At 39.5% G+C, this 144179-nt stretch overlaps 2 protein-coding genes across 2 annotated transcripts; one reads left to right on the forward strand and one right to left on the reverse strand.

The window, feature by feature from the left end:
• Positions 1 to 798: 798 nt before the first annotated feature.
• On the forward strand, positions 799 to 110254 carry BLNK (B cell linker). The gene is made up of 25 exons (XM_086616423.1): positions 799 to 873; positions 5004 to 5066; positions 29477 to 29523; positions 76651 to 76716; positions 81413 to 81469; positions 83537 to 83586; positions 84582 to 84622; positions 85502 to 85658; positions 86873 to 87042; positions 87483 to 87564; positions 88337 to 88417; positions 89879 to 89904; positions 90453 to 90481; positions 90803 to 90898; positions 91654 to 91696; positions 93932 to 93959; positions 94268 to 94340; positions 94938 to 94968; positions 96014 to 96056; positions 96839 to 96914; positions 97360 to 97391; positions 100182 to 100261; positions 107380 to 107463; positions 108475 to 108630; positions 109943 to 110254. The coding sequence occupies exons 1-25, from the start codon at positions 799 to 801 to the stop codon at positions 110060 to 110062; spliced, it is 1806 nt and encodes a 601-aa protein (XP_086472549.1). The 3' UTR covers positions 110063 to 110254.
• Positions 110255 to 115625: 5371 nt separating this feature from the next.
• On the reverse strand, positions 115626 to 120648 carry ZNF518A (zinc finger protein 518A). The gene has a single exon (XM_009983133.2). The coding sequence runs from the start codon at positions 120546 to 120548 to the stop codon at positions 115899 to 115901; it is 4650 nt and encodes a 1549-aa protein (XP_009981435.2). The 5' UTR covers positions 120549 to 120648; the 3' UTR covers positions 115626 to 115898.
• Between the last annotated feature and the right edge of the window lie 23531 nt (positions 120649 to 144179).

Raw genomic sequence — 144179 nt, forward strand, 5'->3', positions numbered from 1 at the left:
ATGCTGGGCTGGATGAGCTTACAGTCTGATTCAGTACAAGCATTTTATGTTAGCTCTACCTTTTGAAAAGATAATGTAGCACTGGAACGAATTTGTTGACCATTTGTTCTTTAGCAGTAATAATAATGACAGAAGGAAGAAATGGGAAAAAAAAACCACACCACCCACAACCCTCCAAAACTTTAGATCATACATCACCTTAGAGTAATTGAGTGATTTACTTAAGCGCAAAAGTATGATGCCCAGATTTGGCACAAAGAATGAGATTACGTGATGTGACAATATGGAAGTAAAAGTTCTGCAACTGAGCTCTACTTTTTCTGTCTAAACACCACAGCGCAGTATGCCAAAACCCACAAGCAAGTCAAATGCAATCTGGAGGCAGATCTAAGCAACTGGATCAAGGAGTTCAAGGTAGGCAAGAAACAGCTATCACTAATTGTTTTTGTAACAGATATGAAAAATAGCTTCCATATTTAAACATCTAAGATGCTGATGACTCAGAAATACTTTATACACTGATTTCCAGCAGAATTTGTTTAACTGATCTCAGTAATGACAGATATATGCATATGTCGATACAGTAACTTAGTTTCCTTATACTGGAAAGAGTCACTCATAGAAGAATATCGGTACTTCCTAAATCAGTCTTTATAGGCGTTCACTTTAAGTGAGCAAACAGGAAAAAAGTTGTAAAAAGTACTTCCTCCTAGGATTTCTACAGCAGCTCAGTAAAAACAGTGAAGCAACGGTTCAGTTTTACTCCTACAGATCAAATCTTTCTCCCTGGATAGCAATATGGCCACAAAACTACCAGCTCAAGAGGAATTTGAGAACTGGACAGCTTTTCAAGTTGCAGATCTCCTAAGACAGGTACTGAAAGTATATGTAATACTTTAGAAAGTCCAGTCTATATTCAGCTAGCAGGTCTTACTGGATTTATCTTTGAAAAACAGATCTTATCCTAAATCTAGCACAGACATTCAAAAGTACTGAAAATGGATTAGTCAGCAATTGTCACTCCCAAGAATTTATACTTAATAGTATTACGTGAGTTTCTTGGTGCTCTCCTGGGTTTTCTAGAAATTTAATTCATGGTAGAAGCTGCTAGCTAAGATCTCCTACGTGGCAAATCATATAAAAACGTTTGCTCACGGGGATATTTCTTATAATAGAAAAGGTATTTCATGCCTGAATTCATTTCCCGCTGGGAAGAAATAACCATTTCACTGAAAGTGGGTCTAGATTTTATATTTGAATATCACTTTAAAATTTACAGCTTGTCAATAAGGATATACTGTTCATCTTTTATTCTCAATGCATACATGCCCACAGTAATTGCTAGATGTTTCTTAAGTTTAAGGTACTTGAGTTTTGAGGGTTTTTTTTAAAATCAGTTCTTTGTCTGCTTGAACCTTTCCTAGTTACGCAATGTCCTTTCTAGTACATATAAAATAATCTGAATTTCACAAAATATTCAAAGCTTGCCTTCAGTCATTGGTTCACTACTTGAATAATCTCCTCCAAGACATTTAAAATATATCCTCCATGCTGTATACTTTTTTTGATAGCAGGTTATTCCTTGTAACTTACTGACTACTATGACTCGGGTTTTAGACTGCTACCTGTAACTTACACAATAAAGTCCATTCACTGCACTGTGATACAAAACCTCATTTTACATTTCCTTATGGTTTTCTTAATGCAAGTTTCTCTATATAATTTTATATATAGAACTCATCCTACTTGTAACTGTAGAAGCACCTGCTTTACACCAACAGTGAGAATTTCTTCTGATGAAGGTTTCTCATCCTTTTCAACTGAAGGAGCATACCATCTTTTTCAAGGAATTCTGCATATCAGAGACTAGCACTGGGGAGTAGCAGCCATTTGCCTGCAGCCACCTTGTACAGAGCTGTTCAACTTCCACTACCAGCACTCCTGAGCGCCAGATACTACCATCCTTTCCACAGTCAGCCAGCGTGCCAGGGGCTAGGCTGGATCCCTGCCAGAGACTGGGCATACAAGTACATGAACCCTAAAATAATGAAACTAATGCTCTTAAGGTTGCAGAAACAAGCAATAATGAAACTAATGCTCTTAAGGTTGCAGAAACAAGCACTTAATGTTAAAAATGCCAGAAGTGGGATTACCTCTGTAACCTGAATTTGCCCCTTTTTACATACACATTATGGCAGTCTGTATTTGCCTCTTCGTGTGCTACCTTTTCCATTCACAAAAACCTGCCTCTTTCAATGCAGAGAAACATGTATGTTTTGTGCACTACTCTGGGCCATTACAGAAACTGTAAGGTGCACAAGTCCAGGACTTGCTGAAAAAGAGAGAATGAATTCATGGTAATGTTGATTCAACTCTGCCTTGAAACAGAAGATTCTGCCACTGCCCCAGCTCAGCATTTTTACTTGAAGTCATGCAAGTCACCCAGAAAAAATACGACATTTCCTGAGTGCTTGACTTGAAATTCCAGGCTATGATTTGCAGAAGTGGTGAGAGTTGCAACCACAGTGGCAGCTCTGCTCAGAAGGTAAAAATGCCAAAATACTTAATATGCAAATATTTATGTATATCTCGCAGATCCTAAATAGCAGTAGTCAGGCATCCAAAACCACTGGATACTTTATGAGTTCTATTTCTCATGCACCTCAACTCCCCTTACTAATAGAGTACTCATCTCATAGGGTTGTCTTAGAAAAAGCAGTGAATTAATGTTTCTGAAGCACTTAGACAATTTTAAAAAGAGTGCTGAAGAACAACTCAGAACATAAAAAAAGAAATATCATTCTGGGAACAGAACCTTCAGAGGTTTGAATACTGTGCAGTACAGGTGTACAAGACAGCAGACAATCAGCGAGTACTGAACACAACACAATATATCGAACATCAGTTCAGTAAAGTCACATAAGCCTTTATGCACTGTGAGTGAGGCTGGGTCTTCTAGAAGAGGTATACTGAGGTTGGTACTATAACATATATATGTACAGTGCAATTTTAGCATTTCCCTAACTTTAACAGTCTTAATGATGTTTCCAAAACAGATTTTTGTGTGTCATAAGTACAGAAGTTATTCACTAGCCATTCTGCAAAGTGTTTCCAGCCTCATAAAAGGCATTTTGTATAAAATCAATAACATCACTACTAAAAAAATTATTAACGCTATTGATTTTGCTTTTTTCTTCATAAATAAGTGAAGATAATAATGGAAATCTGTTAGTCATCTGCATGTACTTCCCTATTACCTTGCATCTATGCAATTATTGCAACAACACTGAGATATTCCATGTTGCATTCAGAGTTTATCTACTTAGTCTCCACTTGCCATGTAGCCTAGTCCCTCCCCTCAGTACTGATCTTAATGCTATGGAGTTAATGTATTTGTAAGAAAATGAAAGGTTCAGTGGTCACCCCTAAACACCAGTAGTGAGACGTCTGCTTGTCTGACAAGCTAACTACATAAAAAGATCAAATTTTCCCTTACACAAAAGTTATACACTTTAATAAGAACAGCGTAAGGCAAAGCACAAAAACAGCTCATCAAAAGCCAATGACTGGAATAGAGCCAATAACTAGGAATAGATAGGCAAACACCAAGAACAGAAACTATGCATTACCTTGGTTCTTTCCTCTCCACCATCATCTGTGCAACTGATGGCAAATTAACACAACCCACAACCATTCATTGGTCCAACACCCACAGCAACTCTCTCCTTTGAATTGTGATCTATTCCATACTGCAAACAAGCTGCACTCTCCCAATCATAGCATAAAAGAACAATTTATAAACTCAAGCATATTGACTTATAGGCCAAACTGTCTGATTATATGTCTCAACATGAAATTTTCATATAAAAAAACAGATAAAATACACTTTGAATGTTAAGTGATCAGTTTTAAATATTCTAGAAATAAAAAATTACATTAGAAAAGCCACATAAATATTTCTACGAGAGCAATTTCTTTTCCATTAATATTTCTCTGTTAGCGTCTGAGTTGGTGATTACTGCTACAGAAATTTACACCTAAGCATTACAAACACTCAAACTCATTTCAAGAGTGGTACATTGTTAAATAAAAGACTTCTAAATTTTTTTCCACTTTCCATGCTTAACTGTAATTTCTTTGAAAAGCCAGGCTAAACCATCTAACACAGTGAGATTTTTTAGGACATCTGCAGCCCTGCTCCATTCCTTACTACTTTTTAACAAAGGAAATCCAATGTGTTCATTTTTTTTCCAAATTACTATTTTGTTTCTGTCATAAAGAAAACGACTTCTGGATATTCCTGTTTCATTTTATTTTATAATCAACACCAACTTGCTTAAAAAACACCACCACTACAATGATGCTACAGAACAGAAATCCTGATTTTGAACCTGAATTCTTTCCAGCAATGCCCCTCTGTCACGGGAACTACAAGACGCATTTAGCCCCAACATTTGCTGCTGAAGCCATGTGCGTACAGAGGGCTGGTAAACAGGCAGGTGACAACAGAGCTTTCTCTTATATAGCCTTCATTTTCCAGCAGTCAATGATATAACCATTTCCTGAGGTGATTGCACAGCTACTGATGGACTTTTGTCACAAGCTACCTTTTAACCTGTTTCTAATGCTGGCCTTCTCTTATCCCAGAGCAATTAAAGTTCCACAGCGTATTTCTGTTGAGCTCCTTGCTCCATTTATGTTACACTTGCTGCTTCTTAATTTCATCTTGTCTACTCCACTCACAATTTTATCAGCCCTTATCCCCTGTGATCTTTCTTCCTAAGAAAGAGGTAGTACTGTGTCTTGTCTCTTATGTGGAAGTCACTACCTATTTCTAAGCATTACCGTGATTCTGTCCAATATTCTTTTTCTAATTATCCATGTCAAATAATATAAAGATTTCCACAAACTCAAGTATTTGAGCATGGAAACATTAATTAGTTTTGTTTACAAATGTCAAGTTTCATACTATTGTAATAATTCTATTTTTTCCCTCCCCTCAGTTTGGAATGCCTGAATCTGCTGTGGTTGTAGAAAAACTGGGCATGAATGGATCTCATTTCTTGGTAAGCAAATATTTCATAAGAGTTATCATTCAAGCATATTTCAGCGTGAGGCTTGTATTCCTTACAGCGCCAGAAAATAATCTGACATTGTCCTTCTCGGAACTCCACTACACGACAGAAATCCCAGCCAGCCCTTCTCCCACTCCACAGAAAGTGCAGATATGTAGAATCAGCCATTAGAGCACAACTGTGGCAGGGAATGTCTCATGAAATACGACTTAGAGGAGTTTAGGCTTTTTTAAAGAAAATATATACTTTGAAACCATTGTTTATGCAAAAGCTTTTTCATAAAAATTGCATAATTAAGGACATTTACTAGTACAGAATTCTACATGAATTTTATGATAAAAGTTTACCGATATCATGAACAATGTCTGAAAACAAGCTGGTAACTTCCTCTGTTGACTTCTGTATAATTTTTTGCATAGAAGTGTTGTTAATTGATTGCAACTAATTAGAAGAGAGGAACAGAATAACTCCTTGAACCGGACTGATTCCTCTGCCACTAATTACATTTATGTAGTTATTGAAGTTTACTTTGAGACCTTTACTTTTAGACCTTTAAGATCTATTTTAAAGGTAAAATAATTGTTATAATGTATTTATGCACTGCAGAGGAATTATGTTGGGTTGACACTTGACTGCTCAACAAAACTGTTTCCCAGATGCATCAGGATTGTATCTGCTGTTTATGTTAACAAGGGCTTCAATCCTGCAAAGTGATTTATTAGACCGCAGCTACTCAGGTGCATGCAGGTTCACTTTGTTTAAAACTGCATGGCCATGGAGTAAAATTGCGTTTTACTAATAGTTCATCCTAGCATAGTAGGGCTAACAAAGCTGTCAAATACAGACTGATTGACTGATTCCTGTCCCATTTGTGCATTATAAATTGAATCACTATAAGTGCTGTAATCTATCCCCACCACTGGATGTGAGGGGGTGAAGTCAAAGCCAAGGGGGAACACGTTGGCTTCTTGTGCCTGCTCAAAGTAAAACTGTACAGCAGCAGTGTAAAAGGATATGAGATATTTTCAGACATTAGTGGTAAGCTAGTCAAAACACAAGTGAAAAAAGCAAGGGGAACAATGGATGATCTTTGGTGATGGTCTGCGATACAAAAATTTAAAAAAGCAATGTGATTAAAAATGAAAGCATTTGCTAGTATATTCTACCAAACTATGTATTCTCTTTAGCACATCTTTAAGATTATTTCGCACTGCAGGAAACATGGCAGCATGTGTGATACAATGAGCAACATCCATTTTTGATGGCATTGTAGAGAAAATGAGACACATCTTGCACACCAGTAGTAAGCTTCCTACAGCTTTCATGTCTTCTTTAATTGAGTTGTTCAGTAGCACTGTCAACATGATAAATCTGTAACAAGGTACACTTAAAACAGAATTCTAAAAAAGTAATGATTCAAGAACCTATATTTTGCTATCATTAATAGCAATATTTGAGTAACTGCAAGATGCTGTTCTCCTATGTACAAGCTATTATGTATATTAACTTGTAAGTAATTAAATCAATAGCCCACTTTTTTATTCCAAGATCCTATCCTAGTATAAGAAATCTTTACTATTCTAGGAGTGCAAAGTTCCTTCTTTGTTACAAGGTGTCTCATTTGGACAGCATGCCCTTAATCGATCCACCTTGACAATATATGACAGAGTAACCACATGGCTAAGGTATACATTTCCACTCAGAAAATCCGAGTCTGTCAGCTTCACTTAAAGCATGATGCCCTAACTGAATCTACTGGTTTGTGTAGAGGTGTCTTGTTATACAAAATTCTAAAATCCTGATTATCTTACTGTGTCTGTTTATTATCTTTGACAAGAACCTTAGATTTTGCATCTCAGTTTATCACTCAGTTGTAAGAGGCATATGATTTACATCACTACACTCAAAGTCTTAACAGAAGTTCAGTATCACCTTTGGACATTGAGCTAAAAGTCACTAGAGAAAAGCTGGCCATCACTAGACAACAGTGAACAGAAAAAACCCAAACCAAATCATAAAACAGAAAACACTTGAACAAGCCTGATGCCATCTACTAAATAGGAGTGGCAGGTTTACCTTCATGTATTAATATTTTTTAAAAAGAAAATACAAGTTTACCACTATACATGTGTCCATAGGGACATTATGCACATGTGTAGATCTCATGATGTACGTGCAGCGTTTCTACGTGTCTACCCAATGTTAGATGGATATTTAGATCCAGATCTGGTTTTGCTATGAGACCTGTTAGGTATCACTGGACAAAAAGTTCCTTCTAGCCTGCCATGTGAATTTAGTGAACATTCCCACCACTGCACATGCAGAGAGGCACAAATCCCTCTTTTACCTTTGCATGATCTGAAAAACTGTCTTCCATCCATGGATGTTGCTGCAGAAAGCACATAAGAGTGCCTGTGAGGGCTGAGAGCACAGCCCGAGCAGAGCCAACTCGACGCCTGCCAGCAGCTCTTACCATTTCTCAGACAAGCCCTCCTTCATCTCATCTTACAACTCCTCCAGTCTGCCCCAAAACTCTACTTCCTTGCCATGCCACTGACACCTTACAGGCTTTTTGTATTAGTGAGATATGCCAAAATCCGGAGAGGCAATATCCCTCTGGTGCTGGCAGGTACATTTCCTGGAAAGCAACGCATGCAGCCAGCGTGCTGCACGTTTGCACAGGATATAAGCACCAACGCACCAGCTGTGCCTCTGCTTCCCATGTGGTTTCAGCAAGGACACTCATCATCTTAATTTTTCCAAAGAAAAAATGTTGTCAAAAGTTAGGGAAAATAATTACCCTGCAGAAAATAATCATCCTAAAGCTCACCATTTAACTAACACAAAACTTCTTAGGGGGGCTTCCTGTGTGATGTATCCTTCACATCAAATGCAAATTACATTTTATTTGAAAGTGAATCAGACGAATTTATCAATACTAATGTCTTTTTGAAGTTTAAAATGTTCAAAGTCAAGTCATGCAGGCGCTGTAGCCACATGCTGTGTGATAAGTTGGCCACAACACCGTAAATCAATTTTGACTGGTTTTGGAATAGAAATACAGTAATCAACATTTATATTGTCATTTCTTTGAATATTTCTTGTCTTCAAGTGGCTAAAAGATAATCACTTTTATAGCAATATTATATTCTGTTTTATAAACATGCTGAATATCAAATTGATCTTTTATAGGAAAAAAATACATGCATTTTATAAAAATTTAGAAGTAATAGCTCTTCCTTTACACTTCTGTGGAATCTAGGAATGCAACAGGGTGGTATATTAGATCTGAAGTGTACCGTGCAGTTTCATTTTTTACCAATAGTACTATACTTGTGATAGTTACTCAATATGCAGGTCACATCTGAACGACACTAATCTAGTCCTAATGTGCAAATCAGCATTTAGCCACAGCTGCATTGCACAGAGCATATTATATCCTCTTTTGCTTTTTAATGTCTGAACTTGCTACACTGTACTCTGCTTTTCAGTTCCCTCTAAGAGTAGGTTGCTTGTCTGATTTTTTCTTTTAAATTCTGTTTTGAATTCCCATTGACAGACTGAAAAAGATCTAAAAACAGTGAATTTTGACCTGAACTTCAGAAATGAAAAAAGGTAGACTCTCTTACTGGATTTGTGTATAGAAATTTACTAAAAGAAATCTCAAACATAGCAAAATGGTCAGACATTGATTCTAAACAACTTTCGTGTATTTCTCCTCTTTCTTGCTATTTCGAAATGTGTTTTGAATCACAGGGCTGAAATATGAGTGCCTTGGAGAAAACCAGTCCCATTTTCTTCACTAGTGGGTTTTTTTATTTAGAGAGTGGAAACTACGTCTTCCTGTGGGAGATTTGTGCCTCGCTACCAGTGTAAAGCACCGCCAGAGCTTGCCAGGTTCAATTCACTGGGGCTGTACTTTGACATTCATTTATGTCTGCCCTGCTACTGAGAAAAAGCAACTATCCTCCCACTTGCATGCTGCTTCCCATCCCTGCAATGCAGAAGCAGCAGACAGGAAAGGACAGGAACCACATCTGCTTTCTCTAGTGACCACAACAACCAAGCACACCACACCTAGAGCTTCTCTGTCACTTTCTGAATGCTGCAGAGTTCCACAAGCCTTAAATCACCTCCCCAGTTTCAGCTAAGAGAGCGTTTTCCAATACCGTCAGTGTGTTTTAGCAGCATGGGGTAGGGGAATAGGTGGAAGGTCAGATTAAAATTGATTTTGGCTGCTTGGATATCTGTTAGGAAAGAGCTAAGCAGCATCAGGTTCTGTTCAATTAGATCTAACATCTATCTCTGTATACTTAGTTTTACAAATAAAATTTGAACCATGAATACCTTGAGTTTCCAGAGAGAGGAAAAAAGTTTTCTAGGTCCTACATAAACAACAAAAATAAGAAAATTAAACAACAGAAATAAGAAGCTTGCTAAGTACTTCTTTATAACCTGATTCTTCTGGGAAAGGGCCAAAAAAACTCTTTCAGTGTTTTCCCCAGGTATCAGGCAAGCCTAGAAACCTTCGTGTACGAGTGAGGTCCAGAGAAACATGATGCAAGTTGCAAGTACTGTTGAGTCACACTCTCAGGCTGGCTGTTGACAGCTGAATGCCACAATTCCACAGATAGGGTTGAAAAGTATACCACTTATCTCAGAAAATCATAAAAAAGCTTTTTTTACAATCACATAAAACACCTCAATACTAGCATTTTGTGCATAAAAGTGACATGGGCATTGTTTGTCCTGCCTTTGGCAAGATTAGGCCACGTAACTGCATTAATTTAGTTGTCTTTTTGCACAATTTCTATTTCTCTGACATTCCTTTCTCCTATTCACATTTACCTATCATCTGGCACATACACCCCCTTCTTTCCCCAACACACTTTGTGGGGCATGAGACACTCTTTGCTCTCCCCCCTTTACACATCCTTGCTTTAGATGTCTTCCAACACCTACTGCTTTGCTTCTGCTTGGCTTTTAGCCAGGCTCCTCCTACCCTTTGCTCCTCAATTAGGTCCTACAGATCATGAAAGGAGATTTCTCCTGCTGACATTTCTCATTGATTCACAGTCTTAGGGCCTTTCCTCATTTTCATCCTTCTCAGCTGTAGAGGTTCCCCATCAGAGGCAGCTGAGCTGGCTCAGATACAAAAGTTATTTTTTCAGAAACACCTCCATTTCTAGATATTTCTACAGGCTCTGTGCTCACTTTCCCGATGAAGCGCCTAGATAGTGGTAGGAGCCAGGCACCTTAAGAGCTCAAACTCTTTTGTGCAGATAAGTGATTTCTGCACCTATCCCTATAGCAAGTGCTTTACAGACTTTGAAAATACTGTTTAAAATAAAGCTGCTTAAAATGAAAGTTTCTCAAGGCAGGTAAAAACTGAAAATAGTTTCTCCTCAGGGGAGATGGATGCCAAGCAATGAAACAGAGGGCAAGAAATGTTACAAAGAGCAGAGAAGTGCAATCTTTGCCCCCAGCAGCCAGCGGTTCTTGTAGAGTGATGCAGGGGGGCTGCCAGCAAAGGGACAGTTAGCAACAGCTTCCTAGGTCACCCTGAACATCATTGGCCATCAAGTAGGGAGCGGTTTGGTTCTGTTTCTTGCTGTTTCTAACCAAGTAGGCAACTCTTTCTAAAAGCAGATTCACAGGTACTTACAGTCATTTCAAAAAGAAGAAAATAGTAAGAACATACCATAAAAGGAGGCAAATGTTGTTAAACATGTAAAGTAACTAGAATCAAAGAGTGACCTTAAAGAGATGAAGGCTAAAAGGGAGATATTTCACAGCTTATCACATCTGCTGCTTATCAATCATCTTCAATTAAGGTGCAAGGGCATTACATATTCATGTATCTTCAACAAAGCATAAGGCATCTGTAAAGTAAAAGCAAAAATTGCATACTTATTCTTCAAAATACGAAGATAGGTTACAGAATGTAGATATACTTTCTGAAATCTAGGGCACCACGAAGCTGTGCATCATTATCTGACACATAAGAACACCAGTGATTTTAGCCATCAACTTATGAATTTCAAAATATATCAATATTAGTAAAGAAAATGCTCAAAAGAAAATATTAGACTAATACAAAGTCAAACATCATTATCACCAGATTCCCATGAATATTAGCTTAGAAACTGAATTTATATTCATGCTTTTCAAATTATTTTCTTGCTAAGTGCTTTCAAATATCTCAAAAGCAACTTAATAAAACTGTCTAATGCCATGACCTAACAATGTAATCCTGTAGTAAGAAATCCTCATGTATTCATTGCAGGAGTGGCCCCTTAATTTTTTTTCTGTGACAGAACATTTCTATTCAGATTCCAAATGCTGCTGCCAGAAATGATTTGAACATAAATTTGTTCTACGCAGTAGCTGCGAATGATGGGAAGTGCTTGTCTGCTTTCCAGTCTTTAAGCTCCAGCACACAACGATCCAATCAAATTCTGTCAAATTATTCATAATTACATTAAACATGGATTAAATGAATATAATTTGATGCAGAATTCTTTGTTCTTAAAGTTTACTGATAGTTTTAAATGTTATTAAAAACATCCTTCAAATTTTGTAGACCTTTCAAATCGAAGGAACCTTAAAAAAAATGTGAGAAGTTGTGGAAATTTTTAAGCCATTGTGTCATAGTTTCCAACATTGACTTTGTAAGCCCTGAGCTGAAAAATAGAAAAACTCCACACAGTCTCAGGCTTTCCAATTTTGAACTTCCTCCTGTTTCTGCTTTATTCAAACATCCGGGTTATACAAATGCACAAGATCATTTTAGGAAATTGTCTTTAGAGACATTTGTGATTTAAAGAATCATTTTGGGTGCTTTTGTATTCCTTCCTTCCTAAAAATCAGGAGCTTTTAGAGTGTGTGCAAGTTGGAACTTCACAACACTAAGGCCTAAAATCATTAGTCATTTTTAAAAATCTAGCCAGAAACTATAATCACTCTCCCATTGTTAGACACCAGCTGCTAACCAGTTCAGAAATCTTCCAGAGTCCCTAAAACGTCACAATTTAGTCCTTCTGCTTTCATATTAGCTGTTTCCAATACAGGGCTATAAATTCCTAATTCTCTTATTTTATCCTTGAAAAGGCAGGTGAATGTGGGAAACTGATATTGAAATGCCAAGTTCTTTTTTTTCATTGTTTATCTTCTGTACAAGACTGACCTTAGGGGAAAAACAACACACACAAAACAAAACCCACAGAAAAATTGTTAGTAGACAAAGGCATATTGTAAGTTACATAAAGATTATTTAATGAAGTAATTGTAAGTTTCAGTAAGCAAGTCCCACAGGAAGTCAGCAAAATATCTAAAGCAGAAAAGACAGCAAGATTTCTCTTCTCCCAATACATACTTTTCCTACTAAAAGTACTTACACATATATATGCACATGTAAGAGTGGACCAAATTTGCCATTACACACTGATAGCTGCATCTCCAGCAATGCATAGCTACCAAACTAGACAACTGTAGACGGTTTTGTCTCAGTTTGTCTGAATGCCACTAAAGACAGAGCAGTTGGAAAGCATTAGCTGACTGTGGCTTGTAGAAGTATTTGAGGAAGTTATACTTTATGCTTTTCTATTAACAAAGAACTAAATTGTAACAATCAGTGATAATTCCCCAGAGATACAGATTTAGACTAAGCCACATTTATAAGATTCATACTCTAGCCTTCTGTCAGAGTGGAAGAACATAAAGTTCGTGAACACAAGTATTTCAGGAGCACTTGGCTTTTAAAAATTAAAATACTTTTTTTCCACAGAAGAATGAGAAAGACCTGAACTAACCAGTGGGAACACAAATCAATTTGCAAGTACAATTTCCTTCTGTAAATATTGTTTCTTATGAACCCAAAATGACTGAAAGATTATAGATTTTAAAAAGAAAAATCTCTTTTGCTCCTACAGTACATCCACAGCAGTTATGCGTAAAGTCATTTTATCAACAATATGCTGGTTCTGTGAACGGGTATGTTACATTAAAAATTGCAGATACAAGAGACATGAAAGCAAAGCTGAAAATTAATCAGGAGGTTAACAGTGTGTCCACAGAAGGAAAAGCCTAAACCCATCTGATTTTGCTGGTCTTGCATCTATATGACATTTCACATCTCTAACACAATGAGGGAAACAGTAAAGAATTTATGTTCATTTTGGGTCCACTTTCTTTCTCAGGAATCTTTTTTTATAACTATAAATTTTAATTTATAAGAAAATTGATTCTTACAACATCAATTTATAATGGCTGTAGAGTTACCCTAGGTAGTATCTTTTTTTAAGTGTAAAAAGAAATACTGGAAAACTAGTGATCATGTAACAGAAATACAGCAGTGAGGACAATAGGTTATATATGTCTGGACCTCACTGGCCAGACTAACTCGTAACTATCATTCCTGAACATCATAAAAATGAAAAGTTGACAGGAAGTTTGAAGCAGATGCAATCTCAATCTAATTAAACCAGGAGTTCCTAAGGATAATGCACTTGCACTGATTTGACTGCCTTGTTGATGAGGGGAACCACAGTGCTCTTAGCCTGGAAGATATTTCTGAGAGTTTCTGGGAAAATACTTCTTTCTGCAGCAAAGACTAAAACCAACTGAATATTATTGATTCTCATAAGAAAGCATGAACAAGGGTAAAAATCAATGTTGTAAAAGAGTCTTTTTAAGAGAGGGACAACTCTTAGGGCTCTGTTGGTTTAGAAAGGTGAATATGTCAAATTCCGCTAAAAACAAGGAAATCCTGCGAGAACCAGACGATGTAGCAGGGAGAAAGGGCATCTTAGGAACAGACCAGGCAAAGTCTGAAGATACAAGTTGTTTATTTCCAGTGGGTTCAGAAAGGGGGGACTTCATCAATTTTCGATGTAAATACAGGATTGCATCACATAATATAGGTAGCTTTAGCCTAAGTTTCTATTCCAAACAGAAAGAACCTGGAAAGGCTCCAAATATTAAAATGCAATTTGGAATACTGGGTGATGCTAGCGCCAAAATGGGATAAATTTCCAAGCAGATACATTTCAAGCCACTATTCCTGTTGGATCAAAGTAGAATTAATTGGAGTCCTGATTGCAGAAATGAAAGAAAAAAAAATTAAAGCAACTTGAATTTCCCAAAAGAGCAAAGAAAGAAGTAGGTTTTTATTGCAACAGCTTCTAACTCTGTCTGGATACTATCTGCTACTATAAAGCTACTAAATATAAAGTGACATAAACTAAAGCAAAAAAGTACACTGTTATTCCCAACAAGACATCCACAGGGGTGTTACATGAGGATGATTATGCCAGGATGGTTCTGCCGGCAAATTTCTCACATAAACACACTTGTAACCTAAGAGCTAGATGTAACCCACAGTAACCTGAGCACATTTTGCTAATGCTGACTGAGCCGTTATGGCTGTATTAAAAAGCTTAACACAGCTAAAATGAAAATCTACAGTGTCTGCAACGCAAATTTACAGAAACAAGAAACAGGGGTGGATGAAGACCAAGTTACTAAGTGTCAGGGGGTTTCCCTCAGTCAAGTGAAGCCATCCTGATTTCCTTTACATGACGCCATCTGCTCAGAATAAGCATGATGTTGGGGGCAGGGAGGGGAAGGGGGAAGCAAACAAAACAGTATCAGCAAACCTATAGGTTGCTACAAATGTAGTGAATGTTAAATCTCAATGTAATACTGTCTTTAATTTAAAATGATCAGCAGATGGCTTGCACAACCTGTCAGTTATCAACATACTGTTAAGAGCAAGGAAAACTTGCAGTCATTCCTAGAATGGCTCAGAGAACATTATTAAAATATTTATCAATCTTTCCATATCTAAAACCCCACCGAATTTGCCTACATTAAAAAAAAACACACAACAAAAAAACAACCCGCAACCCAAAAAACATACAAATACAATTGCAGAGATCTTTCATTAGGGAGTTTTCCCAGTGCCAAATCTGTGCATAAGCACAGACTTCAGCATTAGGGAATCTGGCTTGAAGTTTGCGTTGCTGAAAAACCACACCACACGCTGGCGCTTAGAAAGGCATGCTGGAAAGAAATTAGAATTCCCAGAGGTCTCACAAAAACAGTGCTTAGAATTTCAACCATTTCATATATTTTAGGCCTCTGAAGGGCAAAATCTATGCAAAAGTCATATTAATGTATCAATTTCAGAAGCACAGCTTCTACTTGCAGGGTACTTGGTTTTCTGTAAGTATTAATACCTGTAGTATTTGAGCTTGCATTAGTAAACAGATAGGCACAAAATTCTCAGGGAATATATTTTAAATTGCTAATTAATATTTTTGAGACCTGCTGTAGAATGCTTTTATTTTGTTTCTGTACTTTTTTTTAATTTTCTCCACTGTTCCTGTGTCACTGGGCCTTTTGGCTTAAGCATTTAACTATTTTGCCCCTTGCTAATTCAATGCAATCTACATTTTTAAAAGGTGTTAACTGTCTGTAGCTGTTGCAACATAGTCATTAAAAAACGTTAAGATTGACAACTATTAAAATACCCAGGGCCTTACAAATGCCCTGAGTTGATCTGTCATGGTATGATACCCTGATAGAGGAAAAACTTGATTTTTCCAATAAACTTACTCAAAAGTCCCAGTCTGCAAGATCTGATCAGCATAATACAAGTAGGCAGGGTGCTTAACCATCTGAATGTAGATTAAGACAGAAATAACTATTCAGGTTGTAGAATGTTTTTGTAAAAAAAAAAACCACAAAACACAAACATAGAGACATTAGATCACAACTGTGTATTTGATATTTATAGCTCACAACCTATTTTACTTGCTCAGAACTACCCAAGGAAAACGTTGACATTTGCCCTGAATCCCTAGTTTCCTGTGAAGGGGAAAATGCAACACTTCATCTGCGCATTAGATTGCTTTTTTATATGCTACAGTACCCAGACAGATTAGAAAAATGTCTATATGTGCCAACATCATGTTGTAAGCAAAGGAGACTCTTCACTGGAATAAACTCAAAACCCTCAAAACCTCAGCCTCTTACCTGAATGCTTTTAATTCAGGTGGTTCAGAGTATCTGAAATGTATCTGTACAAACACAGCTTTGAATTTTAAAGAGGTAATAGGAAGAAAAGCAAATGAAATCTGTAAGAATGAGGGTATCATACCCAAAGCCCTTAGGTTATATTTGGTCATAGCAAATACACTTTCCCAACAGAAAGTCTTCCGCCAAAAAATTGAGTCTTTTTTAGAATTTTTCCATCCATTATTTATGGTACTATATTTTCTTCCTTTTCCCTATCCAATTAAGTACTCTTGAACTTTACAGTGTAGTGCTACATTTTCTGTTGGGTCTTGAAGGATTTTTGTGATTGTGTGCATGAATAAATTCAGGAAGATAAACTGAGTAACTCAACAGTTAGGTTATAGGAGATTTTTTTTTCATATTTTCCTATGGTTTTCTTCATAACCCAAAGCACCACATTAGTTCCAAATGGGAGAAACATCCACATGGGCAGCACAGATAAAAATGAGTATAATCTGACATTTGCAGTCAATTGTTGGATTTCCAAAATATAACATGAAATATAGTTCCAAGGCCAAGAATTTCTTGAATACGATTTTGCCTTTATTGAGCTTCAGTTTGAAGTAACCACTATTCATGAATAATATTTTATTCATGAAATACTGGAAATTTTAATCAGGTAAAGCCAAATAGAGCCACTTTGTTCGTACTAAATGGTATCCAGATCTACAGACACTCCACATAAGCACAGCCATCAGTCAGAAGGTCAACAACTATCCCAATATCCATCACAATCACCTGAATGAGTTGCAAATTCACTCTCACATACAGATAACAGTGGGAAGCAGTCTTCATTTTAGAATGGAAAATGCCAGGTTCTTTTACTTGGCAGGTCATGCAATACAGGAAAATGAGAAAAAAACAAATACTTTCAAGTACTTCAGATGGCACCTGGTCATACTATGCAGGTTTGTTACATGGCTGGGTAAATACAGTCGCATGTAAAAAGTAGAGTCAGTGTGTACTACAGGAAATGAAGAAAGACTTTTTTCAATTAATGCTTTACTTTTCTGGAGTAGAAATACAACACTTTTGTTTAGGTTTACGCAGGAGGTGCACATCATTATTATTTCATTAATTTATAAGGAGAAATTTCTAAATTAGTTTTGTTTATATAAGTCTGCACATCTGAAGTGTAAAACCTGCTCTTCCCTCCCCTCTAATACTGAGAAAAATAAGTGAAGATGAAACAGATTTAGCAACACCACCCATTCTGTGGCTCCCAATTTATTAAGGAAATGGCTTTTACATTTTAATTGCACCAGAAATAGCTATAAGTAGTTGTATCCTATAATTGAAGTAGCTTTAGTCACTAAAGTGAATTCGGAAAGCCATGCTGACAAATAGTACTTACAATATTTATTGATATCTGAAGGAAACATGTAATCAAAATTGACTGCTTTAATCCAATGAAGTTACTTCATTTTGCCTGTGATCACTTAAAAAGGACTGAATTCACATTGATACGGGACTCATTACAAACCTTTCAACACAGTGGTGGATTACCTTCTAATATACATGTAAAATTTGTCCACATTTGATATTTAATTAGTCAACTCATATCAAAACTCAGATATTTTTCTCTGTGTTGTTTTCCCGTTTTACAAGTGTACGTACCCAGTTGTAAGGATGGTTGTTATATCTTATTGTCCACTACTACGTCTTGCCTTTCACAAATCCATCAAATCATTTAGAGAGCAGAATATGATTTTTATATTAATGCTCAATGTTCATTCGATTTCTGGTTTGTTTCTGCATGAAGACAACAGTACCTGACAGTCACTCTGCACTGTAAATTGGCTTAAAACCTCGATTAAACCATTTTAAATGGCATGCAAGCAAAAATGGAAATATTCACTCTAAGTTAAATTTCAGTATTAGACAATAGTTGAGGGGTGAAAAAGGGAGAGAAAGTCAACCAGCAGTGACTTTTCCCTACAAAGAAACTACTCCCACATACCGGGCAACTGGGGTTGGGAGATTAATTTAAAATTAACATATTAGTCTCTTTTGTGCCAGCATAAATATCACTGGCTTTCAGATACCATCATAATGACAGGCTAATATGAGAACTGGTAGCAAATATGTGTATTGTATCAATGGAATGAGCTTATTTTTGAAACCATGTGAATCTTCAGATATTACTAGGATGTGAAAGGACATTTGCATGTACAGTTTTGACCTCTTCTCTTGTTCTTCAACCATTAATGTATCTCAGCTGGTTTGTCTTAACATTCCAAAACTTTCAGTAGCTTTCAAAGCACAACTTTTCTCAAAGAAAATAGGCTTGTTTTCCTTTCTCCTCCTACTCTGAACTCTGCACAAGCTTGCTAACAGATTTAAAGAGATACTATTCCAAAATGGTCACATGGTACCAGACTGAAATTCAAAAGTTAATGTTTCAGGCACTGCCAGGAAAGGAAACAGTGCCTGTACCTCAGTGGAAACATGGTATTTCTTATATGCATTTAATCGTGGTTCTCAACAACATGTTAGGTTATTGACTTGTAAAACCTTGAAAAAAAATATTTATTTTTAGACATTTTAAATACATACCCTGCTATTCCTTGCACTGCAAGAACCACAGTTGCTATTCTCTGTAATAAATTTTTAAAATTGGTAGAAATACTTTTCTAAGAGAGATTCATGTGTGCTTATACATAGTGGCACAGTAATTTCAATGACATTTGGCCTTATTTTTATAACCCACTTTTTAATGCTTTGTTCACAAATAACTAGGGTCACTTCAAGAAAGAGTGAAAAGAAAATGTTTCATATCCATTCCCAAACAGTGTCTAATGGTATAAAATCAATGTACAACATACTAAAAGAAGGATTATATAGCCTGAATACTTAAAAGTTTGATAACTTCAGATGTAGATATGGGCTTATTTGGCTAACATCAAATGTTAGAGAAAACACTGGTATTTACATTTTTGAAGATTCATAGTGCTGAGAGGGCAGGGAACAAACACACACACTGAGTGCCCCAGACTTTACATAAGTACTCAGATCAAGCATAAAATCCAAATAAACAAAAGTTTGTGTAAAGACCAAGCAGCAATATGGAAGTAGAAAAGACACACAAATTAGATCATTTGTGTGCTGATATTCTGCAGGGAAACACACACACGAACACCAGGAACTTTATTTCACCTAATATATGGAGTCCTGTATGCAAAACAACCTCCTTTATCTGAAATGCAACTAGTAGCTTAACGTGTAATAGATACACATACATCACTGACAAATGGGTAGTTATACTGTTAAAGTTCCATGTAAGAAGAGAGGAGATGAGAAACATTCAAAGCACCTTTTCCTTTGCTTCTTTCTAACTGGCATCATAACTGCTCAGCTCATGATCGCTAAAGTAAAAGGAAATCAAGCCTCTCAAATTAAGTTAATCTTTACCTTTTTTAGCTGTCCCCACACAATCTATCATCCGGAAGCAGCAGTAGCATCAGACATGATGCACTGACCAAAGATACTGCTTATTGCATTGGACCAGAAGAGACTCCAGTCAAACCATTTAAGCGCACTAACACATCTTATGGCATCCCAGAAAGGTAGTAGGGGTGTGAGGGAGGGAGTGTTATATTTACAGGCTGTCTTTCAAATTTCCAGAGTGGGAAAACTGAAGGGGATGTTTAAATCAAATATCCTTAACTTCTTTGTAGAAATTTTCTCAGGAAGTACTTGGCTAAAGCTTGTTTCCTCGCTGGTAAGCACTGGTTAATACTATACTAGTCATCTTCGGCCTCGCCCCTTCCAGCTACCAGGAATGTACAAAGTCACATCTGCTTTCAGATTCAGCAAGGGCACTTACTCTTATCATTAAGATTAGCTACTTCTAAATTCCCTCGATGAAATGTTATGTGTTCACAATTATGCATATGATCTTTCAAGCATACTTTAATGTATAGGTTTTGCTTTTAAGACTGCTCTCTTAAGATTACTGACCACTACTGCCATAGCATTTGCTCTGAGAGGTGAGACTATTCTTACACCCCTTCTGTACAGCCTTTTCAGGCTTAGCTATTTCCCAGCACTTCTTGTTAGAATTACTGGGTTTTGTCCAGATGCAGGAGAGCGGAAGGCAGCTGCTTCTGCAGGCAGTGTCAGCAGGGAGCACTTCTGCACTTTTCCCAGGCCCTTGACCAGCAGGGGAGAGCTGGAGGCCCAAAGTCCCCCACTTTCTGGGATTCTCCAAGATTGATCCCATTGCTCCCAGCAGCCTGAGAGACCTGTGGAGCCTCTGTATACAATTATTTGTCCCACAGAGCAGCATTTAAGTAGGATTATGACTTCACTTTCCCCAAGTAACAAGGGTCCTTGCCAGTCTCACCTATCAGTGACCTGAGAATTGATTCCTGCTGTGCTATTTCCTGTTGTCATTTTCAGTCTCCCTCATGACAGCAGGATGGAAACTCCTAATACAAAGAAAATAGAGAGAACTTTTGTTTTTCAGTGTAGCACACAGTGTCTGCCACCGAGACAGCCTCTGCCGCCGTTCCAAGGCAGTACTCTTCCTACTAAGTCAATACTCAAATACTGAAAACGCCACCACTAAAACCATGTTAGCACTTGCCTCCCTCAATTTCTTCAGCAAGCAAACTAGATTAACTGAAGGGACAGTTAAAGGGGCAATGCTCCCCATTCCACCTTTTCCATGCGTTCCCATTCCCAACACACACACGCTTTTGCTAGCACTAGCTCTCACTTGGCCACAAAGGCAGTGCATCAAGGTTTTTGCCAGCTGGCAACTTGGTTTTTCGCATCGTCATTTTTCAGCCAGATCATTTCCCTAATCCAGCTCACCACACAAGTGCTGGTGACGGCATGCAGGAGACAAAGGAGGCAGAGTGCCCAGAGAATACACCTCTCCAGGAGGTGTAACACAGCTGTGAAAAACACAGCTCCAGTGAAAAATTTCACGCAAACCCAGACTAGTCTGGCCTCAGACGTGGTTCAGCCCTGTCGAAGGGCAAGATTATTAAGAGAAGCTGACAGTGCAAATCCTGTTCGATGTCACTATTAAACTGGGTCCCAAACTGGTCAACAGCATAGTGCATTCTCACCTTGGGTTGAGTCCTGGTAAAAGGCCAATTCCTAATGCTCCAGTTCTGCTTCCAGCAGAGCCCCATGCAGGACATCCCATTTCTTGGAGATCGCAGGTCACTGCTATCTTGACTACAGACTAGAAATATTTTCCAGGCCATTAATTCCTAGATGTGGTCAAAAATAGAACTTCTGACACTTCAGTATTTCCCTTTGTTCTGAATCAGAATCAATAGTTGTAAATTTCCCATAAAAGTAAAAATAAAATGCTTTTGAACCACTAAAGCAGTAGCACTGACATGCCTCCTTTAGACCTTGTACCTTATATTAAAAACATCAAAATAAATTGATTCAACTTTACTAAAATTTTTTATACATTGTTAATCATTGATGAAGTGAAAGGAGTCCTCAAAACAAACTGACGTATTCAAGGAAGCATTTTAAGAGGTAAATGGTTCTGCTAGAAGACTTTCAGCCGACTCTTCTGAATTCTTATCTCAAAAAGAAGAAATCAGACTTCCTAATCTTGCAGTCCACATCAGCAGCAACCTCTGCTGGTTTTTGCTGAGGCTAGATATCTAGTGGTCATAGTTGTTATTTCTGTATGTGGTGACTTGCTTCCTTTTTCAGACACTAAAGCCTATTTTAATTTGCTTAAGCATTTAGCAGTACATTACTATAAAGATATGGGAAGTGGTTTTATTTTCTGTGTTCCAGTAAGTGTCCTTTCAATAAGGATATGCAAATATAGAGCTCAGCCCACAGATCATTACACTGTCAGTGAGGAAGACAGTATAATTTTTAAAAGAATCTTGGAAACCTCTCATCTTTCCATCAGGTCAGCCTAAGACTAATGGGGATACCCACATTCTAGGAAAAATAACATGAACTTTCACATTGCATGCACTAAAGACAGATTTATGTTGCAGATCAAGCTTTACTGTCTTAGACCAAAGCTATTTCTGCAGCCAGCTTTCAGGGAGGGGACCATTCATTCAGTATGTGAGACTGAATACGACAGTTTCAAAAAAGTCTTGGATAAGCAAGTGTGAGCAAGTAGCTCCTGGAGTATAGAATGGGCTGGAAACCCTAGGTCATAGACAGATAAATCGTAGGCAAACCCACTCATAGCATATGCAAAAACAAAAGATCAACCAGTTTAATCTTTCATTGGTGCTCTTTCAAAGCAAAAAAGGTTAAGCTTAAACGTGTGCACTTTAGGTACTATTGCAAAAGACAGTTTCCTTGAAATAATGTAAACCACAGGCATTCACTGAGCTACTATCACAGGAAAATATCTTTATCTCAAAGAAAAAAAATCAAGTTTCTAGCATCTCAACAGTTAAATAAATGCAGCAGGGTATGGTACAGACTCCTCAGCCTTGGAGTTCTGGCAAAACCATACAGTAATTAAATGCATATTAAACCTAATCAAATCATTCATTAAGAAACATGGTTTTCACTTGAGATGATAGAGCAGCGATACTACAAACAGATATCCATCAACAGTTCTAAAGTAGTCCTGATTGTCCTAAGGAATGTAACATACTCTGCTGTTCCTTTCTGCATAATAAACACCTGGACCTCGAACTCGCAGAGCATGTTGAACACAGCTTTTAGTAACACAACGTTAGATGAGCAGTTTTGTTTAACTAAAACCATGCCTGAGGACCATCAGCACTTCCTGATGGCTGACAAATCTACAGTAGACCAAGAAACCCGTCCCCAACAGTCCTTTTTACACCAAGCATTTCCAGAATATATTCCCTTGCTACTACCACTGCTACCACAGCTTCATTTTTACTATGTGAGGTCTCATATAGCCCAAATGCACTGATAGCTGCTGTGAAATCTTAGAGATATCATGTATATCAACAATTCTAGCACTATTAGCATGACTAATCCTTATGCTTTCCCCACTTTGGAAAGTCACCAGTGTCCAAGCAGTACAGAGTGCAGACAAAGCCAGAGTGACTGCACATAGCAATGGACCCCGTGTCATTGCAGCCCCTCCCACACTCAGACTTGAAAGGTCAGAAGTATATTAGAACTGTTAAGCACCTGTGCTGGATTACCAGCTCAGGATAGATAAGGCTGCATCACCCAGCTCTGGCTGGCACAATTTAACAACTAATCTTGTCCCTACGGAGCAGCTCTGCAACGAGCAGGATTGCTGGTCATCTCTGCTTTCACATCAGAGCAGTAGGCTCACTGATCTGAAATGACAGCAGCTGTTCCTTATACCATTTCTATAACTGTGGCTTTAGTTTCACTGCAGAATATCAACATTTGTGTTCAACAAATACGATCCACCATGTTTTGAAAGTCACAGAGATGGAACGATAGAGGCACCATAGCATGATTCACCTCAGCCTTGAAACTACACAGAGCTACGTTTCACTAGAATTAATGCTACCAACATTTTTTACCTCTAAGTATTTACAACAGTTATGAACTGAGAAGATTGTAAAAGAAACATTTACAGTCAAAAATTGGCCAATATATTTTGACAATTTTTGCCGCAAAGTGCCAAACCTGAAAAAATAAGAGAATTTAAAAAACAAATAAATCATCGTTTATTTTTGCCCACTTCTAATTACATTTTCACTGAAACACATTTCATTTTCTTCTTTCTTCAGATTTGTCTCTGCCTGCACTCAGCCTTCTGATCTCTCACTTTATCTGGAAGATTGATTTGAATCGTGCTTTTAAATTTTTCTATGTTCATTTTAAATTGCATACTTTGACAATAGATATGGCATCCATAATCCATATTTTTAAATAATTTTAAAAATAATATTACATTTTCACTTAGCTTTGCTCCTTTTTTCCCTCTTTAGTAGTAATTTATCCATTATGTATATAATAGCACTGGAGGCAAAGCTAAATTAAAGCCTCATTGGAGTAGGTATCACAGTTTTAGCAAGGGTTTTTTCTTCAAAGACACTAAAATCAGAATAAGCTAGACAAAACACGGAAGAAAATAGAAAAGAAAAATATTTTTTAAAATGCTATTTGAATAGAATTCTGAATGAGAAATTAGGATATCAATCATGACTCAGCAAAACAGCTCAGCACAGATCTCAGCAAATGAACATATCCTCTTGTCTTCAGTGAGAATGATTTAAGCACATGCCTATACACTTTATTGATTCAGACCCTGCACACCTTGCTTGAATTCATGTGAGATCTCAGTTTTGGCCATAAAGTCTTGCTTCCTCTCCCAGAGAACTTACACTTGTGAGTATGCCACGCTTGAGACATGCATCACAGCTCTGAAGTTTGACTTTTCTTGTTTATTCATAACAGGTCTAGAATTGATAGCTTCTGAAAAATTCCCTTAGTGACCCTGTTGAGATTCTTTAACCCTTATCCTCAGCATTTTGGATGGGATATTATAATCCTAACACCCCTTCCAACCTTTTCCTCTCAAATGAAGCTGTTCATCAGGATGACACTTTGCTAGTAAGAGTCCATCATAGAGACGAACAGACACCACCATTTTGTATTATATGTGAGCCATTACTAAAAAGACCAAGATCTAATTTGAAAGGCTCTGTAACACAACAAAATAAGATTTCAGTCTGGCTAAAGTACAGGAAATTGCAATTTTAGTATGCAGTATAGTTACAACTTGTTAATCTGCTTTGCAAACTGGTCTCATGATAAAGCCCCTTCACACACACAAGTGCTCTTGCTACCACTAGATGTCAGTTTTATACACTTTAAAATGGATAAATACCTTGAAAATAGTAATTCTCTGTTCACAATAGAAACATATTTCTTTATTATGCCATTCTTTCTGGACTGGCCTTTAATTTTAAAGATTCCAAATTTTATATACCTTCTTCTCTTCTGCTTTTCCCCCCCTGTGGGGCATAGTTCTCCTTTATCTAAGAAAAAAAATCTAAACATTTTCCACTATGTATTTATTCCATTATTTACTTAGTCTGAGGCACTCTGACAGTTTTTGCCAGATATCACTGGCAAAAGTCTATAGCTCAGGCTGTGTTTCTAAAGGCCAGCACTGAGATCTTATTCTTACTCCATAAAGATATTTTTATATCTGATAAGGACATTATTACTAAGAAATACTTTATCTTCTCTGACTAATTACAGATAGTCTACTTTGCCAGTTAATAGGGGATATCACTAACATGGCTTATTACAATTATATGATTTTTCAAATTTTTACTCATATTGCCTGCCTAAATGTAGATAATTTTTATTTACACTTGAAATTTTTGTCTCTCAGAAGTTAAAAACATAGCTATAGATTCCTCCTAATTCTGGCTTCTTGCAGGTCTTTTTGTCAATCCCAGATTCCATAAACATAAACAGGTCTTAACATAAGGTTGGTCATATTGAATATAGAGCTTTTTTAATATATTATGCATTTCCTTTGCCATAAGAACATGAAATTGCTTTACATTAAGTAAATCTAAGTCTTTACTCCACCCGAAAAAAAAATGAAGAAAATTAGGAGGATGTCAAGCTCATTATACAATATTATCTTCAAATATATGTATATACACATCCCCACAAAAAGCAACAACTCATTCCACAGCAAACCTCTCCAAACCAGTCCACACTCAGAACTGGCAATGTTACAGAATGTAACTCAGCATTATTGTGATGTAATGACAAGACTTTCGCCTTACATGCGTCTTTACTGCCCAGATATTGACAGCTTAATCTGGCAACACAGAATGTTTGTTTATCATAAAGTCAAAGGAATCTTCTCACTCTCATTCACATCAAAATTCAACCTTTCCAAACTCATACTAATCCTTCAGGGCTCTCCTAGATTGTTCAAGGTATTATTTGCACCTGTATCCATAACCATCTTACACAGATGCTTACCTACAAGAAGGATCTGAAAAGTAAGGAACAGGAAAGAGATGTGCTTCTATGAACTTCAAAATATAATGTTGAAAAGACTGTATAATAAAAATATAATAATGTTGGAAAGACTGTATCATACAATCAAACACATCAACAATCTTCTTTAAAGATATCTTAAAAATATCCCTTAGCACAACCTCAGCTAGAAACTGTGAAAGCATGGCAAAAAATTCCAAAGCAAATTTGCAAGCTGAAACACATCAGGTCCCACAACTTCTGACAGCTGTGTTTACAACTTAGAAGCCTTCCTCAAGGAATGCTAAACTTGAAGTGCCATGTATGCTACACACTGTGTTACGATGTTTTATCCCATTTATGAGCCTCATTCCCTTTACCTTACTAGCACACTCAGTTTCCTCAAATCGGGACTCCATTTGCATGCTAACTACCCCTTATCCACCTACCACTCATCCTCTCTGTGTCCCCAGGTCTGCAAAATGCCATAAGTCCCACCCAGCCAAGGCATGTAAGCCATGTGCACATGTGCTGGCCACTTGGGCAGCACGTGCACAGAACCAGAGCACCTCAGACACACCAGCTCACTCTGCATGCACCGCACAGTCCACCTGCATGAGTTAGTCTAAACTTTTCCAGACAAAAATGCATAAAAGCTACTTACGGGTCTGCAGCTTCAGACTTCTCTTTGCTTTTGACGTAAGGCTTCTGCTTCCTCAGCGCCCATGCTGGCAAGCAGCTACAGCAGGATAGGCTCACATCCAAGACATGCCTCTGCAAGTGAAGGAGTGAGACACATCTCAAACATTTGCACCACTGCAGCGTGATGATACTTTCAACCCTTCTGAGATGCTATCTGCAGAACAAGCTGGCTGTTTTGCAAGCTAAGAGTTTTGGTTACTCCTAGCTACAAAGCTAAATAAGTAAGTTTGCTGCTGAGAAAGTTGATGTCAGGTGAATGAAGCAGCCAGTAGAAAAAGAGGAAATCAATTGCGGCTTTGAAAAGAACATAATTTTTATATGCTTTCTAAATTGCCCTCTAACATGAAACTGTAAATATAAAAAACCTAAACACTCCAATCTGTCCCTTTAGTTCCTCATTGTATATTTGACAACTCACATCCCTCCAGGAAAGAAACTACTTTAACTTTCTTTAACATGTATATTCATTCCCAATATATTCCATTTATGCCAATATAAATCACTAACAACGTATATCATAAGCAACAACAGGAGCAATGGATGATCAAAATATGGAAGAATTAGTCATCTTCTTACATAAGCCACCATGTAATTTCAAAAACGTTGAGTTTGCAAGATATTTTTGTACTCTTTCCTAAGACAAGAATTTTGTTGCTGAACCGCAGCAGCAGCTCTTAGTTGCAATCAAGAAAGCAATTTACTGAAAACAAAACAAAAAACCCCAAATATACAAAATAAGAAAAGATGCTGTCAGCTGGATGCATAGATACCAATCTCCTCAAACTTCAGGGAGGCTCATAGCTTAATCCCCTTATTAACAACTGTCTCAGGGGAAAAAAAAAAAATCAAGTTAAAACCCTCTATATAAAACATTCATCAGTATAAGTGCTTAGATCTATAGCTTCCTCCTCTATCAAGCTCAATCGCTAGTTAAGAAACTGCTTGATCTGACCAAACACACAGCACTCACCTGTGTGGAAAGAGCTGCTTGTGGCAGGGTGCTGCTTGGGCAGCACATTCCAGCAAGTATCAGCTTGGAAGGGCAATGAGAATTACACAAGATATTTGGCTGCAAGCACCAAGCATTACAGCTCAGCAATCTTAATACACTCAAGAAAATATTTAAATGGTCTCTTTTGCAAAAACGGAGCAAACAAAAATGAAACCCACATGACAAAAAGGACAACTGCTTCCTTATGTAGGAGATGCAATAATGGGAGGAAATGGCCCTTATATTGCTGGTCATTGATCTGCAGAGGCAGATCAATGCTGAGTCATCGTTACAGCTGACAAAGTCTGAACAAGCCCAGATAGGCCCGTGTGTCAATCAAAAGTTCAATATAGTTTTACATTTCCTCAGGAATTTGGTGATTTCTAAATCTGCTAGATCATCTCCTAATTACCACACACACTACATGTAGATATGCAGCTGCTTTTTGTTACAGTATAATTACAGGCTAAGTATGAAATGTAAGGGGTTCTTTAGTGTCTGAAATGTTGTATTTTCACAACAAATATATCAAAGAACTTAAAGAAATGCAGTTTCACTCGAATTTTAATACAGACTGAGGAAATATGTTCTCTGAGATCTTCACTTGATGTCCTTGTCTCATACATTTGTTATTAGTGTCTCGTTATATGCCTGATACAAATTCATCTATCATGCTGATGAGATGCTGAGAGAAAAGGCAAAACAGTTTAAAATGGGACTGATGGCTGGGGGGCTATTCAGAAAAGCAAACAGAGCTGGGCAAACATCAATCATATGGCAGTGAGCTCAGTACCACTGATGTCACTGGAAAGTATCCATTTTGGAGATTTCACATCCATTATAGAATAGACCCAACGTCTATTGAAATCTATGCTGAAAAAGAGGGTATTTTAACATCAGCAGGTTTCCGGACTGAAACCATGCAATCCCACACTTGGTCTGGGTACAATTTCCAATTTTACTGGAAATTTTGCACTAAAGGGAAATACTTAGATAAAAAAGGTTTAATTTAGACTAGCTGAATACTCTGACTTAAGAAGTTCGGCTGCAAGCTGAACACCAGAAGTACTTTTGCTGCTTTAGTGCAGTGCATGGACTCTTTAGCCCGTTGGGGTGAAAGGTATATGGAGCTACACAAACTCTTGAAATTACTTGTCTAAACTCTAACCAAATTAGGTTGTGCAGCTGGAATGGGCACCGTATGTGCCCAGGTAGCACACTAAAAATTCTATTTCTTTTTCATCCCCAGTTTTTCATAAGTTGAGGAGTCATGCAGAAGTCTAGCCCAAGAACAGACCAAATTGGGACTTAATAGTCTCCTAACTATTGTTAAAGTAATCTTCCACTCAACCATTGTTATACTAATCTGCTGATTTCAGTGAAAAACCCACAGAAATTCTGTGGTGGATCTGGAAAGAGACCATATAAAGTGGTTTGCTTATCACTTTTTGAATGATTCATTAACCAGCATAACTTAAGCTGCCACATGCTCAGTTAAATTCCGGTTAAACAATACAGCGCGTGCTACCAGCTTTCCAGAAGTGTTACAACAGGCCAGTAATAAAATGTTAAACATTAACCAAGATGAGACAACCATTTAGCCACAAAACTAAAAGCTATTTTTCAGGTCTTTGCCTACTTCACTTAATGAATTAGTCTCGATAAAATTGATCTTCATGTAAAATACAAAACCTGTTTTCTCTCTTTTCAGAATATATCAGAATATGAGCTGAGCCGATTCAAAATAATGCACCAGCCGTAAGTTTCTCATTATTTTCTGCTTCCCTGTTAAATGACTAATACTCTGTTATACTCTGACAGTTTCTCTGTTAATAAATAGGGAAAAAAGAGAATTGAAACCTCCTGCTCATGTGAAGGACGTTAATTGATGGGGGTGAAACTTCCTCAGGATTAGGACCCTGGAAGGTTTACAAGAACAGTAGTTCAGATCAGCTGACAAGAAAGTCTCTTCTGCACCAGCTGCTGGGTGATATTCTTCCTCAAAACAGATAGGAACAACCTTAATATTAGGAAAAGTATAAGTTTAACTTCTTCCAGAAATCAAAAACTCTTTATAGTGTATAAGGCCAAATTTTTAGGATTGGTTCATCTGCCATTTAGGGATCAATTTAAGTGATCAGATTAACAAAATGCTATGTTGAAAGTAATTTAAATAGAAATTAAATAGAGTACTGAACAAGCAACTACAGGTGTAGCAATTAGGAAATAGCTTCATGTAACTTGTGACAAATCAAGTTCATTTAGAAGGATATCCTTAATGTTCAAGTATACTGTTTCTCTTGTATTACTGCATAGGAATAATATTAGGGAGTTTTCTCTATGAGCCAATGAAACCAAGAAGAGTTCAGTTTAATATGGAGTGAGTTACTCTACTTCACATAATGGCAGTTACTATTCCATGTAGTTGGGTTTTTTTCTCCCCTCTGGCTGGGAAAACATTCTATCTATTTATGAAACCAGAATTGTTTTTTTGAATCCGTCTGTATTGTTAAGAAACTGGAGGAACTTGGAAGCATTGTTACCCATTAAAAATCGTATTCCTATTGATAGCCATTTGATGATAGCATGTTACTATTCTTCTGGATTTGCTTTAATAACTAACTAGATGAGTAAGGAAAATATCAAAGGGCTTTCTTGCAAAATAATTAAGTCTAATGGGACATCCTTTTGAGAGAAAATATAGAAAGCATGAATATAAAGTTAGCCAAGGGTGTGATCTGTTTCTGTGATATATATTAATCTGATCTACTACAATATTGGGGCAAACAGAAATCTATTGAATAGAATCTAGAGTTACACTTCTGACATGGTCATTCAAACTTTGGATTCTCAAGCTGTAAATTGGAATAACAAAGGTGTTTTTTAATATGAATTCTGTTGTCAAGTATAAAATAAAAGACCAGAGTAGATCAAGTCCAAAGTAATAAAATTAATGAAATGCAGTTTGGATGTCAGTTCCTAGCATCAACTTTCTAAAATCTGTTGCTCTTAGATCTTACTACTTGCTATTGCAAAAATTTTTTCTAGCACTTGAACAGTTTGCATGTTTTAACTGGGAAAGGTCTACACTGATCCACCTAAGCCAGATGAACGGACCTGTTCAAGCCTGTTCATAGAGCAGGTAATCCCCAATGGACCAAAACACTAAGGATGGATAAACAGAAAAACAGTAATTGCCAGACAAGGCGAGACCAAAATCATGCATTTCTCCTGGCAGTGGCCAATGGTTCAGGTCTCTGCCTGCTAGGAAAATTTCTTCATGGGGCTTCATTAGACAAAAGCTAGGTCCCCTGACATGCCACCATCAAAAGCTCTTTGCCTTTCACATTCCAGTTCTCACTAGTGCAACGCCTCGTGTTCTTCTTTTCCATAAGAAAGACTTTGAATCTAGAAGACTATGAATGCTCTGTGAGCTAAAACACGCAGTTATTCTATGTTCTGCTAGGAAATCCCATCACAGATGTACCAGGAGCAATCCGCAGTCACGCATAGGTATATTTTCCTGACTTCTGCACCAAATACCTCCACTAACCCAATGGAAGGCTCTTTTCCCTCAAGTCAATTGTACACCTGTTCTCTAAGGGGAAAAGATAACAGGCAAAAAAGACAGTATGTTTCCTCTGAGAAGAGTTTATCATAGTAATTCTGTTTTGATACTATGGAATAAACTTTTTATTATATTCTGTTAATTAAATTAGCATTGGCTTTGACAGCCTAATGACAGCTTGATGTAAACTAGTTGTTATCAACACTTAAAGCCACAGGTCTACCTAGATTGCTTTTGAGCAGCTACTGAATATAGTGGTGAAGTTATCAAGGTGCAATCTCTACTAGTATACTATCCTATCCCTGAAATGCAATAATGAAAGATGTACTTCCCCACTTCCCAAAATAATAACAGAAGTGCTGCTTTCTAACACGGACAGCAGAGTCCTAAAACACTAGTCCAAATGTTCTTTGGCTGCCAGGGTTGTGCAACAAACTGCTCTCACAGGTTCATATGTTTTCAACAGTCCTGACATCATGTTGAAATCTTGAGCTTTGCTTAAAGCCCTTCCTCCTGCAGAAGCACCACTGTATTTTTCACTCCCCACAGCAGACTCGGTTGATGTGTTTCCACCCTGAAAGCCTGGAGTCACCCAATACACTGAACAAGTTGGCTCTCGAGAATGCCAGTACAACCGCACTTTCCAGATACTTTCCACTGGAGAAGTCTCAAACATCCCACTGACTACACTCATAGGCTCATTTATTCAGTGTTAAAATTTATGCCATGTAGAACATCACACTACATTCAGGAGCACTCCCTAATGGAGTGCGGATATCAAAATCAACCTCATACCACAGATATTTCACAACGCTGGAACTTAAGTACTTTCCAAACATGCTGTCTTGCTATCTTTACTCAACATATTAATAAGCAGTGCAAATAAGATCGGTATTTATAAGTGTATTCAGCCAAACTGGCATATAAGCTATAACTCAATTATAAACATCCATAATTCAGAAGAACATCTTGAGAAAGTAATGTGATTACAGCTCAATCACCTCAGTGTAGATATCCCAAGACTTACAGTACCAGATGTTTATGCAGAAGTCGTTTCACAACGCTTTCAGCTTACTCAAGTTTCACTTTCCCAGGGACCATGAAATTAAAAGGCCTTCCTTACAGTGATTAGAAATTCATCCCAAATCAAACTCAGAATAAATTTAGCTCTCAACTCATGAGCTCTAGAGACTGTTTTCCAAAATCAGGACTGGAATATTTAATCACAAAATCAGTGCTCTCTTGTTGCTCACCAGCCCAGGCTGCAGCTCCAAGGATGTCATTGCATCTCCCATAGCCAGGAGGAAACAGCCCACCTTTTGTAGGCAGGGTCTAAATCTTAATTAGGAAATCAATCAATTCAACCCAGCTGGGCAATCATCACAGTTGCAATAGCCATAATTCCCCCTCTTTTTGTTTTTAAAGGAAGGTGAAGGGTTTACAGTGAGCAGAGACCCAGTTCATTCATTCCAACTCCAGCACACTTCCCTCTTTTGGGCTTGCAGCTTTACCTTCTTTACCAAAGGACTCTCACTCCATCCCTGGCTCCAGCTCAGGCTACTCTGGCTCCAGCAAGGGAGTCACAGTCCTCAGGGTCTCTCAGACATATCACATCAGAGTCACCAGTTGTTGCTCACCAGCCCAGGCTGCAACTCCAAGGATGTTATTGCATCTTCCACAGCCAGGAGGAAATGGCCCACCTTTTGTAGGCAGGGTCTAAACCTTAATTAGGAAATCAATCAATTCAACCCAGCTGGGCAATAGCTACAGCTGCAATAGCCATAATTCCCCCTTGTTGTTTTACAGTTTTTTTGGTTTTCAGGAAGGCTTTACAGTGAGCAGAGACTCAGTTCATTCTCTCCAACTCCAGCACACTTCCCTCTTTTGGGCTTGCAGCTTTACCTTCTTTATTGAAGGACTTCTCACTTTGGCTCTTTTGGCTCTGGCGAGGGAATCAGAGTCACAGTCTTCAGGGTCTCTCATGAGGGTATCACATCAGGGTCACCAGTTGTTGCTCACTAGCCCAAGCTACAGCTCCAAAAATATGGTTACATCTCCCACAGCCACGAGGAAATGACCCACTTTTTGTAGGCAGGGTCTAAACCTTAATTAGGAAATCAATCAATTCAACCCAGCTGGGCAATCTGGGCAATAGCCACAGTTGCAATAGCCATACTCTCTATCATATGTGCCTGTTCTGGCTGTGCCAGATCAGTAGGTAAATGAGAAATCTCCACTCGCAAATCAGGTATGAGATGTCAAGTCTTGAATTTACCATTTGTATATAACAACATGCAGTTACGGAAGATCCTGGATAAGAAGTGAGCTGTGATAAGGAACAGATAATTACAAGCTTTGTTTGATTATGGTGTGGGCAGCATTTGATCTCCTTTTCTTGAAATAAACACCTACCAGTTTGCACTGCTGTGAAAATTGTTACTCCTTTATTTCACCAGGAATTTATAGTATATGCAGAAAAAAAATGCTATTCATAAATCAAGTAAGTGTTCTGTAATTAAGACTGATTTCTAGATTAGTTTCTAACATTATTTTCATTTGTTCATAATTTTCAGTAACTCCAGACTGAAATTTTTTTATCCTTGCCTTCCAAGCAAAGCATATGTCTTTTCCTGAGACGTAGGAATCAATTCTCTATTGTAAGAGATGTTACATATCAGGAAAGTACCTTTGCACTGCTGCGATGTTCCACGTGAAATATCTACACCAGCATAACTCAAACTGCAAGAACTAGAACCACTACACATTAACTCCTTTTTGTTCTCCCTCCTCCACTTGCATTTTTTCTTTTATTTGTCCATTAAGGAAGGTAAACAACCTAATGTGGAAACGTTCACTTTTCAGCTTTTTCTCAGCTATCAAGATTTAAATCCACGGAAAAGTCTTCCATACACCATGTGCAAAGGCCTGGATCCCCTCTTAGCCCCTTTGTAGTTGCATCAGGAGAGAGTTCCCAAGGCAAAATCTTTTGGAGTAATGGTGTCAAAGAATCACTAAGCCTGGATTTCATAAATGTGGATTTGAGACCTTGCTTGCCTAAGTAAACTCAGCTAAATTATTTTTGCATTCACTACTTCCTTTCCCACTTGCAGTGTGGAAATAAGAGTATTTCTTTTATCAAGAAGTAATAAAGACAAAGAGCTTCGCTGCCTCTTTAAGCAAGATGCAGCAGTACAGAAATCTTACGACAATCCGCATTTGGACTTTCCCCACTCCAGAGAAAGCCCCATGCTGAAAAAGCAAAGGTAGTAGATGACTTCTATCCCAATACTTAGTAAACAGGAAAGGTTTTTCCCTCTCCTTGGGATATACCATAATGGATTTTTAATTACCCTATATCCTTTAAATACCAGTGCTGACTCAGGTTGAATGCTCTACATCTAGAGATGTAGATTTATCTCCTTGCTTTCCTTAGTTTTTGATGTAGCTTAAATGCCACTTTAAAAATCTCCGCTTATTCTCAAAACTGGAAAAGGTCAGGGCTGCAAATTCAGAAGATAATTCTTCATACGGTGACCTCTCAATAAAAATGGTACCTAAAAGAGACCAAAAGAAGTTTCCAGTACATAACCACTCTAGTGCCACAGAAACTCACTACGGGACACTTCCTTCATAGCTATATCCACTCCAAAGGAAAAAAAAAAAAAAGTATCTGAATTTGACTTTAAAACACATTTTTATCTATTACGTGCTCATTTTTAACATAGAAATGCTATGACAAAAGCCTACTTGGGCATCAAATATTTACAGAGGCAGCCATTGCCTGATGATTAGAATTAAAATTAGATATTCTCCTGTTCACAGGAGGATCTGGGAAATATTTGCTCAGCAAAGTAACGCTATCTTGCCTCCTTTTACAGCACCAGAGAATATTACATTTCTGCAGCAGAAAGGGGGCAACAGACACTTGCATTACAGCAGTTTCTCAGAGGAAAGACCCAATCACAGCTCAGGAACATATTGTGTTCCAAGTTCTTTTAGGAAGGTCACTTCTGCTCTTGTAACTAGACTGTTCACTGTGCTATCTTGGATCTAAAGCCAGGCAAAACTAGCATTCTGAAATGGTTTTTGAAGTGTTTTGCCAAAGCTTAACAATTAAAGAACGAAAAGATCACAGCGTTAAAAGTCTTGTGGCACCACCATAGACAGCATGGATTTGAACGTGAGACCACAGTTTAATCATAGCGCCTTCCCCATCTCAGCTCCATGTCAAAAGAAGTACCTAGTCAGATGAACAGAGACAGACAAATTCCAATACTATGAATCTATAACTGGACATTTTTCTGAGTACTAAGGAAATCCAATCCACTCCTCTAATAAAGCTTTGCCATATTTTTGACATCTGCCAACAATTTATAGAATCATAGAATCATAAAATGGTTAGGGCTGGAAGGGACATTCAAAGGTCATCTAGTCCAAACCCCTTGCAAGGAACAGGGATATCTCCAACTAGATCAGGTTGCTCAGGGCCTCGTCCAACCTGGCCTTGAACGTCTCCAGGGATGGAGCATCCACCACCCCTCTGGGCAACCTGTTCCAGTGTTCTACAACTCTCATGGTAAAAAATTTTTTCCTAATATCCAACCTGAATCTACCTCCCTCTATTTTAAAACCATTACCCCTTGTCCTATCACAACTGGCCCTCCTGAACAGCCTCTCCCCATCTTTCCTGTAGGCCCCCTTGAGGTACTGGAAGACCGCTATAAGGTCACCCCAGAGCCTCCTCTTCTCCAGTCTATCTTGGAAAAATATGCTGTCTACTATTAATAACATTTGATACTTTTCCATAGATAAACAGTGAATTTGTATTTTATACATTGTTTTATATTGAAAATAATGCATAAAGAAAATTGTACAAGGGAGAAACTATTTCTGTACATCACATTCTCCTACGACTGCAATCACATAGAAGACATTTTCAAGCCAACTGTTTCTAAACTGGACATGGAAATGCAAGTTGGAATTATATTAAAGATGTTCTAGGTGGGGCAAAAACTAAAGCCAATATAGAAGCCATTCAAGCTAGCAATATGTTCAGCTGAAGACCAACATATATCACCTCATGTTCAGCCCTGTGCAGTATGGCTTTTAGATTATGAGTGACTTGCCTCCTGTCAGCCCACCATCTGCTTGTAGTTCACAATTACAACAAACTCAGAGATTGTGTAATGATGATGTAATGAGATGCAGTACTTAGGCAACAGCCTTACCTGTCTTGCAGCACCCCTTAACACTTAAAATGAGGGATATTTTAAGCAAACACAATGTCTAAAAAGCCCCTACTTCAGTGGTCTTTCTTACTAAGCAATTTCTTCAACTGCAGTTGTATAAAGATACAAAGTAAAGTTGACAGGAAATAACCATGATTACAAACATCTCTTTGTTACCAAAAATAAAGATGTCGCTAGAAACTACATTTGGCGGAGTTTATACAGAGAAAACAGACACCTGTATACAAAAATCATTGGAAGTCACTAGGCATTGTAAACAAAACAGCATTTGGTCTTTGAAAAAGATACTACAAATTGTAGCAATACAGTTCTCTCAAAAGTTGAAAATACACAAAAATACTCAAAATATACAAATTTATATTTTCTGATCAAGTCCCAATATCCAGATATTTGCTGGGGTCTTACAGCTTTCCAAATAGCAATGGTGGCAGTTCAGATGTTATCACTCTACAGTATTGCAGCTGTGGTTAAAGTGGAAACTAACTTGGCAATATTTTAGTTCTTGTGGTTCTGTGGGCTATATTCCTGCCCCTGGGCTGAGTAGAAAGAATATACAACAAGAGGCTTTCTTTATGCATATACTGATGTTAGACTGAATTACCACTATTGGAACGATGAGGAATGCCTCAGGGTCACAGATATGTTGTCAGAGTTAGAGGGTTTTTTTCAATTTCAATGAAAATTGCATCCAGAAAGTCCAATGAAATAAAAGAATTTTCTCATTTTTCCCATCCTTGCTTACTGAAAATAATCCCATTCTCAAACAGTTGAAATACCAGTTGATATTATCTGGAGGTCACCAATGAACTGATAGGATATGAAGATGTCAGAGGAAATCTCAATTTTTCTTCCCAACACCCTTGATGACTGTGAGGGAAACCAGTTGCAAGTTGTCTGAGTATGGCACATTTTATCCTCCCTATCCCAGTTACGAAAATGCAGAGAGAGTCGCAGAGGTTGCAGTCTTTGTTGGCTTATGTCTGTATAGATAATACATAAATCAGTACAAGCCTAGAGCTGTCTCCAGAGTCTCCTCCTCTTCTTCAGCCCCGTGATTTTCCATTACTCTCTGTTCTGAAGCCTGTTCAGGACGACTTCTAAATTATAAAATTTTAGAATTAGTCAACATTTCCCAGTCTCCTTTCATGGTACCCTACCATGCTCAACCATCCATGGAATGACATTTGGGGGGGTTAACACTATAATTATAAAAGTGTTTCTTTAACATTGGAAACACTGTACTCATTTTTAGGGATGTTAAGCAAGATAAATCACAGACTCCTTTTGATAACAGTGCTAAATAATACTAGATGTCTATTAACCCTGTTTGAAGAGCAAGAGCCTCTGAGAAAAAAGCGTATGCTGGCCCAGCTGTAGGGAGAGCCAGGTCTATAACAGTCAGCTTAATCTCACTAAGTTTTAGCGAAAATAGAAACATTTATCTTTGTTAGTACTCTAGACCAGCCTAAACAGCAACTCAAGTTGGGTAGCAAAAATCAAATAAGTCACCTTTTTAAGACACAGACTCAAATGACCTGCTTTATGTTTGTACACAAAGCCTGAAGCAAAACCAGAAATGGAAGCTGTTGCCCAAATCACAAACTGGTTCTTCACCATCATCATATGCCTGGACAGGATCTTTTTCCTCCACTCTGTCAGTTGATGTGCTTTCCTTTTCTCTACTACATGGCTGTACTCAGACCACAGAGAAGAGGTGGTTGTAGTTTCAATTCACTGGTCTTTCTTCCCTTTTAGAAAATGTATTTGGTAATCAGAAAGTGCTGCACCTGGGACTCAAAACTCAGAAGAAAATAACTTCTGGCTCATTCAAGCAATGAAGTGTGAAGGACTATTAATTTATAATCTCATTTGAGTAGAATTCCACATGTGCCCCAGCTCAAGTACACACTGGGCAGAAAACAGAGCAGATGTCTTGGCTTATTTTGCTACACGTCTCCAAACTAGAGTCTTCTCAGTTTTTGAAAGAAATACAATATTTAATTTACAGTGTGTTATCAACACATATTTATACTCTCTGTAGGAGAGACATTTCATTCTTCTCGATTTAGACTAGCCCCTGTGAAAATAAGTGAAAATATAACCTCTTTTTGTTTTGTATGAGCATTCAGAGCTTCATTCATTAGTTCATACGTTTGTGCTGTGATGGCAGGTGGTCTATCCAGTATTTCTAAGACAATGAAGGAAAGTATTAAACCCTTTCATCGACTTTCTTGAATTCAGAAATGAGAAGAGAACAGGTAAACGGTTGAGATAAGATACTAAGCCATGAAAACTGCAGTGCTTAAAAATGAGGTCAGCTAGACAAGCAGGGTAGAGAAGTTACAAGATGACCTGCAAGGAGAAGTTAAGGGACTGTGGCAGGAGGGCCTGTTGCAGCTGCAAGCCAGACAGTTGATGCTGTAGCAAGCAGCCATTTGAAACAGATTCAGGAGGGGCTGTTCAGTGCAGCTGGGCTGGCAAAAGATGAAGTGTAGTTGGTACAAATGCCACAGCAGCCCGTTGTGCAACAGAACTCAGGACCTGAAACCCAACAGCCTGCATAGCTACAGGTGGCAACACATAGAATTAATACATTTGCCAAAAATATTTATTTCAAAGATTTGCCCCAAACAAACACAGAAATTGCATTCAGCATGCAAATAAATACCTCTTTACTAGCATCTTCCTCATAAACTCCCTTTCTAAGATCAACACCAATATGAGGAATGTAGAACCACCTTAGTAACACCGTGGACACTGGCATGATGGTACTTGCGCACATCTACATGATGGATGGTATTAACATTCGTCAACTCACTATTCAGAGCATCAGAGAACCTCTATGGATAGATCATCTGTAATGACCAAAATACAGACAGTATCATAACGCACATATTTATGAAATTAAGAGTCACATGTAATCTCCATGCTAGCTTTCCCCAATCTTCAGTGCTTCAGAGCATCTGTACACTTGCAGTGGGTGCAGCGTAGGGACTGAGGAGCTAGCACCAAGCACGGGAGCTGCTCAGCTGTCAGAAGCAGGAAGGCTGCACTACTGGATGCTGTACGTGATCTCAAATGCCTTGTCTCAAGGTGTAGCTACTCAACGTCTTGTTCCAGAGGCTGCTCAGTTGTCACCAGCTCCGGCACCATGCTCCATCGCAGCGTAAATACACTTTAACTTTACAATCTTGATGTTTGTTTACAATTCTTAGAAGTAAAATTCAGATATGCTCTGAATTCTTGGAGAGGTGAAGTGTTTTCAGGCCAGACTATGGTCAAACTCTTGCCATGCCAACAGCATTATATGCAGCTTCCTTGCAGCGTGTTACAGTTTAGGACTACTCAGACACCTCTGGCAGGTTATTTTATCAACCTTCTGGAGGACAGAGGCATGAAAGGACATTTTCCAGAGTAGAGAGGCAGTTCAGTCTCCCTGCCCAAAGCTGTCCTGGTCTGGGCTGAGACGGCTGTTAAAAATTAAAATGGAACAGTAGTGCCCACATTGGCTTTATTTATTTTATTTTATTTTATTTTATTTTATTTTATTTTATTTTATTTTATTTTATTTTATTTTATTCTTCAACAAGCCATGCCTGATTTTTCAAAGTCTGACAATTTTCTTCTGTTCCTAATAGTCAAGAGTTCTAAGGGGAGGGGAAAAAAAAAAAAAAAAAAGAGATTTTACAGTTCTTATACTAGTTTTTCTGTTTTCCATTCTCTTTCACCCACTGCCTTTGCACATTTTAGGTACTCTCCAATTATATCCTTGAGAGAGCATTAAGTCTCAGTTTCTTCTTCATAATTCTGGCACTTCAGTTTCCCCAGACACCTGCTACCACAGCTCTGTCATTTCTCCTATTCAGTTCCTCACTGTCCAGTTTCATGGCTTTTTATTATTTCACAAAGAATACAGACAATAACCTAAAAATATCTTACCATTTCTGTTAATTTGCCTTACCATACATTTCATAAAAATAATCAGATCCTTTTCTAAATCCCTGATCTGGCTGATATAATTAATTATCTTTATCAGTATAAATCTTCCTTATCTCATTCCTCTGACTTCAAGCAATAATATTCTGAAGAAATACAGGGAATATAAGGTATATCCATGCTTTTACTTTAATGAATAGATAATACAGTTCAAGATCACAGAAGTAAAATGATTGTTTGTGTTGCTTGAAATGTCAGCATGAACTATCAGCTATATTCCTTTTAGATTACTGGCACAAATAATGCTTACAAAATTATTCATAGCTAGATGGGTTTTGTCCACACATAGCCCACAAATAGATACATTCAAATACACTCTGAAAAAAAAAATCCAAAGTTAAATATTACCTGTCATTATTTTGTCTTTTTAAAGAAACAGAAGTATGATTCGCATGTACAGTCTTACAGCTATTCTCTGCTAGCTAATTCTTTTTCAGGAATTTATTGAAAATTACAGAAAAAAGCAAAATTTCAACAATTTCCGCTTTTAACAAAAAGCAGCACTAAACATGAGTGATATACATGTGGAAACAAATACATTTATGCTGCGAACTATGATTTAGGAAATGTTGGTGTATTAGTTCCACCAGGAATAAAAATAATAATAGAAATCTATAATTGCTTTAGAAGCTTATGATCCTTTGAGGAGTCTTTTTCATTAAAAGGGATATTATGCTGTGAACAGAATGACAAAATTTAACCGATCTCGAGGAAGTCTTAAGCTTGAAGGAAATCACAACCCTTAAGAAAGAGATACCTTAAAAAACAATAATTTCTCCCTGGAAGGCTCTATTATATCCTGTTGCCTTCCTATTTGGTAACTAATATGAACATTTTATAGCAAAAGCTATACAAACAATATATACCATGTCAACAATTTCAAATTACAAATAGTACATAGCAATCTAGTCTTCACTCAATCAGTCTGTTTGTAAACATATTCCTGACTCAACATCAGTGTGGCGATAACAAATAGGACAATTTCAAATGTATAACATAACCCCAGGCAGATCTCTACAACAGAGAGAAGGTTTAAGCACTCAAGTCCACGCTGCAGATGTTAGTAAAATCCACTAGTGTCCAGAAATCAAAAATCTCGTAAGACTGTCATTTATATACATTATTTCTAAACTACCAGTCAGAAACTTTCTTTAACTTCAAAGTATTTTAGATTGCAATTTCCTCATTGCAGTGACCTTATTCTTGGTCTCTATTAGAACAACAGATAATGAAAACGGATGATTGTTTATGAATAAGACTACTACGTGCCACCGCAATACAATGAATATTCAAATTTACATAAATGCATTTCTTTATATGTAGATCCCTATCAAATTTTCTTTCTTCTTTCACTTCTCCCTGAGTTCCCTTTATATTTTAAATTTGAAGGGATGACAAAGAAAAGTAGAAACAGTTATTCTGAAACCTAGTGTTTGATACTAAACTTAGAATTTTTTTCTCCCAGTATAATCTGAGAGTAGAAAGATGTAGGCTTTTATGACCACAAACTTATGAAATAACTTTTTAAAATGCTGTTCTACAGCAATGAACACTTAAAAATAGGACACATAAAAAATAATAGCCCACTCTGATACAAGGTGGCACTCCTATTCATCTGCTACAGTTTGTAGTCTAAATGCAATTAAAGTTACCAACTGTGTAAACATATTCTTTGCAACAATTCACAAAATTTGCAGTCTTAGACAAAAGAAAAATTTCATGGCTATAGTTACAAGTCTGAGCAATTCTTCTGCACAGAAGAGAGTATTCCATGAAACTCTTTTATCTCATTTCACAGCCATATTGCACCTTTGGTCATAAAATGTTGCCTTGTTATTATTTCAAATAGTATTTTGATACTTTTTTATTTAATAAAGTAATAATTTATTTCTTTAGAAAGTCCCACTTCATTGTCTTTTGTTGAAGGCAGTATTTCTAATCCACTGTACTTTGGGGTGAGAAGGACTTTTGGAACTTTTTCTGTTTGGTGACATTTCTGCTCCCAGAACATAGTTTTAGGCAATTCCAGTTATCCAAGAAACAGAAGAGAGCAATCTTAAGAAGATGGAAACACATGAAAACAGAAAAGACTACAGACGAAAGTATTTCTCCTGTTACAATGCAGGAACAGGAAAACGCTCAGACAGCAATTATTATGGCCAGTGAAGCAGTGCAGATTACCAAACTGTGCCAGATAAAAGATACACCAACCATTTTCCTTGGCTGTATGTATTGCAGGTCAGTGAAGGAAAGAAGTGGTTTAAAAACTATTGTTTTTCAGCATTTTCCAAGTACTGAAGGCAGCATGATACGTGTAAACAGTACCAGTGCTATACAAAAATAACCTCATTTTACTGCATCCCTTTCATTTTGAAATTTGAAAACTTTGTGCAACCTTTTGTCTGCGTGAGTATAAACGGCAATTTTGTCAGCAGGGACATAAACACATTTACACCATTGACTATCTATGTCTGAATTCTGACTGATGCTCCGTAGGCACACGCAGAAATGAAGGAAACAAAACACTTCTCTTCCCCCATCCTCTGTCTCGTGCAAGTCTCATTCTCAGTGCCAGGGCCAAATAACCCACTCTGCTAAGCACTCCCACCAAGCCCTCTTGGGTACCCTCCAGAGTAAATCCACACCCCAAACAGGAGGACAGACAGGGAAGTAAACTTGTCCAAGATTTAATCCAGTTGCAGCAAAACATGAGGAGGGAGAGCAGAGTATACAAGCCCCAGAGAAAAGTCAGAAATGAGAGTGGCTTGCCAGTCTGCAAAGAAGCCTGTGCCACTACGCCCTCCCTTCCGTGGTTAGGGTCTGAGCTAGAACTAAGCCGGCCAGTTACGAGTATCTCCGTTGCAGTCACTCTTGACTGCTGGCAGGGGATAAGATTTGCAGACCAAGCAGCAGCACTGTTCTTCAGTCACTGTAGCTGTCAGTTGGCTCCAACACGGCTCACTGCCTCCAAGGCAATCTGACCTCAAATGCTTTCAGTTTAACATTAAATAATTAGTCTGTCTGAAGGAGCAAATTTTGTGTTTCTGTGTGCATGTGGAGCAGACGACAGCAAAACTGAAAAGCAGAAGTGGAGCTTTTTACACAGTGGGTTTGTCCCCAGAGAGATAAAACACATTTTCTCCACAGGTGCTAAAATGACTTTGCTCAGAAGCCCCTTCATGAGAAAATCCTACTAAATTTACAATTTTCGCATCTTTGCCTACCCTGCAGCACATGCCTACACACACAGACTGTCTCCTCCAGTGAGCCTAAAGGCAAACCCAAATCCTGTTCAATTGAATTTAGAGTTGCATTTTCAAACACGTCTCCTACAACTATTACTACATAAGCAACTTTGAATATGCCATTTAGTTAGTATCCAAAGTGATAACAGATTAAAGCTTTAAGATTTCTAGGGCAGTTTCTAGGAGTCTTCCAAAATTAACACTGTGGCGTTGAGCCATTTGACCCACAGTGACGAGACTAAAACTCCTGAAAGTTAGCATTATTCAAAAATACTTGAGACAGAAAAGTACCTTCCTCTCATCTGCTAAGACACAACTAAATGCCCATATGTAACTTTTCCTGTGTAAGTAGTGTTTTCTAGTTTAAAATGGTTTACATGCATCCTGGAAAGGGAAAAAATGCATTCAAATAAACTAGTTAATGACAGTCTGAGAGCAACACTTGAAAAAAACAGAGATGTATTATTTTAAATATGAAGCAGCAATATTTCACCTGTTTGCAGCAATCAGTAAGTAGTAAATACAGAGAATGTCAAGAGAACTCATGTTCCATAAACTCATGGTTTCCAAATACCAGCTATGGGACACTGAACAGTAAGTTATGTAGGCAGTGTATCAACAGAAATAGAAATAGAGGGGAAATAAAACTATGTCTAAATTGGCATAGTTTTGAACAATAGAGGTTAAGTATTTTTCTGGCCTGGTACCAAAACCCACAAATTTGCATTTAGACCCACATGATCAAGCACAAAACCCTCCCAGGCAGCATGTGACAGTCTACTGCTAACCCTCAGTTTCCCCTCCGCTCTTCATCCCTACAGCGTATCACTGGTATGTGTTCCTACGAATATTCTGGAAGCAGAAAAGATCCAATAGATGTAAAATACTTTAAAATAACAGGCCTTTAGGAAAAATTCAAGCCTGCAACATGGTTACAGATTCCAATTCAGGTTCAGGTGGTATGAATTTGAGCTGTTTTCCAATTCAGATGTAGGTGGTATCGATTTAGGCTATTTTCACTGAACTTCCACAGCCTTGAAAAACAGAACTGTAGCAATCATTTACTGACTTTCATGTGAACACAGACTGATCAAGCCAAATTCCTGCTACTGACTGCCTACATTTACATTCACATTACACTGTTTCCATGGTTGGAGCTCTCACCTTTAGTGCTATCCCAGTAGTAGCACGAAGTCAGAGCTGAAGCAGTAGACTCAAATTCTAAAGAGAGCTTTACATTTGAATAAATGCTCTCTTTGAAGCAATTATCAGAGTCTGAGAGAGATTTAAGACAGCATGTAGATATAGGCAGGGAGAAGTACCTCTGAGCTAGGTGAAATACTATGACCTCAAGACAGTAAAATCAGACAGATATTTTGAAATGAATTTTCAATCATTTTACATATAGCTCAGGAGAGCTTACATTGCTGCTCTTTTGTCAGGAATTGCTGAAGGAAAAGCCAAGCAAAAGCTCATGAAGCTGTCTTTTTTTTAAAGAGTAAAATGTGTGACAGCTTATGGTACCCCAGATTCCCCAGTAAGTGGGGACGTCAAAATGAAAAAACACACTAGCTACTTGGCAAGGTAGATCATACATGAAATCTACTCGAAGAATTCTTTCCTATAAAGAACAGTTGCATCCTTGACTCCTTAGTACTTCTAAGAATTAATTTTGGCACAATCTTCTCTATTAATGTTGGAGATAAAATTTTACTAATTGGGAAGTGGTTAAGAAATGGGTTTTCTAGCATGACTGAGAGAACAAGTCAGTCTCATACGGTCATGTCATGAATAAAATTGAAACCTGGTTATCAAACCAATTGTGCGGAGAAGGGATTTGGAGAAGTACTGAGACGACTCAATATGAGTTAGCTGCAGGAAGTCTCGTTTATTGCGCAGTTCTTATTGCTTATATAGGCAGTATTTGCCAATAATCCTAAGACCACACCTTTTCTACACCATTATTGGATGATACATATGCTTGTCATATTTAACAGCTTATTTCAAACAGGTACCCGCCTAGCGAAGCTCTGCTCTAAGCAAACACTACTCCCTTATCATACTGCATAGTTTTCTTATCCTTAACTTCAAGGGCATTCTGCCCTTGAGGCCTAACTTTAGAGCTCCAGTCTCTATTTACACAGGATTTTCTTCGTGCAGTCTCTTCAAGGATCTGCACTCCGACAAATCCCCCTTTCTTTTCTTGCACGAAGAAAACCCTGTGCACGAGACCGTCAACCCCAGTTACTAGCATGTTGTTTTGGTACAGCCTTGCAAAGCAGTTTCTAGCATACTACTTCCCTTTCTGAGGGCTTTACTATTTCCGCTATATCCAAGATTCCGCTGAGCAGGAGGGTGTCACTCAGCAGGGTCATCGCAGAGAAGAGAGGCAGGCACGGCACCTTCAGGGCGTCCCCTGTTTATCCACACAGTGTGCTCTGCAGCCTCTTTCCGCTCCGCTCTGAGCCATCCCTTTTACACCCTCAGCAGAGTCTATGAAATAGGCACTGACACGGCGTTGCTGCACGCGTGGCCAGTGCGTGCAACAAGGCCGCCAGGTATGTGCTCTGCTGGCCAACAGCGGATTTTTTAAGTTGTAACATATTTCTCCTAGCTTCCTTTTTCAAAGTTACGTGCTCACAACTAAGTCTAGTTAGTAATTCTTTGTCATTAATTTGGTACCAGTCAATTCTTTTCTTTCCAGTAGCTACGGGTGGAATCCATACACCTTCCGATCGGAAAAAAGACACAAAGCATATATACAAGCAACTTTCACACACGTAATATACTAAATCATAAGAAACATAAAGACAGTTTACATATCAATATACAATCCTCCACCACAATTCTCCCCAAATGCTCTCCAAGCCATTGCAATTGTTTGTGGATGGACTCACCATGGTCACTTAGATTAAAAAAAACACATGTTTGTGTAACGTGGTTGTTGCTGGCACTACCTACAAATTTTGATCCTAATAAATTTAACTCTTGTGGGGAAATATACGGAAGACTGCCCCTTTTTTTTTTTTTTTTTTTTTTTTTTTTTTTTTTTTTTTTTTTTTTTTTGCTATTTGTTTTAATGTTAAATGAATTCATTCAATAACCACTTGTCCCATAGGTGAATGAGGGATACTGGTAGTGTGCGTCACTCCCCAATCCTGTAAAAAGGCACCATACTGGATCACTGTCTGTCCCGATTTTCTCTGGTACTCCCATGGTTTTCTTCAGTGTGAGCAGTAGCAACAACAACGGCAGAAAACATATCAACAGTTACATGCACATATTTAGATCGATTAAATGATTGAATATAAGTAATATCAGTTTGCCATAATTCATTGGCACATAAACCTGTTAGATTTACTCCTGCTGGAGTATTTGAAGGCACAATATGTTGACGGTCAGGGCAGGCACCTGCAATCTGCTGAGCCTGATCTGCTGTCTGACCTGACAGAGAGCATCATCTACCACCAATTGACAAACTGTAGGATTATTCATCGTTCCTTGAAGCAGTACAATCCAATGATATTGTTGCGTGGGTCGTTCATTGTTAAGCACTGGAACTGAAAAGGCAAATCTAGGACAATTGTTAGGGTGTAAATAAATAAAAAGGTAAAAAGGTGAAATAACCCAATCTTTTAAATCAATCACCATCAAATGCTAACATTCTGGAATCATAGTAGGATTTGGTACACCCGGTTGTAAAGCACCCATTGGTGAAATAATTGCATTAATAGCTCTTAAATCTTTTAACATAAATCTCCACTTTCCTGATTTCTTTGAGATAACAAATTTTGGAGTATTCTATGGGCTAGTGGAGAGAATTATATGTCCTAATTTGAGCTGTTCGTCGACTAATTTTTGAGCTCACTCCAGCCGCTCGCTTTTTAATGGCCACTGATCGACCCAGACCGGCTTGCCAGCTTGAGTCAGGACATCAGTGACGTGCTAAAAATTTGAGGTTAGCCTCACATTCCAGTGATTCAACAAAGCCCAACCTCATAATGTATATGGGACATCAAAAACATATGGTTTCAAAATAGCTTGGTTGTTACCTGGGCCTACTGCTAACAAGGTCTGTGCACTCTGCTGTGGGATCTGTGTTCCACCTACTCCGACCACAGCTGCCAGGGCTTGTATCAGAGGCCGAGAGGGCGGCCAGTCAGGATTTTTCACTATAGATACATCAGCCCCTGTGTAAACTAGGCCAGAAAAGCCTTCCCATTAATGATTACTGTTAAAGGAGGCTGTGCAGCTGTGACTGTCTGTGTCCAAAATTCTTTTGTGATAGCAGAGTGACCTTTATTGTTATATAGGCAGCTTTTATAGATTATTACTCTGGCCACGATGTGTCCACGCGGCCCTCACCCAGCTGTGATTGGGTACAAACAATAGTGCACGCACCTATTTTAACTTTACTATTGGCTATGCCTAAAAAGGAGCTATTTTTCACTTGCTAAAGTAAACATCATTTTCTCACACACTCTATATCAACTTCCCAAACTCCCCATGTCAACTTCTCACACTCCCTGTGCCAGCTGTTCACACTCCCTTCTCTTTCTCACCCTCTTTATCGGTGTTTCCCAACTTCAGAAAGGAGCACAGGCTTAAATCATCAAGGTCAAACCCCAACTGTAGCTGTGTGTATGATGCCACAATTCCCCTTTTTTTGTTTTTCTATGACCATTACTTGATGAACCGTACTCTGTACCATTCGCTGGGAGCGTGACAATAGGCGGGGGTGATTATTACTATGCATAGAAGAACTACTAGCAATATAATGCCTGCTTTACTAAAGATTTTAACCATCCTGTCAATTAAGAGCATTGATAAAGCAGAAGCTGTAGCATTAGTTTGTTTTGCAAGCCAACAGCCCAACTTATTCAGTGTAGTTAACACCTGTGCCACTCCAACTCCTGGTGCAAATATTGAAGCTGCAATGATTTTAGCTGGTTCCCAAAATTCTGCTCTGGAATTGCACTAGCTATCATAAGCATGCGTGCTGCAGCTATTCTGGGTGTGTCTATGACTTAGGTTCATGGTGGTGTTAGGGAAATACATTCTTAAAGTCCCTATAGTACATGGATCTCCCCTTATATGCAAAGGAATACCTTGCTAAGCTCTATTATAGCCCTGCAGAAGCAGTTACAAGCATTTTGGTGGTTTGTTTTGTTTGTTTGTCTACTTTTTCCTCAGAATCAATTACCCTTGGGAGTACAAACAATCCTAATTTTGTGGTGGATGATCGTCCCAGCAATAGTGCACATAATCCTTGTGATATAAGACCAAAGACACCAGTAGGAATTAAATGCACCAACGTGTCAGTGATTACTGTTGACCAAAACATTTAGCTGCCAATATCTCTGCTTTATAGTGTTCCGAGCCCACATTGTGACACGCCTTTACTAAATCTGCAATCGTGGTGTTTTTTTTTTTTTTTTTTTTTTTTTATTATTAGCCCGATTTCCGATAAGATCAAGAGCTTGTTGGCAGTCTGTGTTAGCATTTTCAATGGCTAACTGGAATACCAACACATCTGCAGTAGCCGGATTTTCTGTTTATCTCTGAACTGCCATTTGTAGCTGATCAAGGAAATGCTCATAAGGTTCCTGCGCTCCCTGCCGAATGGAAGCAGAGGAAGCCTCCCCTGTCCCCAAAATCAGGGACACGTCTTAATGCTCTCTTAGTCAGTTCAGTCAGTTGTTGGAAAGCTACTTGCTGTAACCCTGCCTGTGCCTGATTTTGACATGAGTGACATTTTATTCATCCCAAAATATTTAGCTCTCGATTTTAGAGATTTAACACCTATAACACTTTAGCTATTGTTTCATTGGGAGATTTCCCCATCATTCCTGTTTTAAAAGCATATTCTCCAAAGTACCATGTACGTATTCTATGATCAGTTGCCCAGTAGGATTGTAAGAAATACCAGCAACATGCTCAATACCTTATGATGACAAAAATACGTCTGATAAGAAGTGTATGCCAAAGTTCCTGCGAGCGTAAACCACGAGGATTAACACCATTCACTGGTGGCATGATCGTATTTTGACAGGTACTACACAATTGTACAATTGAGCGGGCTTACTCTCTTGTTATACCAAATTGTCACCTAATAGCATTAGCAGTCTGATGGTAGCAGTCATGCAAGATTTTGCCTGCATGAGCGAGTTTGGTACCAGAGCTGCACTCGTGAGAGGCTCAGCTCGCCTGTTCCCTTCTGCTATAGGCCCTGGCAGCGTGGTGTGCGCTCGCAGATGTACAATGGAATGTGCATGTTTACGGTTTTGCAACACTGATATTAACTGTTGAAATTGCTGGAACAGAAGAGAATTAGTTATTTGCCGCGATGCCGATCGAGACGATCCAAGTTAAGATGTGCTGTCTCGGTAAAACCTGGGCCACGGGCCTCAGCCGGGCGGGGGGGAGGGGCCAAGCGGCCGCTCGCCAGGCGCGGCCGGCAGGTGGGGGGGCAGCAGCGGCGGGGGGGGGGGGGGGCGGGGGGGGGGGGGGGGTCAGCCCTCCCTCGCCTCAGCCGGGCGGGGGGGCAGGGTGGCGATGACGACCCAGCAGCCCTGTGCCGGCCCCCCCTTGTTGTCGTTGTTGTTGTTGTTGTCGCAGCTCCGGCCGCTCGCCCTTCGTAACCGCCGCCGCCCCCTCCCGCCGAGGGACCATCAGCTGCGAACGAACCGGCGCAGCGGGGCCCGCCGCGCGTCTCCGTCCCGTCCAGCCGCGGCTCGCTCCGCGCACGGGCGGCAGCGCCGAGGCAAACGCCGCCCGCGGCCCCGGCCGGCAGCAGCAGCGGCGTTCCCGGGGCGCCGCCGGGCGCGGTGGGCGGTGCGGCGCGGGGGTGCCGGTGTACCGACTTCGTTGGAAGAGGGGAAAAGAAATAAGTCTCTCTTTCGTTCGGGGCCCTGGATCAAAAGATTCGATGATGACTTTTCCAGGCCAGCAGCATCCCCACAGGTGGCTGCACGCCAAAGTTTAACGTCTATAGTGTCCCAAGTCCTTGTCATGTATATATTTGAAGAGCTTGCCTCCGGTACATGGGCTGATACCCAAACCAGGAGTACCGGGAGTTTTATCAAGTCAGAACTGTTAATAGTGCTGGTTTCTCTAGCACTTTGTCAACACTTTAACTACAGACTTATGTTCTGTTAAAGCCATGCTTCCCATTGTTCCCAGTCGCTTACCTCCTCCTGTTGAGGCAGTTGTCGCTTTTTATTTTTTTTTTTCTTCAGTCGCTTACTTCTTCTTTCCTTTGGTTCCTAATTCTTCATGTTTCCCGATAATATCTTTTGCATACCCCCCTGCAATCAGGGGGGGCCAATATCTTTTTCCAAGTTTTAATCCACGCTTCTCTAAGAAGCTTCCCAACAACGACAATGCAACGTCCCGTTCCATCGTCTTACCGCGACAGTGGATCCTACAGATCTTCCGGCTTTCCCCTATAGGCCGCCTGTATGTAGATCTGCACGGCTTTCCCCGATGGGCCGCCTTAATGGATCCTGCGGATCGTCGGCTTTCCTGTATAGGCCGCCTGGGTAGATCCGCCCGGCTTTCCCCGATGGGCCGCCTGAGGTCGCCGTCCCTTCTCCGCTAAAATAACACTCGTTCAAAACAAGTAATAAATGTCCCGAGTGAAACGATGAGTCCAGCTCATTTTTTCCCGTCCCTGTTCGGGCGCCATAATGCGGAGAAGGGATTTGGAGAAGTACTGAGACGACTCAATATGAGTTAGCTGCAGGAAGTCTCGTTTATTGCGCAGTTCTTATTGCTTATATAGGCAGTATTTGCCAATAATCCTAAGACCACACCTTTTCTACACCATTATTGGATGATACATATGCTTGTCATATTTAACAGCTTATTTCAAACAGGTACCCGCCTAGCGAAGCTCTGCTCTAAGCAAACACTACTCCCTTATCATACTGCATAGTTTTCTTATCCTTAACTTCAAGGGCATTCTGCCCTTGAGGCCTAACTTTAGAGCTCCAGTCTCTATTTACACAGGATTTTCTTCGTGCAGTCTCTTCAAGGATCTGCACTCCGACACAATTGCTTACTTCAAATCAGGTTTCTCAGCTGTTTTATATACATTAAAGGCACTAGACTGTATCTATGAGCATTAATGTAATCTGTAAAAAATAGCTTCCTCTTGAGAGTCATGCATAGTTCATTGAGATCCTTTGATGCAGCACTCTCCTCAAAGCATTAAAAATAAAAATAAACATTAAAAAGATATACTGTAAATGGATGTTTTAAACTAATCTATTTGCAGTTCTTTTTATTCACCTTCTCATTGCTAAATTTTTATGCTACATGATACAGTTCACAATTTTCTGCTTTTTATTTTAACTGTGTGAAATCCTAGAAGTCCAGAAACAGCAACTTAGAGCCAAGGCTGTACCTTTACACTGGCTTGGACCTTTCACACTCACTCCTGCAGCTTGATTGTCCATTTGTCCTGTGTGTCACAGCTCCTGCTGTGTCCTGGGACACATTCCTAGGGTTTCCTCTCATGCAGAGGAGGCTCTGGGCAGATGCTGTTGCCTCACTGAGCCTCACCCTGTTATGCAGTCAGGATGTGGCTTCGGCTGCCAAGCCAGATCAGGAACTCAAACAGGCCCCTAGGTTCCCTAGACTAAACATAGTCATAATCTGTGATCCACATTAAGACAATGTCATGAATGGTCTCCATAAAAAGTGTTGGCATCAAAGCTTATAAGTTTAAAAGGAAGATATGAACAGCTGTTATTTTCTATAATATTTAACAGTGTAATATGAATGTTAGTGATGTTAGTAGCTTCAGCAGGAATCCCTGATAAACCTAAAATCATCATACAAACCATGTACTGGAAGGTATTAAAATAGAGAGCATTAATTTCCATGGAAATCAGAAAAAGCAGTCATCAAAAGAGTCAGGGAGAAACTGTCAGCCCAGAAAAATCATCAGTCTTGTCAGCGATAGCAGCCAAACTCTGGATTTTGCCTAATGGTTTCTCCACAATGATTGGCTCAGTATGAAGATGCTTGTTCTGACCTAGGAACACCACTTATCAAGGACTAAAATGCTTAAGACAAGTCTTCCAATCCCTTGCTTCTGTGCTACAGGAGTTTTCTAGCTACTCAGGGAAGCAAAGTCACACCATAAATGACCTTAACAGTAGGGTATAGGAAACTGCAGTCTTGAGCAAACAGGAAATATCCGGCAATTCACAGCAAATTTTGACCAAATGAAGGCAGGATACTGTCCTGGTTTTAGCTGGGACAGAGTTAGCTCTTCTTTTTAGCATCTAGAAGAGCTCTGTGTTTTGGTTTTACTCAGAGGCTCGCTCTGAGAAGAATGTTGATAGCGCACTGACGTTTGTAGTTGGCACTGAGGTCTCAAGGACTTTTTCAGCTGCCATGTTCTTGCCAGTGTGCAGCAGCACAACAGGATAAGGGGGGAGCATGGCCGGGACAAGGGGTCCACGACTCTCCCTACGATTTGTACCTGAACTTAAGATTGAGGGCCAAACTGGCCAATTAGTATTCCATATCATGCAGCGTCATGCCCAGTATAAAAGTGAGGGTCAACCGGAAAGAAGGGCTTTTGCCCTTCAGGGACTCTCACTTGTGGACTCTCGGGGTGTTTTCTCTCTTGCTCGCTCTCTGTCTCGGGGCCTCCTGTTCATCTGGGATTGCGATATCGGGTTTTATCCGTTTCAGGATTGCAGCTTTGGAACAAAACGGGCCTGGGTCAAGGGGTGGTGAGCAATTACACCGTACATCAGTCGTTTGTATATGTTTATCCTTGCACATATCCGTACATATGTATATTGGTAGTGGTAGTAGTAAATTGTTCTTATCTCAACCCACAGGTCTCTTTTCTTTTCCTCTTTGATTCCCTCCCTCATCCATGGGGGTGGGGGACGGTGAGAGAGGGACTGTGTAGGGTTTAGTTGCTAGAGCGGCCTAACCCACGACAGATACTCATAGTCTCGGATCGGGTTTGTTCCACTGAATCTGGTTTTGACCGTGCCTCGATGACTTCACAGCTCTTAAATAGAAACAAGAAAACGTCACCAGAGTGAGGCAGCATGTACAAGGACTGAGCCGGCAACAAATAAACAGCAGAAAATAGCAGAGGAAATAAAAAATAATTTTAGTTGCTGAACATACAAGATAAAGCAGTTAAATCTTTTTATTTATGAGCATAAATGGAGAACTACACAGTCATATTGGGAGAGGATCAGAGAGACAAACCCAAGCTAAGCCACAACACTTGCAGTGATGAGGCAATGATGTCGCAACAGTTAGTGACATTTAGAAGATCTGTCCAAGCATTTAGAAGATCTTTTCAAAAATGTCAATGGCATTCTGAGCATCAAAAATCACAATAAAAAACCATGCACATTCTGTGAACCATCCTGCCAAAGGAATTTACTGGCAAATCCTGCATTACCTGTGTTAAGTAATGGTGCCAGGAATTTATCCTGTATCTTTTGTAGCCATACACAGGAAAATAAAGTTACCAGCTATCCACATCATCACAAAAATGGCAGAGTTCACAAGAATGTGGGTTCTTAAAACATTGGTTAAGAAAATACCATTTAGGTAATGGACTTGAATGATGATGTTCCAGAAAACCAGTACTGTGGGAACACCTCTGCAAAAAGCCTCGTCCAAGACATCAAGATTTATTCTCCTGGGACATGGTTATGCCCCACACCCCTGGGACCTGTTCCTCACCTCAGCTGGGCAGCACAGACTGCCAGGCCATGTCTCAGTGGGCAGCAATGTTTGCAGGCTGATGGCCATGCCTCTCCCACCATCCCAGTTGGCCCTAGATGCACCAGGGAGCAGGGAGGTGGCACAGGCATCCCTCAAAACAAATCTCTCTCTGCCACAAGAATGGCACTTGTGGCTGAGGAGGAAGGTTTCATGTAACCATCACTATAGTGAAGATTCCACTCGCATGGCAAAACAAATCCTAGTTCCTCTTTGGCAGTCTCCAAATGAGTGTATTAGGTCAAAGATGGACAGTTGCTGGGGTTACAACTATAAAAATAGCATGATGCTATGTTCGCTGCGTGGCTCAAACCTGCCACCGCCTCCAGGCCCTCCCGGGGCTCCTGAAGACGAAGGCAGGGTGTAGCCTTCAGTGGGGATGACTGAGGGAGTGATGAGCAACGCTGGAGGGAGGGAGGAACTGCTGCGGCTCACCTGCTCCGTCCCTGGTGCAGGTCTGCAGAGCCCTTCTTGCCAGCTGCAAACTGCAGTTTGCTCCTCTCCATATGGACTATACAAAAACCTTCTTGACCACAGGAAGGATCAGTCCCAATACGGGCCAGAAGTTTGGACTCTGAAACCACCTGCTGGGCAAAAGAAGAGTCCTAGGGCTGTTTGGAGGGGCTTGGGAGTGCTCTTCTTTATTTAAGATTTTCCTTTAGTGGTTGTCCTATCTTGTGGCACCCAACCATTCTTTCTCAACACCGGGGTAGATGGCCAGATAGGCTGATTTGAGAGGAGTCCAGAAAAAGCCAAACAGGCTGCAGTCATTTTCTGATGAGGCTGCACTGTTTAGATCCAGATATTTTTGATGCACGTACACATTTAAAATGGGGAAGAGGAGGAAATTCACTGCAACTAGAAAGGCTTTGTTTGACATTTGGGGGAGAATGGCTTCCTTCTTTTATTTCAGGACTTTGCCTGCACTTGGCTCTCCATTTGTTTCCCAGGAACAGTATATTATTCCAAGGAGAAACCACTGTCTCAGATGTCTTGGTGTCATGGTTTGATGTGGGGGGTTGTGGTGGCAGGAGAGGGGATTTGCTCCCCGTGATTTCCCTGGTTTTGGAACCAGGTTAGACCCGGTTCTGGCCACCAGATCGGACTCCCATCCCCCTCGGCTTTGAGTCAATCGGCGCCTCTGCGAATTGCCCTATTTAAGTTGGGACAAAGGAACCAGAAAAGGTGCTTTGCCCAGGAGTGAGGAGAGAAGGGAGGAGGGCTCTGCCCCCGCTCCCTGGCTCCCGGCCAGGTGGCTGCCCGCACCAGGCCGGCGCCACCTGCTGAGGTTGGCCATGGTGGAGCCGCTTGGGGAACTCGGGGACCTCCCCACTCCCGGGGTGCCCGCTGGGCCCAGTTCACCCAGAGAGGACTAAGACCTGAGAGAAATGGCCACACAGACACCAGGTCAGTGAGGATGGAGCGGGAGGAGGTGTGCCGGAGCTGAGTTGCCCCTGCAGCTGGTGGCGAGATGGCAGGTGGCCCCCCTGCAGCCAGGACGGTCTCGGTGGAGCAGAGACCCACTTGCGGCCCATGAAGAAGCTCATGTCGGGGAAGAGATGCTTGAGTCTGAGAATGGTCGTGAAGCATGGGACTCACGACAAGGTAGAGAGGCATCTAGAGTCCATGGGACGACTCACGCCAGAGCGAGTGGCAACGACTCCCTAAGAATCCGAGACTGTGGTAAAGCCCGCACCAAAGCAATCCGATGGGGAAGGATTGCATCCTGCGGGTAGGACTCACACTGGAGAAGTTTGTGGATTTTCCTTGTGAGTAGGGGATCCACTGGAGCAAGGGAAAACGGTGTAAGGACTCCTCCTCCTTTGAGAAAGGAGCAGCAGTAACAGCATGGGATGAACTGACCTGCACTCCCCCATTCCCTGTCCCCCTGTGCCGCTGGGGGGAGGAGGTAGAGCCGGGAAGAAAAGGGAAGGAGGGGGGGAGGAAGGTGTCGGTTTTGAGATCTGGCTTTGTTTCTTTTTATCCTCTCAAGTAACCGGTTTTGTTTCCCTTTGTCCTTTTTAAGTAACCGTTAATAAATTGCTTTAAGAAAACTGAGTCTGTTTTGCCTGGGACCATGGTTGGTGGGTGCTCCCTCTGTTCTTGTCTTGACCCTCAGTTCTTTTATTATAGCTTTCTCCTCTCCACTTTACTGGAGGAGTGAGAGAGTGGCTGTGTGGAGTTTAGTTGCTGAATCGGCCTAAACCACGACACTTGGGTTTAAGAAGACTGTGGGATACTGGGTCCCGTATGTGCTTTTGAAGGGAGCATGGGGCTAATTTATTCTTTTCCCATGTTCTGCCTGAGCAAAGAAAGCCAGCCTAGCCCACATCCCCTGGTGCTACTGACCTCTGCTCTTTTCTCCCCAAGAGAAAAATCCCACTGTCAATATGTCTTGGTAGAAGTGGATATAAAGGGAAGTAAGACATGCCCTGTGTAAGCATTCAGAGCGCCAGGGCTGTGAGGATAAGCATTTACCTCCTTTCCCTGTACTTCTTTCCAGACAGGTAAAAACAAGCCCTTATGGAGTAACAGGAAATGGTTTGGGGTTTTTTTTGGCTACAAACTGCTTGTAGATACTAAAGTGAAGTTGGGCTGTGTGTTGGACCATGTGTGCGCATGGAAGAAGCAAGCAGGCTGAGGTATGACCAGCAGACAAGGCCCCATGGCAGATGCCACAAAATGTCATGAACAAGTCTTGTGCAATGCAGACTTTCTTAGGATTAACTTCTTGGCAGCAGTAGTAGTCTAAGCAGTCACACACCCTTTTCCTCCCAACCCGTGCTGCACCCTTGCAAACATTAGTGCGCTGAAAAAAAAAAAATAAAATCAAGGAACTGATGCAGTTAAAACCCCTTTTTTGGTGATTTTTGGCCAGATCTTTTGTAGCGGACTCCTTCCTCAGTCCATTTCACTGCACAGCTAAACAAACACATGAGACAGCAGATCACAGGGATGAGAGATCCTTTGTGAGCCACACTGTCACCGAGCCCTGAGCGCAGGGGGCTCGGGGACTGCCCTGAGCATGAGGCATCAGCAGCAGCCCCTTCCTGGGGACCACGAGGTGACAGCACTGCCAGGACAGGCGTGAAAGCCCTCTGCACCGGGCACTGCAGAGCATTAAAAGTAAACCTGTAAACTGTTGAATCAGGAAGAAACAAGGCGAAACCTGTACGGCAGGGCAAATGACAGGCTGCCACCAAAGATCTCAAAGGGAAATGGTCTGGGATTTCTGCGACAGTCAAGCAAAAGGCAGTTGTTGTGTAAGAGGAATCACCGCATGAGCCTAACCAGCAAATCCCGTATTCTGACATATGTTTAGATATACTGGGCAGATTATATAAGCAAAAAGTAAAGTGACACTGCAATGTATTTATACCCACTTCTTCATATAGCCAGAGTGTTAATTTTAACTAATTCAAAATAATCGAATTTTCGAAATAACTTTCAGGGAGTAAACTTGCAAAGACGTCCAGTTCACAACCAGATACAATGAAGGGGGGGATTTCAGAGATTTGTGTAGTAAATAACATTCAACATTATTATGCTATTCCTTTAATTCCATAAACTTCATAACATACCCCAAAAAGGGCAATTTGTTCACTATGGGCCCTCCCCGGAGAAATACTGCATGCAATATCAGTGATTTCCATGTTGAAAGAGACCAAAAACATTGGCCATGCCAAGATGAGAGCACTACTGTTATCAAAGACACAAATCTCGTGGCAGGTTGTTTCCCCACAGTCATTTGCACTAACCAGGAAAGTCTGTTTTGCCACTACAATGTTCTCACAAGAAAAACTATTGTCAGTTTGTCAGTCTGAAGAAGAGACACATCCACATGAAAATGCAGTCTGTGGCACGAGAATCTCCCCAATAAATAACTTTGGGTGTCCTCAAAACATCTTGCACTTATCAAAACATATTAACATGATGCATGTGTATTTTTTAAAAAAGAAAGAGTAGGTTTCCTGCCTACAGCAGCCTTAGCTTATAAACTAAACTGCACACAGGGCAAAGATACAGAAAGAGTGTGACGAGTCATCCTCCAAAGGTGCAGAAATCAAATTAATCAGCACTTCAGGATAAATGCTGTACACGAGTATAAACTTACATTGCCCCTCAGAAACCAGCTGCCTATAAAGTTCGTCTTTAAAAGAGGAAAAAATGGTTGAGCCCAAGATGAAGCAAAAAAGTCCCAGTCTCAGAGATACCAGATCAGCTGCCTAGCCTACATCTTCGGTGGGAACAGCCTCACCCTGTGTCCCTGGAAGGATCAGGGTTTGCTCCTGCCTTAGTTTAAGAAAAAGGGTGAGGAAATGTGTTTCCTCCCTCCCTCCTCCCAAAAATATTATATTCCAAAGGCTGGATGATTTTCTCCAGTTTTGCTGGAGAATCTCTGGGAAGAGAAATGTCTGCGTGGCAGCATGTTGCTACCTCGACATCTTCAGTGGGAAGTGGAGAGGAGCGAGGAGGAGAAGGCAGCCAAGCGCCTGCACGGGTCCTCGCAGCCTGCAAAATCACCGGGGGCTGGACGCGCAGCTGGGGGCGGCTCACCTGCCCCGCCACAGCCCATTGATGCTCATCTAAACCCAACCGGGCATCCGAACTGCTGCCTCACCTTCCTCCACGGCCAAGCCAGTGCGTCACTAAGGCGCTCCGAAAGGTCTAAAGGGAGGAGCGCACGAGCGAGGCCTCGCGTTTCGATTTCCAAAGGCTCCAGATCTGCTCCCGGTTCCGCAGCCACCTGTGCGCGCCGCCGGACAGGGCGGGGGCGGGGGGCGGGACCGGGAGGGGCCGGCCCGGCCCGGGCGCCCCGAGCAGCGGGTGCCTCCTCTGGCAGCGCCCGCGGGCAGGACGCAGAGGGGCCCCCACAGCCCGGCACGGCACCGGCCGTGATTTAGCCCAGCGGAGGTATTACTGGCCGGCAGGTTTCCGCCGCGCTCCGAGTCGCGGCACCGGGAGGGAGCCGAGCCCGGCAGGAGGAAGCGGCCGCGCCGGCAGGTGCCGGGTCGGGACGAGCGCAGCGTGTCCCGGCGGGTGCCGGCGCAGCGTGGAGCATGGACAAGCTGAACAAGCTGACGGTGCCGGCCGGGGAGAAGTTCCGGTAGGGCCTGGTCCGCTCGCGGTCTCGTCGGGGAGCGGGGCCGCGCCGGGGCTCCCGCGGGCGCGGAGCTCGGCGGGTCCGGGCGGAGAGGGCTGGCGGAGCCGCTTTCCGTGCCGGAGTTAGGAGGGATTGGGAGACTCTGAGGCACGAGGAAGTTGGCCGAAGTTTTAGACTAAAAGGGAGTTACTCCGGGTCGCCGGGGCGGTACGGGGAAGCGCGGAAGGTAAATACGGGTCTGGAGCGATTGACTGGAAACAGATTTCAAAGCCAAACGTGTGTCTGCTGCATCTGCAGTGAAAAGAAGAGTGTTTTTTTTAAGTGGCTGTTTTAAAAAACTTTTAAGAAAATAGTCTTTTACTCAGTAAGATGTGTGAGGCTTATGCAAATTACAAAAATTGAATTAATTGCTCAATTGTTTAATCAGAGTGCCCTATGAAGATGGCTTTTGCAGTTAAATTCTGTAATGTTTCCTAATCTTCGAAAGAACTGGTGGAAGAGAGGGAACTAGGAAATGGGAAATATTCCTAAGTGAAGGAGAACAATGTTAAATACAGGGTTTGAGAGGAAAAAAGCAGAAGCTGACCATTACTGAAGTATTTTTAGTGCGACTCGATTGGTGTTCTTGTGGAGTTGGCATCTTAAGGCTCTTTCATTGTGACATTTGTTTTCCTGAATAGTTAAAAGAAGTTCTGTTTCGGATTAAAGTATCATAGAAACTTTTTCTTTCCCTGAAAAATAAGAATGAAATACTGAAAAAAAATTTTCTTCCTAAAATAACTCCTACTTAAGCACTCAACGAAACTTATGAACTATTCTCAAGTCTCTTTTCTTCTCTCTAGAAGCCTTCATGCAAATCAGAATAGTCCCTTGTAAAGCTAATTTTGATGGAATGGTACTTCTTGATATCAATGCTTTCCATACTGTTGAAATACTGGCAAGGAGGTGTATGTACTCAAAAAGCTGCAGTGACCCTTGTATTTCTCAGCCAAGCACACCTAATAAAAGCCTAGCAGACTGCATCCTACAGCCCAGGCAAGAAGTCTGTGGAAGGCTCAATGGACAGGGGAAAGCAGACAGTGAATTTCCTCATTGTCTGCAATTTACTGCCTTAAATAGTCTAAAACATTCTAAATGGTGTCAGGTCTCAATGTTGGTCTGAAGAAGCTACCTCAAGATAATAAACTGAGTGATACAATGGAAAGCTTGATGCTATCGAGACTGTTACTGGTATGTAAAGAAGTAAAACACACTCTCTGCATCTTCTGCACTTTTGCAAAGGATTACTTTCAAGTATACCAAGAGAGTCTACATGTGAGGGTTATAATGGTCCACAACTTGTTTGTGAACTGATTCAAAAGCCCTAGACTAGAAAGGCAGCCATCACACCCCTGCTGCATCTTTATGCTGGCTGATGCTCTTCATCTTGTCTGAAGATGTAATATTGTTGTAAAATAAGGAAAAGGAGGAGGTAGCTCTGCTTTCCTGAATTATCTGGAAGTATTAAAAGCTACTTTTTCTCTCCTCTTCATGGCCGATTCACCTAGTTGTGCAAGGAACATGGGAGCACGCACTGCTCAAATGTGTGAGTGTTCTCAGTACACACAGTGGAAGTCCACGCACGCTTCGATTTAGGCAAGTCAAAATACCTCCTTAGACAGAAACTTGCATACTTGGCTACATGGTCTTACTACAATAACAGGATTTTTAAAACTTACAGCAGAACTTTCCATGAGTACATAATTCATAGAAGAAATTTAGCAGAGATGTGCAAATATAGGAAGGGATCAGTATAACATAGCAGCAGCCATTTCTTCCTTCTTTGAAACAGCCAAATACCCCGTTGCGCTACGTGACGTGAGAGTGCAGCTGACTTCCTAATGTAGCCTCCTATCTGCATGGAAGACACGTAGATGGTTCAGAGTTTGGACTGAATGTTACATGAACTAAATACTAGTGTTAAAAACCTACCTTCTTCTGTATCCCAAGATGCAATGCCGAGAAATATTTCTACCAAACATGATTTCAATTGCTGTAATTATAGTTCACGTTTTTCTTAAGGTAGCTTTCTTAAAATTTGTGCTTTGTAGCAGAAAAAAGTTAAAGTAGCACTGCTGTTGAGTCAGTGTCTGAGAGTAGAGCTTTTGATTTTTTTAAGTGTAGACCTGAAAAACTAGATATTATGTGGTTTTGCTAAGCTCAACTATTCTCCGTGGGTGTATCTGAGCCTACCAGACCTAGCCTTTTGTTGCATTAGCAAGTCTTATGTCAGATCTGAATTCTTAACATATTCCATTCGTTTATTGCAACAATAAGAACTAAAAATGTTCTTATGTGCCTCTCTAACTACCGTGTTGTGGTATGGCCATTGCTTGCAGTTAAGTCACTCGAATAATATCAGTTGGATAGGAATGCTGCAACTTCATGGAATTCCAGTATTATTTTTATATAGTGTTTGTTAAAAGGTATGCACAGTGTTATGCAAGTATTCCCTTGGGGTACATTGTGAGTTCTAATTGCTTCCATATTATTAGGAAAAAAGAATTCCAAGGCTTGGTTAGTTATCATGACATAAATTAACTTATGTAGTGCATACAAAAGATTTGGTACTTTGAGTGGTTTCCTAAAGTGTGGAGTGAATATATGAGCAATAGCCATCCTGCCATGGCAGGCTCTAGTGTGCCTTGATTTCCATCTGAACTTCAGGATAAAATTTTATACTGCAAAAAAATATATACGTAAATAGATGCACTCAATCAGCGATGGTAGGCAGCAAAGGTAGCAGGAAGCTAGCAATTCAAAAGATACCGCACCAAACTCGCAGACTCTTTTGTGGTTCAACTTCCTTAGACTATGAATCTTTAAATAATTTCTAGCTGCTGTGTATGATTCTGTGATAGTATCTCTTCAGACTTGCTATATTTTTTTTAGTATGACCACAAACGTTAATAATGAAGGTCCTTCTAAGTCCTGTTTAAAGGCATCATCACCATCACTGCTGCAGTCACAGGCAAACTGTGGCACAAACCAAAAGTGTACCACATGCTTTCACTTGCCTAAGGTCATACAGCCAACAACTTCCAGATTGCAAACAGATTTTTCCATGAGCACAGTTTCATGTTAATTTTAGATGACTTCATTAATTTGCAGCAGTTCTTCCCCCTGCAAAAAAAAAAATAAATCCTTAAAATCAGTATCTCCAACTGTAACTCCCAAATGAAAAGCAAGAGGAAAAAAAGCAAATGACTTTTTTTCCTCTGAGGTTAAACAAGTCTGTCAATTTACTTGCAATATTTTGTTTTAACATCCCTTGCTAAAGAAAAGGATTTAAGTCCTAATTCTACTAAAATCCAGAGGAGTTTCCTTTAAGGCCTGAATACCCGTTAGTTGTCTGTCAAATGTGATGTATGCATCTATGGTCTTCACTAATTCTCTACTGATAGAGATAGCTTCACTGTAACTACGAGGTCTTTTCTTTACCAGAGGATTTTCTGGTACCGTTTCCTCTTGAAAGTGTATAAGCAGAAAATGAATTCATTTGGGAGTGAAATGATATTTAACTGTAAACGGATACCTTCTATGTATACGATGTTGTATCATAGGGAATATTTACTTTTTGAGAAAATGAATGGGGAATATCTGAACATTAGTTTTGCACTGTAAGAAAATACTTTTATTACAGTAGTTCTACTAATTCATGTTAATAGTGAGTTGTAGAAAACAAACTTAATCTGTTTTTTCAAGTCAAATTTTAACCTAGTTTATTGTATCAATTGAGTTGAACAAGACAAAATAACAAAAATAAACTCAAGCAGGAAAGAAACTGGAGTTTCAAAGTAAGCTAGAAAATGCTTCCCATGACAGAACTGGGCACCAAAGTCCACATCCAACTTTAATGTCTTTTGCCCTTTTTAGTTGTATAGACTTCGGAGGAAAGGCTATGCAAACACCAGTTACTTGTACACTGCTCAGTGGTCTAAAGGCCCAAATCAGAACTGTTCCACGCGTGAGATTTTTCCAGACCAACCTCTTCTAGCTTCTCAACGCTATCTCTTCTTCACAAGTCATGGCACCCTCACTTCTGCTCTTCTACCTCCTGCTGTTTGTCTCTTCTTTCTAGCGAAAGTCTAATCTGCCTCCGCCCTAAGGATGTAACAGCCAGGAAGGTCTTCTGGGACACCACCCATTGCCTTCTGTCTCAGCTTCCAGTTTCTCCTGACAGCTTCCCACTGCGCAGTTAACGCTGTGGCGTCAGCAGCTTTTGTGGCGCATCAACGTTTTAGCCCAACAAAATGTAGGCTGAATGTAAAATCACATGAAATCACAGTTCCATCTGTATGCAGTTTTTAAAGTTGAATTTCACAGGCACGGGAAAGGAGGGCACCAGCTACGTTTGTTGTGCTGATGTGTACAAACAAAAGTTCTTTCTGTAGGATTGTTAGGTCTAGTTTGCCACACAAAGCATGGGATTGTGATTAAATAGTGAGGCTGTAAAATCTCTATTTCCTACAGCTTTCTGTCAGCTTAAACAGTTCATGAATCTCTCTCACCTCTGGACTTTGGAATGGAATGAGATATGAAATGCAAACTTCCCCAAACACCACTGTAAAAATCCCTGCTTTCGCCCCTAGTGTGACTTCCCCTGTCAGATACTTCTGTTGCTTCTTCCTCTGCCCACGCTTCAGTATAGCAGAGCCTCCACCCCATCTGTATTTGTCCTCCTTTCTTCCCTTGTCTCCACACAAGCATTTCACGATAATAATCCCTTTCATGGGTTTTTTTTTTCTCTTTTCTCTCATTTATCATCCTTCTTTCCAGCTATGTCATCCTGCCTGGACCAATCTTCAAGCTGCCCTCTTGATGAGGAGAGAAAAAAAAACAAACAAACAAACAAAAAACCACCCCCAAAACCACTACTTTTTTTTTAACTTAAATCACCATATAGTAAATTATTCTTATATAGAATTTCCTGCCTATGATGCTGTTTATAGGAAAGTGTGTTTTAAGTGTGACTGTGATCTACCTATGTTTTAAATGAAAATATGGCAATGTGGATAAAATGATGCGGTGTAAATTGAAACTATGGTGAAGAGCCCTGGTTTAATCTCTGTATGTAGCTAGCTGTGTAATAGTGTAGTCTGTGCACAAGATCAGCTATCATAAAATCATAGAATAGTTTGGGTTGGAAGGGACTTTTAAAAGTCATCTAGTCCAGTCCCCTCTGCAATGAGCAGCTATTCTTACATAGTACATATAGTTTCATTCTACTTATGCTAGCAAAATTGTTCAGTCACTGGCATATAGCTTATTTCACCATTGCCTCATATACAGTCTTCCACATAAAATTAGCTCTTCTAGTGATATTGTAGTTTTGCCAGAATAACTGCCCACAGTAGGAGCATTTGCCAACTACAGCAATCATATGTGACATTGTCTTAGGCCTGTGACTGTCAGTTATTCAGCAAAAACTAGTTGTGTAGATTGGATCTAAAGATTTGCCCCCTTTTTTCTTTCAAGTCTAATAATAAATGACCAATAGCCAACCGAAGAACACAATGAATTAATTTTCTTGGTCATGGAAAAAATAAAATCTTTCCAGAAAACTCGGCATAACCATTTTTTGGCGTTTTTTAAAAACTATACCCCATACAGCTGTGCAGAGTGCTAGATGTTAAACCATAACATGACATTGCAGGTACCAGGTTTGTGTCTTACAGAATCATTCAAAACCTACGTAGTGCATACTACACGATAATGTGATAGATGCTTTTCTTTTGGAAGGCAAATATGCCAATCATAAAATGTTGCAGAAAAGCCCTCAACACTGTTACGGCTTGTGTCAGCACATGAAAAATGACATTAGATTATCAGGAGGGGAAGAAGAGTTCCCACATTGGGAGAAAATTCTATAAATATCTCTTTATTTGAAAATAAGTACTGTTTTTAGTGCTTCCCTTTCTCACCTTGGAAAAGGTCTCTTTGGTCTACTCTGCTACTTATTATCTCTCTGTGCCGCCTGATAGTCTTGGGAAGCAAACTTGTAAGTCAACAGTTGAAAAAGTTAAAGAAGAGCAATGGAATCAAGTTTTAGTCGTGCTTGGTGAATTTAGTTTTGGAAAACCATTTAACCTGATCAAAAATCCTCACTAATTATATTCAGGGTTGTAACAGGCCAGACAAGGTATAACTGGAAGATTTTTAAATATCCTAAGAATTCCATTGGGTTTGCTTTCTGTTTAAAGAACGAGTGAAATATGGAGGTTCAGCACTGCTGGCAGTTCCAGCATTGTGACCAAACCTAGAGGAAAACATTATCTGCAGAACAGAAACTGAAAAAATGACAACTCGTAGTGTTGAGATCATTTTACTTAATGTTAATAACTTTGACAATAACGTTAACTGAAACTTTTGACCTTTAAAAAATTCCAATATTTCCTTTTAGTTTGGATGAGTACAGTTCAGGATTAAACTGTGCTTCTCCACTGTAGTCCATTACTGTATGCATCCTGTAACAAGGGAAATTTGTGACTCGCTCTATTTGATGGAAATGCAAGAGCACTACTTCTTTCATAGGTAACCATATGACTGCAGAAATCAAGTTCAAAGTAATTTTTAGCCATCTTCACTTGTGCAGATGATTTATAAGTCCCTGATCATTAGAAAAGAAAGAATGCACTCTTCTCACTATGTAGGTTTTTTCATTATGTGTTTTATGTGGCTTTTAAAATGTTTGTTGCAGGACTAATTTAAAAATTAAAATTAAAATTTCCCTTTTTAATTAGGGGACTAATTTTAGCTTTATATAACATCTTTTTTAGTCTAAGTACCCAAAGGCATGTTACAATATGACAGATAAGCAAATATTACTTTTCAAAAGGAAATATCACTGGTTTTATGTGCTCAGCAGACAACAGAATTGGAAAAGTGATGGAAAACAATGGCTGAAAGTGACAGTATTTTCTCATTCGGTTGTAGAGGACCATCTTAGATATTTGGTAGACTGTGAAAGGACTTAGCATACTGTGTAAATAAGTGTTTTTTTTTTTGTGACAGCCATAGTAAATGACTGAGAAGTAAAAGAAGTTTGGAAATTCTGTTAGCATCTTTATCCTGATCTACTGTATATACATTTTTAACAAATTCATTTTTCAGATGTAAACAAAGCCAGATGTACAATGCTACAGGCTTATGACCTCAACAAATTATATACTACACAGTAAATACTTTAGAAAGAATTAAAATAATGCATCTGGAGGCACTAATATGAAAAACATGAGCATATATTTTTCAAGCTTAATACAAGGGCAACTGGTTGAAGTAGCCCATTAATACAAGTGGATATGTTATAAGGCTGAATCATTCCTTCATGCCTTAAAATATGGGCACTATAGGCATCTATGCAAGAAGTACATAAGCTGTAGTTATGTGGCTGATTGAGTAAGTTTGAGCTGCTGCCAAAAGAGTAGGTCCCTTTCTTCCACCCTCCCAATGCCCCTCCTCGCCCTGCCACTCCTCTCCACCCTCACGCTGGTACTAGGGTTCCCATGACCACGTGATCTGCCTGCTGGTATCTAAATTGGCAAAAGAAAAAAGAAGTCGGTCTCCCAGCTGGAAGTTCCATGATTCATCATAGCTGGGTAAGCACTGAGGGCACAGAAGAGCAGAATTTCCCGTTTCAGTGGCAGCCCATGTGGCCTAATAGCACTAAGGACCAAAATACTGCTCCAAAGTTCTAACAAAATTTGATAGACTTCAGTACAAAATAAACAAAACAGGTCCATAAGTAGCCTCTATTAGATCCCTGCCAGTGCCACCCCACACCTATGATGGATACAATGCTTCTGTAACTTGAGCAAAAACACTTTCAGCCTAAGTACAGCAGTGTTTGTTAGTCTGCATCAGATGTGTCAAAAAGTGTCCATTGTCCTGTACCCCTGTCACAGGGTACACTTCGGCTAAAGGGAATTCAATGCCAAAGGTAGTCACTATAATAATTTAATGCTAAAGGCATAAAATACATCTGCGATTTTTTGCTATAAGCATTACATTACTTTAGGAAAAATACACAGAGGGAATTAGTTGCTACACTTCAGTTGCTAATGGGTGGAAAAAAAAAAAAAAAATTGAAAGTCAAAAAAAAGCTTTGCTTTAGAGAGGAAGAAGAGAGAGCTCCTGTCTCCTTCCAGCTCAGGCATTCCTGTAGAGAACCTGCTTGGGAGAGGGAAAAATCTTGTCAGAGAATGAAAAAGGGATTTTTTTCCTTTACTGTTATTCACACTGAGCAAGTATGAACAGAACCAATAATACAATACTTTAAGACAAATTTTGGCTCCACAAAAAGCAATGCAAATTTATAAAAATCCTAAAATTTGTGATTCTCAACTTCTTAGATCTACTCAGTGTATTTAGAACCCATATACATAAAAGCAACTGTCTTGGAACCAATGTGAGTGACTTGAGAATATTGGGCAGCATTAAGATATCTGGGGTTATTTTGTCTTTAAACACTCCCATTGGCCTACTCCTAAAGTTTAATGCTGTATCTAGAAGCTCTGCTCTGTTTTATTTGGCTGTCAGAGCACTGTTCGGTAGAGCAAATACAGACCATTATGCATATAAATGCACTTTTGTTTTAAGAAGGGTTAAGATGCTGTTTAGAAAAGCCTCCCTCTTCTCTAGTGCACACAGCACCTTGCCTTCAAACTACTGAGCCCACAAAGTTTTCCAGCCCATTGAAAAAGCACACCATTTTTTCATCCTTTCATAGTGCATGAACTTATTGGATTAAAATCACTGCATTTGAAATGTATTTTAGTAGCAGTCTTAAATGACACAAAGACACCGATGGAGACTATATGCAGATAATAAAGGAAATTTATTTATCTTATGTCAGAGCTTATGTGACCATATTAGCAAGAGCCTAACAAAATTTAAGTATTTACCTAACTTTAAGGCAGTTGAAGTTAGCCAGATATTTAAGCACATGTCTAAATCTTGGTCAAGCCCATTACAGAGTTAGACATAGACTTTTTCTATGTCCTTCAATAGGTGACGAGAACTAAAATGGCAGATTTAAAATTTGTGAAAGAGGAGGAAAAACAGAAGAACTCACTATGTTGGAACAACCACATCAAAATTAAGCCTTCATCTTTTTCTGTTCAATTGACTCAGTGTTCTTTTTCGTTCACTTTCATGTCTTTCATGTGACTGTAGCATGTCTTCAATCTACATGCCTGCATGAATGACAGGAATGTTACCTCACCTTTCAAAAAATGCTTGTAGAATTGTGACTAAAAGTAGTGTTACCACTGACAGAGGTTAATTTTCTCAGTCCATACCAAGTCCTGTCTTAGTTCACTTCAGTGCAGTGGCTTCGTGCTTCCTCTTTTTGGGGAAATATAAAAACCACCGTACTCTCTTAAATTTCTGCCCTTGCTCTCCTTAATCTACCAGGCTGTAAGGTCCTAGTCCTTCAGGAAGGCACAGAGCTGTATTTAGAACTGGAACTGTATTTAGAACAAGCTAATGCATTTAGTTTTCCTCTGCTGCTTGCAAACCTTTCAGAAAAATGGAAAGGCCTTGTGAATGTAGCTGCTGTGTGTGTGTTTTTTTTTTTTTTAATGCATCAGCTCATGCATAAAAGGTATCAGTTAACCAAAAGACTCGGAACAGAACAGGTCAGTTACAGAACAGAAAAGATCTTTAACTTTTTATGTCAAGAAGTGATGTGCGATACTCACTTACCATATCATAATAGCTAATTATTCTCTGTACTATGTACAGTATCCCTATTATCCGGTTGGGATAAAGGGAAGAGCAAGCTGGATAAGCAGGAAGAGGTGTCCAAACCTCAAATGCCTTCAGCTTTTATTAAATATCTGTATTTTAAAAACTATACTGAAGTGCCTGGCTGTCACTGCTTTCTGATACTCTACAACACCTATGAAGTTCCCACAAGCAGTAAAGAAAGATAACAGGAACCAGGGCCACTACTCATATCAGTGAAATAAAAGAAAAAAGAGTAATTGCAAAAAATACTTTGCAATTTAAATACATGAAATCTGATACAGTGTCCATTCATACTCAGAACAATCCCCAGCCTTGGTCTAAAATGAGGAAGCAGTTGCACCAAGCAGTTGGTGTTATTGACAGGGCTTCAGTTGTTTCAGCCCCACTGATAAATCTGCATAGGTTTTTCCAATGCGCAATGTACTTACTAGTAAAAGAGACTGACAGCTTCTTTGTGAAGGTTAGATAGAGGGCATGTGAAGATGAAAAGTATAATCAATATTTAGCCTTTTTGTGCTTCCATGTGTACCATGTAAACACACACCTGCTCTAATTAAGGGTTTTGCCTTTAGACAAAATAGTGGATGATTGAAAAGTAAGCAGAATATGATGTTATTTAGACTTTATAAAAAAAGAAATCAATGCTCTTGACAAAACTAAACTGTTCATAGTAATTTCCTCTTGTGTATCTCATGAGTACAGCAGAAGACAATTTGTTGATCCTGCTTCCTCTCAGATAGGTATCTGTAAATGACTTCTCCCCATAAGCAAGCCTCTTTCAACTTTCTTCACAGCTTTGAGATAGCTTTACAGATAAAGATCAAAGGCTGATGCCTTGAACTGTTGGTTTGGTGTCACAGGTTACCACCTCCAGCTCCACATTTCTTCCCCTCCCATCATGAAAGGCATTGCAGGGGATGGGCTGTGATAAGCCTCCAGCACGGATGAAGGGCAGTACCTCCCTATCCTAGGCCAGCAGCAACCAAAGCAGTTCATCTGATTGCACCTCAGGAATTCAGTCATGTCTTTATGCATTATACATATGTAACAGCCATTGCAAACACCAGCTCCAACACAGCAGCTGATGCCAGCTGGTGTTTCCTTGCAAGGGACTCCACTCTCATGGTTCCAGATAGCATATGGTTTAGGGGATGTGCATGTGGAGATCTGAAGCACCTGACGGACGCTTTCTGTATTTGGGAATTTCCTTTTGCTTTCTAATGAGCATTTAGAAGGGAGGTGGAAGTTGTTTTATATCATTAATTGGGTTGGTTTAGATGCACAAAACTGGCAAGTAGTATGAAGTTACATCTTATGAAGACCCTCACCCGATTCACTGAGATCTGTGTTCTTCAACAAAGACCATGTCAGGAGCACTGTGTTAGTGGAAGCCTATTGTAAGAAAGGTGGTACTCTTTCTGTTTGTTTATTTAGCTTGCGAAGATAGTCCAAGATAAGAGCTTCCAGCTTTTCAAAATCTCAAGTGGTACTTTCACAAATCCTCTTCTAGGTGAGCGGGTTTCCACCACTCCCCCAGCAAGCAGGAGTCTTCCCCTTTGTCCAGAGACAATAACTTAATTTGGTCACCTGCACACCTGTTTATAAAACTAAAAGCTAACAGAAACAAAAAATAAAGACCAGCTGGGGAGAATGTGGTGGAATAACTGTGCTGTGAGGAGCAGTTAAGGAAGGGGCTGGGCATGCTGTTCCTTCTTCAGTTTCAGGTTTTAATGTGTTGGGTTTTTTTAAATAACAGACGTAGCTGTAGTCATTTTTAATTTTCTGCTCTTTGATTTTTGTTTTTATCTTCTAATAACTTAGCTTTTATTCTTCAAATTACATTATACTCTTCCTTGCTTTCTGTTTTCTTTTTTGTGGTTCTTTTCTGTAAGACTTTGTAGCTGAAGCAGAGTGGGGTTTTTTGGAGATGTTTTTGTTTTAAGTCTAAATTTGTATTTACTAAATCCTGTTTTGGGTTTCCCATGCTAAACATTTGAATCTGTCTGAAAAACAAGAAATAACTACTTTTTGTTTTTACATGATCTGTTATGCTGCCTTTCCTTTCTCAAGACAAAAATGAGGGCTACACCTACCTACAGTCTTTAAGTGAATGGAGGTAGTAATGATCTTCAGAAAATGGGACTTTCTAGATACAGAACTACAGGGTACCCTGTCAGTGACAAACAGATGTACCTAAAAAGGTATAAAAACTTAAAACATTGAGTGCAAACTGACTGATTTACAGTGTCATAATTTCTTAAAATTTTTATTACTATTTTGAAACCAGTTCAACTTTATCAGTTAAAGATCTAACTGACACTAAGAGGAGGAGAAGGAATACACAGGTCAATTAATATTGAATGTGTCAATGTTGCTTACAAAGCTTCTCTTGCACACCTTCCTGAATATACCCTGTTCAAAATTCCGCTCTTTTTAAAATAAACTGGTCCATGAGTGCAGATGGGAATTTTTCAAGAGGCACAACAGATAATTCAGACAGTCTTGTAAGCATCAGAAACTTAAGGAGGTATAATTCTAGTCCTCCGGATAAACAGAAATAAGTGTGCTTGTAATATAGAAATCTTCCTGTGATTCACTTGAGACTGTTTTGTTTTGCCACCACTCCCTACTGACACTGCAGTCAACCCTGTTTCCAAAACCATTATGAGCACCCCTCCCAACTGCAAGTGCACACATCTGTGCTCACAGCCAGATGCTCTGAAGCAACTGTGCCCAGTCTTCCCACCCCAGAGACAGCATGGTATATTCTTACAGCAGAGGGTTGTCACTCGCTATGGGCTGTCACTTGCCATGTGATGTAGGCAGCTGTACAACTACAAAATCAACAACCATCTGTGTGCTGAAAGTCCAAAGTACTGGATTCACTGTGCATGAGAAGGTGAACCATGCTGTTCATGCATGCAGGAGATCCCTCTCTGTTCCCAGGGACAGCAGGCACTGAGGAGCCGTTCATGCCGACTGCTCTGAGCCATGATATGCGTATTTACATAGTATATATTTGTAAATGTCTTCAGGTATTTATAATACTGATAAATACAGTTTCTGAAAAATTAGTCTAAATGGTGGGAAAATTTCATGTTACAGAGATCTGTCTGAAATAAAGACAGACTTCTCTTTCTCAAGTCTGGGGACTCTATACCTCATCTCACATCTGAGTAGAAACCTTATTACATACTTCCTTCTTCGTCATGTTATTTATATTTTTCTCTTTCTTAAATTATTTTAACTTTGGGAAGCTTTTGTGGGATAGCTTGTATGCAAAGGAGCTGATGCTTGAGAGCGGGGATGTGTCACCCCGGCCCACCCATCACCCTTCACTTGACGTGCATTCCTCATACGCTGAGCTGTGACTGGATCAAAGAGAGGGTGGTTTTGTTTCATTTTGGCTTATGTCAAGGCAGCTCTGCCAGTCCTTGAGCGCAGCTAGGTATTGTGTGACACAGCAAATCCTTCTTTCAGGGTATATTGTATTTACAATGATAAACCTTTCTGCCTTCCTTTACGGATGTATCACAGCTACTGACCCCTTTGTCAGTGCATCTGATAATCCTGAATTGCTGGAGGCCAAAATAGATAAGATCTGAAAAAAAGCAACATAGGGCTAAAAAGTGTTTCCTTTTAGGTTTCATTAAACAGTCTTTTTTTTTTTTTTTGTCATTCCCTCCAACATGTAGCATTTCTAATGTATTTGAAAGAAACCTAAAATTTTTTAGAAGCACCTAGAGCCAAGACTTCCAAACTTTTCATCTGCAGAAGTTTGAAAATCCTGTGTGCAGTGAGTTCCTGATCAAAGGGTCCCGTCCAGGCTATATCTGTCAAAATTAAACTGGATCTCAAAATAGCTATCTGTTGCTTAAAGGTGTTTTCAGAAATTAGCAATGACACAGACTGCACCTTTATCTGCAAGTCTGATTTGACACAAAAAGTTCTCAACCAAGTTGAATGAAGAGTTGGTGCTTGCGGTTAAGAAACAACTCAAGTTTGATCTCTTAATTATCTTTGATTACATACAATGGAAGGTAAAACTAGCAGTACTTATTATTTTCATTTACAGTATTAGCTGACTGAGGTCTTTGAATGTTTCTAGTATCTGCTCATCCCAAGAGAACGACTAGGGAATAAACATTAATTGGCAACAAGGTCCTGACTCAGATGTGTTGTGAATAAAGAAGGTTGTAGTTATGGACCTGAAGCAAAGGCTGTCTACTTTGGGCCACGGTAGCCTCCATTTCCTAGATACTCTCAGGGTTGCTGCTCTGTTAAGTTCCTCCCACAATGAACCTCTTTACTTGGTGTATTGTCTTACATAAAGAAAAGTATTTGAGAGTCAGACAAAAAGTGTTTGAGAACTAGTCAGATATGCAAATACAGGCGAAATGTTAAGTGTATAAATGCCCTCCTGTGCTTAACTTTCCTCATTGCTCTGGAATGGCGTTTGGGTTTGAGACCCTTAAGGTTTGGAGGATCCTCTTGCTATCTGCCTCATCTTTTCTACTGTCTCTGCAAAATCACAAGTCGGAGAGACAGCTCTTTGTAAAACTTGTCAGTTGTAGCCTATTGTATTAACGAGCACCTTGAGAAATCTCTGTCTCTAGCTAACTGGACAGACTGGTTTTTGCAGCTTGTTCAACTTCATGGGTCAAAGGGGATTCCACTTGAACTGGAGATCATCCATGCTTGATGACTTACTGCACTTACCACTATACAATGCACTGGTTATCTACTTACTCACAGGCTTGATACAAGTTAAGCTGTCCAGAGGCAACAAACTTAAGTACTCTAGCAACTCTTACAAGAGCTATGTAACTTTAAAAATTGAAAAAATTCACACAAATACATATTAGATATTCCGTAATGTATGACAATTTGTAAATAGAAAATGAAATGACTCCAGAAAAAGAATGATGATTAAAAGAGGCAGAGATTTTTAGGAAATCTGATTATGCAAAAGTTGGAATGTTTTGATTTGAGTCCATTTGCATGGTAAAAATAACTGATCACACTAGTAGAGGCATATATGATTATCTCTAAATGCTTTTTTTTGAAATATGTATTAAAATGCTCTCTTGAACTATAGCCTTATTCAGCACGCATGGACACCTGTGATAATCTAATCAATTCACCTAAATATGATCAAATGAAAAGCAAACTGCGCTGGGTACCTCTATTTGCAAATTTTAGGGTGGTTTTTATTTTGAGAGGGAGGGGGACTTAGAGACCAAAGTGACAATATAAAATAAAATCATCCGTGTGAAAAATGGAACACCTTTTTTGAAAATAAAGGCATGATTTTACCAATGTAAAGCTACATGCATGTCAGAGACTAGCAGTAAGCAATATTCAGATCTAAATCTACAGTGGAATTTTTTTTAAAAAAAATTTTTTGGAGGTTCCTATCTCTAACAAACTGATGCTTACATGCATTTCTAATTAAAGGCTGGCAAGCCTTTTTGAAAAGGACAAAAATGCTTGCGAACAACCATTCTCCCCAAACTAGAACTAAACCATTTAAATCACCTCTCATTCTTTTCATTCCTCATTACTTTTCATTTATAGACACTGCCAGGTGCCAGCTGGGGCACAAGACAGAAACAGTAAACTGCAGAAGATGGCTATTTATGATGTTTCAAGCATAACCAGAAGCTGAATGTATTAGGGGAGGGAGAGGGGGAACCACCCACACAAAAGCAGAAGTAGTTCTGAGATCTTTACCCTAGCTTTGCAGTTTTAACGTATCTAGCTAGTTTAGATAATAATCCAAGCTATTCTCATAGATGTAGTGCATTGTTGCAGGAAATTTTGAAACATTTTGCTGTGCATCTGTTTCTCACATCTATAAGTATTTTTCTTTTTTTTTATATCAGCAGGTAACGCTATATCCTTTTACTGTAAATTAATAGTATGAGTTTTGAGCAACAGTTAAAGATGTGCTTGTCAATTATTTGTCAGTTATTCTCATGATTCTTTGTTTGCTCAGTTGAGAACCTAAAAAGAATACGTTGAATTGTTTTTTAAGTAGAATTAGGCAAAGATTTAGGCTCTAGGAATACTCTTTATGTATCAGACCCATGACTTAGCTCGTCAGAGCAGGATAGTCCATGTTGTTGTATTACAGAGCTGCTAAAAATGTGGAATAGCCTTCAATTACAGTTGACATAATGAAAGGATGAGATTTTTCTATTCTGTTAATAAACATTAAGACTAAAATTCAGCTTTGTTATTTATTTCAGGATTCTGAAAACTTACAAGTACTCACTGGGATTAATTGTCACTAACTACCACAATTTCTCTAAAATCAGTAGCAGATGTAGGAAAATCCCTCTTGGCATAAATCTAATACTCTACCACTACATGATGACTTGAGTGGCTACATGTCAGCTCAGCCTGAAGCCCGGACTGCAGACAAACAATCACATAATGTACAATTATTTCCTGATTTTTGTTTAGCTAATTCTCATCTAATTCCAATTTCCTTTGAAGAGGTTATTTTAATTTTTGAGACAGCTGCAATTACTAATGATGAAGGTGGAAGATGGTTTTTGGCAAAGCTTTCTATATTACTGAACTTTGTGCATATTAAGGTTTCAAGTTTAAAGCTTTAAAAAAGGGAAAGAATACTTTGATGTTTATACTTGTCTTTGTAAGCAAAGCTTCCAAGAGTCTTTGGTAGCTTGATCATGTATCACATATAAGTAAAGCAAGACTAAAACATAGAATGACAGAGAACTGTCCACTGATAAAATTACTCATGTAGGGTCAGGAACTAGAAAGCATTCCTATTATAGCTGTGGAGTGTTATGAAGTCAATTCTGAACAAAACGTTAACACTGAAATATTCTGAACCATTAATTTAGGCAATGATGTTCTTTCCTGATGCACTTGCTTTTAAATCAGTTGTTTAAACTGGCCTTAATTGTATTAAGGAGAAGGATAATAAAAATCATGCCGAAGAGCTTTGTTAAAAAATGCGGGAAACTTTGTACACAAATGATTTTGCAACTAAACTACTTATTGAACGTACCTTAAGCATTTTTGATGTGAGAAATATTACTGGAAATGCAGTTCCTGTATTTTTCTTAATTTATATGAATGGGTGTTCAATCACATAGCAATTTTAATCAAGCTTTGTTTAATACCTTACAGGAAGCTTCAAAAGATGGTGCATGACATGAAGAAAAATGAAAGTGGAATAATAAACAAGTTCAAAAAGTAAGTTTGAAATGCCAATCCTAGTTTTATCAATTTGGGCAAGTTGAGATTACTAGCATAGTGTATAATACTTTAGTGATGGGACTGTGTTATTCTAGAGGGATATACTTCAGTGTATATAAAGAGCTTCAGTCCAGACTATGACATGCAGAATTGTCATCAGTATTAAGTGTATCACAAAGTAGCTGCAGAACTGGCCTCCAATGGGAGGTTGTGTTTGTAGCCCTGAAAAACAGTATTTGTATTTTTCTTACATATTCTTTGAGAATGATCATCACTTGTTTGGGTGTGTGCCTTTCTCCTCAGGTCACTGTTTAGGCTACCTGCTGCAGTTAAGTTTTAATTTGAGCTCCACCTTGAACCAACTGATCAGACATTACAGCTAGAATTCCCATAAAAATCCTAAATCCTAAGTCCTCACATGTTACAGTCCTATAAAACAAAACCCAGCATTACCTAACATCCTTATTCTAGTAAGAACTGCTGAACAGCACGTGTATTGATGTCATGCGCATATGAGTATCATAAAATATTCATGTGTATTTATACATAGAAAGAAATTCCAGTAATTCTGCATCCTTGTCAAATGAATACAGCATTCACTGTTCCCAGTCAAACATCTATTTAAACCAATTAACTATTTAGCACACTTTTTCTTAATGCAATAGCTCATATGCTTTGAACTTCTCTTTGGTTGTGATTTTCTCATTCAGATGTCATTCTTTAATGGGTCATTGATGACAAAAGTACTAAGTACTTTTAAAAGCTAATTAGTACACAGAATCTGCAGTGTTTCCAGGACAATCATATTAAATTCTAGAAATACAGCTCTCATACATAAAAGGCACAGATAAACATTGTTTAAAATTGTTCTTAAAGAGTGACCATGATGGCTCATTTCCAGGAAAAGAAAAAGTATAGTTTTAGCAAGAGCTAATTTTAGGTGTGTATGAAGCAGGCAGTAGGCTGGTGAGAGAAGCAGTAGGGCTCTGCCTGGTTTGGCTATGCAAGAGCTTTGGAAAGCCAGGCTGGTTACAGCTACTGCCCCTGCTGCCAGCCCAGGCAGGGCTGGTGTTCGTGGGGCAGCTGCTATTCCTGGCAGAGGAGGGGGATACGCTTCCAGGAGCAGCAGCGACCACCTGGCTCACCCATTCCCCAGGCAGAAGTAGTGACCTGAGGTTGCAAGCCCTCCTTTGTCACCTCTTTATCACAGCTGTGATTCTGTCCAAAAACCTTGAGCAGGCTCTGATGGTGATATCTGATATATCAGATAGATTCTTGAGATGACTTTTTTCCTTTACTCATCCTCTTTCACTCTAGTACTGCTGCAATTCACAGTACATCAGTCACGTGATGTATTTACTTGTTATTTCCACACAAGCACAAAAGCAAATTTTCCCTTAAAATGACCCACTTTCAACTATTTGGATCTTTAATTTAATCTAAGTGAATTTTTGGTTTTTTAACAGTGTGTATGCAAATAGATCACTATGTTCAGAGATCTGTCTGCAAAAAAACTCATAGTTTCACCTGAGACCTGCTCACAGGTGAAATATGGGCATTCAGTTATCACTTCCTCCATTTCTGTTATAGGATTATTTTATTAAACGTCAAGGATGTAAACATGACTGAAGCAGGAAAAATTGTATACAAAATTGGCTTTATGTCACACAGATTTAGAATTTGATCAAACGATCAAATACTTATTAAAGACACTTCTAAAATCTGGATTGTCTCTTGAGTATGCACAAAAGTAAGTGAAGTTCTTGCATCAAGTGTCTTGCTCTCCAATCTAGTTCATGTGCAGGTGAGTAGGGATATATCTACTATCCATATGTGTCTTAAAGGTCTATGGAAAACAATCTGAACAGTGGTGATAACATGAAAGAAAACTACAGATTGTTTCTTCATTGCTTAAAAGTTGGTGCTGTTTATTCCTCATCCCGACTAAAAATTTTCTGACAGTAAAAATATTGCCCACTGCAAGCTACCATTCACCTGCTTGCCCTTAATCACATGCAAAACTGTTTACTGGAGTCCCCGCTACTGAGCAGATCATGATGTCAAAGAGGATTGTGTACTCAGGTGTAGAAGCAATAGTTACAGCCGAAGTTATAGAAACAATGAGTTGGGGCTGTTTTTTCGTATTTACATCCTTGGTAATATAGAACAGGGAAGTAAGAGAGAAATCATAGGTTTCACTCTGCAGGATGGCTCCTATGCTTGAAACGCACTGTAACGACATAGCGCTCATCTGTAAATCACAAGCTTTGAGCCTCTAGGCTTTGTTCAATGGAATCCTAACTCCAGTGAAGTCAATGCTAAAAGTCATACTGCACATACAGCAAAGTCAGGATTTCACTCAACTTTTGGTGTGTGCTGACCTACTGCGTTGAATAAGAAATTACAAGTTACTTTTACAAGTTACAAATTACTCACCTTGTTGCGATACCACATCCTATCAAAGCTTCCTTTGCAAAGCCATCAGAAATCGTGCACTTGGACTTGTTCATCTAACTGCACACAATCCAAATATTCGCATTTTTTTTGAAATCACATTTGCCATGTGACCTGAAAAATTGAAAGAAAATGCATCTTCATCTCATCTGCTTTACCAAGCTCTTTAGTTGGGTAAGTTTTTACTTCAGATTTGTCTGGTCCATTTTCCTATACCGTTTATAACTTAGGTGGTAACTTCAGGCAGAAAAATGGGAGCTGTGTCACTAAATGACAGCCTCTCTCTGTAGCCTGAGTAGCTGTAACTAGCAGACATCCATGATAAAACCCTTGACAGATGGAAAAGTTGCATTTTATGGGCTAAACAATGAGAGAAAAGTACTAAAATCAAGCTGTACCACACTTAGAAACCAGGGAAAAGTATAATACCCAATTTTAACTGTATTCTGAAGAAATATGAATTTCAACATGTAGCTGAATAGAATGTTTTGAGTGCCAGGATTTTTATTAATCTTTACTTTGATGAAATATTGTTATATTAATAAATCACAACTGTATGCCATTTCACTGCCACAGCACATCGTAAAGAAAATGTGCAAAAGAGGAGTAATAACACTTAAAAAAAGAAGTTTCAGATTAATTTTTTGTACAATAGCCAGATACTTCCAAAGCTATAACAAAGTATTCCACTAGGTCATGAGAATACAGCTGGATCTGTCAGCTGGATTGCACCTGTTCAGAACACTTGAAAAAGTTTTCAGCAAAGTTAAATTAATTTTCTTATGATTAAAAGTGTGATGATCTAGTGCACTTAAAACTAATACATAAACATTCAACTCAGTATAAGATGTCAATATGATTTTTATAAAACCTATTAAGTTAAAATGATTCCTAAGAAGCCAGTGGACTTTGTATGGAATTACAACAGAAAAAGGGAAAGACTCTTGAATACAAAGAGTTTTTAGGCACATCTTAAATGCTGAGAGAGTGGGCACAAACACTAGTGAGGAAATGCATCTGTAGGAGAATTAAGTGCTACTTAATTACATAGCTACTGCTATGTACATTTGGTTACTTTTCTGGGTGTAGCCTGTAAAAACAAGTGTTGCTAGAGCAGAAAAGTCAGACCTCTGCTGCAGTTTGTTAAAAAATTCTCCATTTAGCGCAAGAAAACACAAAAATGTACTATGAGCTCGAAGCATGTGATTAATATTTGCAATTCCTATAGGACTCCCTACATGACAAAAGTTGAGCACATGTCTAAGTGCTTTGTTGGATCAACCTAAGCATGCTATAGATGGGGAAATCTCAGAATACATTGGTTTTTTTAAAATGAAATATTTTATTGTCCTAAAAGTTATTGTGAATTTCTGTACATTGTATTCTGTTCTCTTGTGAGCAGCTTCTAGGCTCCATTATATGAAATGTCTCAAAAGCTACCTGGTTATTTGTTGAAGCTAAAAGTATATACTAAGATATGGTATGTTGCTTTTAAAACTTGTAAACATACTCTCAAAAATGTACTTGGATTTTATTGAGTCCTTTAGAACTGAAATTTCTCAGGGTTATTTCAAAATCTCCAGAAAATTACTCATTCTTCTATTAAATTTTAGAAAAATACTTGTCTCAATTAAGTAAATGGAAACTTGAATTATTTGTGTTCTATCACAGCTAACACTGCGATACTTCAACACCTGTAACTTAAGTCCAGAGTGGAGTAGCACTAGAATATTTTACTTGGAAATTGCATGTGCTATAATTTTATATACCTCTGTTAAAAGACATATTAGGAAGTCATTCTGTCTTCCACTTAAATATGTATGCTCAGTTGGATGGTATTTGGTTCTTTCAGTCCTTTCTCATTAAGTTCAGAGGAAAAGGACAGAGTCACTTGTCACTCTGCAAGCATCTATGCGGATAATCACATCAGAATCTGAAATAGCTAGGTTACTACTCCATGGCATAGGGGTTATGTCTTTTGAGCTGGCATTGTGGTTTGCACATTGGGTAAAGTTCTGCTCTTGCAAATTGAAGCTCCAATTGAGTTCAAAAGAGCCTGGATTTCAGTTCTGGCACTCAGTAAATCATACCAGTACAATGAGAATTTTATTTTTTTTAAAGTGGATTTGAATTTTAGAATAAATAACATATTTGAAGAGATTCTACCAAATATAGATGTGGCCATCAACTGTTTCAGCTGTAAAAGAAACATTATTTCTTTTCTTTTATTGATATTCAGGTTCCAAAATGAACAAGTGGCCTTAATTTGCAAAACTGGGAAAGATACTTGGGATAGGTATGCTATTTCAGAGCTGCACAATGGCATGATAGTTGCTTAGACACAGACTTCTGTTCTGTGCTTCATATGCTTATGTTATAACATATTTACATTTTCTGTCGGGGCCACTGCCAGGATTTACAGGGCCTGGGACAAAGTGTTGAAGTCTTTTGCTTAGCAGCTTGGAAATGTATAATGTGGCTTAAGCCATGTACTTTATACTGTGACTTAGCCTCTTACTATTGCCATAGATCCACTATTTTCCAAGTCTCCACTGTCTCTGAACAACTCATGATAGACATGTTGTGAAGAACATTAATAGATTTTGGTCTACCCTCCCTAAGACCCGAGATCTCCCCTGGCAGTGGCCCCGGATTTTTCTTTCTAACATGCCTGTGCTAACCTGGACAGAAGACAACAGCAGTGCAGTTGAGAATGCTTTTTTGATTTACTATTTCTACATTAAGTTATATTCATGCTGTAGGAAGTTAAAGACTTGGAGGAGGCAGCTATCCATCATTAGTGTTGTTAGTAATGAACAAAGCAGATAAACACTTCAAAAATAATGTGCCTAGATTTTTTTGTTTGATATTTTTTTATGTTTGTTTAGCGTTTTTTTTATTTTTATTTTTTTTAGACCTTTAGCGATGCCTGCATCATCCATTCATTCATGCATGGGCCTTTTTTTTTTTTTCATGACTATCTGAACAACAGAATTCCATGAATTCAACTCAAAAGTAGCCAAAGCATTTCTCAAAACAGATGGGAAAAGTGTGTAAATTGATGTGTTAGTGCTAGCATGCCACCACCCTGAGTTATCAGTACCTGAACAATGACACCTGAGCATGCTCAGGACCTAAATACTGAATGTCAAATTCTTGTGGTAAAGTAAAATTTGTAGACAGACATTGCCATTACTCAGAAGAAAAACATTTTAAACTCTTTGTGGACAATTATTTTGTAAATAATTTGCTTATTTTGGCAAATGAATTTGTTAGAGCTTGATTGAAGAATGAGTGAAGCCATCAATTCAGTGGACCATATTCAGGTCCGTGGTGAGGTCCCATTAGTGCTACAGGGAAGCTGTCAGACAATGTTCAAAAGTCACTTTGAAGAGTCATTTTTATGTAAATTGTGTTAATGTTTTATATGGCTACAAAAAGGGTCTTTTTTCTCTTCAGGTACATCAGTCTGGCCTCTGATGTTACACATGCACCATTTGTTTTGACTTTAAACCCAAATTCTTCTCTTTTTTTACAGGGTAATGAAATAATTGATATTATCAACTGGCTGTAATTCAGTGTCTTCTCTGGACAGCTGCAGTTTAGCAAACGGGTGTGTGTGTATATACACACACAAATTTACATATATATGTATGAACAGGAGTACACATATATATGTGTATGCACATATATTACATACATGTATACTCCTGTTTGCTAAATATATACATGCATGCATGTATATGTATAGCCACAAAGATCCTTTCACTATTTCTATAAACTACCTTTTGGTTCACTTGGTATTACAAATGCCGTTATAACAGTATTTACTAAAAAAAGGGACATAACACCATAAAAAAGTAAGTGGAAACAGAATCTGGCCCTGAGAGACCTGGTATGCATTTAAACAGTAATCAGAAAATAAAGTGTACCCAAAATGATAGTTATAAAAATATGTCTGGAGAGTGCCGCAACACTTTTTTTATGCCACAGTCTTAGCAAAGTCTCTGTGAGCCTGAACAGATTTTTCGTTTTCAGATGGATGTGCATGTATCTCTGACCCCTATGTTATCTGTTTCTGCATTGGGAATGAGAGTGGGTGGGCAAGGAAGCTGTTCTTTCAAAATATATTCTTAGCAGGAAAAAAAAAAAAAAAAAATCTCAGATTAGATTCTAATCTCTTATCTCTTTCTAGTTTTTCAAAGCATTCTCCTGCAGATATTTGCTAAGCATCTGTGATGGTAATCTTTATTTCTTCTGCTGCAGGTATCTTTTGTTATCAGCTTTTTTATGTGTGCAGCTAATGTTCCGTTCTAGTGAATGTTACTTATAAGATCATAAATGTAATAATTATTGTTTACAGGCTAAAAAAAAAACCTCCACCAAGTCTGCCACAAAGGGATTATGCTTCAGGTAAGGCTGTATTAATGGAAATTTAAACTGCATGTTCGTATATTTGATACCTATACACTTATAGGTACTGTGATACTATTTCAGCTATACGTTTCCTCGTAATTTGTTTTTAATGAGAACACAATATAACATTATCAACAACTCTGAAGGTATTTCACACCTCTGAAATCAGAGGCAAGCAAAACATGGCAAGTTGTCCCAGCATGAAAAAAAGAGTAGCAAGTAGCTATTCTTTCAAAATCAGTACTTACCAGGGTTCTGCAGGTAGACTGAACGGAGGAGAATTCACACGTGGCCCCCCTCTGCCAGAAACTGTGATGTGAAAGTAAATAGGGAAAAAAATGAACAAATGGATCATCACAGATTCAGACTCTTAATACTATTAATGTGACAAGATGACATCATAAACCATCTTGAAGGTAGAACTACGTTTGCTTATCGTACAGCGCTGCCCACAAACTAGTTCATGCCCATTTTTACAAGTTAACAGCTATCTTGTTAAGGAAACAAAGATGAAAACTGGAGCAAAGAGGACAGAGTTCAGAAGTTGTCAGATAATTGTCCCGTGTTTAACATAAACACTTGTAATTAGTGTGCTGTCTCAGAGCTTTAACCAAGAAACAAGAAAGTCCAAGGACCAGAGGTCAGCGATAATTCCATTATGTAGAAATTGTTGCTCCTACTTAAAAATGAGATGCATTAGCAGAACACTATGGGTAAAGTGCACACTCTGCTGTCAGACTATGTGCAGTTTGCCATTTTCTAATGCTTTTCCAACAGTTCTGAAACAACTTATTAAAAACAAGCAAGCAGGCATTTAGCTTACTAGTCAATCTAAACCAGATGTGTTGCTCTGAACTGTTTAGGAAATTTTGACTGCTCTTTTTTTTTTTTTTAAATGGAATATGATAGACTTTTTTTTTTCAATCTATACTTAAGATAAACATTTATGTTCACTCTTCTTTCTCCTTAAATAACTCTAATGTTTGGTTTAGAACATGCAGACAATGAAGAGGAACAATGGTCAGATGATTTTGTAAGTACATATTTTGGGGTAGTAGGATGTCACTGTAGCATGTAGTTCAGCACAAGCAATAAGAAGTTTATTTTCAAATCATCTGCTTGTGGTTGAACCTAATACTACTGAAGTGTTATCTTATTTGTGACATTAGCATTATTTACAAGTAGCCACTGATTTTTAGCCAGCTCAATTTTTTTTACTTTCAACTTAGAAATACACTTAGAAGCAATGTCAGTGGTAGCCATGGATGCTAAGCTTTTTGGATTAGTAAGCATATGGCATCAATTTGAGGGACTTTTCAAACTGAACAATAATTTCAGAAACCACAAGATCTTCTATTTGGGGGTGGGAGAGATGAGGAGGGGAAAGCCACTTCTTCCTAAATGTGAAAAATTTCTGGTAAGGTTTTAGAGAACATTAGAATGAAGAAAGCCATGGCCATCAGCCATGTAAAATAATTGCCATACTGTACAACCATCAGCCTGAAGTGACTAGTTTCCTTCAGGAGTTAGCTCCTGAGTACTCTTTTAGTAGGAAATGGAGAGGAAGTGGCAGGACACATCAGGAGTCACAGATGGAACCAGGAGGGAACTGTCCTGTGAAGGGAACCAAGCTGTTGGTCTGTAATTTGAAGACTGAGCTCTTGGTGTGAAAAGACTCCTTGGAGATAGCAAGGACATAGGAAGCAGGAAGCTCCTGGGAGGAGCAGAGGGGAAGCAGACAGGAGTGCCTATTTGTTTAGAGAGGAAGCACTAAAGGGAGTGTAATGTGTCTTTCAAGGATGCGCTCTTGTGATTTAGTTAATTGCACTCCTGCAAGGATATTTGTGTCATATGTTGCTATGAAGCTGTAAGTATGTTATGAGATGAGAAATGGGAACTTCTGTCTTTCTAGGACAGTGATTATGAAAATCCGGATGACCACTCTGACTCAGAGATGTATGTTGTCCCCAGCGAAGAGAATCCTGATGACAGCTATGAGCCACCTCCAAGTGAGCAGGAGAAAAAGAAGATTCCCTCTGCATTCCCTATTTCTAGGGGTGAATATGCAGGTAGCTGTGGAATAGTTGGCTGTATCAGCTTGATAATTGCTTATCTATTGGTACCAGAAGAGAAGTGGCCTCAAATGGACTAACCTGTCCTTTCCTCAAGAGTTTGCTTTTCATTCTGAAAATCAGGTCTTCAGCTTTCAGGGATATGATTTGTTATTACAGCATGAAATAGGTTAGTATTGCTGCTAGCGGTGTTTAGAATTTTAATATGTGTCCTAGAGACTTTGATAGACATCTACTAACGACAAAATTCAAGCAAAGGTATGGGAGATAGCACCAACTTTGCTCCAGATTCACATGCATAACTTAATGCAGGAATTTATATAGAAGATCAAGCACGTAAGGCTAGATAGGTTCCTTGTCTTTTCTGTATCTCAAATCATTATTTCAAAAGCAGTAAAACAGAGAACAAAGCAGCCCAAATATTCACTCCATATTGTCCATCAAGATTGATACTGAGGAGGATAAATACATTGAAAAGCAGGTCAGGATCAATATTTTATTTACATCAGTCCAGCATAAAGGCATTTTTTTCTTCCTCTTTTGATGCTTCTCAGTGATGGGCAGATCACACTGAAGAGAATGAAAGTTAGCATCAGTTAGATGGAGATTTGGGCCATAGGGAAAACAAACATTGGCATGATACCTGCTTTCATTTTTGTATGCTACAGGACTTACTGGTTATAGAATAATCAAAATGCTAAAATGCTACATATGTACTCATAGAAAGAGGTTTATCAGCACTTCACCTATGTATTCTTTGAAAAGGAGAGGAATTTTTAAAATGACACCCCAGAGGACCTGGCGTAATTTGTTTCAGTCCCATGCTTTGTGCTTAACAGCTGTTTTTCTTGTGTGTCAGATATGTTTTCTCCCTTCCTATGACCAAAATTAATACTGGCACAGGACATACTACCTAATGGACTACAGGACCTAGACAACACATTTTTCCCAAGGAGTTAAACAGTTATCCATACAACAGTCAGTGTCTAAGCACCCTTTGCAGCCTGATACAGAGGACTAAGTTGCTGCCTTGAGCGATGAAATAGGACCAGTACATACACAAGTCTCAACATCAGGACCAGCATGCACTCACGTCTGCCGTTTGACCTGAGCTGCAGCAACAGTAAAGATTTGTTTGCACAAGTAGTAGAAGATGATCCAGAGGCTAATGTCTAGTTTTTACTAAAACTGTTGTTTTCTTCCATATTAAGACAATCGCACAAGTCACCAGCAGCTTCCTCCCATCAACAAACCTCTCCCAAGCACACCCAGTCAAGCCATGTCCAGACCGAAGAAACCATCTGTGCCATCCCTGCCTTTGCCATCTCCTGCTGCAAAACCAAAAGTACCACCCAAGCCTAAGGAGTGTAGTGATGATGAGGTAATGTTCATGGATACACTTGTTTTGACAGTTTAAATGACTGATGACCCTGCACCAAGCGTAAGATAGACTACTCAGTAATGCCATGGCCTGACCTCTTTATTGACCTCTCTGGTACAAATCATTTTGTACGTCACGAGCAGCACCCTGTGAGTTACCGTGTTGATTCCTAGTGGCTATCTACCTACTCCAAGTATCAAGGATACTCTTTAGACCATGGAATAGTTCCTGCTCATCTGTAACAACCTGCAGGCAATGGGGAGAAAGCAACCTCAAAGGCTATCCCAGGACCAACGGGAAGGGAGGGCTTTTATCCACCAGTTAGAACTGGAGTAATTAGTCCCCAAGACTAAAAGCCCTGCTGCCAGGGCTTCAATCCTAACAGTTTGTTGATATGATGGAGGTTTAACTGGCAGATTTTTGTCCTGCATTTCTCATAGGATAATTACATTGTGCCAGTGGACAATGACGACGATAACTATATTGAACCCACAGAAAGCAACATGTCACTACCTACAAGATGTGAGTTTTAGTCATTTAAGCTAATAATTATTGTCTTGTTAGGAACAACAGTGGGGAAAAAAGGGATCAAACTAACATCTGTTTCTAGGGTTCAAAGAGTGGAGATGTAACTATTAGAGAACGCCGCCTGCAAAATTCAGTTGGCTCCTTTGGCCCATGACAAGGCCAAGGAAAATTATATTTAACTTTATTGGAAGCCATGTTTATTTCCTGCCTCTCTCACTCAGTTGTTTCAAAGTTCAGCCCTCATACAACCAGGAAGCCTTTCATGGTATATGATCTTGTTTCTCATCCAAGGGAGCCACAGCATTAAAATTCTCTGTTTGCTGAAGTGCCTCAGGAGAAGAACAAGCCTTTTTATATTTTCAGTAGATAGAGACAGACTTTGATTTTTTTATTTTTTTTTTTTTAACCTCACTATTTGAAATATATTTAGCTGGAGAGTGAAATTACCACAGTCCAAAGGTGAAAAGTAAACAGAAGAGTATGTAGTTCTGCTCTCTGATGTTACTGACAGTATCAAACCTATTCAGCAAGGCATGAACACTGAATAATGTTTCCCTTTTAAAATGAGAGCTGCTTTCTGCCTTGGTTGATTTGTTCAAGGTCACACAAAAAGGCTATTGCTTGGACATACTGAATATTTATTCTTAATATACAAATGCTACATTGTTAGTTTTTTAATACATATGTATGTGTATGTATGTAAATATACATATGTATATACACACACGTGCACAAGTGTATATGTATATGAATAAAATGTTTTTAGCTCCTGTGAACAGATTTATGAAGACAACAAAGTCAGCCCCCCCTACTTCTCCAAAGCCTTCTCTATCTTCTGATGTGCAAGGTATGTGGAGTTTGTATCACTGTTAAAATAAAATAATCTAAGACTGAGGAATATTAAATTACACTTGATGTATTCACAACACAAACCATATGACATACTTCAGTAAAACAAAAATATGTCCCTCTCTAGGTTTTTCTGTGTTGTAGCAGTTGTTTTGGCTAGGTTGAGTAGCAAATCTGTTTTAAGCATGAATAAAACTAGAACAAGTGATTTGCCTCAAACTAATTATGTTTAGTCTTTTGCTCTAGCAGAGGAACACAAATGGATCGATACAGCGAAAAGGATTTTTTTGATTATAGGACTCAGTATGTCAGTAATCTCATTTCACTGTAGGAATCAAGACTCAATACTTAAAAACCACATCACGATTCAACCTTAAAGAAATTTTATATAGGCTGATGTTTTACATGCTCTTTAATAACAGTGTTCTTGTTTACGTTCTATAAAGAACAATTTATTTGGAAAAAATAAACAAAAGCAGACGTAAATAAGAGGAATTATATTTGCTTTTGTAAGTGCAGATACTTGCTTAGTCTTTCTTAGCTGTGCGAAATCAGAGTTGTTCTGCATCATCATCATGTCATTAATTGCTTGGATTGTACCTTTACTGACTGATCACACAGTTCTTTAAAAGTCTTTGCATATTCATTAGCAACGTGTTTAGCTTTCAAGTCATAAACTACAGAAGTTTTTTTTCTGAATGACTTAAGATTTTGTGAGTTACTTTTCAGACATTTTAAAATGCCCTTTTCAGTCTTAGCCTTTCTGTAAATCAGTGTCGAGCAACAACCAGCTCTAGACAGATGTTACTAAAAATATAAAACATCTCCCCCTGGTGGGAACTCGGACTTTTTTCAGTGCAATGAAAGTAAGGAATCCTGACACGAAATTTGTTGAAATATAATTCAGTTTTCATTAAAGAAACTGGACGTAGATAAGGATGCTGGTGGTTTTGGCTTTTAGTATCTGTGAATTAGAATACAGCTATGGGACAGAGGTCAGGTATGGATGCTGGCCATGCAAATGAGCCAGCTTGTATTTATGATTCGCCTGATCTCTCCTCCCAGAGTCAAAGAAAGGCTAAATGCTATCACAGGTATGACAACACATCTTTTCCAAATTGTCCCAGGTTTACACAACGCAAGCATTCATATTGCTTTAGAGGGGAAAAAAAAAAAAAGAAAAAATAAAAATTAAAAAAAGCTTGTGAGGTGGAGGGCAAGTCCGTTAATACGGTGACTGTTTATCAAACTTGCTGGGACTTTTCCTGAAGTTTTCACTAGAAGACCAGGGGTGTAGCTACCCCAGGGTTTTGGAGGCAGAATCAAGCTCTGAGCAACTTCTCAGTTGCTTTTCCAGAGGCAGAAGCACAATCGATAGAAATTCTGATCTGTTTTTCTGGTAACATGTAGTATGTTTTTGCTAACCAAAGAACACGTTTTTTTCCTCCTTGTTCTATAGAAGTCTACGAGGTTCCTGAAGAAGAGGTAAGGACTTTCTGTAGTTTGACTCATGTTGCCCTCAGACAGGGAATAAATGTGATTGTGAAAAAAAAGATGATCAGTCTTTCAAAGGGGAAAAATGGGAACAAATCTCTGCCTGCACTGAAAGCTTTCTGACACTTCCTTCACAGAAAAGCTAGCAAACCAATTCAAAAGGTCTGCAGAACAGAATAAATGGGAAGGGAAGAATATCCTGGTCCTATGTGATAGTGGTCTGGTATGGGAAGCAGCAGCCTAAAGGAATGCTTTCTAGAAGCAGAACTGCAGCAAAGGAGCAATGACAGTTCTTACACAGTAATTTTCTTTCTACTTGCTGGTACTGACATGACATACAGCCAAAGCAGTGTACTCAAAGTTTCACAGGTTTACTGGTGGTGACTTCTCGCCTCTCCTATCATAGTACAGATTACCAGGCAGAGTTCTACTAGAAATCTAAAAATAAGATATTGCTGTGATAACATAAATAGGACCATATAAGTGTATTTTATTAAATCAAAATGTGACCCAATAGTTTAGTGCACTTTCTCTTACAGGAAAAGCCATCACCACCACTGGTAAACAGGTAATCCATTACTATGAATGTGTGTGTATTATTTAAAACTTGTCAGAAAATACATTTTCTCATCTAGATACTATATGTTTAATAATTCTTTCTCTAGAAGATATACATATAGTAATTCTCTCTTTAGATTGTCTACACAAAAATTGGCATCCAATTCTATGTTACTTTCAATAACCCAAGCATAATACATGTTAAAAAGAAATGCCTCCTAAGGGTACTTTTTAGAATTTTGAAGGAGTAGGGGAGGAGAAAGAGAGGTTTTCTTTGCATGCACTGTCATTAAATATAGTTTTCCATTCTTAATTCATGTTTTATTACTAGGTTCACTAAGCCACTTCCGTCTGTATGCTCTCAGAACACAGAGCACTTGCATGTGCACAGCATGACTAGAGTGTCACCTAAACTGGATACTTCCAGGTAAGTCAACAGCAGCTTATATCAATAGCAAATAGAAAATTTTCTTCTCTCTGTAGTGTAGCCCTCAGATAATAAGCAATTGTCAGGACACATAAATAGCTACAGATTGTGGGACAAGATAGGAATTGAAAGGTCTCATTTCCTTACATACTTCTCTATTCTAGCCAATTTGCCAAGTGGATACTATTTTCTTGAATATCCCTTTAGAGATCCTGTGCAGGGGTAAAACATCTCTGAAAGCCAGTTTAAAGTCCTGTACCTACCTCTACACCCTTGCAAATGAGATATTTTTTGCAGGGGACAGCATGCAGGATTGCTTGTAAAGAAGCTAGCCACAGTAAATCCATGATTTATATTCCAGGCCTCTGGAGAAAAAGAAGGCAAAGGGAACTACAGTATGCAGCCTATTTCACTCTTGTCCCCAGAAGCGTAGGAAACTTCTTTGTAACCACTGTCTCATCTCTAGGACATTGCTCTGCAAAATAGGCCATATGCCTCAGGAAGAGCAGGTGGCATCCACAACATGGTGTGTGTTGCGGTGTTTGGTGAGGTCCTGTACACAGTTGCAGGGGACCCGAGGTCCAGGACAGAGGCTTTTCTGGAAGAGGTCCACACTAACAGCAAAGCATCACCACAACCACTGCAGCGGTGCATAGCTGCAACCAAATCCATTTACTGCAGACCTCCTCCTCTCTCATCTTAGCCAAGCAATTAAATAAGTAAATCCTACTAATCTCCTTGTGTATATTTTCCAGAAATATCTTGCCTCTTCCCAGAAATCGTCTTCATCCAAAAGCAGTGAGTAATTAATGTGCCACTATAAAAGAATGTGTTAGACTTAGGCTGTTCTGTGTTTTATGTATGTACATGGAGATGGATGGATGGTTTTTATTATCTAGATTAAATAACAGAAACAGATGACTGAATATCAGATTGATCTAATATTGTAGTTGTGGCTATTAATATTTTGGACAAAAGAGGTACATTCGCCATCTGTATCGATCCAAGAAAAACTTGAAATGTTTTCAGAGATATATGTCTCAGTCCACACAAACAATTTCTTCTACGAAAAAAATACCAGTTGAACTCCAGGAACATTACTTTCAGTAGCAATGGGTGATTTTTACCTAGTCTGAAGCACCTTCCTTGAGCCTCATTGCTATCAGATGATGAATGATTAATAATATCTGAAAATGGAATCCTTCTAAAATGTCAGACTGGGTAGTCTGAGTAACCAGTATCACTAAAAAATGTAGTCCATGAAGGAGTAATTACAAGCTTTGGGTTCCTAAGGCTATGTTTAAGTCATTCCTCTTCTTCCTCTACTCTTGTCCTCTGTTGGTCTGTCCCTTCCACTGTGCTGGAACAAAGGTTTTCTGAAGCAAACTACTTGGAAACATGTCTAACTGCAGCAAATGGGCAAAAGCAAATGCATAAAAGGTTCTTTTTCAGCCAGATGAGTTCCCTAAATTGTTCTACACCATAGCTCTGCTAACAGTTGTGCGAGCACAAAAGAGGGTGTGCACGAGGAGCAAACTACCAAGAACCAAGGTGACAATAACTGCATCAGCATCTGTGCCAAAAGATGTGCATCAAACTCTGTCCTAGCCCAGTGCTCTGAATCGTCCTTAAGAAATATTCAGTCTACCAATAACTACATAGAGAAATCAGACACTTAAAATTAGGAGTCTGGGGTCATACCATAGCATTAGATGCTACAGTAACATAATGCAGGTGGTATAAGGACATCTTACAGTCTTGCTTTCAATCCTTAAATTTCTAGTTACTCCAAGTATTTTGGGGGGAGGTGGGGATTTGCATGTATAACAGCAGCAGTATTTTAGTTTCCCTTCTACCTCATCACAACTTCCATCTAATTTAGATCTGTATCCTGCAGGATGCTGAAGAATTCCCAAGTGGTGTCAAATCCAGGAATTCTCTTTTATGAAATGGTTTGATTTCTCAGCTTTTCTTACCAATATAAGATCAGAAAAATAAGTCCTTCAGAAGGGAGAATGCTGGACAGAAATTCCCCTCTCTGATCAGCACTAACAAGAATATTCCTGCTTCAGAACATACTTAAGTGCTACATTGCAGCTGATACCTCTCCATTAATTCTTTCTCAGAGCTTACCCCTGAGATGGATATCATCCTAGCTTTGCAGAGAATCAAGATAGACTATCGTTTTGCTGGGGCCACACACCGAGTTAGTTACAGCACCAGGGATGGAGCTCCCAAACACTCATCTGTACTATGATTGTATTCAGCTTCCTGGGTACTTGCAGTTACCCAGCTTGGCACAAGAGTCAGCCTAGGAAAGAATTACCCAGCGTAGTCCAAACACTAACCAGCACTGATCATCATGTTAAGAGCTGTAACCCTTGTTCCTCTCAGAGGCGTGGGCTGACTGGGAGAAAAATTTCTCCATATCTCACTCCCTCAACTGTTGGATGATGGATTACACCTCTCCAAACAGAGAACGGATGCATTTGTAACCAACATTAGTGAAAAATCATTAGTCTGGTGGATGGAGATGGACAAATTGATAACTAGTGCTTCTTTGAAAGGTACTTATCATATGAAAGTCTGATTCCCTAAAAGACAAGAAGTGGGAGCCAAAAGAAAGTGTCTCCAAAAAAAGCTGGGAAAGATGATCTATTCAGTATCCTCCGTCCAGTGGAAAATGTGTTCTTAATATATTCAAATCTGCCGCAAAATTGCTGCTTTCCAGCTCAGAAATGAAACATGAACCAAAGGTCTTGCTGTAAAATTCAGGGCAAATTTTCTCAATACAGCAAGCAATCTCAAGGTTATTAGAATGTTTAAAATTAGATTGATGTTTGCTAAAATTTTTCAAATGCTGTAATAAAAGCTGATGAAAAGTGTCCTGGATATTATATGCATTTTGTACAAATATTTCTTTAAACATTACTACAGATTGTCAAAACCAGATTATTTATTTATGCACTTCCTATTTAATAATAATTTCTTTTTTAATTGCTTCTCATCAAATGTAACATTTTTCCATTACAGGACCATGAAGCAAACAATAATGATGAAAGTAAGTATTCTGTACTGAAAACATGGCAATATGAGTGGAATTTGTTGTCAATATGTCCCCGGTGACCTTAATATAGCATGTAGTGGAGTGTGTCAGTGTAAATTTTATCTGTAATTTTTCTTGCAATAAGCAAGAAATGGTACTGAACTGTTTTCTAGTATAATCAGAGTGAAAAACATGTCAAGACAAAAATTAAACCAATGGATATTTTTTTTACTTTTGTTACATTAACATTGAAATGGCAGTGAGGAAAACCCTCTGTTCATACAGCCAATATTGCATACTAAATATGTTGTTTGCATCTCTAGATCATAGCCTCAGTAGCACACAAGAATCCAGGTTTCCCACTGGAGCAGCTCCATCTCCGCTACCAAGGGGCCTGTGAGTAAAAAATAATAAAACTACTGCTTTGATAGGGTTGGGGTTAATTACTAGGTGTATTAGGAGCTAACTCCTATCCCTGCCTATGGCAATCAGAATTCAGGAGTAATTTTTATTGCTGTTCGTGAAAGATATCCTGACTAGGTAAAGGGAAGCTATTCTTTTGTTATTTCTGGAGGACTACTGCTTGCATGCCTGTGCCACTGCCCTTCAGTGCCTGATATTGATGGCAAATGCTGGCTGCCATGCTTAATTTAGTCACATACTGCACAATAGCATGTGCAGGCTTATAAATGCAGAAAGTTGTGTTTTTCATTAACATGCTTCTGGCCAACCCAAATTATCATCTTAAGCATTGGACAGGGTGTAGCTTCCTTGCATATCATAAGTACCTTTCCTGAAAACCCACATTACATGTGATACCCGTATTCTTTTTTTATTTTTTTTTCCTAACCACTACAGCTATCCAATAACAAGATGCATCCCATCTTGGCCAGAAACATCTTGGGAATCAATGAACTTGATACTTAGTTGCTAAATGAATTCACATATCTGCTAAGTAACCATATTCTTTTTTCCTTTTCCTTCAATCTGCAGAAAGAAAACTTCTAATGCAGTAAATTCACCAGTAAGTTGACTTGTAATTGCATAATCAAACAATAATTTTACAGGTGATTTTTAATTTATTGTGAAACTTAATTTTATCATGAGTTTGGGTACAACATAAATGCATAAAAAGAACAGAGGAAAGAGATAGAGAAAGGAGATATTTGAGTGCAGTTATATGAACTAGGCAGTGGTGAGAAAGCTGAGAAAGAAAAGTAGAAAAATGTTTTGATTAAAAGGATGTTTGGATTCAGTACTTTAGGATGTAACAATAAACACAGTGCAAGAACTGAATAAAATGAGAAGTAAATGAGAACACAGGCCATTCGGAAGTATTCCCTGAAATATACAGGGATGCACATGGAGAACATGGATTTGTTGTAAGAGTGATAGCTCAAGGGAGACTTCTTTCAGAATTTGTCAGAGGTTTTTTATTAAGTATTTCATCATTAGAAAAATATCCCAAAAACCTTTTGTGGCAGAAAGTGAGAGAACTGGTTGAAATTTTCAAAGACATTAATTTGAAAAATGTTTTGAAACTGACAGTTTATTATCGTTTCAAAATGAAAAAATAATTAAAACTGGAATGTTGTGTCAGTTTTTACTGTGAGCCAAACTGACAGTTAAACTTTCAGTAAAGAAATGAGTTCAGACATTTGTTGAGCATAGCTTGACGAAGACGAAAACATTGAAATTTTGATTCTTAAGTATTTAGGATGAAATCTTTGGTTTTGGACTTGAGATAAGAAGAAATCATTTTTTACACCATAAACTTATTGATTGGAATTTAAAAAAAAAAAAGAGCACGCATCTCTAGATTTTACTTTTGTCCGTCTATTTATACACACAAACTGGGATTCTTTCCAAATCTGCTTTGCAAAATCCCAAGCTTCAAGGTCATACAATTAGAGGCTCTCCACAGAATGACCACGTCCCTAGCTCCTAATCCCTCCAGGATGCTGTCACTTCTAAATGTAAACTACTTCACAAAAAAATATAAAAAGATAAACGTTTTCTGTACAAGTGACATGCCATTTAATATTTGCTTTCCTTCTGTTCTATTGCAGAAACCATGTTTACCTTCCAGAGAGACCTTAACTGCAAATGAAGGTAAATTTATCTCCACTACTGTGAAAAAGTTGACATTTATCAGAATTTAATTTTCTTTTTATTAAAAAACACGAAACAAACACACTGAATTTATTCTATGTTCTTGAGGGAGGTTTGGTTGTAGCAGTTTCGAACTGGATCTGGCCAGCCTTGGTTGCTCTGAATATCATTGTTCTCTACAAGCAATCACAGTAAAACTATTGAGGTTACTGGCAGGGTAACACATGGCATAATGGACCAGCAACATGCCATATAGTCCTCAAAGTGGAGAAGGGGGAAGGGAGGCAAAGTGCCAGCGCATCATTCCGAACTCAGCCAGAACCACCTCCCGCAGAGCCGACTCCTGGCAAGAGCCAGTCCCTCGCGCAGGCGGAAAACGCGTCTCGCCTCTGCGCAAGGCACAGCTGCTCCAGGCAGAAACTCAGCAGGAGCTGCTGCCTAACGCGAGGGTGGGATGCAGCCAGCCAGATGCACCTCTCAGCTGAGCTCTGGTAGGCAGCCTGCCCCAGCGTCCTGCCCTGCGTCTCACAGCTCACCTCTCAGAAGGCAAGTCTCCCACTGAGCTCCTGCAGGGATTCACAGCACAGCTATTTGTCTGGAAATTTGGTGGTATGCCACTAGGCAATAAAGAAAGCAGCAGGATGGCAAGCTGCCATGTAAGGAAAAACCCTGAAAGTTATAACAGTAAAAGTAACCTTCCTACAACTACTGGGACTCTCTTATCTGGGACAGCGTATTTCTGAAGAAATCTTGACTCTATAATTTGTTTTCCCAAACTACAGAAAAACCTACAGCAGCAGGACGACGAGGTTCCAGCCAAGAGCTTTCGCTTCCACCCCTTCCAAGTGGTGTCCAAAAGTAAAATCTCTTTTCATCATCTTTTGAATATTTCAATACACCAGTTCCTACTGTTCTGTCTGAACACAGCTGTGAGAAGTTCAAAGGGAAGCACTGTTTTCTCTGTAGCCTTCTGTGGCTTTCTGAAAGTCTTGTTTCTTGAAGCCTCACAGTAGCAAAAAATAAAATATGGCAAATGCATCCAAATACTGTATCCACCACCAAAAAGCCTGGGAGGATATAATTTCTAATTAGGTGACACAGATTTAAACCAGATGTTTAAATTCCTAATTGTCAGTGATAATGGGATATGATTTTTTTAAATACCTGTATTTGGCCCTTAATGGACAAATGGGTGGGATGGAAGACATTCTACCACTGCATGCTTCAAATACACAGTTTTAATATTTTCAGAACTGAGTAGATCTCCTCAGACCTTTCTGTAATCTCTTGATATTTATTTCAGGCCTTTGCTCCAAAAGTCCTCAATGCTGCCAAGTAAGTATAATTCAGATTTTGAACTAAAATGTGATCAATTTGTAATTTCAAATTAATCTTTGAATTAAGATTATTTCAAGACGCAATGCATATTCATTAGTTTAGAATTAACGTTTGTCTCTAACGCACACAAAGAGGAGATCAAGTAGCCAGGGGCTTAGCTCAGCTAGTAAAATTAAGTAAGTATGTCAGGGTTAATGTATAAATCAATGGAAATTGGAAATTTCTACCAAAGGCAGTTTGGGTCATTTCCCAGCACAATAAAGATTCCTTCAGTCTTCCTTGCCATTTCTGGGCTGTTCCAGGCTTCTGTTGCCTAGAAGCCAGACAGATTATTATTGCATCCAGCAATTTATTCTCTCTCTACTTTGGAGCAAAAAAAAAAAAAAGAATTTTTATAATTTTTAGAATTTATATTTTTATAATGGCAAATGCTAAAGCTCTTCTGTAAGTAATACTTACAAAGAGAGACTTTGTTTCAGTTCACAGCTAAAAACAAATTAGGTAATAATATGTATGTGAACTCTCTTTGCACAGAAGAGTGTGAAATAGATCTAACATTTTTCTAGTCTCTTGTTAGCAGACATGTGTTTGACCTTCCTACAAGCCCTTTTCTGCACATATTTAAATATCTGAACTTATCTTTCATACTGTAAATGGATTATGAGAATTGCACATAGAAATCTGCATGTTGTTTAGCTTAAACTTTTTTCTGTTATTAGTACCTCTCTGTATTTCCTGGAAATGTTTGCTTGATGTGTGTTGCAAATACATCTCCTATGCTGTGGAAGTATAATAATGGTTCATATTCATACAAGAGACTGATGCTCTTAAGTTTGTCTGCTCCTGTTGCACAACCAAAGTGCTCCAACTGGTATCATAAATCCTTCCTAATCCCTAAAGTGTAACTATTCCTTGAGGTCATCTGGTACAAAAATGATGCTCTGATTAGTAAACTTTCTGTAATACAGTCTTATTCTGCGCCAGGCCCAGTAACAACTTAATCACAGATACAATTGGTCCCAATCACTAATGTCCCTTCAGCATAATCTGCCATCTCTTCCTTGTCACCATACAAGCCTAGTGCTAACTTTCATCTTCTTCATAAGAAGTGCTAATTTCCCATTATGGCACAGTATCAAATGCCCTACTGAAGTCCAGAGTAAGTACAGTACCATGTTCTGTAGTTGCTTAGGTCACTTTTTCCACTTTAAGTATAGCGATTACGTTTGATATTCTTTAATTATCTGGTACCACCCTGACTTGAAATTTATTTAAAATAATTGTTACCAGCCCTGTAATTTCATGTGCCAGTTTTTAAAATTTCTGGGATAGAGATTATCTGGGTCCACCAGTTCAATTGTACTAAGCTATTTGAGTTTTGCTTCCAATTTGGTTGTGGAAATTTCCATTTCTGTACCAGAACTACCACTAGTTTAGTACATAGATTATCTTTAAATTCAACAGAATTCTTACTGCAGACAGCCCTGTTTCTTTCTTTTTTACACAGCTAAGAAATCTCTTATTACTTACTTTAATTTCCTTTTGTAAAGCTTAATTCAGCCTGACTTCTGGCAATCTAACTTTATTCATACAACGTACTTTTCAGCTGTAGCTTTTGCAGCTGGTCAGTCAAAATTTGACAGAAAAAACAAAATTCTTAATATTGAATAGCGTTCTTTGGCTTCATTCATTGAGAGCTGGAACTGCTCCTTAGGATGTCTGCCCTGTACTTGGAATGCAGCTTCTAGACAGTTGCATCTTAACTACAACAGTAGTTCTAAACCTACTTAATGCAGATGTCTCTGAGCTTTCCAGTAAAACTGAATTTTTTTCATCCTGAGTCACTGTATGACCTGCTCTATACCATTCATCTCACTTCCTGAAACCAAAAGCTAAACTAGAATTATATTAGTGCAGAATTGATAAAGCAGTCTGCAAAGTATCATGTCCAGGAATAGGTGAGTAACATTTTTTTCCCCGATAATTAAACAGGAAATAAAACCTCCCATAACAGAAGAAGAAACACTCAACTTCCTACAGTCATCTTCTCTAGTATAATGATACCAATCTGTACCCAACTCTGATCACAAATACCTATAGCAGACGCCTATGCTATCTTTAAGAGATTGTTTTACCAGAAAACAATTATCTATACTTATTTGCTGTATTTCCATATCATTACTATGCAACACTACTTAATCGTTTCCCTTCTAATTTCTTAAACTCTTTAACATGTTTTTTCAGCCCTAATAGCTATTTTCTACTATGCTTTGTTATTACAATTGTAATTAAGTTTCATAATCTTTCCTACTAATCCTGCTTCTCTATTTAGCTTCTTGCAAACATATGCAAACATTTCAGTTGGACTAATTAGTGAAAAACGATCTGAGTTACATTTGTCTTCCCAACTCCCTCACCCGTATGACTGCTGCTCACACTGGACTGAGTGCTTTTTGCATCGTGTTCCTGCATTTTCTTTATCTGTTGCTACATTGATTCACATAGGTGGTGGTAGGGTCTTTTTCTTGCATTTTAAATCTAGCTTTGGCTATTAACCAAATTGTTAACGGAACTGCTTCTGTCTTTCTAAGCAAGGCTTCTCTTTTGAGCAGGCAACCGTCCCAGGCATTTATATAGGGCTCATCCATTTGCAGTAGATAGCTTTCCTGAGTAATACCAAAGGTCAAGCATTTCCAGATCTTTCAAAGTCCTTGTAACAAATCAATTTCTTACAGCATAACAAACATACTTTGAAAACTTATACATGTTATTCTTTCTTCTTTCTAGAAGTGCCAGAAGCTGCAAACCGTTCTCTGGGTACTTCCCCTCACAGCAGCATTTCATCTATTTCAAGTACTGCAGACCAGGTAAAACATTAGCTAAATTCACATTACAGAAATCTTCTTATCCTTTACCATAAAGTAGTATTTCTGCCCCTACCCCCTTTCTAAATAAAAATCATACTCCTTTTGTGGAGGGCATCCATGTCCCCTTTTTGCAGTGAAGATTTTCTTAGCACAAATAATCTGAATGTTAGCTTTCATAAAAAAAAAAAAAAAGCTTAGAACATACAGCATAGAAGAGCTTTAACAAACTGTAGAAAAATATCTAAATAGCATTATACCAATTATACCAAACCTTGGCACTCTGCCAGTCACTTTAAACAAAACTTGAAAAAGCTTCTTAGTTTCAGGTCTTCCTGACTCCCGAGTTCATAATACTTCAACAGCATTTGAAACAAGGAAATCTTGGTGATGTACTTGGGTCTAGTCTTTGATATAGATGGCTATAAAGAATTTATAATTGCCTACTTTTTTCTAACTTATACCTGTACATACTGTGTCCTGAAATAAAATTACGTGCCCCAAGCTCACAGAATGGAGCCATCTGCAGCTATTAACATTAGCCTGCACTGATGTGATGTGCTAAGAAGTCCCAGAATTTGTAGGAGGAAACAGGGATGCTCTGCCAACTGACCCAACACAGGATGTATAGGGTAGAATCACTTTTATGAACATTGCCCTATTTATTGCGGTTTGGGGTGTCAGTAAAGTTTTAAGAACGAAGAAGAAAGTCACTGCTACCACTCTCAGAGGATGTTGTGATGTCTCCCCCTACATGTTTTAGTCTCTCCCAAGTCCTACTCCTTTCTATTCCTTTAAACGGACCTCTTCTCATTACAGTTAATGCTGTCGGTTTTACAACCAATTCTTTTTTCTGTGTTTCATTGCGATGTTAAGCTTTGAATAATCTAAGCAAACGCAAAGTTATTTTCACTTCAGTGCTATTCTCCTTACTCTCATTTTGGATGAAGGCAGACTACAAAATGCAGGAAGCTATTCTTACTAGCCTAGTAGTCACAAACAAGGTAAAAATAGTTCTGTTGAGGGCAAAACAAAGGCTCTATTATGCAAAGCCAATAACACTAAATGTTCTAAAGCCTGACATGACAAAGATAACACAACAGTGAAGAACACAAAGGACTTGAAGTTCTGGAAAAATTCTAACAGTATGTCATGCTAGATATTTATTATAAAAATTATTTTCAAATAAACAATCCAGCAGACACTAAATAAACAGCTTGTAGCAATTACATTTGCAGCTTTTATGTAACAGCCATGGGCAAAACCAGAGCTTAATAGAACATCAATTTTGGTGGTTTGGGTTTTTTTTTTTAAAAAAAAACCCACAAACATTAACTGTTAGCTAGTGTTATTTTTCCACCAGTTACGTACAATGGTATCATTTGCTGCAGCATCCCGCACAATACAGGTGTTAACAGACATGATTCACGCCCATAAAGTTCATTATTTCTTTGGTTCCCATCCGAACTTTGGCAGTAGCTCTATGCTTCCAGATTATAGGTCACAGTTAGTGCCAGAAGAAAGGTCTGAGGTCAGTTGATTCCTTGTTCTATCGAACAAAGATGGGTTTACTGGACTCATTCTCTAAGCGGCTGAGTACCTTGCATACTTGCAATTCCTCTCATCCCGTCTTTTTCCAACTAATAGTGCGACTGGAGAAATACATGGAAGAACTTTGGAGGTAAATATGTTATGGCTTGAGCCAATTTAAGAATTTAGTGCATTGCCCCCAAAATGAAGGCTTTGCTCTCCTCTCTATCAACTCCCCTCCCAGCTGCAGGCTTCTGTGGAGTTCCTCTGATCCTGCAGTGAGCCAACTCATTAAACTAACAGAAAACCAACCTTACAGTCAAACACAAAACAAGACAAAACAGAAAAGGTAACTATTTTTTTTTCTGTGAGATTGCTGAAGTGAACTATCTCACTGTGGGATCAGATGAGCAATGAAATGAGCACAAGGGAGAAGCCAAGACATTCCTTTTTTGGCAGTGATAAGCCAGCTAGACCAGCTCAGCCACAATGTGCAACTTCATCTTTAATCTGTTTTGTACAGAGGTGACAAAGCTTGTGTGAAAATGAATTTTATCATTAAGCTTGTTACTATAAAGTTGGAGAAAAACTGTTCCAATTACCAGGAAGGTTAATACCAGAAGTATTCATTAGGAAATACTCTCAGCTCTATTTCTATAGCATCTCCACTGACTTGAGTTAGCTTTTCATAGATTCATAGATTTCTAGGTTGGAAAAGACCTTAGAGATCATCGAGTCCAACCATCCCAATCCCCATTAAACCATATCCCCAAGTAGATCATCCACCCTATTCTTAAACACATCCAGGGATGGGGGACTCAACCACCTCCCTGGGCAGCCTATTCCAGTGGCTGACAACCCTTTCAGAGAAGAAATACTTCCTAACATCCAACCTGAATCTCCCCTGACTAAGCTTATGCCCATTTCCTCTTGTTCTATCACCCAACACTAATGTAAAGAGCCCTTCCCCCACCTTCCCACCATCTTTTCTCAAGTATTTGTAGGCTGTAATCAGGTGTCCCCTCAGCCTCCTCTTCTCCAGGCTAAACAGCCCCAACTCCCTCAGCCGCTCCTCATAAGTTTTATTTTCCAGCCCCTTGACCAGTTTAGTCGCCCTTCTTTGGACTCGCTCCAGGAGCTCAATATCTCTCTTAAAGCGAGGGGCCCAAAACTGGACACAATATTCCAGGTGTGGCCTCACCAGTGCCGAGTACAGGGGCAGGATCACTTCCCTATTCCTGCTGGTCACACTATTCTTGATACACGCCAGTATCCCATTGGCCTTTTTGGCCACCTGGGCACACTGCTGGCTCATATCAAGCCGGTAGTCAACCAAGACCCCCAGGTCCTTCTCCACCAGGCAGCTCTCCAGCCACTCTTCCCCGAGCCTATAGCGATGCTTGGGGTTTTTATACCCCAAGTGAAGGACTCTGCACTTGGCCTTATTAAAGCTCATGCCATTGGCCTCGGCCCAACGATCCAGTCTGTTCCAATCCCTCTGACGGGCCTCCCTACCCTCAAGCAGATCGACACAGCCTCCCAGCTTGGTGTCGTCCGCAAATTTACTGAGGGTACATTCAATCCCCTCATCCAGGTCATTGATAAAGATGTTAAACAGAACTGGACCCAGCACTGAGCCCTGGGGAACCCCACTGGTGACCGGCCTCCAGCTGGATTTAGCCCCATTTACCACCACTCTTTGGGCCCGGCTGTCCAGCCAGTTTTTAACCCAAAGGTGGGTGTGCCTATCCAGGCCAGCAGTTATCAGTTTCTCCACCAGAACACTATGAGAAACTGTATCAAAGGCTTTACTGAGGTCAAGGAAAACTACATCCACAGCCCTTCCCTCGTCAACCAGGCGGGTCACCCTGTCATAGAAGGTGATCCGGTTTGATTGGCAAGACCTGCCTTTCATAAACCCATGTTGACTGGGCCTGATCACCTGCTTAACCTGTATGTGCTCATTAATAGCACTCAAGATAACCTGTTCCATGACTTTGCCCGTCACCGAGGTCAAGCTGACAGGCCTGTAGTTCCCCAGATCCTCCTTCCGCCCTTTTTTGTAAATGGGGGTAACGTCCGCCAGCCTCCAGTCCAGCGGAACTTCCCCAGTGAGCCAAGACTGCCCAAAGATAATGGACAGGGGTTTGGCAATGACATCCGCCAGCTCTCTCAGGACTCTCGGGTGGATACCATCAGGCCCCATAGACTTGTGGGCATCCAGCCGAAGGAGCAGATCCTTGACCCGTTCCTCTTGGATCACAGGAGCTTCAATTTGCTCTCCCTCCCCGCACTCAGACACCGAAGGCCAGCTCACCTGGGAACTACTGACCTTATTATTAAAGACTGAGGCAAAGAAGGCATTAAGGACCTCAGCCTTGTCCTCATCCCTAGTGACTAACGTACCCCCTGAGTCCAGTAGGGGCTGGAAGTGATCTTTAGCCCTCCTTTTGTTATATTAATATATTTATAGAAAGACTTTTTGTTGTCCCTTACGGAGCTGGCTAGTCTAAGTTCCAATTGGGCTTTTGCCCCCCCGATTATCTCCCTACATGTCCTAACTTCCTCCCTGTATTGATTCCTGGATGCCTGCCCATTCTTCCAAGACTTACAGATATGCCTTTTTCTTTTGAGATGTTCCCAAATCTCCTTTGTCATCCAAGCTGGTTTTCTACCCCGGTGGCTTGACTTCCGGCACACAGGGACAGCTCGCTCCTGTGCCTCCAGAATTTCCTTTTTGAATAGTAACCATCCCTCCTGTGCCCCCTTACCCTTGAGAGCTGTCTCCCATTGGACTTTGTTAACCAGACTTCTAAACAGCCCAAAGTCAGCTCTCCCAAAGTCCAGCTTGGCCGTTTTAGTGTTCCCCCTCCTGACTTCCCCTAGAATTGAGAATTCTATTATCTCGTGGTCACTATGCCCCAGGCGTCCTCCAACCTTCACATCTCCCACAAGACCTTCTCTGTTCACAAACAGCAAGTCTAGGGGAGCACCTTCTATAGTCGGTTCACTGACCAGTTGTGATAGGAAGTTGTCCTCCACACTCTGCAGGAACTGCCTAGACTGTTTCCTGACTGCCATGTTATACTTCCAACAGACATCAGGTAGGTTAAAGTCACCCATAAGGACAAGGGCTAGTGAGCGCGAGACTTCCCCCAGTTGTTTAAAGAAATAGCTCATCAGTCTCACTGTCCTGATAGGGTGGCCTGTAGCAGATTCCCACTACAATATCCGCCTTCATAGGCCCCCCTTTGATTTTCACCCACAGACATTCTACCAAGTCATCCCCAACATTTAACTCTAAACAGTTTAGCCCTTCCCTTACATACAGGGCAACCCCACCACCCCTTCTACCTCTCCTATCCCTCCTGAAGAGCTTGTAGCCATCCATGGTAGCGCTCCAGTTACACAAGTCATCCCACCATGTTTCAGTGATGGCAACTATGTCATAGCTTCCACAGATAACAAGAGCTTCCACTTCCTCTTGTTTATTGCCCATACTGCATGCGTTCGTATAGAAGCACGTAAGTTGGGCTTTTGACCCCACTGCACCCCTAGGGGTGGGAAGTTTTATTACCCGAGCTGTTATTTTTGGGATTTTCTTTTACCTCTAGGCAACTTGTGTGTTGCTCCTGACTACACATATCACCCCCTACTATCACTGAGGCAGCAGGCCAAAGGCACCTGCCTACACTCCTTTCATCAGACAATGGAGGGTCGTCCTCGGCTGTTAATCCTCTAAGTCTGACAATACCCCCCACCCCCTTCACATCTAGTTTAAAGCCCTGTTGATGATCCCAGCTAGTTCTGTAGCAAGCAGCCTTTTCCCCCGTGGAGACAAACCCGCCCCATCCCTAGATAGAAGATCTGGCATTAAGGTCAGCCCGTGGTTAAAGAAGCCTAGGTTGTTTTCCTCACACCACTTTTGTAGCCAATTACTTAAATCCTCGATCTTTGTTTTCCATCCCGTGTCATGTCCCAGAGTCGGTATGATAGAAGAGAATATTACTTGGGCCCCCGATCCCTTCAACATTCTTCCCAAAACCCTGAGATCCTTCTTAATAGTCCGGATGTTTCTTTTCCTAATGTCATCCATACCAACTTGGAAAATAAGAAGAGGGTAGTAATCGGTGGGCCTGAGGGTAGTAATCGGTGGGCCTTTTGCATCAACCTCCTCAGCAAGAGCTCACTTTTCATGATTGCTGGTTTTATAACCTGCTAGTTAATCTTCTAGCTATTGAGGTCTGATAATGCATAGGTCTCATGTTGCTTCTAATCCTTCATCCTGTCCTTCCCTTGAGTACCATTTCTTTTCATACTTCTCTAAAATTCTCCATACCTTTCCCTTAAACTTCACTCCTGTTTTTAAATATACACTTAATCCAGCATCATTTTACTACCCAGTTTTCTGCCACTTCTCTAACTTAAATTACAATCTTGTACCACCCACTCCCAACTGCCATCGCCGCCTCATATCTTTCTATCTTTGCACTTCCCTCGCTACGAGAGCTTTTATCTTCTAAAACACAATCCACCTAGCTTTAAGTTGCCAATTTTTCTATCTTGTATCTTCAAGTCTGCACTTATGCCTCCATCCATTAAGTCCTTTGTCCCATGTTTTCCACTAAAAGAACAGGTTAAGTTAATTTACTGTACAGAACACTGCCAAGCGTTTAACAGAATGGAGAGAAGAAGAATGATCTTGGTGAGGTGTTCACAGGGGTTAAAATACAGAAATGAGGCACCTGAGAGATACATTATAAAATATAAGCTGCTCTTGTATTCTGTCAGAGATGTAATCCTTCTCCACAGTAAACATGGTTTTATGCCTTTTAGATAAGAGCATTGTTTCAAATGTAAGGATATATTCAGACTCAATCCAACAGAGAACCAGAACTGAATCTGTATCTCATGTCTCAGGTGAAAGCACTGGGGGCTGAACCGCTGTATTAGTAGTGGAAAGACATTAATTATTCCTCTGTTTTGTAGGACCCCATCCATTTGTCCTTATTTAGTAAAAACAAAAAGAGCAAAAGATGCAGTTATCCAATCTCCATGTTATCTAGATAGAGGCAATCATGATCACGTTCACAAATAGCATTGAGTATATGGGAAACTTCCTTCTCAAAGCTTAGATGCCGACCAAATCTGGACATTTCACTGGCTAGCTCACAGCTGAGCAGCATTTAAATTGTTACTGGTCAATTTATTTCTCAGTGTTTCCTGGATACCCTCTCTAAAGTCTCTAAAAGAATAGCTTCCTGCTTTAAAAATACCAAACTATCCTCCAGTTGAACCTGACTACTTCCCTCAGGGTATCTTTCTCTCTTCTGTCATGTATCAGCTTTATATCACACATCAGTTACCACTGTTTTGACACACTAGTTTTAATTTGTCCTACCTCTATCCAACAATAACAGTGAGTTCCTGGCAAAGAATTTTCTAAATTCTGTGTTTTCTAAAGTGTTCTGCATTTGAGTTCTTCACAGCTGTCATTATTTAGTAGTAACTCACCTACAGGCCATATTCTTTATTATTATTGTTATTGTTATTATTATTTTACAGGTGAAACTTTGTTTCTCTTTTTCTAGGATGCTGGTGTTCATAGTAAAGCATGGTATGCTGCTACCTGTGATAGGAAAACAGCAGAAGATGCATTGTACCAATCAAACAAGGTAAATCACTTTTAAAGGATGTCTATTTCATGAAAAAACTTCAAATAAAAAAACAGGGTGGGTTTTTTTGAACAATCAAAATTTTGTTCTAAGAACGTCAGTTATATTCTGAATGGGTCAGAATACTTTGCCATGCAAATACTGTCAAACATGAAATTACTGTGGTGAAACTATTTTCATTCCAAGACAAAGTTGCATTAGTGTAACTCAGACTGGTGCACTGCAGAGAAAGCTATTACAAACTAGAGAGCTGAGGAAGATGTGATAGCTCACGTGCATCCATTAAATAGAAGGGAAAGCCCTGTGACTTTTAAATGATCTCCACCACTGTACAATGGCTTATGTAAAAACAACTACTATTTGGAAAGGCTGATGCTGCTACGCATTTCGAAATAGCAACACTATGCATTTAGGTACTTGGAGAATTTGAGTTCTCTCAACTATTCTTTGTGCAAAAGCTAGTGTCACAGAAGGGAACAGTAACATATAGAGTTGCATACTCAGCATCAGGTACACTTCCACTCTTGCCTGTCTCCACAAAGCAGGAGAAAGGGGCAAAGCCACTGGGGTTTTCACCACTGTGAGCTATTGCTAGCTAGTGAGCACTGGGCTAGTGTCAGTAGTTGTAGGTGCTCATCTTTGTCAGAGTGCTTTTTATAGCTCTGAAGAAACAATATCTTCTCTCACTGCTTTCTTACCTACTTATTGCCACTGACAGTAACTTCATTTCCTAATAATCTGTGGACCCCAACAGACTGCTGTCACTTTGTGTTATTTCTTCTTTCTTTCTCTGGTTGAGAGGGAACAGGCAGCAGCACAGATGACTCCTAAATGACACTTCTGTAAGCTACGGTTAGACAGCAAGAATGCATGCTACTTCTCATCTCCTGCTGTACAGTTCTTCTAATGGGAGAAAAAAGTTTAATGCTAACATAGATTAAAATATGAAGCTAAAAACAAAGTTGATGGAAAAAAATAAGCTGAATACGCTTATTACTTTTCTCTCTTTAGGATGGATCTTTTCTAATAAGAAAGAGTTCTGGACAGGATTCACGGCAACCATACACACTGGTGGTGTTTTACAACAGAAGAGTATACAACATTCCTATACGATTTATTGAATCAACAGGACAATACGCACTAGGCAGAGAAAAAAGTGGTGAAGAGGTGAGATGATGTGGAGGCTTTTTTCCTAACAGCTTTCAGTTGTATACCTTTAATAAGCAATGATTAAGATATATTGCACTACGACCTAAAGGATTCTTCATGTATCAAGATAAAAGTATACCCTAAATGACTGATCTATCAAGGTAGAGAAACCGGTGTAACATCAGCTCCTGCGTACTGTGAGTAATTAAAACTATAGATAAAATTTTAAAACACACTCATAGAACTGTTTTGAAAAGTTAACAAGATCTGAGCTGCAGCTGCTAAATAAATTCTCTAGCTGTTCATAGCCCTCTGTTCACCTTCTACCTAAGACTCTCTAGTTAAGTTTCTGGAATATCATAAAGGAAGAACAGCCACCCTCAAAAAATAACAAACAAAAAAAACCAAAACAACAACAACCCAACCTCTATCAAAAATGACAATGACAGGATGGTACTTCTAATCCTATTTTCACATAAAGAAAATGTTAAACTCTAGTTCTAGAGTGCAAACGTCACTAGTTGGCTATTATACTACACAGATAACTACTCTAACAGCAAAACAGAAACTTGAACCCAAATACCAATGAAAACTGTTTGTTACCGCTGCACAGAGTAGGCTTTACAAGGATGTGAAAGTAGTTTTGTTTTAGCCTAAGTATCTGCCTCTCAGGCAATGGTTTGGAGGTTACAGAATAAATAACAGCCTGGAGCTACTCTGATCTTCAACAAAGGGTCAAAAGTGACCTCAGGAGAAAAATAAAGGTAACGCCAAATCTATATTTGGCCAAAAACCACAAGGAAAAGCAACAGACCTAGCAGATTCTGGATATTAATTTACAGTGACAAACATTAAAACTGCATAATTAAACCAGTTCTCATTGATGACTGTCTGTACCGTATTACCTCTGGAGATCTCTCTCCCTCTGAGGTGGCTGAACTGCAAATGATGCAGCTTCCAAACTGCCAGTCTGCAGCCTGGTATACATTAAGGTAAACTGAAAGCAGTGCCAGTTTAATATGCCATGTAAAAACTTCTATGGTTCAGTTTGTACAGGTGGCAATCACAAATGGAAAGGAGCATGAGATGAGACAGTTAGTGGCCGTAGTATCTTCCGTTGTCCAAACTTAATCTATTTATGACTAGAATCAAGACTAAGAGCAGGATCAGGCTTACTAAAAAGCAGAGCATCTTGCTTGGTAACAATCATAGCTCCACGCTCTTCAATGATGGGAGAAGCAAAGAGAAAAAGATGATGCAGTGATTACTGTCAATATTAGAGCATTAAAGGAAGCCAGTACTAATTAATTATTTTTCTTCCTCTATCCAGCGCTTTGACAGTGTTGCTGAAATAGTAGAGAATCATCAGCGTACCTCCCTGGTTCTAATTGACAGCCAAAACAACACAAAAGACTCGACAAAACTGAAACACATTGTAAGAGTTTCTTAATCAAACTGAACTGCTAAAATGAAGACTTGTTTAATAATTTCTTTCAACATCTCAAAACCCGTGGATCAGGTATTAAAAGAAGAAAATCCAAAATGATGGAAAACACTTTTAAGAGCACCCACTGAATAGTAAGAGATGTGGTTCATGAAGTTCAACCCCATGTCACTTTTATCAGAAAAGCACTCAATTTAACAGAAGAAACCAAAGCATATACACTCTCATCTGTGATTTCCATCTGTGACAACATGGGTATTTAGAGTCACGTGAAGAACAACTGCTACCATAGCCTGGTCCTTTGACTGCTATTTAAAGATAGATTTCCTGTAGGACATTTTCACTTTAAAAATGAGAACACCCACAGTGATCTACTTTTTCCATTTTTCACATTTACCACAGGTCACTGCTTTCAGCAATTTCTTTGTAAAGTGCACAGCTCCAGAAGTTTGAGCAACTTGACCTAATGTACTGCTGTGTAAAAGCTGAAAATAGGACTGTTATTTACGTGATTAATGGCAATAAAGCTGTCTGAATGTTTTAGATTAATAGATATGCATTGTCCTTTTCCTCAACTTTACTCTTTCATTAATATTTTTGTATTTTCAAATGTGCAAATAAAATTAAAAGTACTGTAAAGTCAAGAGTGTATGGAGGCATTGCTGGATCACACTTCTTAGCATCCTTTCAGCAAGAAAGCAGCAATTAACTATCGTTGATGTTTTAATGCATATGTTATGTGTATATATATCTGCAACACAGATAATACTTACCCCAGATGTGAAGCAAATGAGGCACTGGCAAGTAAGAAACAATGTATACAGGCTTTACACAAGCCTGCCTATGACAGACTGTCCACAGTATTACACCAATGCTGTATTTAGTGTATTGTTCAGTTGGTATTAATTAGTGTTATAAAGATACTATGCTTAGTACTAGTGTAACGTTTAGAACATTAGGACTGCCCAGTCAAGGCCTCAAAATTAATGAAAGTTACTAGTATCTGCAAGCTTAATTTACTCCTTCTATATGTGTGTTCTTGATAGTATTTAGTTACATGAAACATCACTTTAGAAGGTTACTATTTCAAGCAATACTTAAAACAGAAAATATTCTGTGGAAAAGCAGCCACTCAATATTTAGCTTTCTTTCCATTCGTGTAGAGTCCTTGCCTTATTCACTCATGTACCACATAGTACTTAAACGTTGTTCTTAACAAAACTGTTGCTCCTTGCAAAAGTGTCTAGGTTCTTCAAACATTGCTTTCTGAGTTAAATGTGCTGTATCACAATCATTCTAGAACTGGGGGGGGGGGGGGAAGGCATGAAAAGTGAAACTCCAGTGTACCTATAGAGTTCTATATGAAAGACTAAGTACCAGGTTTTTTTAAGGTAATTAGCAATACTGAGCCCTTTCCATACTGAAAGCACAGCTGCTCCTGCCCCTCAGCTCTAAGCACTCAGCACTACATAGAACTTACAAAGAACTTTGTGGCTAATACGCTCTAGATAAACACTTAACTACTTTCATCCTCAAACCCTTCTTTTCTTTTTAGCCATGTTCTACATCATTACAGGAGTACCTTACAGTTTTGACAACAAAATGAGGCAGTGGTTTGATAGGTACCACCTTCCATGAAATAATCCATCCACCCTGAAATGAGAACATCCTAGGCACAAAATAAAGCTCCATAGGAAGAGAAAAAAAAAATAAAAAATAAACCAACACACCAGTATGTGATCACCTACTTTAGTATACTCATAGTTTCATATAGGAAGAAAGGAAGCAGACTAGTTACTCTGCTTTCCGTATCCAAGCTACATATTTTAGAGTTTGGGCAGACTGTGGTGTAGACATATTTGAAAAAACAATTTTAACTGGAGAAGAGAAAGTTTTGAGCAACTTGCAGGCATAGGACTGCACCAAGTTACCATTTCCTAGATTCTGTATTGGCTGCTGAATGAATAGCGTCAGGATTTTCTATATAGTACGCTCCATCCTGAATGCTAATTTTGCATTTTGCAAAGATATAAAATAGCATATAATTGTCATTAACTGAACAGCAAGGAAAAAAAACAAAGAAAGACCTAAAATTAGAACTAAAACACTGGCTTTAAAATGAGGTAATTTTTTTTGTCTGAGAACTCAGGACAAAGTATTGTATTTATTAACATACAAAGGAGCAGAAGCGTTGTCTGCCTACCTGATACAGAAAGGAGAGTACAATGAGTACTGCATTATCATTCCTGACAATGTTGTTCCATAAAAGGAGTAAAACTTTGCATTCTCAAAAATCCAAGTGTTCAGACATGCAAGTTACAACACTACATTCCTCCTTCGATCTAAACCACCAGCAGCAGGCAGATTCTTAGGAACTGTTGTAAAAAAAAAAAATAGGTCTCACATGACAAGAGCCCTGGAACAAATACTGTACACAAGTTTTTTTGTTAAAACATTGGAATTACTGAGGAAGAGAAACCATGACTTACTGATGAATATTCATCTTGCAAAGAATATACAATGGGCCTAGATTTTAGGCCCCTTTAAGGCCACTTTACATGAACACATGAATAACCAAACACTTGTTGACCCTGCACTTGCACCTATTTTTGTGTGTCCCAAAACACTACAACCAAGTTAAGATTTTCTTATCTTGCTATATGTGCAATGTTACAAGCTATCTTAAAATCTTATGGTTGCAAAGTCAAGCACTTAAAATCAAGACGCACTTAAAATCAAGACACTCTTAAAATCAGGTTACCTGTGCATCCTTAATTTGTTGCATCAGATATATCCATTACAATACAAGCATTAAATATATGATCGTTGACTATATCTTTCCACGTGGATTTATATATTTCAGTTGGTTCACACGATACTTCAGGGATAAATCATAGCTGTGTAATGAAAGACTGTGGTTTGTAGGATTGTAAAATACCTTTCCCATTCACTGAAGATGGTGAGAAATGCGCAAACATTGCAGGAGTCAGCCAGTAAAGAAGTAGCCTCGTATTGTTAAAGCAGTTGAACATTTCATTGAAGAACTGTATAGTCTCTGCACCTTCTACTGTGATGCTGGTCAGACTGCTTAAGCCAAACTTTCTTCTGATGACCATCAGTTGTGATCTTAATGTCACTGAAGTCTCACTTGAGATTCTTTGAAATCTCATCTGCAGAAGTGCCAAATTCCTAAGACCTCAAACAAAGCATTATGGAAAAGCTCTTGAGAAAAAAAAAAAAAAGAATTATATGTTCAGAACAGTACTTGAACAATGTGTGCTAAATAATACTAGGACATAATTAAGGGTGGGAAAACAAAATCCTAAATCACTGCTCAAAAGGGAGCAATTCTGCACTTAATGAGATGGATGTCCATGGATAAAGTGACACATGACAATGAATTAAGATTGTATAAAGCAACCTTATTTCAACATTTCCTAGGTTTACAATATTCTTTTTCACAGTATTGTTTAAGGTTACCCAATTCCTAAGAAAACAAGGTGGAGGGGAAAAAAAAATTCAGTGACAGTTGTCATTCTCATGATTCATCAATACAGAGAAAAACTCCCTAACTCTATAGCAGCATTTCCACCTCAATGCTAAGTAACTGTTAACAAAAATTGGTCATCCTTGGTGAAGTTGCACTGAGTAGGTTTTAGCAACAAACTTCACAGATACTGCTGCCAAAGGCAGCAATGGCAATGTCCAGAATTTAGGGTTCAACTTCAGGGTTTATAGGAGAGCAAGCTAAGGCAGCCAATAGATCTTTCCAGTCAAAAATGCATAACGCATTTTCGTCCTTTCCTAATGCTCTTTCTTTCCAACACACTTCCTCACCACTATACTAGTCTTCAAAGTTCCTAGCCAAATAAATATCAAAGCTCAAGCCCACTGTGCAGCACAAAATGATCCAATTTTGATACAGAACACGCATCATCTGTATATTAATTCACCCAAACTACGCTGCCTTGACTGCCTCAGGTACTTCAGTCGACTCCCACACATAACTCTTCAGATACAAGGCTAGTGTGCATCTTCCTGCCAACAGACACATCAAGAAAGAAAAACGTATCTAGCTACTGAAGTAATTATTTTTAAATCATTTTCATTATAATACTTTTTTAAACGTAAGTCAAATTCTGTTACTGACGACATCCTTCAAATATCTCCAATTGTTTCATTGGTAACAAGTCAATCTTCACTTTCACCTTACGGAAACAGTCACAGAGAACTACCCCTGGGCTTGCACACAGTCTAAAACCTTCGAGATCTAAATGTCCCAATCCCCTCTAAGTCCAGTATTCCATTTTGACAGTTTTTCCGTCAATACTTTGGGAAGCTGACTTACACACCCAAGATGTAATATTCCAGTACTTGGGCAAAAGGTGCCATATAGTAAGGGCACTCCCACTGAACACTGGATCTAGCCTCTGGGTTCATCAAGAATCTGGAGGACAAAGCCTCTAAGCATAAAAATTACTGTGGATAATAAGGACCTTCATTTGTATACTCTGAGTCACTAAACGTAAGGAATTTTGTTTACATACCCTCACATAAACATTAAGAAATGTGAAGCATACTCTCCCTTCATCGTTATCCCTAAAACTTTAAATAGGAAGGAAGCAGGCTCCTAGGAATAGTACCCTACTGGCCAGTAAAATGAGGAAGGAGTAACCCAAGCCTTGGTTTTGCCAAACGCCTGGTACCAAAAAGCAGTTCATCTGAATAAGCAATAGTAGAAAATACTGTTCAGTCATTATGGGGGCAAATTACATCCACATGAAATAAAATTATAACGCGGTTACAGGTCTGAAATGGTGCTTTGCACTTCACCATATCCTGGCCTTCCTATGTGGTTTGTGGCAGACAGAGTATAAAACAAAACAGACATACTTTCTATAAATGCTCACAGTCGTATTCTGTAAACACAAGTTATAGCAAATTTAATAGTGACAGAGTCAATACAGATTAGGAATGTTCACCATTCTTAAACACCATATACATTATGAATATATATACTGTATATTTTAAAATGATTCCATTCTTAGTCTCACCGTATTAACACAATTGTAACATGTTTTATTAATTTATATGAAAAATACTTCACTAAGAAAGTAGACAAACTGCACAGAAATAGTACAAGTGTCATGTGCATAGCAATATAGCTTAAAGCATTCACATATGGCTTTGTTTAAATGAAACTACTGGGGAAACGGCCCTATATGGACCTATGGTTACACAGTTGACATGATGTAAACTGCTTCACATCTTTTAGGCACTTGCTAACAATAGTGTTCAATCCCTGAAAAACAAAACCACAAGCTAACAAGTGAAATTACAAAAACCCCAGGATAACAGCTGTGTGTAGTTGAAAAAATTTTAAAAATTGGTTTTAGTAGTGCATGCACAGAACTGAAAAACGGGGGGCGGGGGTAATTTCTGTGCAAGAATTATACCAAATATCTGGAAAGTATAAAAATATTTACATGTTTAGGTTGTTTTTTTTTAAAATATGTACAGAACAAAAGCCCTGAAGATTCATTCTATAGAATAAAAATATAGGACATGATAGCAGTAACAAAAAATAATATATTTTTTTATGGAATTGTATTGGCAGTTAGTTACAAGTTATCTAAACCACAAAGCTCCTTGATGTATCTCAAAGCTTGATGGCAATAGAGAATCTGCCTTTTAAAACACAAGCACTTTGCATTATTTTTAAACTTCAGTTACAATACTGAAATACAAAACAAAATTAATTCGGTATCCTAATTCAATTCATTCTCTTTTTATAAAACTGTAACGTATGATATTTAAATTTTCTTTTCTTCACTGGTCATCACTACATTAATGAATTCCAATCTCGAGTAGCCTCCATCAGATGCCTCTGTCCATGTCCTACCCAATTATCCTGATTGTCAAATATTCTACCACAAAACCAGCAGCTAAACTTAGCTTTCAAAGTATTATCAGAGGTAGTTTTCACAATCTGATAATTGTTTTTGCTAGTCTTTTTCAGTGTCAATTTTAAGACAAATCTTTCTTTTACAGGGCTAATAGGTTTTATTGTCCTGTGCCTCTTTTGAGAAAGATCATCAGTAGTTACGTCCAAAGGGTTGCAGAAGGCTGGCTGCAGAAGCGCCTCGATAGTTCTTTTTGACAATGAAACCTTAAGAACATGTCCCTTAAATTTAGCAATGGTTTTCATTACATTTACAACTTCTGGAACATCTGCATCAGGATGGTTAAGCACAACAACTGGCTGATTTCTCCGAGGGCATTTTACAAGCTGTTTAGAATTAAAAGGAAGTAATTTCAAAGTCCTTACAGTTTCTTTTGATGCCCTTGGTTTGTAAGGGCCACCTGATTCACTATCAACTTCCACTTGATTCTTTTCCTTACACTTTCTGTGCAACATTACTTTCTTTCTTGGAGGTTCTGGGCAATTATCCTTACTTTTCCGTTTGAAATTCTTGTTTCTTTGCACACCCACAGTTTCTGAACTTTTAGACCCAGTTTGTTTTAAACGAGGTTTTACTTTTGCAGTTCTGTTCCGAGTGCTCCACGTGGACTTCTGACCACCACAGTTATTCCTGTTAGCAGTTATTACTTGCGTACTCTCAATAGAACCTTTTTGCAACTGTGTCCCTGCAGAATTGGTAGAATAAACAGGTTCTGCAGGAGGAACACAACAGGCTGGATTAGAGCTTGCCAAAGAGGCATTTGCTGGCATTAACCTACCTGGTAAGATTAAGGCATCATTAGAAGAAAGATTAGTTTGTTTCTGTGCTAGTGCAGGAGTAAGGGACTGCAGGTTATCCAGCTGTAGTGAGGGCACTGAGTTGCTTACTGACTGAGTGGTATCAGCCAGTGCATCTGAAGTAGTCTTAATTTTCAGCAAAAGCTTTTGTTGCATGGCTCCAGTTTTCTTTGGTTGACAATTTTGATAATGAGCATTATCCTGAAAAACACTATGTTTATGAACTACAGGCTTGTTTGGTGTCATACATTTCAGAAAAACTGCCTGCTGTCCATCAGGCAAAAGTGCATAAACACGTTGTTTCTGTTTAATTTCCTGTTGGTTTACTGACTCCAAGGAACCAAAGACAGCATCCTCATGCTCTGATAACATCTTCATAGAAGAAATTCCTTTCACAGATGACTCCGATGAGTTTGTAATTACAAGAGGTCCTTTGAATGGCATGCTATTCAATGAGTCATTCGCTGTGCTACATGCTCTCCTATTGCAGGAAGTTCTTACACTTCTGAAACCGTCATTTTTCCCCTCCATTTTTGAAACTGGTATGGTTATTTTACCATATTCTCTGGATGCAACTCTCCCTAAAACCTGAGAACTATCACTAGGGACATTTGCAACTGTTCCAATTGCCCCGCTAAAAGTCAAAATCATTCCAGGTCCTTTACTTAAAACAAAAGATGCAGGTACGCCTTTAGTCACATGCCCATCTGATGAACTGGTTGACGGAAGAGATTTTCCTGAAACCACCTGTAGTCCAGGCTGGTTAGCAAGGTGCAAAGGAACAAAAAATCCTGATGGAGGGGACTGAACTAAAAGGGTTTTCTTCTGTTCCTGAAGAACAGGCAAAAAGCTGCTAGGATTTTGGGTTGTAGACAGTATTTTATCTTTTACTAACTGCTGTGTTATGATTGCATCGGTATGTGTTTTTAGCAACGTACCAACATCTGGAGTTCTGGATAATTTATTTATTCCCTGTGAATCAAATGACGTTCTGGGTGTTGGTCTTTCTCTCCCACAATCCACAATCCCACAATGTGTACCTTCATTTGTGCTACATCTTGTGTTCAACTCTCTCTTATATAAATGAAAGTCTAAATGAGAAGGAGGCCTCTGAAAACCACTTGCAGCTGCCGAGCTTTTTAAATGTGTAAAGGCTTTATTCCCTGTCTCATGATCAGAAAGCAGCTTGTCAGAATGAAGCTTTACACAGTTATTTGACTTGCTGTGAGATTCTTGCTGAGTAGTTGCTTTTGCTTTTAGCACATCTTGTAGTAACTGGTTTATTTCAGGTGATAAATAATTAGCTGCCTGTTCACTCTGCAATGAGAAAACAGATGTGATTTTAGGCATTAAGACTGAGTTAACACAATCAGAAGCATTTTCTTGGAATTTTTCAGCTACGTTCTCAAAGTCTTGATGTATGTTAGTATCCAAATACTGCTGGCCATTATGCTGGTCCTCCATAAAACACTCGCTGTCAACACATTTAGATTGGTTTTTAGAAGACGCAGAGTTATTCTTAGTGTTTATGTAAGTTTTATTAATATTTGATGGGGCTGATACAACTTTCTCTGGTTTTAAGCCTTTCATCAACTCTGAATATGAAGACGCAGATTCACTTCTACTGTTTTGAAAAGGAACTGTTTTGCTAGATATAAATTCTTTGTATCTGTCATCTGTTGACATCCAAATGCTACATTGATTATCCGAAGTGTCCACTTTTGAATAGTTGTGAAAAGACAGCAACCCTTCATTAGAAGAATCCACTGAAGTTGAATAATAGAGATTATTAGTTCCATTACTATTACTCAGGCCACCATTTTGCATTTTCAGTTCCGAAAAGAAGGGCATGTTCATAGAGTCATAGTGAAGCGTATTTGTAATAGGGGGTGGTAACACCTGAGGATGACTTGGAGGACTGTAGCTTCCCCACGAAATATTACTTCGAGTTCCAACTTTTGTCACCTCATCACATGGAGGTACAGCTGAGCCCAACTTCACTGGCAAATAATTCAAACTTTTTCCTACAGCTACATTAGAAGGTGCTACAGTTTGAGAAACACTGCTACCATACAATAAACAGTTATTTTGTTTTTCTACTTTCGTTTTTCCTGAATGAGGAGCAGAACAAGAAAACAGAGAGGAGGTTAATGGATGAACAGAGTTGTTCTTTAAGGTTGACTGATCAGTTACATACGGTATAGCACCTGAAGACAAGCCACAGGGATCAGCAGTCTGTAGCAAAGGAGTTGTAGAACCATCTTTAACAGGATCAACTTTCTGACCCAACAAATGTAAATTTTGCTTATTTGTAGGTAATAATTTTATAACAATATGTTGTTTTCCATCTACCATTTTAAATCCCATAAATTTAGCACTGTAATTTGGTGGAACAGATATTTTATTGTTTTTCACCGTCAGTACTGTTGGCCCATGAACAGCATTTTTCAGTAATCCCAGGCCATAACTTGTTTCATCATCTGCTTTATTGTATTGTGCATTAGTAGCAGAGAGCGTTCCACCCGTGAAGTTATGCTTTTCTGTATAGATAATTTGATCTTTCTCTTCATTTTCTTCCATATCTCTCACACACTGGTTCAGCTCCTCAGCTTTTGTTTGAATCTTATTCACACTTCTTAGCACTTGTGCATTTTTTTCTCCAGTTTTGTCACTTCCACTGCTTACTTTTTTCCGTCTCCAGAATGCTTTTTTGGATGGTCCCATTTTACACCTTCTTAACACAAGCTTCAGTCCTGCTGGAGTCTTCACTATTCTTTCTTCACATTTATCCTTTTCCAGTTCTTCTTTTGCATATAAGTGGTCTCTGTGCAAAGCTATGATGTGTTTCAAAAGATAATCTTTCCGTGGTGTGCTGTAACTGCAGTATTGACAACCAAAAGGAAACATACTGGTATGAACAAGATGATGTTTCTGGAACTCCTCTTTTGTAAAACTTACGTGATGGCATTTTTCACATGAATATGGAATCTCATTATGTCTGTGAATATGCTGAACAAATGTGCCCACATCCTGGGTAGAAAACCCACATTTTTCACATCGAAACTGACCATTTACACAATGCTTTGATGTGAAGTGTTTTGTCAAATCCAACAAAGTGTACACCTGCTCATCATTACAGAGCTCACATTTTACTAAAGTGCTACGATGGGTGCGTCTATGCTGTTTGAACGACTGGAAGTCATTAGCCGAGAAGTTACACATTTCACAAGGATACGAAGGCAACTCGCCATAGTGTAACAGCTGAAAATGTTTCTGTAGATCATTTGGGCTGTATCTAATGTTATCTTTGCACTTCGTACAAGTGAAATTCAGTATCTTCACTGTAGTTTTCAACCCTTTTTCAAATTGCACTTCTGGTTTACTTTGCAAGTGGCTTCCCTCTGAACAATTGGGACTGCTTCCGTTTATTTTCTCTAGACTTAAGGACTTCCTTGCAGTTTGCTGTTTACACTGAAAGAGTTTTCTAAATCTATCAACTTCATGTTTCATTAATACTTCATTTGGAATGTTCACCTTGGGCAAATCAATTTTCACATTCTTTAGTTCATACGCGAGATCACCATATAAAATTGCTGGTTGAGTCATCATACTTAAAGGATCGTTCACCAGTGCTTTTTCCAAAGTATCTGTAGAAAAATTATTTGCAGCATTGTGTTTTAACAAATTCATTTGCTTTTTATCACAAAACACCTGCTCCTTTTCAGATGGCATGATTTTAGGTCTTCCTTTTCTTTAAGTGAATTCTTGAGATTAGTCTTAGTTCCCGCAGCATACAAGACTACTGTGCTGAGTTATTCTCAAGGTTCTAGAACTTCCCCATGTTATTCTCCTGAAATTAGAAAACAAACAAAGCAATTATTACTTTTAAAACTAATGTAATCAGAACACTCATTACAATTCATACAATACATGCCAATCTTGGAAGTTGTTCATTTTTACAACAGCATTTGAGAGAAAAAAGGATGAGGCAAAACACTGATACGTTACACTGTAACCTTTTTTTGTTTGTTTGTGATTGTTGGTTTGTTTGAGGTTTCTTCCCCTAGAACATATATAAATCTTGAAAAATAAGCTTTAAAGAACAACATCTACTGAAAGATGGAAACATTGAAATTCCATGCCATCAAATTTTGGTTTTCTCCCACCAAGACAACCTGTAAACATGAGAAATCCCAAGAGCTGCTTTTTTAAAATTAATTGGCTAGATGGTCACACTCAGGGAATTGCTGTCAACGGCTCAATGTCCAAGCAGAGACCAGTGACAAGTGGCATTCCTCCGGGGTTGGTGCCGTTTAACATCTTTGTCAGCAATATGGACAGTGGGATTGAGTGCACCCTCAGCAAGTTTGCAGATGACACCAAGTTGTGTGGTGTTGTGGACATGCTGGAGGGAAGGGATGTCATCCAGAGGGACCTTGACAGGCTGGAGAGCTGGGCCTGTAAGGACCTCATGAAGTTCAGCAAGGCCAAGTGCAAGGTCCTGCACGTGGGTCAGGGCAATCCAAGCACAAGTACAGGCTGGACGGAGAATGGATCGAGAGCAGCCCTGAGGAAAAGGACTTGGGAGTGCTGGTGGATGAGAAGCTCAACATGAGCCAGCAAGGTGCACTGCCAGCCCAGAAAGCCAACCGTATCCTGGGCTGCATCCAAAGAAGAGTGGCCAGCAGGTCAAGGGAGGTGATTCTGCCCCTCTACTCTGTTCTCATGAGACCCCACCTGGAATACTGCATTCAGCTCCGGGGCCCCCAACAGAAGAGGGACATGGAGCTGCTGGAGCGAGTCCAGAGGAGGGCCACAAAGAAGATCAATGGGCTGGAGCATCTCTCCTGTGAAGACAGGCTGAAAAAGTTGGGGTTGTTCAGCCTGAAGAAGGCTCCAAGCAGCCTTCCAGTACCTAAAGGGGGCCTACAAGAAAGTTGGAGCAGGACTTTTTACAAGGGCATGTAGTGACAGGACAAGGGGCAATGAACTTAAACTGAAAGAGGGGAGATTTCAATTAGACCTAAGGAAGAAATTCTTCACTCAAGAGTGGTGAGGCACTGGAACAGGTTGCCCAGAGAAGTTGTGGATACCCCATCCCTGGAAGTGTTCAAGGCCAGGTTGGATGAGGCTTTGAGCAATATGATCTAGGGGAAGGTGTCCCTGTCCATGGCAGGCCAGTTGGAACTATATGATCTTTAAGGTCTCTTCCAACCCAAACCATTATATGAAGCAAGCATTTATTACTTATTCAGGATTTCAAGCAAATATAAACACTGTACCTCCTCCTGTGTCATGGATCACTAACTGAACCTAGCTGAAGTACTAAAAACCAGTCAAATTCAGCAGGACTTGATGTTTTTACTACTCAAGTCTGCTACTCTATTAGTAGCTAACTATTGCCCTTAAATAGAAAAAAAAAAAAATCTGACAAAATTCACTGAGACATTACCTTTATCAACACAAAAAACCCCACCACATTCATCTACAATACATTTTTCGCATGCCCACCTTTAGTATTACACAAGACTGAAGCAGTAGTCAACACATAAAAGTTAACTTCAGCGTCTCACCCTATGTTCCTGGGTATAGGTTAATCTTTTCAGAACAAGTGCATGACTGACAACAGTACTTCTCTATGGATTACAAGGCTCGAACAGGTATGGTCAGCATCACTGCCTCACTAGAGACTCAATGTCAGTGCGTCTGTAACAGGCTGCACTGACAATTTATAGCAGCTCAAGCCTATGCTCAAAGAACAGTCCCACATGTCAACATAAATTCAGCAGAAATGGAATAGCAGCGAAAACAACTTGGATTTTGAAAAGTGAAACTGAAAACGAAGAACTGTTTCTTCGCTAGCACATAACAGTTTTTACCAAAAACTTTTTCCGTAGCAGAAATCACAGCGTCACTTTCTTCCTTACTAGCAAAAGTCAATAAAGTGTTAGCTGAAATCTGATCAGCAGCTTGCTCTCCACTATTCTCCTGCCCACCCTGAAACAACACAGACTTGGAACTCATTAGATGACCCTATTTATTCACATTCAAACTGAAAGAACTATCACATCCTCTCCCTTGTTGTGATGAAGTGCAGGAGCTGCTTCTAGAGCTCCAGGCCATCATAAGCACCAGCACTAAGGTCTTCCGAATATCTTCCCATAGTCAGGTGAGAAAGAAGAATCTAGAATTAGACATGTAAATACCTGACAAAGAAAACGGAGACCGAAAAATCTTTCAAGACCATGTTCATGTATCACATTGCAAGAAAAGCAAACCACTATTTTTTTTAAGCATGTGCTTTATTGCATTCCTTTGAAAAAGATATTCATGCTTCTGTACAAATCTTGAAAATAATACGCAAAACAGACTTTGACACTTCATACAGACTCCAATATCAAATAACTTCAATTAACTCTGTTCTTCAGCGATGAAACCTGCAAGACTTCAACTACACACCTGACATTCAAAAAAAAAAAAAAAAACCCACAAACCACAGACACATACACATAGACTGTCTCTTTGGGAGCCTCTCCCAACTAAACCGCTTCAGCTATAGGATTATTCCGTTTTTAAACTCAACGATACATTTCCCATCTTCCACACAGATTAATGCATAGGATATTACTCTACTTTGAGCCTTTGGAAGAGGACAACTCATCTACATTACAATCCATTTTCACCAAGAGAGTAGCATATTATAATGCTTTTTCCTGTCAATAGTAAATCCCCTATCTGAACAGGAACAAGCTGAACTCCCACATAAAGAATAACTAAAAATGACTTGGACTCGTTTGCTTGAAGAACTCTTAATACACAGATGCAATACATGAAGATTACAGGTTGCATGATGCAACACATCATCCTGATGGTAGCTGCCTATCGTTCAGATTAAAAAGTGTTATACTATCAAATACTAAAACCTGAAATATGTGTGCAATTAACACTATAAAAATTAGAAGTGAATACAGTATGATGCAGAGAGCAAGCCTCAGGCTTTTAACATGGGGCCAATGTGGTCCTCAACCAGGCAACATTTCACTAACTGGATAAAACATTTATGTCTGGCAAAGAGTCTCAGTTGGGTGTATTCAAACCCAATTTGAGATCTCCTTTAACTAATTAACCACAGAAATTACAATTTAACTTTGTTATTATTGGGTAGCATGCAACTATTGACATGCACTTGCAGCATGAGAAATAAAAATATTTATTAGAAACAACAGACTCGTTAAAAAAAATTTTCCAGGGATCTTTAAATGTACATTTTCAAAGAAGTCAGACTTACACATTAAGAAAATATTTGACTTCAATTCTTCAATAATTTTTCCACACACATAGAAGAGGTAAATACGTAAGACTCGAAAAAGGCCACAGTCAGGAGGAATACTGAAAAAAGGTCTGGAAACAAAAGGAAAGGTATTTTAAAAGGCATAAATACAAGCTTAATTGAAAGAATAAGCTGAAAAGCACAAATGCTCCACGTTTTTCAATTATGTGCATTTTTAACACATTGAAGACTGTAAATACATACTATGTTCTCTCCCGAAGAACACCATCAAATACAAGTTCTAAACAAGTTGGATTAAAAATTGCTAGCAAACTCCCCTAAACAAGGTCTATTTTAATCTTAGCTTTGTCACTACATCTCAGGCATTTGTAACTGGTAAGCATAAACATATGATAACTTTAAAACAAGATAGAAAGAAGTAACTGGTACCTCAGTCCATCAAATTTTAACTGGAACTCAAAAGATACTTATCTTTTCTTAAGCATGGATTTTAATAAATTCTATAGCAAAGACTTAATTATAATTTTCTACAAGTTTTGCAAAAGCCTGAGAGGGAGGTGGAATATTACATTCACAACATTTGAAACAAGTTAAGTAGATTATAAAGCAGATATAATGAATACAAACCCTGAAAATACATAACCGTGTGCCACTGTTAACTCTCATTAAAAAAAAAAAACAGACACATCACTAAGCACAAGCATTAAGTAACCACTTGAGGCTCTAAGCCTCAATTTTCGCCCCCAAAAAATGCTCCAATATGTCAGTATTTTGTTTAAAAAAAAGTACAGAACAGACAGAGGAAAAAAGTTTTAGCTATACACTCTAATCTGGTGAGAAATGACAGATAGGAGTAAGACACTTCTAAGTTAGGCATCTTTTACAGTTTTGCCATTTAGAAGAAAAAAAAAAAAAAAAACACCAAAAAACCCACAGAAATTCAAAATACCTTTCCAGGTAGGTAATATTTTCAAGATTTCTGTAAAAATTGTTTACACTTACTTAAATTTTACCAAAAAAACACCAAACCACAAGCAAAACAAAACACTAAAGTATTTTCCATGCTTGATCCCATCCTACGTGTGTCTGCAAATTTAGAGCGGTCCCTTCATCTCTACAAAGATCTGGACACACGCAGGAACTTACAGAACTAGATCTTCAGGAACCTACAGAGCAGAGCTTCTGCCAGTCCGATACGATCTATCTGACACAGCGAAACGCTGCTTTCGTAAAACTAAAGCACAAAATGAAAATAAACCACCAAATCGCTCTCGAAGCTAACACACACAAACACAGACGGCCGCGCCGCGCAGCGAACTTGCCATTTACGAAAACAGCAGCTCGACGCTCCGGCGACACGCGGCCACCGCCAGCGCACCTGCGAACAGCCGCGCTCTCAGCCCGTCCGTGCGACGCCGAGGGGCCGCTCCCGGCTCCCGCTCGGGGCTGCCGGCCCCGCACGGCTCTGCCGGGGCTCGCTGAGGAGCGGGGCTGCACCCCCGTTCCCGGGACGGGGAGGCAGGGAAGCGCAGGCACAAAACACAAAGCGGCCAGTGGCTCCAGCCCGGCGGGGGTCGGGGGAGCCCCCGGGGCTGCCACCGACAGCCTCAGGGCCGCACCGCGGGCTCCACCCGACCGCTTCCCAAATTGGGGTGGGGGCGAGTGGGGACGCTTCCCCCCCCCCTCATCCCCCCAGCTCCTCTTTGGGAGCTATATGACTCCTCGGGCGGCCCCGGCGGGCAGCGCTGTCTCCGCCCCGCCGGGCCGCCCGCCGCGGGGCGCCCGCGCGGCCCCGAGGGGCACCGCGCTGCCCGCGATGCCCCGCCTGGCTCCACGCAGCCCGGCGGACGGATACGGCGCCACAGGCGGCGCCGCCGGCAGCCATGAGGCTTTCTCGCCCGCTCCCCGCCGCGGCCGGACGCTGCCCGCGGACCCCTGCGGCCCCGCCGCCAGCCCCGGCCGCCCCTCGAACTCCCCGTGACCGGAGGAGGCGGGGGGCGCGGGACTATTTAACGGCTCAGCCCCACCACGGGGCGGCTTCCTGCTCTGCCGCCGCTTGCACGTCCTTCCCGCTCCCCGGCACCGCGGCCCACGCCGGGCCGCCCCCTCCCGCACCGCGCGGAGACACCCCCCACCCCCCCCTTTCTCCGCCCAGCGTCCCTCGCAGAGTTACCTCGTCCCTCGCCATAGCCCGGCGAGCCGCTGCCGGCGGCCATCACAGTTTCCATCCGGGAACTGCGAGGCTGCGAGCCCGGCGGTGGGGGCGGCCGCGGCGGAGCGATTCGCGTTCACCTGGGGAGACGGACGGCGGCCGACGAGGCCCAGGGCGTGGGGGGAAGGGGTGGGGCGCCACCGCCCCCTGGCGGGACGGGCGGCTGCCCGCGGGGCCGGCCCCGGGCGGGCGAGGGGGCGGTGGCAGTACCGGCGGCGCGCGGTGCCGTCCTCCGCCGTGGATGCGGGGGCGGGAGCGAAGCGCTGTGTGGGGCCGCTCGGCGGGAGGTCCGCGGCCTCCCGTACCCGGAGCCGCCGCGGCCTGGCCGGGCCCGCCAGGCCATGGCGGCATGGCACGGCCGAACGTGCAGCCCGGTGGCGCGGCCCATCGCCGCTTTTCAGTGGTTTTGCACTTCCGTCCGCCCGAGTGTGTGCGGTGCAATGGCCGTCAGTGGCACTGGGCAGGGAGAGCCGATGCCCCATCACAGAAGGCGCCGAAGGAAAGGTCCCTGTCCTGGGCGGTTGGGTCCGCCCGAGACAAAGATTCGCCAAGCTGCGTAGATGCAACCTGTGGGGGGTATCTACAGAGGACGGCGGCAGTGAAAGCACTCAGAACATTATGCGTGGATTAGATGAGTTGGTAACATTTTCATATGTTGAAAATGACACAACAATCAAAGCTGAAAATCACTACAAAATAAATGGCGTGCGTTGTTAGAGACACAATATCATTGCTACTTAGAAGAGGGATAAACTATGGTCGTTAGTACTAGCGTGCTTTAAACGTTTGTGCTAAGTTTTAATGCACGTGGAAGATCACGGAAAGTAGGATCACCGACGAGCGTGAAGGCACATTTGAAATAGGAAGTTCAGGTATGCCATGGCCAAAAAGTGGCAAGCAACCGCAGCAGAAATAGACTGTAAAGGCAAATTGTGAGTGAAAAGGTCATTGAAAAGGAAAGCCTCTCTCCACTTACGAAATAGCATTCAAAATCAAAAGCAAAGAGGAGAAAGGTTTAGGTTCCCAAAGGAAAAAGCTTAAACCAACTTATGAGCAATTTGAGCAATTCAGCTAAATTTTTCTCAAGAAACCTTGTCGCATCTTACTAGTTGCAACAAAGTTTAAGGAATATACTTTTTACTTGATATTAAATTTGAGAAAAAGGAGGAATGTTGCTGTCTTTGAGCGTGTATGTGCATGTAACAAGAATCCATTTAACATGAAAATATTTTTAATTCCTCCTTCAAACTGACGTCGCTTATTTCTCTTGCGTCCTGAACTGTAAAAGAATATGAATAGACACCATTCTGGGGTGGGTTTTTTTTGGCCCTAAAGAGTATCTTCAAGAATAGAATTCTATCATTGATGTTTCTACTTTGTCCAAGTGAAACAATCTGTGCCAAGAGCAAGCAGAGAAATATACTGGTGATTTGCATGCAAATCTTCACCTTCTTGCCTCTAATTCATTACGTTTTTCTAAATGGTCAGAAGGGGAGATTGTACATATGTGCCCATAGTGCTTTAGAGGATCTGAAAAGTACAACAGAAATTAAAAAAAAAAAGAGAAACAGCATAGTTCTGGCTGCAGTCCTAAAGTCAAAAAGATACTAGAAAAGAATTATCCATTAAAATCATCAGTCTAACAAGCAGCTACGGTATCAAATTTGTGTTAGAATGCTAGTATTCCTAATCTGAAATTAAAATCCACATTGTATTGTCATCCCAACAAATTCACGTATAAAGATAGAAACAAATATTTTATCTGTAGTGTATTGCTTCATTATTTAAATTTACAACACATATGTATGTCAAGCATAAGAAAGAAAAAGAAAACCTGTGAGATAACACCAACAGGAGAAAGAAAGAAAGAAAGAAGAAAGCCAACCATGTAATTTATCATATACACTGAGATTCTTTGCAGTACAGGAGGAATCCAAAAAGATGACATCAAAACACATGCTTCTAACAATAAATTTATATTGGGATTATGGTTTGCATAGGAATATATGGAGAAAAGAAAGGTAGCAATCCTATGAAAAGTGACAACAATGGGCAAAACCACCAAAAAGATTGACATTGTATAATAGCTTCTCCCAAAATTAACACAAGAGCTCTTTAGTCATGAGAGTCAGCCTCCACAAAAATGCTCCCCAAAATTTCTGCCTAATAGTCTACAAGCTTTTCATTTTGCAGGAATACTAGGAGCCCCTTACAAACCATGACATGAAAGGCTGCCTTAAAGATCTTTTTGAATCCACACATTCACCACTGAAGAGATGACCAATGAATGCAACAACTGCCACCCTACCACACTCAGAGGAGAAACTAAACCGAAAGCCATCAAGGAAATCCAAGGGAGACCAAAGTTGTCTAAAGCGTTTCAGCAGCGAGTGCACAGCACTGGAGACCACACACGTTTTCTGAGTATCCTGGCAGTTGATCCTCATGTGGCATCAGAAAGGAATTGTGATGGAGTGCATGAACACTAACTTAGATATTTTTAAGTACTTTTATCTTATCCTTAGAATATGATTTCTTTAAAGTAGCATCAGGCACTGTCCTATTTCAAGGAACAATGAATGCTGCATGAGGGCTAGAATATCTCTGTATTCTTTTTCCTGAAGCAAAAGATCACACATCATGCATCTGGATAGGTATATGTACACATCACACTTAAATTCCCAAATTCTTAAAAAGCAAGAACTGAATCCACATAATACTACATTCCTTCATTCTTTTTCAGAAGGCAAATCGAATTTCATCCATTTTACTACGCGAGAACCTGTGAAAAAGATGTTCAACTCCAAGACAGTCTATATTCTGTGAAGCATGTAATATCCTACAGCAGTTGTCACAAAAAAAAAAAAAAAAAAAAAGTTGCTTTGACACCTGCAGTCAGATTTTTTCATGAGTATTGGCTATTGTCTCCAGAAGCATATGTAAGCTGTGTAGTATTTTGGAAACCTTAAAGGTGTTTGTACTCTCCCAGTACATAATCCCAGCTTTCATAATGTCTTTTTTATTATTCTTGCAATTAGTGCTATGTATGTGATGTTTTAAAATTGAAAACTCAATGCTTTTCTCAAATACACAAGTGTCTCACTGATGTGGTTTAACCCAGCTGGCAACTAAGCCCCACACAGCGGCTCGCTCACTCCTCCCCGGTGGGATAGGGGAGAGAATCAGAAGGGTGAAAATGAGAAAACTCATGTGTTGAGAAAAAGACAGTTTAATAGGTAAAGTAAAAGCTACACACACAAGCAAAGCAAACCAAGGAATTCATTCACTACTTCCCATCAACAGGTTCAGCCGTCTCCAGGAAAGCAGGGCTCCATCGTGCATAACAGTTACTTGGGAAGACAAACGCCATCACTCCTAATGTCCCCCTTCCTTCTTCTTCCCTCAGCTTTATATGCTGAGCATGACATCATACGGCAGGGAATATCCCTTTGGTCAGTGTGGGTCAGCTGCCCCCGCTGTGTCCCCTCCCACCTTCTTGTGCACCCCCAGCCCACTCACTGGTGGTGAGGAGCAGAAAAGGCCTTGACTCTGTGTAAGCACTGTCCAGAAATAATGGAAACGTCTCTGCATGATCAACACTGTTTTCAGCACAAATCCAAAACATAGCCCCATACTAGCTACTATGAAGAAAATTAACTCTATCCCAGCCAAAATTAGCACACTCACAAACAACAGGACTACTGCATCCCTGGTTTCAATTAGATATCCAGATTCTTTATGGATAGCAGGATGGACTGGATCAATTTATTGCATAATCTGCTGGACTGTCAGAAATTACTTGTACCAGAAATGAATCTACACCAAATAATTGAGGCTGACTTAAAGATTTCTTCAGAAATACTCCGGGGGAAAAAAAAAAAAGATAATTCAATTTTCAAAAATCTATGCTGAGGCAAATACCAAGCACGGATCACCGAGTGAAGCTGAGGAACTCTTAATTTTTTAAAGAAAACCACTTCTTTTTAATGTGAAGTTGATCATGCATTTGCTTGAAGTAATTTAATTTGGTCATAGATGTGACAGAGCTTTTTTTAGTTGGCAAAAATAATGAAGTGTTACTGCTACTGTGGTCCATATTTGAATTACAAAGTGGAAATACCTGGCTAAAAGTGAAAACATTATTTCATTCAGATTTTCACATTTATTGGTATGTGTAGGAAAACAGTAAAAAATTAAAAAGTTTTTTATCTATGATCATTTGTAGTCTTGGTTCTCTCTCATTTTTTTGTTCAACCTACCATGAATTTAAACTCGTTTCTCTTTCTATCGACATTACCATTGCTGCTGTTGTTTTCATTTGAACTTTTGTTCCTGTAATTTTAACAATTATGGTTTAGATAACTCTAAGACTGATTTGCACCATGAAACCCACAAAGCAAGCTAAGTTATTAACTTCTTTCAGTATTGCAGTGCCACTGTAGATGTGCAGATAAATCCGTAATGAGAATTCAGTGATGTTCTGATATTAATAATGATACTGTTAGGTGTCAGCATGAATACTGCTATGTTTATAAGACAATGCATTGTGAAAAGGAAGCCTTGCCATTATGCTTTCCTACTGTTTTAACCAATGAAACAAAACCAGGCTATTTACCGTAACAAAAAAACAGATTTTTTTTTTTTTTAAAAAGGTGTTTATTTTACCTCACTGTACATTGCAAAATATCTGATCATCAAAGCCAATAATCCAGTGTATCAGAAACTGGTTTCTCATAAAAAGGGAATTTTCTTATTTTCACAGTATACTGATATTCTATCTTAGAGAAAGAAATATGGAACTTCTATTACAGCTCATTCATACAAGCATTGTTTCAAGTACACTGTACTTTATGGAAAAAAAGTGAACTTTGCCTAGCCAATGTCTTATTTATTTTAGTAGCAGGCACAGTTTGGAGCTTTTTGTAAGATCATATGGAAATAATAGATTCGAAGAATGAACTCAAAAGGCCCCACCAAAAAGCTTTTATGTAAAAATACATTAGTAAAAAAGAATAATACAAGAAAGCCAAGTGAGCACCTTTAACGAGGGAACTGGTATGGAAAAGAATTGTATAGATGTATTTTCTTTGCACCCTCCATTTACATTATGTTGTTTATCTATAAGATTACACTTTCTATTTATGGGTCGCAATAAGATTACTTCACTCAGGCTTTTTGTTGGTGTCAGAACAGATCTTTCTTAATTCCTATGAACCAGATATTCTTAAATGAAATAGCAGAGGCTTCTCACTTCTTTTTTGCTTTTATTTCAAAGACCGTCCTCCTAAGCAGTTGTCCTACCGATGTCAAACAAGATCTGTCAATTCCTAATCATAATTTTCCTTCATCCAAGTATGCTTAGTCCATGGTTCCTTCCTCCATGGATTTCTAGCCTCTGCTAACTCTGATGTTGCCTGCCCAGTTGTACCATGAAGATAGACCTTTTTTTTTTTGCTATACTCTTGATGAACATACTCAGAACTTGCTGTTTTACGGAAAAACAGATAATAATTGGACGTGTTCTGGTGACACTAAGTAGTAGCTGGTACTGCCAAGCAGTACATAAGAATAGGGTTTATTATCTCATTTCAGACAAGCCAGGAAAGAAATATCAATGGATTACATTTTATAAAGTATATATTTAATAAATACATTAAATGCTGAAATAGACAAATGCGTAAGATTAAGCTTTACTTACTAAAAGCCACAAAGTGATTCTGAATTTAATCTGCTATAATAAGGAATTATTTAGCCCACATCATAAGAAAAATACTAGAAACAGGAACTCTTCCAGAAGATCTGTACAGCCAATAGATGAGCGAGGTATAAAATGAGCACTCAGAAGATAAAACTGCAGGAGAAAATCAAAATGAATTATTTGCATCTGTAAGAACAGACTGCATTAGAACTCTTCTTTATGGAATATGTGTAAAAGACTGTCTTAAATTGTCTCAAAGTGTCAGAAAAGACTACAGAACAACAAAATGAATGGCAACAAAGTCAATAAGATGAGAACCAGGAGGTATAATGGAATAAAGAATGAAATGGCTGCGTGATTATGTCCGAGGTGTAACTTTTCATTTAAAACTGATGTAGATGGCGTATGGTACTCCAATTTTTTACAGGATTTGTGAGTTGAACCAAGAAGCTATTAACTAATGAGTCATATGTCCATATAGAGCAAACTGATAGAAATTCTAAAAAAAGCATAGAATATATGAATATATGGATTTATGTATTTTGGAATGTAAAGTTGATTTTGTTGGAAGTGACCAGAAAGTCCCACAAAATTCTCTGCTCAGTATATTCATGGAGCAGAAGGGTGAAATAGCACCATGACAAAGTTTGATGTTGACAAGTTGACAAGTTATGTTGACAATTCACAATTTTCTGCAAATGGCTACAAACAGTGTTTATGGTGCTGAAGAACTAGGCAATACACTGGAAGATGATATCTGGCAATAAGCTGGAAGATGGTACAATATCAAGTAATATATAAAAGGAAAAGTAATAGTAATTTTGTATAGAATGTTATGGGCTCCAAAATGACTAATACTACCCAGAAAAAGTATCTTTGAGATGTGAGGGAATTGGTAAGAAAACAATGCCTGTAAAGAAGTAGCAGTGTCTGTAAAAAAAGTTTGGTTCTCTACTCCTCAAAATGAGTAGAGAACGAAATAGTAAACATCACAGTGCTGCTACTTTAATCCTGGCTATGGAAGTATCTCCCACACTATATACAGTTCAGGGTTCTCTTCCTCGATCTGGATATCACAAACCCAGGAGAGTTACAAAGAAGGAGCTGAAATACATGGAATCACTTTAATAGAAGAATGAAGAAACTCAGACTTTTCAGCCATGAGAAAGGATAATTTAGGAGCTGATATGATAGAAGTGATATGAAGGAGGTGAACAAAGGAGGACTGCTCACCATTTATTATAATAAAGGAATTAGAAGGCATAAAATCAAGTCACCAAGAGGCCAGTTCAAAACAAATAAATGGGGTGCTGTGTTCAATTAAGGGTTAGATCAGGGAACATACTCTCACAAGAAATGAAGGATATCAAGAGTTCGCATGAATTTGACAAGCTATGAGACAAATTTGCAGAAGACAAAAAGAAATCATTAAAATGAAAAGTACAGCCTCTGAATCAAGGTGACCCTGAGCCTCAGGTTGCTGTGCACTGGGAGAACAAGCTGGGAAAATAGCAGCATTTGCCCTCCTCTTCTACAGCTCCGTTGGAATCTGCTTTTGGCCAGATGATGCTCTGCTAAATAGACTCCATACGTCAGTTCCCCGTGTTAATTATTTTAATACACCCACCAGATGGACATATCCAGTTAAGAGGCCCTGTTATAACTGGATATCCTACATACCCTTATTCTCAACATAGCTTTTTCAAGTACAATTTCTGATCTCTTGCATGCAGAGTCTGTAGTATGAGTGAGGAAATATTCTTAGGAAGTTACTGAGTCTTCTTTGGAAACTTGTGGAGAAAGCATGTCTCTGCCATCCCATTATGTGAAGTGAGTAAGAGACTACTTTATTATTATCCTTTGGGCATGGGGGAGTATTGCCAGACAGCAGATGGAAGAGGCATTCTTAGAAATGCGTAAACAAAATTTTTTAAAAGTTTATCACTGTATTTACAGCTCTACCATATGTAACTCAGATAATAATAATCTGCTGAAAGATGAGATTCACCTTCATGAGTAGCTTGCCCTGGTACTAGAACTAGGATTTCTACATATCTATTTATTGATTAGACAACACTAAAGCCACTGTCCTTAGAGTATGTTTTAGTCTCATGGAAACTAAAGTTTGCATGGATAAGTGAAGATCAATGTATGCAAGTGTCTTCAGCATTGAGAACAGTCATAGCTGAAACAAGGTCAGGCAAGCTAACTTAAAGCAGAAACTAGGGCTGAAAGAGAAAGAGGCAGAGCTAGGAACCCAGGCAGGACAGATCAAAGGCAGGATTAGGAACTAGCACTCATTAGGAACTAGGATAAGGTCTAGAAAGCAGAAAATTGGATCAGGATTTTAGAATCATAGAATCATAGAATGGTTAGGGCTGGAAGGGACCTTCAAAGGTCATCTAGTCCAACCCCCCTGCAAGGAACAGGGATATCTCCAACTAGATCAGGTTGCTCAGGGCCTTGTCCAACCCGGCCTTGAACGTCTCCAGGGATGGAGCATCCACCACCTCTCTGGGCAACCTGTTCCAGTGTTCTACCACTCTCATGGTAAAAAATTTTTTCCTAATATCCAACCTGAACCTACCTCCCTCTATTTTAAAACCGTTACCCCTTGTCCTATCATAACTGGCCCTCCTGAACAGCCTCTCCCCATCTTTCCTGTAGGCCCCCTTGAGGTACTGGAAGACCGCTATAAGGTCACCCCGGAGCCTCCTCTTCTCCAGGCTGAACAGCCCCAACTCTTTCAGCCTGTCCTCATAGGAAAGGTGCTCCAGCCCTCTTATCATCTTCGTGGCCCTCCTCTGGACCCTCTCCAACTGGTCCATGTCCTTCTTATGTTGGGGACTCCAGAACTGGACGCAGTACTCCAAGTGAGGTCTTCTTTAGACAGGAACCAACACTCAAAAGCAAGAATCTAGAGCATAATTACAACTAAAAGGCATTAACCCACCCAGAGCATCCTGTCCCATTTCCCGTACATCAAGACAGGTTACACTAATCAGTTGGCTCAGAGGTGAGGCCGTTACCCTTTGGAAAACTAGTTATGGCCAGATGACTGAGAGAGAGATGTCTGAACTGACTGAAGGAGACATCTTGACTTTGCACATTTCAGTGACAGCTGAGCTATCAGGATGTGTTTGGTGACATGAGCATCTTCCTCATCAGCAGGCACTAATGGAGGATCCCAACAGCCTTTTTATCAGTAGTGAAGCCACATGTGAGCAGTGAGCTAGAATACAGTTGCCCAGATGAGATGGGAGGGACTGGCAAACACAGAAAAGTTTGAATCAAAGCGAATTACAATAATCTGTTAATGCACAGAGATGCTGAGAAAACAAGACAGTCCTCAAGCCTTTGTCAGAATGGGGAAGATTTTATTCTTGGCAGCAAACAAACTAGAAACCACACACCACTGCACATGCTGTCTTTCTGATGCAATATTACAAAATACATCCTGAGTACTGGTCTTGTTTTCTTTAGCAAGGCGGGTGCTAATTTCCCTTTCGGAAGGCACAGATACACAAACTGAAATACTTAAAATCACTAAGTTCTTCTATAACATAAGACATGGCATTATATATTCTATAACACCGTAACTTCTGTCCATTTTTGCATTCCTAATAGTTGTGAGTATCTGCCAGTAGAGCCCTGTCATATATTTTTACTGCCTAGGCGCACATGTCCGTACCTGCACACTTTGGGTCAGGTCATTTAATCTCTCTGACTCATTTTATCCATCAGTCAGAGTGAGGTCTACATTCATGAAGGTCCTAAAAGAATTAGTTCTTTATAAGATGAATTTGTTCTGCAATGAATGCTACTATATTAGCTTAAAGCATTTCTTTGTCTTACTCTACAGCTTTGTACCTTCTTTGATATCTGTTAGGAAATTGAGTTTCTTTTTCAAGAACTAGGTGACATTTCTAACACAACATGTTTTTCTCATTAATATCAATGTGACTCTCTGCATTTTAACCTTAGATACATACATACACTTCAAACCAAAAACTAATGAGAGAAGTACACACCATTGAGGTGTGAGTGTCCGCTTCCTGTTGAATTCTGTGGAAATATCTCTGTGTAGAATTGGACATGATTTCTTTCCTCCCTGCTGCTTGAACAGTGATAACTTCCATTCCACTCGCTGCTCATGAACTTCTCCTAATGAATCCCTACCAACCTGGAATCTAATGAGAAACGAGATTCCTTTCTTTTACTCAGATACCTTTGTACTTTTTTGTACATTTGCTATATTACCACATGCTGAATTTTATCTGGGTCTTCTAGAAATTGCTTTGAAAAAGTCTCCAGCTGATCTAATATCTCATCATGGTATCAAGTTAGACATTGACAGAAATCTCTCCAGTTTCATCCATTTTTAATCTGTTTCATTGACTCCCTGTGAGGTTTCAAACGGATTGTAAAGCATTGTTCTTAGACTAAAATCTAATGATCTGTTGGTTTAATATAGTCAACAATTCCTAAATTTTGAATCATCTTGCATTTTGAACCTTATCTAGCGGATCCTCTACTGCGCTTCAGGTCTGGCAAAGGCAGCATCACAACACAAGTTTTTCTGCGTAGCCCCACAACTATGTAATTGCATTTAATTATCTGTAATCACACTGCAAATGAGTCCCACTTCCATGTTTATTAATCTTTGGCACTTTTGCTGACATAATTAATATCAAGTGGTAACTTTTGAAGAGTGGAGGTAGAGATCAAACTCCCTTTATATAGGAGCCCAGGCCATATAGTGCTGGGCTAACTTTGAAGTAGGAACCTACCATAGAAAACCCTTCACATACCGTCCTCGATCCCTTGATAAGACTCATAGTCTCTTTCTAGCTATTTCAAGAGGTGTATTTGGGACAGCAGGTGCCAGGTTGCCTTTTAATTGTGCCCCATGGCTTTGGATTTCGCTGCCTAATGGCAGGAGATCAGTTACACTGTGTTGATGTAGTTTAACAACAGGCTAAATAAAGATGTTTTTGTTTTTCTGGCTCCTTAATCCATGTGAGTTGTGTTAGCTATTATTTTAGTTCTGTGCCCCACAAGGCTTTCCAAGCAGTTCTCCAGACATGCACGTTGTACTCATTCCTGTTTACAGAAACAGAGCAGACTACTGGTGTGAACATGTTTGTTGGTTTGTAATGAAGTGTCTTTGTATTGGGGAAGCTAAGCCCTTAATTAAAACCAGCTGGCACTATAAACTGCTTCATGCTCCATTATACTGGCCATGGTTTTCAGTTAGAGATACAGAAATCCAAGGGATTTCCTCATCCTAACTAAAAACTCTGTTGCTGGTTTTCCTCTTAAAGATGGAGTGCCCCATCCAACACACGAGATGAGTGACAACTTTATAATCCTAAATGCTGCATCACAGTTTGACGAAAGGACAAATAAACCATGTGACAGCCACCTTGTTACTGTTTCTGCTTTGCCAGTCAGGCAATTTCTTTGGGATATAATAAAGGTAAATACAAAAACTCCAAAAATTTCAGGAAATATCATGCTCCTCAACAGCCTATGTATTGACAGTTGATAAGGGAGAGCGGCCAGATATGCACAGTTTCCAGAAATAAGAGATCAAGAAGAGAAGTACAACTACCATTAAAATAATAGCTCTCATAAGCAAAATTCAGTCTTAGTTATTTTTCCATTTCAGTTACGAGTTAGCTTTGCTAATGCTATTTCATTATCTCCTTCTCATGAAATCTATTCCCCCAAATTAAGTGTTTGCTCATAACATTATGTTTTTAATCTACAAATATGAACTTAAGCATTTGCAGAAAGAGACTACAGTGATTAATAACACAAAAGATTAGGAGCAAGGCCAATCTGCGTCCTAATCCCAGCTGAGCCACTTAGGGTGTAACCTTGGGCAAGTTACTTGACCTTCATGTTTCTCGGCAAACTCTGCTGGAAATTGGATACCAGCTGGACCTCAGAGAATACCAGACATGTCTGCTGAACTGCTCCTAATTAGCAACGTTAGGATAATGGTGAGCTGGCTTGCATTATGATTGTGGGGTGCTATGCGCATAAATACAGTCAAGGATTAATGACCCTTCTTCCCTTTCCTGGCAGGGCTAAACTGATGTTAAAAGGTGGCGTACGCTCTACACGTCCTGTCCAATTGTTGGCTGTATCATAAATGAAAATAATGGCATGCATGAGGCAATTAGACTTAAAAAGGATTCCAGCTGTTCCCTGCCACCCAGCATTCTCCTGCACTTCCAGCAAGGACATTTATCAGATTATCTGATTAAAAAGATTAGATTTATGGGGCCAGACTCTTAGCTGCATCCATGATGAACTACCTGCGATTCTTTAATATAGGATCAGTTCTACACAACTGGAAAAGGCAAGTCCAAGAGTTGGTAATCCCTAAGGTGAAGTATCATTCTGGTGACATTCACCCCAAACACACCTGCCAATGATTCTATGCTGGTAACTTCATATAATCAAAGAAATTCCACATGTCAAGTGTATCCCAAAGTCCTTTCATGCAACTAGGGGATTTTCCTGGACTGAGTCTAAATTTTCCTCTGTCAACATTTGTTGTATTATTTTTTATTTTTTTTTTTTAAAAAAAAAAAGCAACAGCACAGGGCATGGTGAAGAAAGGCTCAGCCTTTAGTCGCTTTGGCAATAAAATGATACAATCCCATATCATCCTCAAACTCCACAGTTCACTGAAGGGAGGACAGTGAGAATCATAGAATCATAGAATCATAGAATGGTTAGGGCTGGAAGGGACCTTCAAAGGTCATCTAGTCCAACCCCCCTGCAAGGAACAGGGATATCTCCAACTAGATCAGGTTGCTCAGGGCCTCGTCCAACCTGGCCTTGAACGTCTCCAGGGATGGAGCATCCACCACCTCTCTGGGCAACCTGTTCCAGTGTTCTACAACTCTCATGGTAAAAAATTTTTTCCTAATATCCAACCTGAATCTACCTCCCTCTATTTTAAAACTATTACCCCTTGTCCTATCACAACTGGCCCTCCTGAACAGCCTCTCCCCATCTTTCTTGTAGGCCCCCTTGAGGTACTGGAAGACCGCTATAAGGTCACCCCAGAGCCTCCTCTTTTCCAGGCTGAACAGCCCCAACTCTTTCAGCCTGTCCTCATAGGAAAGGTGCTCCAGCCCTCTTATCATCTTCGTGGCCCTCCTCTGGACCCTCTCCAACTGGTCCATGTCCTTCTTATGTTGGGGACTCCAGAACTGGACACAATACTCCAAGTGAGGTCTCACGAGGGCAGAGTAAAGGGAGAGAATCACCTCCCTCGACCTGCTGGCCACGCTCCTCTTGATGCAGCCCAGGATGCGGTTGGCCTTCTGGGCCGCAAGAGCACATTGCCGGCTCATATTGAGCTTCTCGTCCACCAGTACTCCCAAGTCCTTCTCCTCAGGGCTGCTCTCGATCCATTCTCCGCCCAGTCTGTATTTGTGCCTGGGATTGCCACGACCCAGATGTAGGACCTTGCACTTGGCCTGGTTGAACTTCATGAGGTTGGCACGGGCCCACCTCTCCAGCCTGTCGAGGTCCCTCTGGATGGCATCCCTCCCTTCCAGCGTGTCGACGGCACCACACAACTTGGTGTCATCGGCGAACTTGCTGAGGGTGCACTCCATGCCACTGTCCACGTCACCAACAAAGATGTTGAAGAGGACTGGACCCAACACGGATCCCTGAGGGACGCCACTCCTGACCGGTCTCCACTTGGACATCGAGAAGAAGGGTGTGCTCATATATGACTGCTATTATATATCGTTCAGACATGGTTTCATGCGGTTATCAATCAAAGAACACTAAATACCTAAAACATCAACATGGAAGTAATTTAAAAACAACCTCGTATTATCATATGAAATCTTCTGTATTTCCTAAAAAAGCAAAAATAATTCTCTGTAAGTAATTAGAACAGTGGCTAGTATAGTACAGTGTAATAACTAATGCAGTATTTCGGAATGATCAAATTGTGAAGAAGCTATGATGTGCAGGCTTAAGTAAAATGTTCATTATTTTGTTTTTATTGCGGTCCTCAGTCAGTATGTTTGTTTCTTTGTTTATTTATTCACAATGGTATGGAACGATACTTTCCAAAAGAAATATGCAGTATCTTTCATACAAAAATGTCTTTGAAACTCCTGTGTGTGACAATCCATGCCCTGTTTAGCCTTGTGGACAAGGAGACTAGGGATTTTTGACAGATAACTGCTAATTTGCTGCGAAGTTCTCCATCCCTTATTTATTGTTCTATTGTTTTACAACCAAATTCTTTTCCAGCAGCGTCATGGAGACACACTCACATGCCCTTGAGTGCAGTCTTGTTGGTAGTGTTTATTTGTCTGATAAACAAAAAGCTAAATACACCTATATAACTTAAATTCTTTCTTAGTAAGGGATCATGTAGGACCATGTAAGACCTCAGTTGGTCAGTTTAGCCAACATGTGGGCTGTCTAAATATGCAGCAGACAAATATAGCTGAAAGTACTATACCAGCAAAGAAAAAGTAGGGATAAATCATGTCCAGTTGTCCATTGTCTGATAGGATTTTTTTTGGAGTTGGTACAGCTCATGCCTTATCAATTTTTCCTCTATGCCAGAACCACTCAGATTAGTTAAATCTGCTGGTAAATTTTGCAAGGATCAGCTCAGCAGGAAAGCATGTATCATCTGAAGATTTGGCACCCAGGAATGCATCTTCTTAGATGGGAAATGTGCTGGCACATTCCTACTGCTTCCTGAGAGACGTGGGGAACAGCTACAAACAAAGGATCTCTGCAGGAACATGGGAAAGTCTCACATTTCTGCACTGTTGTGGAAGTCCCAGTAAACTGTATCCAAACAGATAAATCAAACTATAGTCCATCTTCTAGGTGGTCCTGCTCTTCAGTGTCCTGTTGTCATGATCTAGTTCACAGCAAATTCTGACATTTGGAAGGCACTACATTGTCTGTGTCAGAAAAGGTGCAACTGCCATCTATTAAGTTGTGATAACATTTATTCCACCTTTCAGATTCATAGTTTTCCACAGACTGAGAAACTCTCAGAAAGAGCTTGTGCCTTATTTCTAATCCATGTCCCTTATCAAAGCAAGGAAGAATTTTAGCCTTTGACAATGCAGCTAGAAAAATTGTGTATGTATACTGAAATCTCATTAAAACCAAAGGGTATTTTGTGCTTGAAGTTTAATTGGGTAGAATTGACCCTTAAAGACATGGTATACAATGTAGAGAATTAAAAGATACTGAATTGTCATTCCCTAGGACACCAAGGGTAGAATTAATCCAAAATAAGTAGGATGAGTCAACCGGAGATGCCTGTCTCTCCTCATTAACTATAGAGGGAATGTAAGCAACTATTTCTTACTTACATATTTAACCATTACATAACTAAACGTACATGGTCTGACTACCATCTTTAATGGGTTAAGAACACTGTCAAGCACATTCACACACACACGTCACATACTGGTAGCATCACTTGTTACAAGCCATCTTCCTTCCAAAGCACCAGATTTCAGTTGGCTGCAATTTGACAAACTATGTTTGATGTGAAGGCTTCAATCTTCGGCTGAATGTCTTGCAAAAATTCAGAGATGAGGATCGAGTTAGGGAACATTTAAACAAACTGGACATACAGTCCCTGGGACCTGATAGGATGCTCCCTATGAGTGCATAAGGAGCTGGCTGAAGTCATTATGAGGCCACTTTTGATAATCTTTGAAAAGTCATGGCAACTGGAGGCTTCCAGTCACTCATCTGGGGAATCTAGGGAACTGCAGGCTAGTTAGCCTCACCTCCATCCCTGGGAAGGTGATGGAGCAAAGAACCTGAAAAATCATTTGAAACATATGGTGGACAAGAGGGTGATTAAGAGTAGTCAGCAGAAATCATGCCTGAAGAACTTGATGGCCTTCTATGATGATGTGGATATTGTTTATCTTGACTTTAGCAAAGGCTTTCAACACTGTCTCTCATAACATCCTCATAGACAAACTGATGAAGCGTGGTGTAGATAAGTGGACAATGAGTTGGGTTGAAAACTGAACTGCTCAGAGATGCAGAGGCTTGCAATGAGTGGCATGAAGTCCAGTCACTAGTGCTGGACCCCAAGGGTCAATGCAGGGTCCAGTACTATTTAATCTCTTCATTAAAGACTGATGATGGGGCAGAGTGCACCCTCAGCAAGTTTGCAAGCCATACAAATTTGGAGGAGTGGTTGATATACCATTTGCTTGTGCTGCCATTCAGAGAGACCTCAACAGGCTGGATGAAAGGGCAGAAAGGAATCTCATGAAGTTCAGCAAAACAAGGAGGTTGGACTAGATGATCTCCAGGGGTCCCTTCCAACCTCACCAGTTCGGTGATTCTGTAAGCCTAAAATAAGCTAAGAAGAAAAAAAATATTATTTTCCTTACACTAAAACTTACTTACATTATATAGTGGCACTTTTTCTGACAGAGCTATCTCCTCCTTACCTGGTTGGAAGCAGCAACTTGAAATTTGGCAGAGACCTGTTTTTGTATCAAGGATACTCCTTTGCCTTCCTGAACAACAGTTCTCTAAGGAGGAACAATTCATAAGCTTATGCAATACTTACTTTTACATATGCTCAGCAGGAATTTATTAGAGATTAACAGCTAAAATTGCAAAGATATGGTTATCTCTGAGCATGATAGAACTTCCTTGCAGCTACAGATGAAAATAGTTGAGGATACCTCTTTTCACTTCTCTCTGAAAGGCTATTGTAGAATTTCACTCCATGGAAAGCCAGAATCCTTGTAGTTCCCAGTCTAATTTTGCTTATGATGAATTACAACCTTACCCTTTTACACTGATGCTAGTATTTAATGGTGAACATATTGTTTAAGTTAGTAAAGTGAAGGTTGAATGGAAAATACACATTCTGTAAATACTTCGGAGAAGTAGATGTCGAGGAAGAAGCAAGTTTGGGACAAAGGGCGTGGCAAGAAAGATGCAAAAGAAGAGGAAGGACTGTCTTGGCAAGGAGATTTTGTTAGGAGCTACTGGTGGCAGAGGCAAGCTAGAATTGTGAATTGTTGAGGAATGCATGAGGGGAACCACAAGCTATGGGCAGAAGAGATGGTTTGCGAGATGGGGCATTGTGGCTAGACAAATTACTGAGGCAAAGGTACTGAGACTAGGAATCCACTTTGAGGAATATGGGAAAGAGGAAAAACTTGTTGTCAACAGCCTAAGGGTTGAGAGACAACTGGAATGGGTATTGTGAACAAATGGAGGAAACGAGGAGAGAGGCGAGTCTGAGACATAGGAAAGTGTTTGTGCATGAGAGTGAAACTACAAGCTGATGACACAACTGAGTCAATACGTCGCAATCTGATAGAATCATTCATCTGTGGAATTTTTAATGAAGCTGGGAAATCATGTTTATAAAAGAGTTACTTAGTCAAAAACTTAAAGAATAACAGAACTAATGTTGCCCCTGAAGCCCTTTATTCAGCTTCCCTGTTTATATGCAGCCCTTCCTCCATTTTCAGAGAATAACTCTCTATGGATTTGAATTGGGCGGTGTTGTGAGGGACAACGTTGTCTGTGAGCCAGGAAACGTGACGTGGGCAGGGCAGGGGATTACAGCAATAGTAAGAACAGCTTTGCACAGTTAATGCAGCTGCATGGTATGCTGGAGAATACAGTTCTATCCCTGCCTTTTCTAGGAGTCCCCTGGTATGCTGACCAGGTCACTGAAACACCCTTTTACATCTCTTCAGAATTTGAGTGCCTCATTTTCTCAATAAAAGCTACTTTTAGTCCCAATGCACAGAAGTACACAGCAGTTGGATCTGCTACCCACAACAATGGGCAACACAATATGCGTAGTGAAGTAACATGCTGAATTCTCTGAAGAATGACCTTCTAGTTTTCTTAAATTGGGCACCCAACACTAATTCCAGTTTTATTCTCCTCATGCTCTAGATCCACTTCTGTAAGGGGAAGACAGCACTTACCTCAAAGATATTTTGTGAAGAAGAGTATTAATGAAAAGACAAATATCCTTATAACCATCACGCACCCATGAGAAAATTCATGCTTATCTTTTCAAAAAGGGTCTAACTAGACTGCCATGAAGAAGGTATAGGTACAAGCTTCATGCAGAACAATGAG

This window comes from Tauraco erythrolophus, chromosome 9 (assembly GCF_009769465.1).
Source record: "Tauraco erythrolophus isolate bTauEry1 chromosome 9, bTauEry1.pri, whole genome shotgun sequence".
Lineage (NCBI taxonomy): Eukaryota > Metazoa > Chordata > Aves > Musophagiformes > Musophagidae > Tauraco > Tauraco erythrolophus.

Bases quoted from the DNA above. Each gene is read 5' to 3' on its own strand.
- BLNK (XM_086616423.1), top strand. From the start codon at position 799: ATGGCCACAAAACTACCAGCTCAAGAGGAATTTGAGAACTGGACAGCT. The intron at 85,659-86,872 runs GTAGCTGTGGAA...TTCCATATTAAG, and splicing joins TTCTAGGGGTGAATATGCAG to ACAATCGCACAAGTCACCAG. The intron at 107,464-108,474 runs GTAAATCACTTT...TTCTCTCTTTAG, and splicing joins CATTGTACCAATCAAACAAG to GATGGATCTTTTCTAATAAG.
- ZNF518A (XM_009983133.2), bottom strand. From the start codon at position 120,548: ATGCCATCTGAAAAGGAGCAGGTGTTTTGTGATAAAAAGCAAATGAAT.